General features: G+C 38.1%; 1 protein-coding gene and 1 long non-coding RNA gene across 7 annotated transcripts; one reads left to right on the forward strand and one right to left on the reverse strand.

Annotated features, from left to right (window-relative positions):
• The first annotated feature begins 6,187 nt into the window (after positions 1-6,187).
• On the forward strand, positions 6,188-115,323 carry rasal2 (RAS protein activator like 2). 6 transcript variants are annotated; one of them, XM_055014491.1, is made up of 19 exons: positions 6,188-6,762; positions 52,919-53,046; positions 56,460-56,583; positions 78,857-78,963; positions 84,961-85,073; positions 97,092-97,245; positions 99,232-99,330; positions 99,413-99,967; positions 100,389-100,533; positions 103,237-103,381; positions 106,189-106,428; positions 107,204-107,405; positions 108,938-109,137; positions 109,930-110,872; positions 110,952-111,089; positions 111,268-111,470; positions 111,555-111,642; positions 112,177-112,207; positions 114,638-115,323. In XM_055014491.1, the coding sequence occupies exons 1-19, from the start codon at positions 6,636-6,638 to the stop codon at positions 114,772-114,774; spliced, it is 3,879 nt and encodes a 1,292-aa protein (XP_054870466.1). In that variant the 5' UTR covers positions 6,188-6,635; the 3' UTR covers positions 114,775-115,323. The 6 variants fall into 6 exon arrangements, with proteins under 6 accessions (XP_054870466.1, XP_054870465.1, XP_054870467.1 ...); XM_055014490.1 differs by lacking the exon at positions 112,177-112,207 and having other exon boundaries at positions 6,189-6,762; XM_055014492.1 differs by lacking the exon at positions 112,177-112,207 and having other exon boundaries at positions 6,189-6,762; positions 108,959-109,137.
• Positions 66,567-70,219, reverse strand: LOC129349854 (uncharacterized). Its single transcript, XR_008603012.1, has 2 exons — positions 69,976-70,219; positions 66,567-68,784 (listed from the first exon to the last, which is right to left on the reverse strand). It is a non-coding gene; the product is annotated as an uncharacterized LOC129349854 (long non-coding RNA).
• Positions 115,324-123,748: the final 8,425 nt, after the last annotated feature.

Consider the following 123,748-nt stretch of genomic DNA (forward strand, 5'->3'; position numbering starts at 1 on the left):
GTCCAGAACGAGAGGGCTCCTCCTACCATGATGACGGGGAGAGCTGTCAAAAGATTCAGTCCCGCAGTATGTCGGTGGCAGCTCGTAGGTGAAGCTGAGCTGCCCGGTGTTGTGTTGTGTTGCGAAATTCTGGTGAACCTAGTGTCCGTGGGGGGAGATAAACGCTAGCAATTAGCTGGTTCAGTCACATGCTCCTTGTTAGTTTAGGTAGGGGTGCTGCAGCCTTTGTATGTTTGAGTTACGTGAGTTGTGTACATTAGTTCCCCGTTATACGTTTTCCTTTTATTTGGTTCAACAACTGTCAGGACAGTTCGCTTTTGGTTATGTTTGGTTCTTTTAGTTCTGTAGCACCCGCTTTTTTTTCTCTTTTGCATTTAACTCCCCCATCGTTTGTTACCTTCATGTACACCTTTTGCTTTTCAAAATAAATCACAGCCCGTCACCCTATAATTCGGTTCCTGTTGGTTCTTTCCTTTTTTTTCTCTCTCTCTCTTTTGTTTACCACCAGACTACCCTAGACAGTCGGGTTGTAACAATAAAGTAATTATAGGGACATTTTTTATTTACTCTTATAAAATAAGTGCATTTTGAAATGAAAATTATGTTAATTATAAAACAAGATTTTCAATTAATAAACCAGTGATTATTTCATTGAATTAATTGTTCATCTTCCATAATCAAATCTGGAATCTTGTAACAGATTTTATTTAAACAATCATGTAAACTTGCAAAGGAAAATGTAATTCTGTAATAAACAGTGAGTTTCCATGTGTTTGTGTTATTTTCATTTTCAGATATTTCACCACAAACAAGTCCAAATTACATTTTAAACAACAGATGTTGAACCAAAGGGCTTTCTAACAGAAAAACAAAAAGTTAACAAGTTAAAAAATAAGATTAAGAACCTACAACATTATCTATTATTCAAATGTACCCGATTAATGGAAATACTACAGTTAAACTCCACAGTATCATGTATTATATTGCATTTACACTGACACTGACAGCTCTAAGTATTAAATAAAAATAACTTATACAGTCAGCCAAAAGTAAAAAGTGGTTAGCAAAGAGTAATGGTTTAAAGTTAGCTAAAAGTATTAAACAACTAAAAGTAAGTTTAAATTGTTAGGTAAAGTAATAATTAGCTAAAAAAAAACATGATTTTCTGGATAAAATTGTGAAGTAATAAATGGTTAGCTAAAAATAATAGCTAATAATTTATGGACTGCCAAAATAAATAAATGGCTAATGGCTGCTGGCTGGTTAAGTTAGTAGTAGCTGTGGCTGTTAAATAAGCTAACAGTTTATGGCCTGCTAAATTAAATAGTTAGCTAGCTGGATAAGTTAGTGATAATTATTACTCATCGCTAACTAAAAAATTAGCAATGGTTTTAGTTAGCCAAAAATAGTAAATGGTTAGCTAAAAGTAATAGTTTAAAGTTAGCTAAACTTATTGAATAGCAAAAAGTAATGATTTAAACTATTAGGTAGAAGTAATACTTAGCTAAAAGTAATAGTTTACGATTAGCAATGATAATGATAGCGATTATAGGCTGCAAAAATAGATAATTAGTAAACTAGTGATAATTATCTTTTAACTAACTATAAACCTAACTAATGGTTTAGAGTTAGCCAAAAGTAACAAATTGTTAGCAAAAAGTAATGGTTAAAGTTAGCTAAAAGAATTTAATAGCTCTAAGTAAGAGTTTAAATTGTTGGGTAGAAGTAATAGTTAGCTAAAAGTAATACTATACAATTAGCAATGAGTAAAAATAGCGATCAGTTTATAGTCTGCAAAAGTAGATAGTAAACTAGTATAATTATCTTTTAACCTAACTATAAACTTAGCTCTTGGTTTAGACTTTGCCAAAAGTAATAAATGGTTAGCAATAAAAGTATTATAATAATAATATTATTATTATTAAAATAGCTCAAAATCAGAGTTTGAATTGTTTGGTAGAAATAATAAATGATGAGTTAAAGTAATTGTTCATAGTAATGAATAAACTAGTGGTTTATGGGCTGCTAAATTTAATAGTTAGCTAATAGTTGGCTAGCTGGTTAAGTAAGTAGTAATTATCATTCATAGCTAACTATAAATTTAGCTAATGGTTTTAGTTAGCCACAAGTAATAAATGGTTGGCAAAAAGCAATGGTTTAAAGTTAGCTAAAAGTGTTAAATAGCTAAAATTAAAAGTTTAAATTGTTCAGTAGAAGTAATAAATAGTTAGCTAAAAGTAATAGTTCATAGTTAGCTATGGCCAAGTACGTACACAACATAGAAGGAATTTGGTTTCAGCTGTTGGTGTCACCCTAGAAATAAGGAAAGAGAATAATAAAATAACTATAGAAAGAAGAAGAGAAAAAAATAAACAAAACCAAACAAAACAAACAAGCAAACAAACAAAAAAGGTAGCTAGATGGTTAAGTTAGTGGTAATTACGGCTTACAGCTAACTATAAATTTAGCTCATGGTTTTTAATTAGCCAAAAGTAATAAATGGTTTGCAAAGAGTAAAGTAAGTTAAAAGTATTAAACAGCTAAAAGTGAGAGTTTAATTGTCAATTAGAAGTAATAAAAAATTAGTTAAAAGTAATAATGGTTTATGGGCTGCCAAATTAAATAGTTGGCTAATAGCTGCTAGCTGGTTAAATTACTAGTAGCTATGGCTATATAATAAGTTAACGGTTTATGTCAAATTAAACAGTTAGCTTGCTGATTAAGTTATGCAAAAAATAAAGTTATGGTTTATCGTTTGATAAAAGTATTATGCTGCTGAAATATATAGAGAAAAGTGTTAGCCAAAATTAAAAGTAATAAATAGTCAAAAGTAGGAGTTTTTCGTTAGTTATGAGTAATTAATAAGCTAATGCCTTATGGGCTGCTAAATAGTTAGCTAATAGTTAGCTAGCTGGTTAGGAGTAATTATTTCTCATTGCTAGCTATGAACTAGCAAATGGTTTATGATCAGCCACAAACAATAAATGATTAGTAAAATGTAATGGTATATAGTTAGATAAATCACATCAAATCAAAGTTTTTATTGTCATTGTATGACAATGCATACAACACAATTAGGAATAAAAGTATTAAACAGCTAAAAGTAAGGGTTTAAATTGTTAGGTAGATGTGATAAATAGTTAGCTAAAAGTAAAAGTTCATAGTTAGCTATGAGTATTTAATAAGCTAATGATTCATGGTCTAAAATTAAATAGTTAGCTAGAAGCTGCGGTTTATGGTTCAATAAAAATATTAAGCTGCTAAAATGTACACATAAAATTGTTATCCAAAATTAAAAGTACTAAATGGTTTATGGTCTGTCAAATGAAATAGTTAGCTAAGACTAGTTTTGTACTTGTAGCCAACTATAAACTTAGCTAACTAAACTAGTAATAATTATTTTTACCTAATTATAAACAGTGTTGACGGTTTACAGTCAGACAAAATAATAAATGGTTTGCTAGAAGCAGTTTATAGTTAGCTAAATGTATTAAATTTCTAAAAGGAAGGGTTTAAAATCTTAAAAGTAAAACATGATAAAAAAAATACAGTTTCAAAGGTTAAACTGTAAGTAGATGATTAGCTAAAACTATTAGTTCATAGTTAGCTATGAGTAATAAATAGCTAATAGTTTATGACCAAATTAGCTTTAGTTTACAGTTGACTGAAATATTTAACAGCTAAAAGCTTTAATTTCACTTATTGTCCTTTAGATGTAGTAAAATAATGTCTTTCTTTAGCTTTTGACATTACAGACTATAGACTAAACGTGTCATATAAAGGTCTATATTTATATGAAACCTTTCTGTTTGACAGAACTGGTTTTATCACTCAGCTTATACAGATATAATTTATTTTTAAAGAACAAACCAATAAAAAGATCTTTATAAAATCATCTATGCATGCTGAAATTTAAATCTGTGATGCCGTGGTGAAATGTTTTCCTCTGATTTAGAGGTTTTTAGTGGATTTATTCTGTATTTGATGATAATATGTGAAGACAACCAGGAGGAGGCGTTAGAGTTGTGGTTTCCTGTCAGCAGGAAAGTAAAAGACAGAAGGACACAAAGATAAGACATTAGTCTGCTCAGATTATCACAAAATGACCACAAACAGACAGAAAATGATTTGAAAAGAGACTAAGATGACCACAAAGAGACTCAGAATGGTTAGTTGTGGTCTTGTAATCACTTTGTGTGGTTTGGAATCATTTCATGTGACCTTTTGTGGTCGTAGTGAGTATTTTTGGAGTTATTTTTGTTCACTTTCTCGCTGTTCTGAGTCTCTTGAGTGCTATTTTTCATCATGTTTAGTCATTTTGTGTCTCTTGTGGTCATAGTAAATGTTTTTGTCTTTATTTTGTCTCTAAAAAAGGCTGTATGTTGTCATATTAAATGTTTTAATCAGTCTGTACACCTTTTTATAGTACTGTTCTCACTTTGTATGTTTTTTAATTCAGTTTATGCAACTTTTTCTGGTCATAGTGAGTGTTTTTGTAGTTATTTTGTTCCACATTGTAGTCAGATCAAGTGTTTTTCTGGTAATTTTGGTCATTCTTACAGTTTTTGGTGTTATTTATTAACTAGAATAAAATCTGTATGCAGTTATGTGGAATGTTTTTAATCATTATGTGCACCTTTTTGTGGTTTTGTATTTATTTTGTGTGTGTGTTTAAATCATTATGTGCACCTTGTTGTTGTAGTCTTGTAGTGTTGTTAGTGATTAGTTACGCCTTTTTGTGATTTGTGGTCGGTTTGTATTTAATGTTTTTTTTAACCTCTATTTGTCTCAGTCTTATTGTGACTTTGTGTATTTTTATTCCTTACATGCACCTTTTAGTCACTTTATACATTGTTAATCCTTATATACAGCTTTTTGTTGTAGTCTTGTTGTCACTTTGTGTGTTTTTTATTATTAAATGCATCTTTTTGTGGTCATCTTGTGTGTTTTTATTATTTTATTTACATATTTTGTTCTAGTTTTTGTTTTTATTAACATTATTGTTATAATTATTATTGTTTATTTTTTTACACATTTTATTTCTAGTCTTGTTATTATTTTATTTACATATTTTATTTCTATTGTTTGTGTATTTTTGTTATTTTATTTACATATTTTATTTCTAGTCTTGTTTTTATTATTATTTTATTTACATTTTTTAGTTCTATTGTTGTTATTATTTTATTTACACATTTTATTTCCAGTCTTGTTTTTATTATTTTATCTATTTATTTTATTTCTAGCCTTGTTTGTATTATTATTATTTCTATTATTATTATTATTATTATTATTATTATTATTATTATTATTATTATTGTTGTTGTTGTTGTTGTTGTTGTTTTTGTTTTTTTACATTTATGAGTTCTAGTCTTTTTATTATTATTATTATTATTATTATTATTATTATTATTATTATTATTATTTTAGGGCTGCACAGTGGCGTAGTGGTTAGCACTTTCGCCTTGCAGCTAGAAGATCCCTGGTTCGCGTCCCAGGATCTTTCTGCATGGAGTTTGCATGTTCTCCCTGTGCATGCGTGGGTTTTCTCCGGGTACTCCGGCTTCCTCCCACAGTCCAAAAATATGCTGAGGTTAATTGATCATTCTAAATTGCCCGTAGGTGTGAATGTGAGAGTGCTTGTTTGTCTTTGTATGTAGCCCTGTGACAGACTGGTGACCTGTCTAGGGTGTCCCCTGCCTTCACCTGAGTCAGCTGGGATAGACTCCAGCCCCCCCCATGACCCTAGTGAGGATTAAGCGGTGTATAGATAATAGATGGATGGATTATTATTTTATTTATATTGTTGTTATTACTTTATTTACATATTTATATTTTATTTCTTGTCTTGTTTTTATTATTATTATTATTATTATTATTATTATTATTATTATTATTATTATTATTATTATTATTATTATTACATATTTAATTTCCAGTCTTGATATTATTATTGTTATTTTATTTAAATATTTTATTTCTAGTCTTGTTTTTATTGTTTTATTTTCCTATTTTCCTATTTTCTTCATTTCCAGTCTCGTTATTATTATTATTGTTGTTGTTGTCGTTGTTTTATTTACATATTTTATTTTGTCACCTCGTGTTTTTCCTGCCTCGCCTGCGCGCTCCCGCCCTCCTGTCACGCCGGCCGGAGCGCGCCCGGTCATGCTCGTGCCCGGCTCGGCGGACTGGACTGGAGCAGCGGCGGCAGCAGAGAGGAGGGCAGCCCGCCGGAGACACACCGAGCACCGCGGGACTCCGCTCACTTCCAGCGGTTCACACGGGATTTAACAGCGGCTTCCGGGCGGATATTTCGCTGCCGGGAGGTCAAGGAGGCTCCCCGCTCCTCCCGGACGCCGGTTGGGTGGAAGTTTAAACGGCTTTAGCTAACCTGGGAGAGCGGAACAATGAGGCAGAGCCAGCCGGGCTGCCGGACCGCCGCCGGCTGCTGCCGCCGCAGCTAACGGCTAGCTAGGAGCCACCGGGTGGTCACAGCCTCCAAACTCTCCCATGACCGACATTACAGCGACTTTTACCGGCTTCCCTCATCGTGTGGACGCGTAAAGTCTCGGTTCCCGGCTGAACAGACACTTCTGGAGGGTTTCTTTTACGGAGAACAAGTTTTTTTCCTTTCGGATATGGAGACGGACTCGTTGGCAGGCGACGTGGAGTCTCTGCACGTTGGACTGAGCCTCCTGGATCCGCTGGTGGACCGGATCCTGGTGGACACGGTGTCCCAGCAGCAGGGCTGGCTCCGGGTTTACGGTAAGAACAGCACACACAAAGGGCGACAAGGGGGCAGGTCGGAGCCCGCAGCCCCTCCAGGGTTTCACCGCGGGTGTCGGCAGGTAGCGTGGGGAGCCGTTGCCGTCCGGAGAGCCCGGTACCAGGCCGGGGTCATGGCGGCCACCGGGGACGGGAGCTGGGTGGGGAGGTGGTCCGCTGTCAGGCTGCTGTTTACGGATTCCTTCAGTGTCCAGCCCGGTTCCCCTCCGCGGGGGTCAGAGGTCAGCCACCGAGCTCCGGCGCCCCCTCCAGCCGGGTCAGGGGGCTCCTCCCCGGCCACGTTTCTGGGCGTTTGACCCTGAAAGTTCTCCGGTCCTGGTGTCCGGACAAATACTTCCAGAAAATTTCCTGATCATTCATCCACACAACCAAGAGTTTTAGTTTGTTTAAACAACTCACCAAGAAACAACAATCCTTTAAATTATCCTTAATTTACCTCAAATTACACAAGACAAACTAACTTACCACAAAGACTTGCAAAAATTCCTCAAAGTAACACAAAATTATGACCACAAAGAGTCACACAGTTATCTGAAAGGGACACAAGATGATCACAGAGTCACAAAATTAATTCATAAAGACATAAAATGACGATAAATAGGCACAGAATCACCCAAGAAAGTTTCAAAATAACCCGAAAGAGTCTCAAAATTACCACAAAGAGTCGGAAAAATGATTCTAAGTAACACAAATTATAACATAAAGACATAACATTTCATCAAACAGGTAAAGAATGACCCAAACAGTCACCATGAAACAACAACCATTTAAATTATCCTTAATTTACCTCAAAATACACCAGACAAACAGTGGTCTAAATAAGTTAATTTGACCTTAGCTTAAAACCAAATCCCGCAAAACAAACAAATATGGATCAATTATAATAAAAATCAAGATCAAATTACTTTTTTTTGTCTGTGGTAAAAATTCAGGGAAAGTTGCCAAACTGTTTGCAAAATAAATCTTTTAATTCAGTGAAGCACAAAATGACCACAGAGATCAAAAATGATGACAAAGAGACAGAATATGACCATAAAGGGACACAAAATTACCACAGAATCACAAAATGACCTCAAAAATACAGAAAATGACCCAAAAGAGTGACCACAGAGAGTCACAAAATTACCTGAAAGCGACACAAAATCATGACATAAAGACGCTTATCGACCAGAGAGACACAAAATTATCAGAAAGAGTAAAAAAAATCCTCAAAGTGGCATTAAATGACCACAGAATCACAAAATCTCCTCAAAATACATAAAATGACCCAAAATTATGCCATATAGACACAAAATAACCATTAAGAGTCACAAAATTACTTAAAAGTGGCACAAAATTACCACAAACAGGCAAATAATGACCCAAAGAAGTCACAAAATTACCTAAAATGTTCTCAGAATGGTCACAAAATGACTGAAAATGACCACAAAAAGGCAAAAAAATGCCAAAAACTGACAGAAAATGGCCACTGAATCACAAAATGACCTCGAAAGGACAAAATGAGTACAAATAGACAAAGAATGACCCAAAAAAGTCACAAAATGACCTCAAAAACTCACAAAAGGACCCAAAAGATTCTCAAAATGGCCACAAAAGTACCTGAAAGTGCCATAAAATGACCATAGAATCACAAAATGACCTCAAGAAGAAATAAAATGACCTGAAAGAGTCTCAAAAACCCCCCAGTGACAAAAAAAATTACCTGAAAATGGCACAAGTTGACCACAGAATCACAGAATTGCTCAAAAAGACATAAAATGATGATAAATCAGCAAAGAATGACCCAAAAAGTCTTTAAATGACACAAAAGATTCTCAAAATGGCCAGAGAAGTTTATAAAAAATACTCAAAAGTGGCACAAAATGACCTCTGAATCACAAAATGGCCTCAAAAAAAATCACAATATAACCCAAAAGATTCACAAAATAGCTACAAAGAGACTGAAAATGACCAAAAAGAGTCACAAAATGACCTCAAAAATACATACAGTGATGATAAATAGGCAAAGAAGGACCCAAAAAAGTCTCAAAATGACCACAAAGGTTTACAGAAATACCTGAAAGTGACACAAATGACCTGAAAAAGTCCCTAAAATACCTGAAAGTGACACAGATTGAGCACAGAGACGATGCTCTTGGTTACTTTCCACCTCTGAATTAAAGGATTGTTGAGTGTTTTGTTTTGTCTCAGTCTCTGATAATGAAGTTATAAAGGCTCTGAAGTCAGCTCAGTATTTATTTTCCTCATCTGTATTACGCTGTATTCACCAAATCTGGAGGAATTTTCTTAATTTTTCATCAAAGTTACGATCACAGACAGATTTCACGTCCGTTTGCTGTAGACGTTTAATGAGAACCAGTGGAGGTCACTGAAGGTACAAATATCCAGAATAAAGTCTCATAAATGCTGTGAATATTCCCGTCCTGTGGGGAAGTCGTTCTCTGAGTGACGTAGAAGTCAGAAACTGGCTGACATGACTCAGTGTTTCTTCCACGTTGGAGTTCAGCTGTTGTTCCGCTGCTTGCTGCTGTCAGACGGCTGCGATGTGTCGGCTGAGCTGCTGCCGAGGCTGTTTTCCAGGACAGAAAGTCACGCTGTGGTGACGAGCCGGTGTTTCCTCGCCGTCCGCTGGCCGCCGGTCGGCCGGTCGTGTTACTCACAGTCTGAGTTCGCTGTGAGTCACCGCTGGTGGCTGCACTGGTATGTAAAGATGACCAGAAACAGACAAAAAATGACCAGAAATGGGAAAAGATGACCAGAAACGAGCATAAAATGACCAGAAACAGAAGTGAAATGTACAGAAACAGGCAAAAAAATCAACAGAAATAGACAATAACTGAGGGGAAACAGAAAAGAAATGACCAGAAATGTAAAAAAAAAAAATGACCACAAACAGACAAAAAATGACCAGAAACAGAAAAAAATGACTACGAAGGAACCCAAAATGACCAGAAATAGACAAAAAATGACAATGAATTGACAAAAAATGACCACAAGTTGACTTTAAATGACCACAAAGTGACATGGAATGATGAGGAACAGACAAAAGATGACCAGAAACAGAAAAGAAATGACCAGAAATAGATAAAAAATGAGTTGAAACGTAATAAAAAATGACAACAGTCACAAAGTAGCCAGAAAGAGACACTAAATAACTCGAAAGTGACACAAAATGGTCAGAAACAGACAAAAATTGAGCAAAAACAGACAAAAAATGAGCCGAATCGGAAAAAAATGACCAGAAAGAGACACAAAATGATCGTCGGACTTGATAGAACTTGATTTTATTTGTGGAGTAGAGACCTCAGGTGTGTTGATATCCTGAACTTGATTCAGGTCTTAATTTAAAATTCATCCGACGTGCTCAGAAGGAGCCCAGACTAACCACAGACGGACACGAAATGAATGAAAAGTGACACAGAATGACCAAAACAGAGACTAAATGTCCTTAAACAGGCTCAAAATGACCACAAAGTAACACAAAATGACCAGAAATAGACAAAAAAAATGACCAGAAACAGACGAAAAAAGACCTGAAATGGAAAAAAATGACCACAAGTTGACTTTAAATGACCACAAAAGGACACAAAATGACCAGAAACAGAAAAGAAATGACCACAAATGGGAAAAAAATGATCAGAAGCAGACAATAAATGACTAAAAACAGACAGAAAATGACCATAAAGTGACCCATGAGTGACTTGGATCCAAACCTTCGTTCTGTAGACTGAGCTGCAGCTGACTGTTCTTACATCCAGAATATTTATTTTATCAGTAAACTCTCAGAGAATCGTGTCCTCACATGTTGTTTTGTCACACAAACGATCTAAAACACTAAAATATTCCGTGTTTTTCTGGACATGGATGATGCATGTTATCCTGTGGAGAGAAAACGTGTTGGAGCTGCAGCGGCGGTTGTTCCCACGTGTCCTGAATGCAGCGCTGGTATCTGTGGAAGCAGGACGGTGTCAGGATGTTTCCTCCCCTCCTCCCCCCTCCTCCCCTGCAGGGTTGGCAGAGCGTGATGTCAGCAGCCGGTTTGTGCCGGTGATCTCACCCAGCTGGACTCCGGCTCTGGCATCACGTCCTCGCTGCTCAAATACCTCAAACACATCCAACAATGGCTGCTGCCGACGCCTGTTTGGGTGTCCTGAGCTCGACACAGGTCTCAGTTCAACAAAAGGGGCAACAAAGAGACACAAAACGGGCACAAATAGACACAAAATGATCACAAGGAGACTCAAAATGATCACAAAGAGAGATAAAATGGGCATAAATAGACACAAAATGACTAGAAAGAGACACAAAATGATCAGAAAGAGACAAAAAATGATCACAAAGAGACTCAAAATGATCACAAAGAGAGACAAAACGGGCACAAATAGACACAAAATGATCACAAGGAGACTCAAAATGATCACAAAGAGAGATAAAATGGGCATAAATAGACACAAAATGACTAGAAAGAGACACAAAATGATCAGAAAGAGACAAAAAATGATCACAAAGAGACTCAAAATGATCACAAAGAGAGACAAAACGGGCACAAATAGACACAAAATGATCACAAGGAGACTCAAAATGATCACAAAGAGAGACAAAACGGGAATAAATAGACACAAAATGACTAGAAAGAGACACAAAATGATCAGAAAGAGACAAAAAATGATCACAAAGAGACTCAAAATGATCACAAAGAGAGACAAAACGGGCACAAATAGACACAAAATGATCACAAGGAGACTCAAAATGATCACAAAGAGAGATAAAATGGGCATAAATAGACACAAAATGACTAGAAAGAGACACAAAATGATCAGAAAGAGACAAAAAATGATCACAAAGAGACTCAAAATGATCACAAAGAGAGACAAAACGGGCACAAATAGACACAAAATGATCACAAGGAGACTCAAAATGATCACAAAGAGAGACAAAACGGGAATAAATAGACACAAAATGACTACAAAGAGACACAAAATGATCAGAAACAGACACAAAATGACAATCAAGAGGTGCAGTGATCATAAAAAGATATGAAATGACCAGAAAGTGACACAAAATGACCATAAATCAACATGAAAAAAACAAAATGTGACACCAAATGTCCATAATGAGACACAAAATGACCATAAAGACACAAAAGTACCAGAAAGAGACACAAAATGACTTGGAACAGACAGAAAATGACTATAAATCGACATAAAATGACTAGAAAGACACACAAATGACCATGAAAAGACATAGAATGACTAGAAAACACACAAAGTGACTAGAAAGAGGAAGAACAGGGCTAGATATATAAAAAAAATGACTGCAAACAGATACAAAATTACCACAAATAGGCAGAGTGACCCAAAAAAGTCTCAAAATGTCCCTAAAAGTCACAAAATAACCCGAAATGACTAGAAAAAGACGCAAAATGACCATAAATAGACATAAAATAACCACAAAGAGACACAAAATGACTAGAAAGTGACATAAAATGGCCGCCATGCTGCCTTCAGGTCTTCTAAGGAAACCAGTCAGGCGAGGCGTTTGCAGGTCATTTGGTTAGTTTCAGTCTGAGAGGACGAAGTCGGCCAGTGATGATGCTGCGTTTCCCGTTAGGATGAGCTCATCATCTCCACTTCATCATTTATCAGGAACCAGATGGTTAAAAACCCAGTGGGCTCGACCACCAGTGACGGGATGTGGGTCAGTGAGGAGAATGAAAATGCCACCTGATGTTTCTGGAGTTAAAAGCTGCACATTCACAGACCAGATTTAAAACACAGGTTCACCAGCAGAAAGACTGAATCAGCGCTGAGTGAACTCGTTTGGCTTTAATGTAACATTCATTTATAATTAAACTGAATCCAAAAAGCTTCCAGCGGGGTTTAGAAGGTGTGTTGTATTTTTAAAAAGCTAAAATGACAACATTTATTAGCTGGAGACTGTACAGATGTTGAACTTTAAGAAGAAAATAAGTGATGTGGAGTTGAGTTTATGAAATGAACCAGCTTTTTAGGAAATACATTCTTTTATTCAAGGAGACACAAGTTAACCACAAACAGAAAAGAAGTGATGGCGGTGACCTAAAATGACCAGAAAGTGGCTCAAAGCGACCAGAAATAGATATAAAACGACCAGAAAGAGACATAAAACAACCAGAATGAGACACAAAACAACCAGAAATAGACATAAACAACCAGAAACAGACACAAAACAACCACAAAAAGATCCAAAACAACCACAAAAGGACAGAAAACAACCACAAGACAGAAAACAGCCACAAAAAGAAAACAACCATGTGACATAACAAACCCTAGTTTCCATTAGGTGATAGTTGTTAAAACTGTGGTTCTGAGTTTGTAGAGAAAAGGTGGAAGTTAGAAGTGGTGTTTTTGTAGGTTTGTGTCTTCAGCCTAGCTTAGCACAAACACTGCAAACGAAGGGAAACTGTTAGCATAGCTTAGCACAAACACTGTAAACGGACAGAAACTGCTAACCTAGCTTAGCACAAACACTGCAAACGAAGGGAAACTGCTAGCCTAGCTTAGCACGAACACTGTTAACGGAGGGAAACTGCTAGCCTAGCATAGCACAAACATTGTAAATGGAGGGAAACTGCTAGCCTAGCTTAGCACAAACACTGTAAACGGAGGGAAACTGCAAGCCTAGCTTAGCACGAACACTGTTAACGGAGGGAAACTGCTAGCCTAGCATAGCACAAACATTGTAAATGGAGGGAAACTGCTAGCCTAGCTTAGCACAAACACTGTAAACGGAGGGAAACTGCAAGCCTAGCTTAGCACAGACACTGTAAACGGAGGGAAACTGCAAGCCTAGCTTAGCACAGACACTGTAAACGGAGGGAAACTGCTAGCCTAGCTTAGCACTAACACTGTAAATGGAGGGAAACTGCTAGCCTAGCTTAGCACTAACACTGTAAACGGAGGGAAACTGCTAGCCTAGCTTAGCACAAGTACTGTAAACGAAGGGAAACTGTAAGCCTACCTTAGCACTAACACTGTAAACGGAGGGAAACTGCAAGCCTAGCTTAGCACTAACACTGTAAACGGAGGGAAACTGCAAGCCTAGCTTAGCACTAACACTGTAAACGGAGGGAAACTGCAAGCCTAGCTTAGCACTAACACTGTAAACGGAGGGAAACTGCAAGCCTAGCTTAGCACTAACACTGTAAACGGAGGGAAACTGCAAGCCTACCTTAGCACTAACACTGTAAACGGAGGGAAACTGCAAGCCTAGCTTAGCACTAACACTGTAAACGGAGGGAAACTGCAAGCCTAGCTTAGCACTAACACTGTAAACGGAGGGAAACTGCTAGCCTAGCTTAGCAGAAATACTGTAAAAGAAGGGAAACTGCAAGCCTAGCTTAGCACAGACACTGTAAATGGAGGGAAACTGCAAGCCTAGCTTAGCACAGACACTGTAAACGGAGGGAAACTGCAAGCCTAGCTTAGCACAGACACTGTAAACGGAGGGAAACTGCAAGCCTAGCTTAGCACTAACACTGTAAACGGTGGGAAACTGCTAGCCTAGCTTAGCACTAACACTGTAAACGGAGGGAAACTGCTAGCCTAGCTTAGCACTAACACTGTTAACGGAGGGAAACTGCTAGCCTAGCTGTGTGTATTTGTGACCTCTGTGGTTTTAATCCTCTGCTGCTCACTGAAAGCATCCACAGAGAATTATCTAGAGAAAGGCTGCTGCTATAAGCCTATTAAAGCTGGCCGACGCTTTGACGCAGGCTTTATCCGTTTTTCTCCTCGACCCCCCGGCCAGAGGCTCAGAGAATATGAAAGATGAGAACATGAGAACATTTGCTGCGTGGTGTCATCACTGACGGTTTAATCCTCAGAGGGTCAGTGTGATAAATAAATATGACAGTCAGGTTTTCAGTGTGAATAAATTCATTTTCACTTATTTCTGCCAACAAGAAAACATTATTTAACAGTAGAGCTGCATCAGTTAATCAACTCATCTATCGTTTGTCAAATATTAAATTGATCGTCAACTATTTAAACAATGAGTCATTTGTTCAATAGAATTTAGTCTAAATTCTTTAATTGCAGCTTCTTAAATGTAAATATTTTCATTTTATTTCCTCTGTGATGATTGTGGAAGAAACAAGTCATCGTCTGAGGAACATTTTTCGCCATTTTTTGACATTTTTCACCATTTTCTGACATTTTTCACCGTTTTCTGATAATTTTTTAAAACATTTTCTGACGTTTTTTAACCATTTTCTGAATTTTTTTTTACCATTTTCTATTAAATTTTTTTTTTTTTTTTTACATTTTCTGACTTTTTTTTCTCCACCATTTTCTGACATTTTAGACTCCACATATCTTACAGATTAATCCTGACAATAACATTTAGTTCATAGTGTCCCCATCAGGATTTTATGGGTCATTTATTGATTGCAGGTTCTGTATTTATTATGAAGCATTATCTATTTATTTATTTTTTAAACCGCTCTGAACAGCCTCATATATTAAATAAAAAAATAAAGAGATGCGTCGGTGTCAGTGAAATGTGCGTGACACGACTCCACTCCAATCTGGACGTTTTTATTTACTTGTGACGTGTTTTTCATCACTGTAATGTAAAATCTTGCAGCTCCATGGAAACAGAACAACTATAAATAGGAGAAACAACTCTTTATATGCAGGATTAAACAGTTATAATGACGTAAATGTTTAACGTAAATCCGAGACGACTGCTTTCACTTTGCTTTACTGAAGTAACTTTTTAATAGCAGAACTCGACCTGGAGACAGTTTTTAAATCGTTTCTTCCTCTTCTCTGAAAGCTCTGATTGTTTCCTGCTCTCATTATGAGAATGTTTTCTGCAGAAATCTGTCAGAAAATGCCGAAGAATCTCCTTCAATCGATCAAATGTGTCTGTGTTTGTTTTTTAACCTCAAAGATTCTCAGTTTGCTGACAGAAAACAGAAAACTTGAGCCAGAAACTGAACGTATTGTGTAAAATATGAACTATCACACGTTAGTTTGGAGCTTATTTGCTTCTTTTTCTGGTCTTTTTGGGGAATTTTGTGGCTCTTGGTGTTTGTTTTGAGTAATTTTGTGAGTTTTTGTTGCTGTGTTTTAGTCAGTTGAAATCTAGTCCTTTAGTTTGGAGCTGACCGGTTCTGTCGTTCATTAATTTGCTAACACTAACCCTTTGACAAATTTTTTAGTCTTTTGCAGTTTTTGGTCTCTTAGTCCTAGTTTGGAACTGACTGCTTGTCTTTCTTTAATTTGCTTCTGTTTCTGGTCTTTTTGTTTATTTTTGTAGCCGTTTGCGTGTTTTTGTTGCCATCTTGTTGCTCTTTTGAGTAACTTGTGGCTTTTTTTTTCTGTTTTTTTGTTCTTAGTTTGGAGCTGATTGATTCTCTGGTTAATTTTGCTTCTGTTTCTGCTCTTTTTGTGTATTTTTGTAGTTTTTTTTGTCTGGTGTCACTTCGTTTGGAGATGGTTGGTTTTTTCTCTGGCTGAATTTCTTTCCGATTCTGGTCTTTTTGTGTCTTTTTGTAGTTGTTTGCGTGTCTTTGTTGACGTTTTGTGGCTCTTGATAGTTGTTTTGACTAATTTTTTGTGTCTTTTGTAGTTTTTTGGTCTCTTAGTCCTAGCTTGGAACCGATTTCTTCTGTCTTTCTTTAATTTGCTTCTATTTCTGGTCTTTTTGTGTGTTTTCATTGGTTTTTTTTGCATTTTTTGTTGATGTTTTGTAGCTTTTAGTATTCTGTTTTGTAGTATTCTGCTCTTTTTGTGTGTTTTTGTCGTCTGTTGCTGTTGATCCAATCATGAAACCTCAAACGTTTGTTTTGCACCTTTATATCCGTTCTTCAGTCCTTTCCTGCTGCTTTACTGAGTCCGACCATCAAGGCTGTGGAGGGTCGGTGGTTCGGGGCAGGAAGTCTCCCTCCACGTGTTCGAGGCGACGGCAGCGCCCGCTGAGCGCCCCGGCGGCCATATTGGTTGGGGACGGTGGGAGTTGGTTGTCAGTGGTCCAATTCACACCTCAGCTTCCTGCTGGAGGTTTGAGTCGCCACGTTTCCTCCGAGGCCGGCGGCGACAAACAAGCTGATTTTCACTCCGAGGCTTTTTGCAAATGTTGAGCCTTTAAAAGTAATTATTGGTGAAGAAAAGGCAGATTTAAAAAAAGTGCAAATGATCACCTGGTCTCAAAGCGATAAAGACGGCAGAGATTCAACATCCGTCACGTATAAATAAACATTCTCAGTAGTAGAGCCAATATTTAGCAGGTTTGTCTGGATGTTTCGACCAATTATTAGTAATAAAGAAAGACCGGTGACTAAATAAATGGAGTGTTTTATCAGCATGTAATAACAGAGAACCAGTCAGTCATAACTAGGTTTCTAAATTAATAAGGTGACTAGAACTGAAGATGTAAAATAGAAACATTAAATTACCTCCTGCTTATGTGACTGAGATCGATCCGCCAGTTCAGTTTTATATTATAGTGATGAGTCCAACTGATGTCCACATTTAGTCTTTTAAGGGATTTGTGCAAAAAATTCTGTCCTACAATTCCATTTATTCACATTTAATTTGTAAATAACTGTGAATAAATGGAATTGCAGGAGAGACAGTTGTGTTTTTATGCTGTCGACACCTCTGGTTCAGTTTAATTTTATAGATTTTATCCAGGGTACTGTAGGGTGTTGACTGTAATATTCAAACTTGTTGCATAACAGTCTTTTTCTCCATTTGGCTCAATGTCCGTCGGTTTCAGTTGCGTTGATTGTGTGAAGAGCTTCAGGTCAGAGGCTGATGGGAGCAGGAAATGGAAAGTTCCTCATGTTGTGTTCAGGACGGAGGGCGTCCAGGCAGGATTTCCCCTCTGAAGCAAAACAAGAACTCTGTGGACCAAAATAAGACGCCGTCTATTTCAGGACGGAGTGGAAAAACACCGGATTTACAGAAACCAAACAGATTTTACAGAGAATCAACCACAGAACATCTACAGCTATCTATCTATAGTCTATCTATCTATCTATCTATCTATCTATCTATCTATCTATCTATCTATCTATCTATCTATCTATCTATCTATCTATCTATCTATCTATCTATCTATCTATCTATCTATCTATCTATCTATCTATCTATCTATCATCCATCCATCCATCCATCTATCTATCTATCCATAAATCAATCCATCCATCCATCCATCCATCCATCCATCTATAGTCTATCTATGACTTCTTTGACTTGTTTTCAGTTAGTTTGGACCCTTCTGTTTCTGGTCTTTTTGTGTATTTTTGTTGTCGTTTTGTGGCTCTTTTTAGTAATTTGGTGTTTTTCTTGCAGTTTTTTTGCTTCTGTTTGTAGTCTTTTTGTAGTTTTTCTAATGTCTTTGCTCACATTTTGTGTCTCTTGGTGTTCAATTGGTTCTATCTCTGGTTGATTTGCTTCTCATTTCAGTCCATTTGTGTGTTTTTGTTGCTGTTCTATGTCTCTTGGTGTTTGTTGTGAGTAGTTTTGTGAGTTTTCTTTTAGTGTGTTTGACATGCTAGTTAGTTTGGAGCCATTTCATTCTGTCTCTGGTTAGTTTGCTTCTGTTTCTGGTCCTTTTGTGTGTTTTAATAGTTGTTTGTCTTTGTTTCCATTTTGTCGCTCTTGGTATTTGTTTTGAGTCATTTTTGTGAGTATTTTTGCCTTTTTTTGTCTGTCCAGGTGTCCATTAGACTGCTTCAGTTTCTAGTCAATTTTGCTTCTGTTCCTGGTCTTTTTGTGTGTTTTTATAGTTGTTTGCGTGTCTTTGTTGCCATTTTGTGGTGTTTAGTCTTTATTTTAAGTCATTTTTGTGGGTTTCTTTGCTGTTTGTTGCCTGTTTTTCCTGGTGTCAGTTAATTTGGTGCTGATTGGTTCTCTGTCTGGTTACTTTTGCTTCTGTTTCTGGTCTTTTTGTGTGTTTTGTGGATTTTTTTCATGTCTTTGTTGATGTTTTGACGCATTTTGACTTGTCAGTAAATTTGCAGCCAGTTGGTTGATTTGCTTCTATTTCTGCTGTTTTTGTGGCTCTTTTGGAATTAGTTTTGAGTCATTTCGTGGTGTTTTTTTGCTGTTTTTTTGTCCTGCTGTGGGTCAGTTTGGACCTAAACGTTTAATTAAACGTGTCAGACTGAGCCTCCGTTAGGTTGGACCAGTTCAAAGTGGTGAAACCGTGGGGGTGTTCTCAGGTAGTTTGTTCCCCCTGCAGCCAGTAATAATGGATTAATCCTGGACGACACCTGAGACTGAATCAGTAGTAAAACGCTCCAACCTTTACGTTCTTCTCGTGTCCAAATCCTTCAGCTCCTCCTGCAGACATCCAGCTAATTGAGGGAAACTTGTCCCGTTGTTTCCGTGTCAGATAAGGAGGAAGTAATCGGATTACTCCAGAGGGTGTAAACACAGCGAGCGTTGCTGTAACTACAGAGCAGGAGAGGATCAGTGTCAGATTAAAGTCCGAGTTGTAAACGTAAATTAGATTAGACGCTCGTCTGCTGAAGCTCTGCCGCCGTCTGTCTCTGAGGAACAAAATGAACGAGTTTAGTTTTATTTTCTGCAGGAATTTAAACGGTTTCTCCTCGAACAGTTTAAATTCCTGCAGAAGGAACTGAAGCCAGATGGTTCCTTTTTAAACTTCTACATTAACTCAGTTATATGACGGGAAATGCTTAAATATTCATCTTTATCAGCCCTTTATCTCCTCCTTCTTGTTTGTTGTTTGTAAGCTCATAAAAGTGTGTCTGGGTCAGTTTAGCAGCTCTGGAGCTTTTCATCATTCCACATGATCTTCATCAGCAGATGCCCATATTTCAAGTTTTCTTTTTCAGCCACTTTTCAAGCTTTAAAAAATGAGTTTAAAAGTAAAAATTCCTTCACAAAACTCCTAATTTCAAGTAATTTTTTTTCAATTTGACTTATTTTGTAAATTTAGATTTTAAATATGTATTTAAATTTAAAAAAAAAATATTTTTAACATTTTTAATTTTTTAAAAAAATTTCTTTCAATTAAAATTATTCAATATTTTTTCTGTTAATTGGTTTAATGTGTCTGAATAAACTCCAGGATCTGCTAACGTGCAACACACGAAAGAAATTTTTAAATAGAATGATTTTTCACATTTATTTTCATGTTTTAAAAAGTTTTTTAACGTTCCATGATTTTTACATTTTTTTTTCAAATTGACTTATTTTCTAAATTTAGAATTTAAATATTTATTTAAAATTTGCCTTGTTTTTTGCCCCCCAAAAAAATTCTAAAATATTTTAAACTTTAAAAAAAAAGTTTTTTCTTTTTTAAAATTTGTTTTAAAAAAAAAAAAACAAAAGATTTTTTTCTGTTAATCTGACGTCAGTCTAATGTGTCTAAATAACCTCCAGATCTACTGACTTGCAACACAAGAAGGGTATTTTTAAATAGAATGATTTTTTACATTTATTTTGTTTATTTTTTCTTTATTTTTGGATAATTAAACAAACCCCAGGTCAAATGCTGTTCCTGATCTGGTGATGAAGACTCTGCAGAGCGACTAAAAGCTCCAGCAGCTGCTAAACGTCCTTCTGATGAGGTTTTAAACTTTTCTAAAAGTCGTTTTAATCCGTCGTCTTGCAGCTTGGTGACGTTTTTCCTGCTCAGATCTTGAACTTGACGTCCAGATTCCTGACCCTCCCTCCGCTGGTATCCAGCAGCTGATCTACTGACGCTCTTTACAGCCGCCGGTTATTTTTAGGCTGCTGACGGCAGCAGGAAAAGTGGACAAAGTGAAGGGAATTTAGTTTGGAGTTTGGCTTGTGCAGACACAGACTTTAACCTGTGATCGGATCTAGTTTGTTTAATAGAAATCTGCCTTTTTTTTTAGCATCTGAGAAACAAAAATGTCTTTTTTTTTGTTTGAGCTCTGAAATTCTAATAAACCACACTGATTAAATCTGATTTGTTCCAAATATTTTTTAGCAGAAATGGCTGAAAAACTGGTTTTATGGTGAGTTAGCTGGAACAATAATGATTTAAAAATTAAATAAAACTTTATTAATCCAGATGTTGGTCAGAAAAACAAGCTGACCGAATTAATGCAGCAACTAAACAGTAGAAAAACAATAAGAAAGGAGTAAAAACAGAGAATAAGGCTGAAATAGACTAGAAAAGATTAACACCCACGGTTTCAACTCATTGTTTTTCCTTTCACTGTTTTATAACTCGCCATTTTTAACTCACTGTTTTTCACTTGCTGCTTTTTCGCTCACTGTTGCTTTGTTTTTAATTTGCTGATTTGTTTCCTACTGTTTCTTAACTCTGTTTTTCACCAGCCTTTTTTCATTGACTTTTTTTAACTCCTTGTTTTTCATTTATCATATTTCACAGTTTTTTAAACTCATTTTGTTCCTCCCTATTTTTAACTTGCAGTTATTTCTCTGTTTTTCACTCATCTTTTTTTAGTTGCTTTAAGTCTTTAAATTGCTGGGGCTTTTTTACTTTATTTTTTTAAATGCTTACTTGCGTTTTCGGTCATTGTGTGTGTTTTTTTTAAGCTGTTAGGCCTATCCATAAGAATCTGAATTTTACTTTTTTTTTAACGGATTTTCTACATTTCCAGGAAGACTTTTCACTCGCTGTTTACTTGTGTTTTCTGTCACTGTTTGGTTCAGTAGGTTTAGAAAAAGATCCTGAAGAAACATCTGGAATATTTTCCTTTAATCCGTTTAATTTCTGTCATGTCAAACATTCCCACGTTAATCTTTAGTTGTGTGAGTTTTCATTTAACTGTTCTTCTCCTTTAATCTTCCTCTGAAGTGTCTCTTTCTTGTTTTCTGATGTTTTATTGATCAACAGGAGAGAATGATTACTGATTACCAGGTGATAAATGGTTCTTTATGTTAGCTTTGAGGCTGTAGTTTCTCCGTCCCCGTTGAGGACTTGGCTCGGTCCAGGACTCCTGGGCTTATCTTCACCGGGTTTAACTCTGACCTACATGCAGCGTCGTCCCGACACCAACGCCTCGTTATCCACCAAACTCTGGGATGTGGGTCACAGCCTTTTAAAGCCAGGAAGAGGAAGGTTTACCAGGAGATCTGGACGGTTCTTCAGAAGTTTATCGTGGTTTTTTTAGAAATTCAAACACATTCTTTGGGTTTTAATCCTCCCTGAGCCTTGATGTCACATGTTTTAACTGCTATCTGCTGACTGAGAATCAAACTCTTTAAAAACAACTCTTAAAACTTCATAAAAACATCTTATTTAGCCTCATATTTAGAGGCAGGTCGAGCAGAAAACTCAAACAAAACTAACGAACAGATCATTAGAATCACTTCCAGATAGAAAACAGCTGATTTATCTGATAATGTTGGACAAAAGTCTCTGTATTATTTTACTTTATCCCACGTCTTCATCAGATTTAATTGCATTTTAAGAAGAAGATCATTTCGACTGTTTAAAAACTAGAAGCTCTGCAGTTTCCCAGCTTTGGGAAAGGATTCAGACTCGCTGAGCAAACAGAATCAGATCTTTATCAACTCATAGTTTCCTGCTTTGGAGAGAAAAACTCAGTGATAAATGTCAAATTAGACAAACAAGCCGAGGAACGTTTTTCTCAGAGCACTGGAGCTGATAAACAGTTTTGGTTGTTTATTTTGGAGTAAAGCACGAAATGATTTACTTTAAATTGGTCACTACTGATACTAGAACTGATCCTTTTTAATCCCTCCCCACTAATCCGGTCTAAAGCAGAGTTTGTAGAAAACCGCTAAAGAGGAAGAAGAACCCAGAAGATGAGATTTACTTAAATGGACAGCAGCTGCTGGCAGAAACAACGAGGTCAGAAACGCCTGGGATTCATTAAAAATGTTGAGTTAAAAAGAAAAATTATTTCAACATGAAGGCGACATGGAAGCAGCCTGTAAGTTTGGACATATAAGACCAAGATCTAGACCTCCATGAACACCAAAAAATTTAACCTTTTTTGCAACATAACAAATTCTACTGAAGTTAGAGCCTCAAAAATTGGTGAAATGTCGACCAAAACCTGTATGTTTAGTAGGAAACATGGATCCATCCATTTATATACACTTAGATGGACTTTCTGATTCCAGTAGCACTATTGTTTTGAATAATCTGGACTTTATTCCATTTTTAATGGGCAAAAACTGTTTGTTGTTGTTGTTTTGGACACAGTTTAAATCAAAATAGCAAAACAAATTTAACTTTGTCTTGCCAAACTCAGCACACATTAGATTCTACTGATGTTAGAGCCTTTAAAGTTGGTTAAATGTCCAAAGACTGTATTTTTAGTAGAACTATGGATCCATCCACTTATAGACACAAGAACATTTCGGGGCCACTCTTGTTAAAAGATTTTGCTCCTTTTCCCATTTTTAAGGTTCATTTTGGACAAATTTCATGTCAAAATATCTAAAAACTGGAACCTTGTCTTGCCAAACTTGGCACACATCAAATTCTTCTGATGTTTGAGGCCCAAAAGTCTTTACTTTTAGTAGGAAATATGCATCCATCTATATATATAAATACACTTACAGGAACCTTCACGGGCCACAATGCTTCCTTTATTTGAAAAGTTTGCTTTTTTTTTTTTTTCATTTTTTAGAGCCCATAAAGTATTTATTACTGTCAGTTTGGACAATTTTCAAATAATTTTGGACACATTTCAAGTCAAAATAGCAAAAAACTGTATCCTTATCGTGACATTCTTGTTAGAAGACTTAAAAGTTGATGAAATGTCGACCAAAGACTGTATTTTTAGTAGGAAACATGGATCCATCCATTTATAGACACTTAGAGGAACTTCTTAGACCGTAATATACCACTGTAGTTTGATGATTTTTCCAATTTTTAAGGGGCAAAGATGATTTGTTTTTATCATTTTGGACAAATTTCAAATCAAAATATCCCATAACTGGAACCTGGTCTTGCCAGACTTTCCACACATCAGATTCTACTGATGTTACAGCCTCAAAACTTGGTGAAATGTCGACTAAAATCTGTATATTTAGTAGAAGTATGGATCCATTTATGTACACTTTTTCTGGGCCACAATACCACCTTTGAAGATTTTGCACCTTTTTTTGAAAACAAACTTATTCTTTGAGACATTTCGTCATTAAAACCTGCTGGAATCTCTTCTGACTGTGTTTTTAAAGCTGTAGATTTTATATTTCTGGAAGTATTGAATGATTAAAATGTGTGAAACCTCAAAATTCAGCAACAACATTGTGCAGAAGTAACGAGACGGTGGAGCAGCACTGCTTAGTGAAATGACACAAACTGACCCAGTGTGGAGAAAGGACTTGTACATCTAAAAATATCCGTGTTCTTGTGTATTCCACACCTGTAGTTGTTATTCCCGCTCATTAAACACCTCAGTGACTGAATCATGTGGTGCTGGATGTCCTTCAGGGCGTGTCGTGGTGATTTCTCAGGAATGATAACAAACATCAGCGGCTGTTTTTGAACACATCACATCTTCTTTCTTTCCCCTCAGACCAGAGCTGCAGGTAGAAACTCAGCGTCACGTGAGAACAGAAACCTCCTTGTTTCCATATGAATCAACACACAGGGACGTTTGCATCTTTCTGCTGCCGCCGTGCAGCTTTTCCTCCGGTTAGTTCGTCCTCTGCAGGTCTCTGAGGTTTTAACTGGAGCTCGGCATTGTGGGAAGCTGCTCCCGTTTCCTGTTTAAACAGGAGGACGGGCGTTCTTCAGCTGATGAATATTTATCAGCTTCCAACTCAAAAGGCCACAGAGATTTAACCTCTGATCCACCAGCAGTCCAACAAAAACCGGCCGAGCCTTGTAAAGCACAAACTTTAGATTTATTTACAGCAAATTTATTGATTATGGCAAACTTTAAGGTTGAAATCTGAGAGAATGTGACCAAAGTGATGCGTGAAAGTCAGAGAATATTTCAGTTTGGTTAACCAGTTACTGTGTTTAAATAATTCTTTCAAGAAAAAAGTCTAAATTCTGACATTGTTGATTCTTAAATGGGAATATTTTCTGGTTTATTTCATTTTTTTATGACTATAAAATTAATATTTTTGGACAAAACAAGACATTACAGTAACCTTGATGGACATTTTTCACCATTTTCTGTGATTTATAAACCAAAAAACAATCATCAATTAATCTAGACAGTAATCAACAGTAAATATGATCATTATTCACAGCCCTAATTGCAAGTGAAACATATGAAACATGTTTTAATCACTCAAAGCAACCATACAAGGTTTGTTCTAAGTTTACTATCAGTACTTTTGTCTTCGTTTTAACAGCTTTTTTATTATGAATCTAAAATTCTTTATCGATAAATCGATTGACTGCGCTGCCCAAGAAGTGAAGAATAAATTCAGATATCTTGTTTGGTTCGACCAGCAGCTAAAAAATTAAAGATATTTTAGAAATATAAAAGAAAAAAAGCAGCCAGAAAATAATGATCTGGTCTGCAGAGGTCTCCAGTGTGTCGTTTAATATTTCAGAGGAAAAATCTGATCTGGTTTGAGGATCTGAGGCGAGTTTTTAGGATGAAATATTAATTTATTTATGAAAATTTGTGCAAAACTGATCCATTACAGAAATTCTATCATGAGAAAAGCTCCTTGAACGACATTTATGTTCTCTGTGAAACTAAAATTCTCCATCTAAACCCTGATAGTGAATCTTGTCCATCGTGTTTCTGTAGTTTCAGTTCATTTTCTCTTCAGTACAAATTAAAGACGAACCGTTTTCACTGTTTAAAAACAAACTGATGAGGAGGAACCTGAACACACTGAACTGAGTGCAGTTTCAGTTTCCATCATTGGTAGGGGAAACCACAGCCTGCTGGTTTGCAGTTTAGTGGAACCTGATTGGTCTTCGTCTGACGCTCGACTTCCTCCCAGGAAGACGGTCACCAGCCTGTTGAGAAACATCGAGGCAGCAGCTCGACCCGCCGTCGCCATGAGGACCGACTCCGTCCGACTCTGATCTGAACCTGCCGTCGGATTGGTATGTTGGAGTTGGAGCACAGCTGTCGGCAATCCAGCTGTGGAGGCTCCATCTGCTCGCTGCCTGGAGGAAGCCTGTGTGAGCTGGACCATGAGTGGAGGTGGAGCCTCCCCTGAGGGCCTCCAGGGTCCGGTCCAGGGTCCCCGTCGGGCCTGGCACCAGTACAGGAAGCTCTGGAGGAGATCCGACCCCCAACTGGCTCCTGGAGCATCCACTGGACCGATACAAGTGGAGAACATCTGGCCGGTGGGCGCCGAACAACGAGCAAATCACAGAGCTGCCTCACCTGAGGCTGCTCAGCTTACCGAGGTTCAACGCCCCCCCAAACCCCAGTGGAGATCAGTCCAGCGAAGACTCGGCCAGAACCGGTTCTCTGCGAAGGATCATCCCCTTCCTCCGGTCCCTGTCCGAACCCGGAGCCGCCGGCAGCCCCGAGAGGACGACGCTCAGGAAGGCCAGATCGGAACGTCGAACACCGGCCGTCAGCAGCTTCATCAGTTCGCTGCATCGGAGGATCAGCAGAGTCCTGGAAGGAGACGCAGAAACCGACGGAGGAGAGTCTGGTAGGAGATGATAAATAGTGGAGAAAGAGGGTAGAGAGTCGTTTAGTAGTTAGATAAAAACTATCAAAAACTAGTCAGAAAACATTCTAGATTTAATAACAGTCTAACGATCGTACACCACGTCCAATAACCAGTCCAAACTCTGGGCTATAACCAGTCTAAATTAAGTTATAAACTAGTCCTAATCCAGGTCCGAAATCTTGTCAGAAATGAAGTCTGAAACCAGTATTAAACCAGTATGGCAACAGTCATTAACCAAGTCCACAACCAGCCCAAACTCAGGTAATAAACCAGTTTAAAAACCATCTGAAAACAGCCGCAAGCCAGTTGTAAACCAAGCTTAAACCCGCCTCAGATAAGTCCCCAAGCCAGGCCCAAATCAAGTCTGAAAATAGTTGAGAAACAGCTGTAAAGCCAACCTTATCCAGTTTAAAACGAGTCCAAAAATCAAGTCAGTAATTACGTCTTAAAACGGTCTTAAAACAGTCTAGAAACTGTGGTTATTTAAATCCAAAACAAATTCAACCTCAGCTCTGAAAGCAGTTGAAAACAGTTGTAATCCATGTTTAAAACAGCCTGAATTTAGTCTAAAACCAGGTCCAAAACCAAGTCAAAAATCAAATCTGAAACCAGTTTAAAAACCATCATAGACCAAGTCTAAAACTGGTCCAAAATCAAGTCTGAAACCAGTTTAAAAACAATCTAAACACGTTTGTAAACTTGGCTGAAATCAGCCAAAAATAAGTCTAAAGTCAAGTCTGAAACCAATTTAAAAACGGTCCTGAACCAGTTTTTCAGACAGATTAAAGGGTCACCTAACTCAGTTTTCCTGCTTCATGTCGGCTTCATTTCATTTATTATATCAATAATTTACACAACAGTTGAATCGGCTTCGGTTTGAGCAGGAGCTTCTCTGCACCAGATGTGACAGTTTCTGTCAACATCTATCCTCCTGGTTCAGGTTTGAGGAATCAGTCGTGTTCTGTGGTTAAACATTATTTCCTGAGGAAAACCTCGACTGTCCTTGACTGCTCTTCCTCCTTCTCTTCCTCCTCTTCTTCTTCTTCCTGCTGATTGAAAGCTGGAAATCTGCCTGCAGCTGCTTCACTAAACATTTACATTCACGCAGGCCGGCTTGAAGGTTAAGTTATGCTAATTGCATTTTCCACTCCAGCATCACATGATCTGCAGACGAAATATTTGGAGTGAGGAGATAATAGATGTGGGTTTCCAAGTAGAACTCACTGCTGTCATTAGTTACATAAAGACGCTCCTCGGACTTTCAGATTTGTCTCATTTAATTCTACTTATGTGACCATTTATTGCCTGTTTTCCAACATTAATGTTTCGTCCTGCGAGACAACAGGAAGCTGTGAGATTTTTAGTAATGATACTGCAAACTGTAGAGAAAAACAGAAAACGTCACAACAAAATTCATTCATCAACAACTGCATGTTTCTGTTTATAAATAATGCAGAGGAAAAGGGAGTGATTGCAATATTTAGTTTTTACCTCATCTTAGAACATTCGTAGACTGGGCCTTTACCAGTTAAAAATTGGTCCAAATTTAAGGCCAAAATCAAATCTGAACCCAGTTTAGCATCGAAAAACAGCTGCAAACGAGTCATAAATAAAGACAGACACAAATCTGAAACCAGGTCCCAAACCAGTCAAATTCAAGTCTGAAACCAGTTTAATAATGTGTGTAAACCAAGTCTGAAACTACTCCAAAGTCAAGTTTGACATGTTTTTGCCAGAAAACCAGTTTCAAATGGTTTGATTAAAAGCCATACGTGTCTTAGGCATAAACTAGCATGAAATAAGTCCAGAACAGGTCCAAAAGCAAGTGTGACATCAAGTCTGAAACTGATTTAATATCTCAAAAAAGTCATAAACTAGTTGTACACCTATGAAGACACAGGCCACACACCAAATCTAAAGCCACTTTGAAACCAGTTTAATGTCGAAAAACAGCCGCAAACCAGTTGTAAAGTCAAACGCAAATCTGAAACCAGTCCAAACTCAAGTCTGAGACTTTTTTTTTTTTTTTAAATTCTCTTTATTGAGGTTCATATTACTGTGCAGGACCGAAAACATACAAAATAGAACCTTATTTCCCACGTTTTTTAAACAACTGAACAAATATGAACATACAGCAGGTATAAGAAGAAAATAAATAAATGTTAAAAATGTTAATAAATGAATTAAAAAGTAATAATAATAATAATAATAATAATAATAATAATAATGAAATAAATAAAAACATGAACAGAAACACCAGAAGTTCACCCCTCTACACCACCAGAGTGTCAATGTTTCTTAAATTGACCAGAGTACTATTGACTTATTAGAACAAGGTCAAGACTAAAACGTGTCCATAATAGCCACATTGTCCAGAATGGGTTGCCATATCTTAATACATCCTTCAGTATTGTCATGAAGGGTGTAGGTCAGCTTTTCCAGAGGGAGTATTCTCAGGACCTCCTTATACCAATCCTCCACTGTAGGGCTGTCCTTTGATATCCAGAGTTTGAGGATTGTCTTTCTTGCTATATATAAGAGAATTTCAGTTAGTTTAGCATTATGTTTGTCCCTAGCATTGTCCACTTTCGCTGCCAAGATACACTGAAATGGGGTGAGCTCCAAATCATATCCCATCAAAGTAGTAACTTCTTCCTTCACTTCAGACCAGAAATTTTGTATTTTACAACATTTCCAAACCATGTGTGTGTGTATGTACCAATTTCTGAATTACATTTAATACAGTGAGGAGAGCCCAGGCCCAGTCTGCTCCTCAGCAGTGGTGTACAATGGATTCCGTGTAATATTTTGAATCGTGTCTCTTTGTCTATATTACAGCTCAGGTCTGAGACTAGTTTAATAACAACATTTGTAAACCAAGTCTGAAACTAACCCAAAGTGAAGTTTGAAACATTTTTAAAAATTGTCAGAAACTGATTTGAAACCATTTTGAAATGGTCTAAAAACAGTCATAGACCAGGGCTAAACCAGCATGAAATAAGGTCCAATATCAAGTCTGAAACTGATTTAAAAATGGGCCAAAACCAAATTCTGAATCAAGTTTGAAACTATTTTTCAAACTATCTGAAAACAGTCAGAAACCAGTTTAAGAAATAGAAAAAAAAAATAGTATAAACCAGTTGTTGTCCACGTCTGACGCAGGATGGAAACCAGGTTAAAACCAGTTAGACAGTCATTGTGAAAGTAGACTGAAACCAGTCCAACATGAAGACTGAAACCAGTTTGAAAATGGTTCTAAACCAAGTCAGAAACCTGACCAGAGCCACTTAGAAACCAAGTGTGAAACCAGTTTTAAAACGGTCATAAACTGGCTCCAAACTAAGTCAGAAATGAGACCAGAAGTGCTTGGAAACCAGATCTAAAACCAGTTTTTAATCCGTGTGAACCCAAGTTTAAAATCAAGCTCAAAGTCAAGTCAGAAACTGGTTTAAAACATATCTGTTGCCTTGTTTTCCAGTTTGTCTTCAAGAAGAAAGACGCTTCTACCATTAGATATACCACTTAAAGCAACAAAGAAATGACTGATCAGACCATTAATATGTATTTTATTAGAAGAGTGCATCAGTTCCTTCCATATATTTGTGTTTTGATGTTTTTGCAGTTTTTGTTTAATTGCAAGAGAGGAACAAAAAGCCAACTATGATTGTAATGATGACAAAAATAAGGAAAATATACATTTAAAAAAATACACTCACAAAATACACGTATAGACCAAACATTTGAAATAATAATAATAATAATATTCCACCTCTAGTCGTTGACCTCTGACTCTCAGCCTCTTTCTAAATGTTTCTATTGATCGGTGATTGAAGGAATAAGCTGCCTGACGGTATCGGTTAAATATCATATTAAATGTGCGGCTGCCTCCTCCGTCGGTGTCGTGGATATTAATGTTCCTGACGATGATTCATGTTATCTGTCGCCTCCCAGCAGCCGCGGTCACCAGAGCGTTCAGCCTCGCCATAAAATTTAAAAGCAGCGACGGTGATCAAGGATGTAGAAACAGATTTAATTTAATCTCTCTGGACCAGTGGTTTATGGGAAATGTGGTCCTGTGAGAGCCGGGACATCGGAGTTATCACATGATGCAGCTGCAGGTTCCTGGTTTCAAGAGAAAGCCTGATTTAGCTCCATATGAAACATTTCTACACCAACAAAAACCACTGCAGCTTGGAATTAATTGAAGTTTGGGTCAGTTTGTCTTTGGGTTTACGTGTAAATACACAGAAACATGAATGAAAAACAAGAAAAAAGCAGAAATAAAGAAGATTCACGAATCAAATTCAGCAACAGCAGCTTTTTTTGTAAACAATAATTAACATATTTTAAGTCTAACTCATCCAAAATCAAGTCTGAAACTAGTTTACGAACTGTGGAAAAGACAGATGTAAACTAGACCTAATCTAGTTAACAAAGACTCCAAAACCAGACCAGAGTTGCATTAAAAACCAAGTCTGAAACCAGTTTAAATAAACAATTATACCAGTCGTAAACCCATTTGGACACCAGTTCAAAGTCAAATTTTAGACAAGTTTAAAAATGGTCTTAAAAGTGTTAAACCAGTCTGAAGCCATTCTGAATCCAAGACCTAGCCCAAGTTTAAAATCAAGTCTGAAACCAGTTTTAAAAATAGTCTAAGATCAGTCGTAAACCAAGTTTGGCAGCAATAGAGAATAAAGTCTAAAGCCAGTCTAAAACCACTCTGAAACCATTCTGTATCCATGTCTGAGAACAGTCATAGACCAAGTTTGACACCAGTTTAAAACAAGATCCAAAACCAGTCTGAGACCTGTTTTAAAACAGTCGTAAACTGAGTGAGCCTAAACCAGTTCAGAATGAGTCCAGAACCCGGTCCAAAATCAAAAATCAAGTCCGAAACCAGTTTTATAAAAGTTGCAAACAAAGTCTAAGACTAAGTTGATTAAGAGTTTAAGACTAAGGTCCAAAATCGTTCAGTTTTTAAAAAGTTGCAAACCAGTTTGAAACCAGTCCTAAATCAAGCCTGAGGACGGTTGTTAACTGGGTCTAAAACCAGCCTAAAATAAGTTTAAAATACAATCTGTAATCAGTTTAAGCGTCTAAAAAACAGCTTTAAACCAGTCGTAAACAAAGTGCGACACCAGTTTTAAACCAGACCTGAAACCAGTCTGACACCTGTTTGAAAACAATCTACAACAGTTGTAATGCTGTACTATCTTTCAGGAGAATTGAGGTACTGTTGAGAAGCTGTTTGAGAAAGCTCAGAATTCCTCCTCGGCGTTCCGACTCCTGGAGGTCTTGAGCTGTTTGAGACGCTCGATGCACTCCTCCACACTGCGCTCACCGTGGACTTTGTTGTCCGGGGGGAACATTCACAGTGTTGCTCGTCTTCTCCTCCTCCTTCCTAAGTGAAGTTCAAAACCAGCATCAAGAACTCCAACATGGGATTCAAATCATGTCAAATATCATCTGAAACTAGTTTATCTAGTCTATAAACTGAGTCTAATCTAGTCTCACCATAATGAGTCCAAAATCATGTCAGAAATCAAGTTCAACATCAGTTTAAAACAAGACTGAAACCGGTCTGATGCCTGTTTTAAGACAGTCACAAATGACGTCCAAAACCAGCGGAAAAATAACTCCAAGACCATGTTAGAAATCAAGTCTGAAACTAGTTTAAAAACAGTCTAAACACAGTTATAAACCAGGCCTAAACCAGCCTAAAATGAGTTCAAAACCAAATCAAAAATAAAATCTAAAGCCAGTGCTAAAACTGTCCTGAACCAAGTCTGGAATCGAGTCTAAAAAATCCGTAAACAGCTGCAGGAAGCAGGTTTCATCATTGAATCTGAAGATTATCCACAGACAAAACATCATCTGGAGCTTCAAATGAAATTTAATGGAGTTTTTATCAGTTTGTCTGCAGGTTTTCAAACATTTACATGTATGTTAATGAACAACAAGGATGTTACGACTCATTATTTACCTTTGTTTACCTGCTGATCTTGCTCTGAGTTTAGAACTATAGTTCCCATGATGCTTTGGGAGGATAGCGATCAACAGTTCCTGTTTGTGGTTCACCCGCAGACGTACAGAAAGTTCTCAGACAGCTTCAGCTTTTATCAGATTTCTAAGCAACTTTCTGATTGTTTTTAGCATAAAATGTAGAATAAATTAAGATTTTCTGGTTCCAGCTTCTTCCAGGTGATGATTTCTGAACACAAATGGACATAAAATAAGTTTAAAAGCGTCGTTACTGTTTTAGTTCTGCAGTGACTCAGCAGCAAAGCGACACTTCAGTTCTCAAACACAGTAAAAGTGTGTGAACAGAGCGGCAGTATGAAAGTTTCCAGCCGGCCCAGAGCATGCTGGGTAATAAAAAACCACAGAGCTCCCACTTCTCTACACACACACACACATATATATAAACACACACACACTTGAACACACACCCTCCTCCTGTCACACTCTGAGTTTCCATGTGAAAATGAGCAGTTAGCGCTAAGTGGAGGCTAATTAACCCGACTGTGTGCTGCTGGCCGATACACAACGTGTGTGTTGTTGTTCTGACTGAAGGCGTCCGTGTTAATCAGAGGTGTGTGAGTTTTTGTGTGTTTTGTGTGTTTGACCCAGAGGCCATGACGGTTCCCGCATACCGAATGAGTTGCGTGAGTTTGTTCTTTGTGTCTTTGTGAGGACATTATTAGAAGGATGCTGTGGTTCGTCTTTTTTTTTTTTTGCACTTTTAAAATCGCCGTTCTAAGGCTCAGACCCGGTTTGTTTTTCTCTTTTTGTGTTTTTGATGCAGTTTCATGTGAGAAAGTGAAGCTCAGCTGGACAGTTGGAGGGTGAGTGTTGGACTGTTGGTTTAAGAAAGTCAGTGTCCGACTCAGGAAAGCTGACGTTATCCGACTGTCTGTCATCAGTTTGTACAGAGAACATCCTGTCAAATGCCGGTGGAGGTTTGGGAGTCAAACCAGTTTAAAAACAGCCGTAAACCAAGTCCTAAACCAGTCCAAATCAGATCTGCAACCAGTTTAAAAACCAAGTCCTAAACCAGTCCAAATCATGTCCCCAACCAGTTAAAAACAGTTCTAAAACTGTTTTACAAAAGGTGTAAACCAGATGAAAAAAATGTCCAAAATGTCTTGATTATGGACCAAAAAAGGTCCATAATCAAGTCATGAACAATCAATCCACAACTGTAGACAATGTCCAAAACCAATCTAATGTCAAATCTGAAGCCAGTTCAAAAACAGGCTAAAACAGCTGTATACTGGACCTTAATCAACCTTATTATTCAAAAAATCCAGCTCCAAAATCAAGTCTGAAACTAATATAAAAAAAAACAGCCTTAAATCAGCTGTAAAGCTGGTCCAAATGAACTCAGAAATCAAGTTTGAAGTCAGTTTAAAAACAGTCTGAAAACAGTCCTAAATAGGACCTAAGCCAACCAAAACCAGAAACAAGCCTGAAACTGCTTCAAAATATTTTAATTATTGTCACAAACTGGGCCTAAACTAACCCTTGAACTGAATCCAATCCCGAGTCCAAAATAGAGTCAAAGACTACGTCTGAAACTAGTATAAAAGCGGTCTAAAAACAGACGTGTCCAAAATCAACTCACAAATCAGGTCTGAAGATCCTTACAAAAAAAAGTTAATGACAGTCGCAAGCAAAATCTAAAACCAGTTTAAAAACAATCTATAAACGATCATGCACCTGGTCGAAACCAGCCTGAAATAAGTCCAAAACCAAGTCAGAAGTCAAGTCTGAAGTAATTTTTAAAACTTACTTAAACTGTCTTTAATCAGTCTTAAATCAGTTGTAAACTGATGCTAAGCTAGTCTGAAATAAGCTCAAAACCACGTCTATAATAAGTCTCAAGTCAGTTAGTCATTAATTAGGCCTAAGAAGACCTAAAATATATCCAAAACCAGGGCTAAAAATCAGGTCCTAAACTGTCTAAAAACTGCTGTAAACCAGCCTAAAGTCAGTCCATAACCAGGTCCAGAATCAAGACGGCAATCAAATCTAAAACATTTTAGAAATATTCTGAGAACGGTCATAAACCAGCCTGAAATTAGTCCAAAATCAAGTCTTAAGTCCAGTTACAAATGGTCATAAACTAGCCTTAAACTAGCCTAAAATCAATCCAAAACCAGGTCCAAAATCAAGTCTTAAATTAGGTTACAAACGGTCATATACTAGCCTAAAGTCAGTCCAAAACGACATCCAAAAATCGAGTAATAAACCAAGTCTGGAACCATTTAAAAACTGACCGGCCCAAAACCAGTCAGTTTAAAAAGATCTATAAGCAGACATCAGCCAGTTTAAATGAGTGTGAAACCAGTTAATAATCTGGTCTGAAACTGGTTTAAGAACTGGATCTACACTGTCAGAAACCAGACCAAAAGGAGTCCTGTAAACCAAGTCTGAAACCAGTTTAATATTGAGTCTAGTTTAAAATATCTAAAAAATGTAAATGAGTCGGACACCAGACCAGAAGCAGCTGAATGTCCGACATTGTTTCAGAAAATATCCGGAAACCTGAAACCGTTCGACACACGGCTCTACTTCCTGTTATTGGTCTAAAGGTCTGGAGAAGGATTCACATGAACGAGGTTCTCACAAACATAGAAGACAGACAGAGCGTGTGTCTTCTCTTTTGTATGCAAATCACCCCTCCACAATAAAAGCCCCCCCAGTGACAAAAGGGACTCATTAACCTTTCAGTGCTCTGGTGGGAAAGTTCAGGCCCTGAACACTTTTTTTTATCGTCCAACCAAAACAGGTCACCAGAATAATGGAATATTAATCATGATTTTAACTTCAATAATTAAATTAACACAATGGACTGTGTTTAAGATGCCAATAGTAATCAACAGATATTATCTATAATTTAACAAAAATAAGTAAAATCTCTAACAGTTCAAAAATGCGTTAATCCTTAATGTGCTGTTTTTTCTTTCAAATAATGGCAAATATCCACAAAATAATGATATTTTAGTTGATTTAAATACAAGAAAACAGTGTAATTTTACAGTCATACATTGTAAAAGAATAAATGACAATTTATAAAAATATTGATTTTTAATATGGACATTATGTACAGTTTTGTCTTTTTTTTTACAGTCAACATTTAAAATAAATTTTTTTTACTAGATTTTATCGGTAGTTCAACAAAACAGGTGTATTTGTAAAATAACAGGTTTAAATCTGTATTTACCATTTTTCAATCCTTTGTAGATATATTTTGATTTGAAATAACGGCAAATATCTGTGAAGTAATGACATTTTATGCTGGTTTTAATGCAGTAAAAATTATGTAAATTTACGGTCAAGTATCATTTGTAAAAATACAGACTTGTTTAGAGATTTGTCTGTTTTATTACAGTTAACATGTTCATTAATACTTTTTTGTGAATTTAAAACACATAGAATCTGTAAATTAAAAATTTTCAGTCCATAATATACATAATTTATATTGATAATTATTATTAATAATTAACCAAACAGGGAATATCTATAAAATATTAGTAAATGATTCAAAATATACAGTTGAAATGGTTAAAAATGTAAATTTTTTACTAGATATTATCTGTAATTTAACCAAAATAGGGAAAATAACAGTAAATTGATCAAAAAATACAGTTAAAATGCTTCCAAAACGTTCAATTTTTACTGGATATTATTTGTAATTTAACAAAAAAAAGGGAAAATAATCGTACATTGTTCAAAAAAAATACAGTTAGAATGGTTAACAATGTTCATTTTTTACTAGGTATTATCTGTAATTTTTACAACAAAAAAGAAAAATCTGTAAAGTAGCAGTAAATTGTCCAAAAATACATTTAAAATGATTAAAAAACTTTCATTTTTTACTAGATATTATTTGTAATTTAATAAAAAAAGGAAAATAACACTAAATTGTTAAAAAATACAATTAAAGGTGTTGAAAATCGTCTTTCCAGTGCAGACTATCGGACAGAAAGAACTCTTTGTGGTGAATCACAGGTTTCTGTTTGTCGCTAAATGAGTTTTCGGACGTTTTTATCTCCTCGTGTTCTTCTTCGGGCCGTCAGCAGGACATTCTGCTGCTGGAGGTTTTTTTTTTGCTTTCTTTGCTGCTCCATCAGGCTGATGGGAGGCGACGCTGGCGTTCACCTCTGACCCCTGAGACCGCCGCCCTCCTCGCCGCCCGCCGCCGTGATTGACAGTTGACTGATAGAATCTGCTTTGTAGATGCAAATGGAGGAGAGTCCTGCTGAAGTGTTTAAATATTAAACCGGGTCGCTTTGGGCTGAGCAACAAAGAGGCTCCACGCTGGAAGTCAGAGAATAAATCACAAAAAAATACTCTGATTAATGATTAATTACAGCCTGTCTTTATCTAACAGATAGAAGCATCAACTTTATTGTCCCTCGGTTTGTATTTTGATCAGAGTTTCCAGCAGAAACAGCACAGAATTTAGTTTAACTGATTAAATTTTGCATAAATAAAACCTTAAAGGTCAGTTTGTCTTCAGGTTTTCAGCATATTTCCATGAATGCAGAATCAGAAGGATAAACAGTCTGAAAACAGTTTTAAACTAAGTCAAAACTGGTCCAAAATACGAACTGAAACCAGTTTAATAACAGTCGTTAACCGAACCTAAGCCAGTTAAAAATGAGTCCAAAACCACGTCTGAAACCAGTTTAGAAAATGTCTAAAAATAGTCATAGACCAAGTCCGAAACTAAACCAAGGTCAACTCCAAAGCCAGTTTAAAACCAGTCTAAAAATAATCGGAAACCAAATCTGAAATTGAACAAAAGTCAAATCTAAAACCATTTTAACACTCTTCATAATAAAGTCATATACCAGGTCCAAAAGAAGGCCAAAGTCAAATCTAAAACCAGTCTAAAACCAGTCCAAACATAATTTACAATTTCTGTTAGCAGATGCTTTTATCCAAAGAGACATACATCTGAGAGTAGATACAAGATAGGTAGGCGGAACAGCACTGAGGACTCTGTCCTTGTCTAAAACCAGTTTAAAAGCAGTCTGAACTAAATCGTAAGCCAAATCTAAAACCTGTCTTAAAAACAGCCATTAACCAAACATTGAACTCAAAATAATAATACGATGAAAAACCAACAAATTCAAGGCTTTCCTGGATGTTTTAATTTTGTTTTTTTGACTCATTGATTAGAAATAAGCGTCTGTTTGCCTAAAAGTTGCCCATAAAGAGGAAATATTGACTGGTTTATTGTTCAGGACTGGTTTCTCACAGCAGCTGTGGATTTCAACTCTGCAGCAGATTTTAGTTTCATGGTGAAGCTCTCTCCTTTGGTCCTCAGAGGTGAAACGTCACAACAATGACCTCCGGAGTCGAGAACGTCGGTCTTCAGAGTCTTGGAAGAGGCTTGGACCAGAATAGTGCTGAATCTTTCTGTGTGGCTGAGCTGAGTGCTGCTAGATGTCTCCAGAGACGAGCTGCACGACTGCTGCTGTTACTGCTGCTGGATCTGCTGCACGTCTGCTGCTGTTACTCCTGCTGTTGCTGCTGCACGTCTGCTGCTGTTACTGCTGCACGTCTGCTGCTGTTAATGCTGCTGGATCTGCTGCAGGTCTGCTGCTGTTACTGCTGCTGGATCTGCTGCACGTCTGCTGCTGTTACACCTGCTGTTACTGCTGCACGTCTGCTGCTGTTACTGCTGCTGTTACTGCTGCACGTCTGCTGCTCTTACTGCTGCTGGATCTGCTGCACGTCTGCTGCTGTTACTGCTGCATGTCTGCTGCTGTTACTGCTGCTGGATCTGCTGCACGTCTGCTGCTGTTAATGCTGCTGGATCTGCTGCACGTCTGCTGCTGTTACTGCTGCTGGATCTGCTGCACGTCTGCTGCTGTTACTGCTGCTGGATCTGCTGCACATCTGCTGCTGTTACTGCTGCTTTTGCACGTTCTGTAGAAAATTACCCAGAAAATTGCTGTAAATTTAACCAAAATTTCCAAAATAGTCCTGCACACATTGGCAGGAATTAAAAGTTGAATAGAAAGGGTGCAAATCACAGTTTAGAGCTCCAGCTTCACTCTTCCTGCTCACTTTATTAGTCTGAATTCTAAATCAACATATGAAGTTAGCATTTGCAGCATATTTATTCTGTTCCTTATTATTTTGCCTTTAAAGTGTCAGAAAATAATTCTTTCTCATGTAGTTTTGTCCAAACATCTTCAGTTTACCGTGATTTAAGACAAAGAAAAGCAGCAAAGATAAACGTGACGGTTAATCAGCAGCTACTAGTTCAGTTTTTTACTGACCTGAGAAGCTCAAGCCGCTAAATGTTTGATATTTTTGTCTTAAAAGGTGAAATAATTAACGTTCTCTTGACTCTCATCTAAAAAGTCTCCACAAATGTTTCTCTGAAGTTGTACCAACGGGGTCTTTTTGCCGCTGGTGTTAGAACAAGTCATAAAGTCAGTTTGTCAGTTTTCTGCTGTCGTCTTGTTAGAGATGAAATCTACATTTTGACACGTTTCTGGACAAACTCGACAAACTCATAGATGGTTTCTCAGCAGAGATCCTAACAGAGGAATCTTTTCCCGTCAGGTTTTTTTGCAGTGTTTCTCTGTGGGGGTTCAATCTGTTAATTGCTGTAATTTCCTCCGTCAGACAAAAGCGTCTCTTCAGTCTGTTTCACACATCAGTCCGAGCCGACGATCGCTTCTCTGGGTTTAAACCCTCAGCAGCTGTCAGCAGAGAAAACAAAACAACAATTTACCGAGTCTTTGTTACAATTCCTTAAAGAACTTAACGATCTTTACCAGAACTGTTGGCGGAGCTACATTAGTCATTAAAATAAAAGATTACTGGCTGATATATTGTGATATTTTTGGAATCTCGAACATAGATGTCAGTTTTAAACTTTTAAGTTTTAGTCGGCCTGTGTGAGTTCTTTTATTCACTTTTCAGTTCCAGTTATTAGCAGTTAGCTTTGCAATTTTTTCTTAAACAGATCTTCAAGAACACGAATCAAACCAAATGTTCAGATATTTACTGGTGAAAAATACGGATAAGATAGTCTGACGCAAGAAAAACGTTCTCTGTGAGTTTTACGCTCAAGATAACAGTAGCTGCTATATTAGCATGATATAGATAGCATTAGCTGCTGGATTAGCCTAAACAGGTAACATTAATTGCTACGTTTACTTCAACAAAATAACATTAGCCACTTTATTAGCATAAAAACGATAACATTAGCCTTAATGTTAGCCTGAACAAGATAACATTATCCACTGCATTAGCCGGAAAATCAATTAGCTTGAATAAGACAATTTTAGGCACTTTATTAAGCAAATCAAATAATGCAGACTGCTACATTAGCCTGAAAAAAAAAATTGGCTTTTGAATAGCCTAAGCAAATACCATTGACCACTGCATTAGCCTGAGCCAGATAATATTAGTCACTACGTTAGCCTAAATAAAGTAACGTTAGCCAATACATTAGCCTAAACAAGTAGGGTTTACTGCTTTGTTAGCCAATAAACATAAATCGCTGTGATAGTCAGAACTAGATTATATGAGCTGCTACATTATCCCATACAAGATAACATTAGCTTGACCATTATCGTAATAAAGATTGCATTAGGTGCTACACTGGACAAAACAAATAACAGTAGCTGCCATGTTAGCTTGAACAAGCCAACATTAGCCGTATAGCCATAATAAAGTCATTGTATTGTATTGTATTGTACTTAGCCTGATCAACATAGCATTAGTGTGAACTAAAAAAGTTAGCCTAAACCAGCTAAGTTAGCCTTTGTGTGGGTGGAGCATCACTGCCACAAACAGCAGCCAACAGTAGCAGGAAAACTTGAGGATGTGATGCGATGTTTACATAAAATATCAACTGGAACTCTCCCCGCTTGAATTCTGTGTTCAGATGTGAAAGAAGTGAGAATGTGTTGCTCTATAAATAAAGTTTATGATGTTGACACAACTAACAGGATGAGGAATAAAACAGACTTCAACCAGGAAGCAGCAGAGAGCAGAACTTTATGACACCGAAGTTCATTTATTTAGTTTAAAATCACAAATTAGTCCAAACTTTGTGTTTTAAAGCTAAAAACTGTAATGAGATCAGCTGAGAGGATTTGTTCTTCGGGTGTTAGATGTGGTTTTAGTGACACTTTGTGTGTTTGTTGTCGTGTTTTAGTGGAAATAGCGATTTATTTTAATCTTTTTCCTGGGAATCAGGTCGGAGCTTCACTCTGCTGCCGTTGAACTCAATCCAGGAGCATTTATTCACATGTTAACATGTAGCGTGTTAGTGTGTACGTATGTGTTAGTGTCTGTGTTATCTGCAGACAGAGACACACCCCTCTGTGTTCTGGCTGTGGTTTCACCCAGCTCCCCCCTCCTTCCTGTTGAATGGTCCCATCTTGATAAAGCGGTGATGTGATGTCGCCGTGCTGCGATTGGTCGGTTGGCTGCTGTGTTTACCGGTCGCCATGACGACCGGACCTGCCCGTCTCAAAGGGGCGGACAGACAAAGCGTCTTCTGTTTGTGTTCTTTGTCCTGGTGAGAACCGGTGAGCTGCTCTGTGTCCCGGCAGGTGGAAGAACGTCATGTGAAGCTGATGTGATTAATTAGAGCTGCTTCCTGTTTTTTATCCACTCAATAAGAGTTTACATCTGAAGACTGATAAAATTCGATGTGTCCTTTGAACTCCAAGCAGTTTCTGGATGGTTTTTTTTTTTCGATCCCGTCACATTTTTCTTCATTTTTTGCTGCAGTATAAAGTCCTGCAGCTCAGTGGAAACAGAACAACCAGTTATATCATCATAAATCAATAAAAAAAAGTTGAATTTAACAGATTGTTGAAAATTTTCTGGCAAATTTTTAAATAGAACGTGGAATAAAGTGATTATTTTTTTTTTTACATTTTACCATTTTAAGCTTGGATATGGTGAGGTTACCTTGATAAATAGCATGTCAAGTCAAATTTCTTTATTTATTTTTACAACAAGTTAAATAATTTCACATCAGTCTGTACAACATTGGTACAACCAACAATGAAATAAAATGGGGGTTCTTCATACTATAGCTGTCTAATTATTTACATTTTAACAACCTCTATGAAGTTTTAGACACTACTTAGCACATCATCTGTAGATGTTTCTCCATGCTGAATGTATCTCCAACAACCTTCTCCTCTGTTCACTGTTTCTGAGCCATGCTGCATTTATTTCATTAATCCAGTTGCTTTGATTTTCCTCTCTGCTCTGTAGAAACACTGCCTGCAGTTCAACCAAAATATCTTTGAATTTATTATTTTAAGCTTAGCACACAGATGAGTAGTTTAAAGAGTGTCAGAAAGTTGTAAATCTGGTGTTTCTGTGTGTTTTCACGGTTTCTGGCTGATAAATGGTGTCATTCTGGTCGATCTTTTCTTAAAGATAACATTCCCTTATAAACCCACAGCAGTAAAACGCTGCCTCCACATGAATCCGTTGGCGGTAATAACTCAGTAAAATAGTCCAGCTCTCACAGGGGACGTGTTGCTAATTAACCTTTCCTTATAGGGCTGTAGTATTAATACATCACAGTGTGGAGATTCATCAGGTGGTGCCTTCTCTTTCTGGGCTGCGATGCTGCCAGGTTTGTCCTTAAATCAGCAACTTTAACCTGACAGGATGCAGTTTTACTGATTGACACAATCAGTGATGTTGATGCTGGAAATGTGGTAAAAGAAGTTAAATATCTTTGAATATTTGTATTACAGAAAATGAGACAACCTGAAATCCAGATGTACGACTTTTTTCTTAGTGTCCACAGGTGTTCGGAATACTGCAAATAAATGGGAGCACTAAATGCTACAGATAATTAACTATTTACATGTTTACAACCTCCATAAAGTCTGTGCTTATTCCACTGCTCTGCACAGCAGCTGTGGAAAGATGTTTCACCATGCTGAATGTATCTTCCACGTCACCATTTTTGGTTCAAAACTAAAAAATAAGGTCCACATACTAAAGATAATTAAATATTTACGTTTTTAATTAGCGTCCACACTGATACACTGCCTGCAGTTCACCAGAAAACTCTTTGAATTTTTGTGACATCACTGTTGGTCACAGCTGAGTCACTAATGTTTTCTCAGTTTTGAAAAATATGTCAGAAATTTTATTTATTTTTTTTACACAATTTGGTTCCTGAAAACAGTTTATTTTTGGCCATTTTAATAATTATTTTAAAAAAAGAGAGACATAGAAATAAAAACCTGGATATTAATGCTCCAAATGTTAAAAAATATAAAAAATAAAAATGAAGGCACTAAAATATTCAGTCAAAAATCTGAATATTTCCGCATTAAAACATTTTTTATAATCTGGTTCCTGTTCGTAGTTTATTTTTGACAATTTAAAAAAGACAAGATGTGGATATATCCTGATTTTAAGTGAGGTTTGGTTATTTTTCCCGACAAAACTTAAAGTCACACATGATTAGTTCAAGGACAGAAAGTTGAAAATCTCTGTATTTTTTTCTGTTTTCGCAGTTTCTTGCTTCAACAAACGGTGTAATTTTGACATTTTTTAAAGAATAGCATGTTGCTGGGTTTAACAGGGATTTGAGGGCAGATATTAGTTAAATTGACAAAATGATCGTAATTGTTACAGAATTCAGGTGATTTTTAACGCTCTTCATGGCACCGATTCACATTTATTAGTCGCTTACATTTACAAAGAAAACAAAAACAACTCATATCTGACCACAGAAAACCAAACGGCTGTCCAATGAGCAAACATCTAAACTGTCGATTATTCAGGTCAGCTATTTTGAGCCCTTTAAATTCCCACATAAGTCTGTAAAAACACCGCCGTTCCTCTTAATCCTTAATGTGGAGCTTCTGCTGCCTCGGAGGCTGAATTCAGGAACCAGAAGTTGGTTTCGTAAGATAAACTGAGAGCAGCCTGATGTAGGTCAGCGTACAGTAAATCCTTCAGCTCACAGGGGGAAGACATTCACACCTCCGAGTCGAGTTGTTTTTCAGCTTCCAGCTCTCATTCACAATTTTACACTCCGACATGATGACTTATTTCATGTTTTCACTCAGTTTAAAGCAGGTGATGATGAGTCTGAGCTCAGAAAACCTTCAAAAACCTGCATGTTAACACATAAAAAGGGCCAAAAACATGGACATTAATGCATAAATGTGTCAATAACCTGGATGTTATCATACCAAAGCAACAAAACCTGAATGGTAACACACCAAAATGTCAAAAATCTGAATATTTAGGCACCAAAATATCAAAAAATCTGCATGTTAACTCACCCAAGTGCATAAAGCTTGGATATTATCACACAGAAGTGTCAAAAAACTGGACAGAAACCTACAATAGGGCCAAAAACATGGATATTATTGCACAAAAACAACAAAAACCGGGATGTTAACATACCCAAGTATCAAAAACCTGCAATGTATCCAACAAAATATGGATATAAAGCACCACAACTTCAGTTTTTATGCAGCAAAGTGTTGGAAGTCTCAATAATAATGAGTCAAAGTATAAAAAAAGTGACCATTAACGCATCCAAGAGCAAAAGGCTAAATATTAGCCCACAGTAGTGCAAAACAATAGATATTAACGCAGAAAACTATTGAAAACTTTGACGTTTATCCACAGAAGAGCAAAACACATGAACATTGTTTCACAAAATCAACAATAACTGGGATGTTAATGCACCAAAATGTCAAAAACCTGAAAGTTATTGCACTAAAATGTATGAAATATGAGCGTCTGTAAATCCACAGCTGGCCCTGCGTTGGTGAGTCAAACCAAAATAAACGAGAGTCACGGAAAACGATTAAAGCCAGTCCTGATATAGCTCATGTAAACACAAACACTGGTGGCCTCCGGAGCACGACAAACTCGTAGCCGACTCACTGAGAGTGTCACGGTGTGTGTGTGTGTGTGTGTGTGTGTGTGCGTGCGAGATCTTGTGCGGCTGGACAGGTGCTGGACTCTCGGCTCTCAGACATTCCCGGCGGAGCTTCGGTCGGAGTCAAGTTTCTCATGCAGCCCCCACAACACCTGAGATTTAACGTGAAGATAATTTAAAAAAAAAAAAAAAAAAAAAAAAAGCTCCTGTTGTGACCCCTGCAGGTTCAGCGCTTTGCTCGTGGGCACCTCGGCAGTGTGGATGCTTTCAATTTCACACGAAAATGAGTAAACATGAAGTTAATCGAGTTAAAATCACTGCAAAGTTGATCTTTTTCACATATCTGACTTCGATGTCGGATAGAGCTTCACTATTATATAAAAAACAGTCATTTTATTATTATGAAAACAGTCATTTTAATCAGTTTTAACACTGTAAATAATCATTAGTTTGAGGGATTAAATATTTTCATTGTGCTTTCACATCCCCTCTGTATGTGGGTCAACTAAAACTCCATTCATTTCTATGGAAACCTGAGTAAAACTCCAAAACCATGGACATTGATGCATAAATGTGTCAATAACCTGGATGTTAACGTACCGAAGCAACAAAATCTTGATGGTAATGCATCAGAATGTCAAAAACCTGAATATTTATGCACCAACGTATCAAACAATCTGGATATTAACACACCCAAGTGCAGAAAGCTTGGATATTATCACACAAAAGTGTCAAAAACTTGGACAAAAACCCACAAATGTGCAAAAAACATGTATATTATTGCACAAAAGTAACAGAACTCTGGATATTAATGCACCAAAGTATTAAAAAATATGACTCAGTCTAAATATTATCCTACAACAGGGCAAAACAATGGATATTAACACAGAAAACCATTAATTTTTTATTTATTTTTTTTACCCACAGAAGAGCTAAAAATGTGGACATTAACCTGGATGTTACCATACCAAAGCAACAAAATCAGGATGGTAGCACACCAAAATGTCAAAAACCTGAATATTAATGCACCAAAGTATCAAACAATCTGGATGTTAACACACCCAAGTGCATAAAGCTCGGATATTATCACACCGAAGTGTCAAAAACCCACAAATGTGCAAAAAAACATGGATATTGTTGCACAAAAACAACAAAAACCTGGAATGTATCCAACAAAACTTGGATGTTAATGCACAAAGGTAACAAAAATTTAAAAAAGAAATTTAAAATATAAATATTAACCTGCAACAGTGCAAAACGATGGATAATTTCGCAGAAAACCATTAAAAAACTAGATTTTTGCTCACAGAAGAGCTAAAAAAAATGGACACCCATGCATAAATGTGTCAATAACCTGGATGTTAACGTACCAAAACAACAAAACCTAGATGTTCACACACCAAAATGTCAAAAACCTGAATATTTATGCACCAAAGTATCAAAAATCTGGATATTAACACATCTAAGTGCATGAAGCTGGGATATTATCACACAAAAGTGTCAAAAACTTGGACATAAACTCCATTCTTTTCTATAGGAACCTCCATTAACTCTAATTTGCTTCCCAGTCTGCTCATTCTGTTTGTTCCAGTCTGGGCTTTGCCTGGAGTATGTTGAAAAATTGATTTTATTTTTTGCTTTTTAAGTAAACATGTACAAAAGTTTTTGCAAGATCAACTGCAGTATCATCAGCATACGTGGAAATTAGGGTAATTTTTGGTTTTCATGTTTTATTCTAGCAGTTCTAGTGATGAAACATTTAGCTGAGATAGAATAATAACAGCACCAACAACAAACTAAAGCACAAAGAAACGAGTAAAATCATTTAAAGAACATGCTACAGATTGTAAAAATAGAGACTTAAAAGCTTGATGACACATTAGGAGGCGTCCCAGCAGCACTGATGGAGGTGAAGTCAGACTTAAACGGCTTCCAGGCAGAAATTTATCTTGTTTTCCATCTCAGATTCCTTATCTGTTCAAGGTGAATGATCCGAGTCATTCTGAGTAGGTGGAAGGTGAGGTTTCCAATTTAAAAGCAGAAAGCGTTGCTGTTAGAGTAGGGAAAGTGACGGCACCCTGATGAAGACTGCAGTGTTTTTTGGGTAAATGCCAAAAAGTGAAATTGTGTCAGTAACACCTGGTGGAAAATGTTGAACAAGTTGATTCAACTTTCCTCGTTGAGGTTCATCGTTTTTATGGTAGCAGGAGTTTATCGGACCATCACACTCTGTCGTAACAAAACATGAAGCTGCAGGTCGGAGATGCTTCAAAATCTGTGGAGTTTCTCTGGCTGTAGGTCGTCTCTGAGGAAACACCGCCTGCAGTTCAACCTAAAGAATCTCTGGATTTTAGTCACATGGCTGTTACTCGAACTGAGTCAGTAATGGTGTTACAGTTGCATGAGGGAATGCAGAATTTTTATTTTTTTGCAGAATTCAGTTAAAAGAAAACGGTACTTTTGGTAATTTTTTTTGAAGTAGACATGTTCTACATATTGTTTTTGGTTAAAAATCACAAGTTTAAGCTCAGATTTGGTTGTGTGATTGATTCAGGGTCAATCAGAAAGTTGAAAATCTGACTATTCTTTCTATTTTTACAGCTTCTGACTGATAAATGGTGTCATTTTGAAGATTTTTTTTTTAAGAGATAAAGTAACTTTCAAACCCGTCGTTGGTTTTTGAGGCTCCGATTGTTAAAATAGATGAGTTCTGGATAATTCTGGCTGGTTTTCTTGTCTGGATGAATATTAATGCATAAAAATGTCAAAAACTTGAATATTAAGACACCAAAACATTGAAAACCTGCATTTCAACCAACTAAAATGTCAAAAACCTAGTGAATATTGCACTCAAATGTCCAAAACTTTGAGATGTGTAGGAAAAAAGCTGTTAAAGGTTAGATTTGGTTGTTTGATTCATTCAAGGTCAATCAGAAAGCTGATAATCTGACTATTCTGTCTGTTTTTACAGCTTCTGAATGTTGCCATTTTGAAGATTTTTTTTTAAAAGATAACACGTCTTTCGAACCCACTGTTATGTCTCGAGGCTCCACTTGTTAAAATAGATGAATTCTACATGAATTCTGGCTGGTTTTCTTGTCTTCAGATGAATATTAACACGGAAAAATGTCAAAAAACTGAATATTAAGGCATCAATACATCGAAAACCTGGATATCAACCAATTAAAATGTTAAAAACCTAAATACTATGGCCCTCAAATGTCCAAAAAAGCGAATTAAGCTCAGATTTGGTTGTTTGATTCATTTAGGGTCAATCAGAAGTTGATAATCCGACTGTTCTGTCTGTTTTTCAGCTTCTGACTGATAAATGGTGTCATTTTGGAAATTTTTTAAAAGATAATACGTCTTTCAAACCCATGGTTGGGTTGTGAGGCTCTAAATCTTAAAGTAGACGAGTTCTGGATGGTTTCAGGCTCATTTTCTTGACTTCAGAAGAATATTAACGCAGAAAAATGTCAAAAAAATGAATATTCAAGCACCAAACCATCGAAAACCTGGATATCAACCAACTAAAATGTCAAAGTCCTTGATAATATTGCACTCAAATGTCCAAAACTTTGAGACGTGTACGAAAAAAAAGCTGTTTAAGCTCAGATTTGGTTGTTTGATTCATTCAGGGTCAATCAAAAAGTTGATAATCAGAGTCTTCTGACTTATAAATGGCGTCACTTTGGAGATTTTTTTAGAGATAAAGTAATGGCCGTTGGGTTGTGAGGCTCTGATTGTTAAAGTGTTGGAGTTCTGGCTGGTTTTCTTGTCTTCAGACGGATGTTTGTCGCTTCCTTCAGTCTCCAGCATGGTGTATTTTCAGCTCCGTCCTGAGCTCTGAGGAGGTTTGCGTGATGCTGAAGCAGGACGGCGGTTCAGGCAGGTACGAGTCGTTACGTAAGACGAGTGGCCGGCGGCGAAGCTCTCAGACCTGAGATCTGCTCGTTAGTGGCTCGCTAGCAGCGACCCCGGCCAATTAGACTTCCCTTCCTCCTGTCCACTCAGCGGCTCTGAACGGTAGCAGGTGTGAGTCCCGTCGAGTCTCTCGGGGCGCTCTGGGCTCAGGCTCTGACGTGGATGATTTAGTATGCAGCCAGAAATAGGCTGCTGGAAATGTAGATCCTCAGCTGCTTTCTGCTCAAACTCGGTGTCCTCCTGCAGCCTCGCCGGGATCCCATTCATCAACGACCTGCACATTCCTCCCCAGCTGAAAGAAGCCGCTGTTACCCAACCAGACTCCAGTGTTTGCACAGTCGAGGCCCAAATTATTCACAGCCCTGTCACATTCTGATTTAAAGTGGATTTTTATTGGACCAGGAGGTTTCTCCTGGCTGGAAATCACACAAACAAGCAACAAAAGATGGTAAGACATCGTGTTGGAGGTGATTTTTAGGTGTTTTTATTGATACTTTTACCAAAAATATAATGTCCAAGATCATCCATGCCCTGTGAGATTGTAGTAAATGTTGAGAAAAAGCAGCCCAGCATGTTTCAGAGCCGAATAATACAATATACTATGAGAACATTCAATGCATGAATGTCATATCCAGCCAGAAGAAATATATCGTTTGAATAATTCATATGTTTAGGTACCAAAGTGTCAGAAACCTGAATAGTAACGCACCAAACTATGAAAAACTTGGCTATTTCCACACAAAAATGTAAAAAAAAAAACCTTAATATGAATACGCAAAAGCATCAAAAACTTAATATTAACACACAGAAGCATCAAAAACATGGATGTTATTGTAATGTTAATCATAGAAAAGTAACAAAAACCGATATTCATACACAAAAAGGCCAAATGCATGAATATTAATGCGGCAAACTGGCAAAATCTTGGATATTCCCACACAAAAATGTAAAAAACCTCAATATGAATGTACAAAAGCATTAAAAACTTAATATTAACACACAAAAGCATCAAAAGCATGCATGTTAATGTACCAAACTACCAAAAGCTTGGATATTATCAGAGAAAAGTAACAAAAACCGGTAGAATAATGAACCAAACTACCTAAAACTTTGATATTATCATAGAAAAGTAACAAAAACCAATAGAATAATGTAGCAAACTGCCGAAAACTTGGATATAAACACACAAAAGTAAAGAATAAACCTGGATATTAATGCACCAAAGTGTGAAATCATGAAGCTAAATACACGGAAATGATAATTAAAGACAGAAAAAGTAAACCGATGAAGCTTACCTCTACTGATTGGGGAAAGTAGTTGATTAACTGTTGGTCAGAATACAACAATAAATGCAGTTAGAAGTCTTCAAGTGTCCAGTTTTCTAACATCACATATAAATAATAGCATCTAGCAGCATCTGACGCTGCTAGATGCTATTATTTATATGTGATGTTAGAAAACAGCAGAATTTACGCTGCAATCAAGAGTCCATCATAATCAATTAGCCTCATTGTGTAAGTGTGTGTGTGTGTGTGTGTGTGTTTGAGTGTGTGTGAGTGTGTTTAAGTGTTTACCCAGCAGAGCGGCGCTGAAACATCCCAGCACAATCAGGGCCAGTGAAAGCACCGTCTGTTTACCCGACGAGACGCCGACACACACACACAGCTTTTGTTCAGCACTTAACACTGATGTACTGTCTGACACACACACACACACACACACACACACACACACACACACACACACACACACACACACACACACACACACACACACACATAGATCCAGGCTGTTTAAAGCCTGCAGTGTTTCTGTGCTGAGAAACATTAAAGCTGCTGGTGAGACGCGACAAAAACCTGAATATCAGCAGAGTAACAAAACCTGGTTATTTAGGCTTTCAAGTGTAAAGAATCTGGATATAAATGTACTAAAGCGGCAAAATCTGTGAATTAACGCAACATACTAGGAAAAAATGTGGCTATTAACACAGCAAAATGTCCAAACCCTGGATATTAAGATATTGAAATGTCTAAACCCTGGATATTCATGCGCCAGAATGTCCAAAACCTGGATATTAACACACCCACGTGCAATAAAAACAGGTTATTATCACACAAAGTGTCAAAATCCTGGATATTATCACACAAAAGTGAAAAAACATAGATATTATTGAACAAAGGCAACAAAAACCTGAATATTAATGCACCAAAGTGTCAAACACCAGGATATTAACATACCCAAGTGCAAAAAAATGGATATTATCACACAAAAGTCTCAAAAACTTCCATAAATACCTACAACAGTACAAAAAAGCTGGATTTTATTTAACAAAAGCACCAAAAACCTGGACATTAATGAACCAAAGTGTCAAAAACCTGAATATTAACACACTCAAATGCAAAAAACCTGACTGTTATCACAAAAAAGTGTCAAAAACCTAGATATTAATGCAGAAAAGGGCAAAAGCACAGATAATAATGTACAAAAGTGTCAATAACCTGGATGTTAACAAGCCAAAGCCACAAAACCTGGATGGTGATGCACTAAAATGTCAAAAACCTGAATATTAATGCACCAAAGTATCAAAAAATCTAAATGTTATTGCACCCAAGTGCACAAAGCTTGGATATTATCTCACAATAATGCCAAAAACTGGGTATTATGACATAAAAGCAACAAAAACCTGAATATTAATGCACCAAAGTATCAAAAAAAACATGGATATTAAGATATAAAAGTATCAAAAATCAGTATATTAATGCACCAAAGCAACAATACCTTCATGTTAGTACACTAAACCATCAAAAAATGTAGATAAAAACCTATGATAGTTAAAAAAAAGTGAACATTATTACACAAAAGCAACAAAAACCTGAATATTAATTCACCAAAGTATCAAAAATTCTTGACAGTAACACATCCCAAGTACAAAAAGTCTAAATATTAGTCCACAAAATTGCACAAAAATAAATATCAGTACACAACTGTTTTGTTTTATTTTATTGTAATTTATATACAGCGTCTTTGAGTTACTTGTAAAGCGCTTTATAAATAAAATTTATTATTATTATTATTATTATTATTATTATTATTATTATTATTATTATTATTATTATTATTATTATTATTATTAAAAGCATAAAAATTGGATAATAACTTTAAATGTAAAAAAAAAAGAACCTAAATATTAATGTATCAGACCATCAAAACCCTGCATGTTAATATAAGAAAATGTCAAAAATCTGCATTTTAACACACAAAAGTGCACAAAACCTGGATATTATCACTCTATAGCACAAAAAAATGTGTATATTAATAAACCAAAGTTTAAAAGTCTTGACATTAATGTACCAAACTGTCAGTAACCTGAATATTTAGACCAATAAATTTCAAAAACATGGAAATTAATGGACCAAACTATCAAAAGTCTGGATGTTGATGCAGGAAAGTGAAGCCCTGTGACTAGATTTGGGTTTATTTTACTAATTTCATATCCAGACGTTAATCTCCTCCTCAGACTCGTCGTCGTCGTGTTTCGTAACCGGACTTCTCTCCTCCTCAGACTGAATGTGAAAAATAAAAGCAGAAGTGATGAACTGTGTTTTTATTCTAACCGGTGGTGGCGTGACCTCTGACCTCTGCTGACTCTGCTCCTCTGTCGCTCACATCGTCACTTTCATTTTTAATCAGAGCTGTGGTGAAGCTTGGAGCCACGGCGCCCTCTGCAGGAGCAGATGGAGCTGTGCACAACGTATTACAGATGGAGTTCAGACACTAAAGAACTAGAATGAAGTGTTTCTGTTGCTCCCGAAACGTTTTTATTCTCCACAAACTGAAGTCCTGAACCTCCATGGAAACACAACAACCATGAATAGGAGCAGAATTACACAGATATGACGTTATAAATCAAGAAAAGAAGGGAAAAATGTAGTTTCTTCTATTTCTGTTTCAAATACTGGAAATAAAACTACAGATATTCAACTATCTCCATGTTTCCTCTCTACTCTGCTCATCATCTGTAGAAGATGTTTCACCATGCTGAATGTATCTCCAACAACCCGCTGCTCTGTTCACTGTTTCTGAGCTGAGCTGCATTTATTTTATTCATCTAGTTTGTAGGTTTTGTGTCTCACATATCTTGTTTCTATCCTTTTGTATCTTATTTTTGTTGGTTTCTGGGCCGTTTTTATTGTTTTTGTGTCTCATTTCTGTCATTTTTTTGTTGTTTTTTGTCATTTTGTACCTTATTTTTGTTGCTTTGTGTCTGTTTCTGGTGTTTTTTTCTCCACATACTTTAGATATTGAACTATTTCCATGTTTCCAGCCTCTTAATGCTTCAGGGATTAATTCCCTTTAATATTTATGGAGATGAAAGTAGCAAGAAGCTACAGACGGTGGTGTTTTCTCTTTTTTTGACACCAGATCTCTTTATAGCAGCCAAAATATGAAAGTTGAGCTCAAACCACCAGTGAAAATATGGTAGAATTACATGTTCTCTTATATCTAGACTTGTGCTGGTTTTCCTTTCTATAAATGAAGACGTTTCCTCCATAAACTGGTGAATGAAACCTTCAGTCATCACGTCTGGCTTGTATCTTTAGACTTCCTTATTATGTGAAACCTGTCGGTTGATTATCAGATGTTTGCTGTTGAGTAAAACCCTTCATCTTGTTTCTGTTGTCAGATGTCAAAGGTCCTCCGGCTCACCGGTTCTCCTGCGGTCAGAGTCCGTACACCGACAGCAGCGCCTGGGAGAGGAAGTTCTGCATCCTGACCGACAGCCAGCTGATCCTCCTGAACAAAGACGACGAGGTGAGGAACCACAAGATGATGACACTTAAATAAAAAATGATCTCGGACTGCATCAACTCTCAATGTCTGCGTTAATATCCAGATTTTTGTTGTTTTAGCATTTTCGTATCCAGGTTTTTGGTGTTTTTTTTGCTTTAATATCCAAACTTTTGACATTTTGGTTCAATAGCATTCAAGTTTTTGACATTTTTGTGTGATAATATTCAGGTTTTTGACATTTTAGTGGTTTAATATTCATGTTTGTAATGGTTGCTACCTTAATATCTTGGTTTTTTAGTGTTTTAATGTTTGAATGTCCAAGTTTCTGACATTTTACCACCATAATATTCAGGATTTTTACACTTTGGTGTGATAATATTTAAGTCTTTGGCATCCTAGTGCGTTAATATTCAAGTTTGTAATGTTTGCTAGCTTAATAACTACCTCAGTATTTGATTGAACAGTAGAGTATCTCCTTTCATGAAAAATTAGAAACAAAGACTATTTTAAAAATACAGGCCCTGGAAGTGAAAACTCAATGAATAAAAGAAGTGAATACACCTTCATGCCTGCATCATGGCTTCATGTGGAAAAGAATTAACAGAGGAGCAGAAAAATCTGTACGACTTCACAAAGATGGAAAGGGATCCAGGAAGATCCACTAAAACTCTGAAATGCAGTAATCAGGCGGTATAGAAGGAGCCGTTGTACCACTAATCATGGAGAACATTGTTTGGTCAGATGAAGATGAATTAGTTGAGCTCAGATGGAGTCCATCACGTTTGAACCTGACCAGGACCACCACAGTGGATGTATGGTCCTGATAGTGAAGCACGGAGGTGGCGGTGTGATGATTTGAGGTTAAATTGGTGTAGAAGATGATATTTACAGATGAACGTCTGAGGATAAACCCACGATAGATTCTGTCATCACAAGTAAAAGTGGACAAATGAAGCATTGAATCAATAAGATTAGAATCTGAGTTTGTGAAAAATGTTCGGACTTTAGTCGCATTGACTTCCTGATGTTGGGCCTAAATTTTTAATATAATAAACCTGAACTGTTAGTTTTTAATTTGACATCTGAGCAAATACTCTACTGTTCAATTCAGAAGTAATCTGATTACTGTGAGGTGATGATATTGAGGTCCTTGACATTTTGATGCATTAATATCAGGTTTTATGTTCCCTTAATATCTACATTTTTTTTGTGCCTTACATTTTTTACATTTTGGTGCATTAATATTCTGGTTTTTCTTTTTGCAATCTTAGTATTAAGGTTTTTGACTTTTTAATGCTTTATTGTTCAGTTTTTTGACATTTCAGTACCTAATTATTCAGGGTTTTTCATATGATATTATGTTTTTTGACATTATGGCGCTGAAAGTATTTAGATTTTCTACATTTTGCTGTGTTATTATCCAAGTTTTTTTAAGTTTTGGTGCATTAATATTCAAATTATTTTTTTTTTTACATTTTAGTGAGTTAACATCAATAATTTTAACCTTTGGTGTGTTAATATGAAGCTTTTAACATTTCAGTGCATTAATATCCAAACTTTTGATGTTATTGTGCGTTAATATTTAGATTTTTTGACATTAGGCTCCTTTAATATTCAGATTTTTGATGTGTTAGTGCATTAATATCCAGGTTTTTGACATTTTGGTGCTTAAATATTAAAATTTTTGACATTATGGTTCATTAATATGAAGATTTTTGATATTTTGGTACATCAATATCTGAGCTTTTGAAGTTTTAGTGCATTAATATTCAGGTTTTTGAAATTTCAGTGCATTAGTGTCCAGTTTTAGGACAGTTTGTTGACTTAATATCCATAATTTTAACCTTTGGTGCATTAATGTTCAGGTTTTTGACATTTTGGTGCGTTACTATTCAGTGTTTGGACATTTTGATGTATTTATATCTGAGTTTTTGATGTTTTGATATGTTAATGATAAGGTTTTTTGACCCTATGTTGCTTTAATATTCAGGTTTTTGATGTTTTAGTGCTTTAATAATTAGGGTTTTAACATTAGGTTGCTTTAATATCCAGGTTTTTTCTGCTGTTGTTTACTGTAAGTCATGTGACTGTCCAGCAGAGACCAGGGACCTCCCATTAACCTCCCCTGTCCTCCCTCTCCTCCCCCGTCCTCCCTCTCCTCCCCTGTCCTCCCTCTCCTCCCCCGTCCTCCCTCTCCTCCCCCGTCCTCCCCCGTCCTCCCCCGTCCTCCCCTGTCCTCCCTCTCCTCCCCCGTCCTCCCCTGTCCTCCCCCTCCCCCCCGTCCTCCCCCGTCCTCCCCTGTCCTCCCGTTCTCCCCCGTCCTCCCCCGTCCTCCCCTGTCCTCCGCTGTCCTCCCCCGTCCTCCCCTGTCCTCCCCCGTCCTCCCCCGTCCTCCCCCGTCCTCCCCCGTCCTCCCCGCCTCCCCCGTCCTCCCCCCGTCCTCCCCCGTCCTCCCCCGTCCTCCCTCTCCTCCCCTGTCCTCCCTCTCCTCCCCTGTCCTCCCTCTCCTCCCCTGTCCTCCCTCTCCTCCCCTGTCCTCCCTCTCCTCCCCCGTCCTCCCCCGTCCTCCCCTGTCCTCCCTCTCCTCCCCCGTCCTCCCCTGTCCTCCCCCCTCCCCCCCGTCCTCCCCCGTCCTCCCCCGTCCTCCCCTGTCCTCCCTCTCCTCCCCCGTCCTCCCCGTCCTCCCCCGTCCTCCCCTGTCCTCCCTCTCCTCCCCCGTCCTCCCCTGTCCTCCCCCTCCCCCCCGTCCTCCCCCGTCCTCCCCTGTCCTCCCGTTCTCCCCCGTCCTCCCCCGTCCTCCCCTGTCCTCCGCTGTCCTCCCCCGTCCTCCCCTGTCCTCCCCCGTCCTCCCCCGTCCTCCCCCGTCCTCCCCCGTCCTCCCCGCCTCCCCCGTCCTCCCCCGTCCTCCCCCGTCCTCCCCCGTCCTCCCTCTCCTCCCCTGTCCTCCCTCTCCTCCCCTGTCCTCCCTCTCCTCCCCTGTCCTCCCTCTCCTCCCCTGTCCTCCCTCTCCTCCCCCGTCCTCCCCCGTCCTCCCCTGTCCTCCCTCTCCTCCCCCGTCCTCCCCTGTCCTCCCCCTCCCCCCCGTCCTCCCCCGTCCTCCCCCGTCCTCCCCTGTCCTCCCGTTCTCCCCCGTCCTCCCCCGTCCTCCCCCGTCCTCCCCTGTCCTCCGCTGTCCTCCCCCGTCCTCCCCTGTCCTCCCCCGTCCTCACCTGTCCTCCCCCCGTCCTCCCCCGTCCTCCCCCGTCCTCCCCTGTCCTCCCCCGCCTCCCCCGTCCTCCCCCGTCCTCCCCCGTCCTCCCCCGTCCTCCCCCGTCCTCCCCCCGTCCTCCCCCGCCTCCCCCGTCCTCCCCCGTCCTCCCCCGTCCTCCCCCGTCCTCCCCCGTCCTCCCCCGTCCTCCCCTGTCCTCCCCCGTCCTCCCCCTCCTCCCCCTCAGGCTGCAGGTGAGGTCCAGGAGAGCCCCACTAACTCCCAGAAAGGCCGGAGCCTCCGTCGGACCGTCAGCGTCCCGTCAGAGGGTCAGTTCCCAGAGTTCCAGGCAGAGGGCGCCGCCGTGCTGGGTAAGGGGCCGCTGTGGTTACCACGGCGACACACAGTTGCTGTTGTTGTTGTTTCACTGTTGGGAGCCGAGATTAGAGCTCAGCAATGTCTGGTTACGTAACAGAGAGACGTGGATTACCTGAGAGTGTGTTAGCGTGTGTTATTGTGTATTAGAGTGTGTTAGAGTGTATTAATGTGTGTTAGTATGTGTATTAGAGTGTGTTAGTGTGTGTTAGAGTGTATTAGTGTGTTAGTGTGTGTTAGAGTGTGTTATTGTGCATTAGAGTGTATTAGTGTGTGTCATTGTGTGTATTACTGTGTGTGCTATTGTGTGTATGTGTGTGTATGTGTGTGTGTGTGTGTGTGTGTGTGTGTGTGTGTGAGTGAGTGAGTGAGTGTGAGGATTTCAGGGACATCAGAACGATGTGACGACATTCAGACCTGGAGGAGTGTTTCAGGGCCTGTATGCAGCTGTGATTTTCTATCTCTGTGAGGACCGATCGGGTCATTAATGTGGGAAGTTCAGATTAAAGTGAAATTCCTGGAAAATCCTGGAAAATTGTGGAGTTTCAGGAAGCTGGATTCAGCTCCTCTGTCCCTGCAGGAGCTGCTTCCAGCCGGTTTCTGGACTCCAAACAGTTTCTGGGCGTCTGTTTGTTTGCTTATGGCACATTTTTCCTCACAGTGAACTCAGTTATGACTGAAGCTCAGAAATGTGTTCAGTTAGAACGAGATGAATAAGAAAAACGATCTGAGTGTTTAAAAATGTAATGTTTAGTGAAAAGGACCAGAACCATGTTTTATAATGCTTTAATATCCAGAATTTATAATTTTTTTCCATTAATATGCAAGTTTTTGGTGTGTTTTTTTCTTTAATATTCAAACTTTTGACATTTTTGTTCATTAATATTTTGCTTTTTGACATTTTGTTGCATTAATGTTCAGGTTTTTGACATTTTGTTGCATTAATGTTCAGGTTTTTGACATTTTGTTGCATTAATGTTCAGGTTTTTGACATTTTGTTGCATTAATATTCAAGTTTTTGACATTTTGTCGCACTAATATTCAGGTTTTTGATGTTTTAATACTTTATTATCCAAATTTTTGACATTTTGACAAAATTATATCCGGGTTTTTGACATTTTGTGTGATAATATTCAGATTTTTGACAACTTGAGGCTTTAATATTCAAGTTTAAAGATTTTGGTGCTTTGCTATCTAGGTTTTTGGTGCTTCTGTACTTTAATATCCAAGATTTTTATATTTTGGCATGAGAATATTCAGGTTTTTGATGTTTTGGTGCCTTACTAATCAGGTTTTTGATGTTTGAGTACTTCATTATTTCTGACATTTTGCTGGATTAATATCCAGGTTTTTGACGTTTCAGTGCTTTAATATCCAGGTTTTTGACGTTTCAGTGTTTTAATATCCAGGTTTTTGACGTTTCAGTGCTTTAATATCCAGATTTTTGACGTTTCAGTGTTTTAATATCCAGGTTTTTGACGTTTCAGTGTTTTAATATCCAGGTTTTTGACGTTTCAGTGTTTTAATATCCAGGTTTTTGACGTTTCAGTGCTTTAATATCCAGGTTTTTGACGTTTCAGTGTTTTAATATCCAGGTTTTTGACGTTTCAGTGCTTTAATATCCAGGTTTTTGACGTTTCAGTGGTGTACACATACAGATCTTTGGCTCGGTGTTTTCTTGGCAGGTCTGGATGTTTGCTCTCTAAGCTGTAATTTAAGTTCTGCTGGAGGATCTAAACTCTCCAGACTCCTGGCAGGTGGATGTTTGTCTCTGCTGCTGTAATGAGGCGTTCGGGTGCAGCCTGTAATTTTGCAGCTCTGTGTGGGAACGTCTGCTCTGCTGGGGAATGTGAGAGGACAAAGCGTCCAGTGTCCGACCCTCCGTCCTTCTGACCCCGATGCCCCCCATGGGACGCCGAGGGGCTTCCTGCCCAGAGCTGCAGGGGTCCACAAACCGGGTCGAGTCTGTGGGGAAGAAAGTTCTGAAGGCTTTAGACGCGTTTATTGATCAGTCAGAGGAGCGATTGGAAAGTCCTGCTCAGCCAACCAGAGAGACTCATTCATTCATTCATTCATTCTCTGACCCCTTAATCCCCCTCACCCCGCCTCACCCCGCCTCACCCAGCGGCCGAGGGGAGGAGGTTATTTATATGTTAATCTGCCCAGTCCGCCCACACAAACAGGCCTCCAACAACCAGTTTAAACTGGGATTAAATCAACTGTGTCAGCATGTTTCTGTACTGGTTTAATACTGGATTTATACTGGGTTTAAACCACTTTAACACTGTGGAGTAATGGTTTCATCTCAGCGGCAATACTAGGCTCATACTGTTTTTTAAACTGGAACTTTACTGTGTTTGATGGATTTATACTGGTTTTAATGTCAATTTATCATTGTTTTACTGTTAGATTTATACTGGGTTTGATACTGGTTTCTAATTTTGGATTTGTACTGGTTTTCTTAGTGGAATTTGCAGCAGTTTCTTTTTGTAGATTTATCACTGATTGGCTTTCATATTCAGATTTTTTGACATTTTAATGCATTAATGTCAACATTTTAAAAATTTTTGTGTGATAGTATTCAGATTTTTAATATTTCGCACTTTAATATACAGTCATTTGATGTCTTAATACTTTCATATCAAGTTTTTGACAATTTGAGAGAATAATATCTGTTTTTGATATTTTAATACATTGATATCCACATTTCTGACATTTTTGCACAGTAAAATCCAGGTTTTTGATGTATTTGTGTGAAAATATTTAGATTTTTAGTATTTTAGTGCTTTAATATCCACATTTTTGACAACTTCAGGCTTTAATGTCCAGTTTTTTTATGTTTTAGTACTTTATTATCCATATTTTTGACAATTAAGCAGAATAATATCCAGGTTTTTGACATTTTTTTGCAAAAAGATTTGTTTTGACATTAGAATGCATTAATATCCACATTTCTGACATTTTTGCACAGTAAAATCCACGTTCTTGACATTTTTGTGTGATAATATTCAGATTTTTGACAACTTCAGGCTTTAATATCCAAGTTTTTTTTTTAACTGGTTTTTAAACTGGGCTTTTACTGTGTTTGATGGATTTATGCAGTTTTTATTGTCAATTTATCATTGGTTTACTATTAGATTTATTCTGGGTTTGATACTGGTTTCTAATTTGTTGCTCATACTGGTTTTCTTAGTGGAATTTTACCGTGTTTAGTGTTGGATCTGTAGAGGTTTTAATGCTGGATGATTTATTATTGGTTTAATTCTAGATTTACAGTGGGTTTAAGGCTAAATATTTACTTGATTTGATGTTAAATTTGTGTAGATTTTATTCTGGGTTGATTCTGAATTTATTCTGAGTTTGCAGCTGTTTTTTGTAGGTTTTTCACTGGTGTAATATTAGATTTTTGCTGGGTTTGATGCTGGATTATGGATTTTTACTGGTGTTTGATGCTGGATTTCTGGTGGATTTCTAAAGGTTTTTATGTTACATTTACCATAGGTTTATTTTACACTTATACTGGGTTTTACCTTGGATTTTTCTGTTTTGATGCTTTGGTTAATACTGGACTTATACTTAGTTTAACTCTAGTTTCATACAGGTTTAAATACCAGATTTATAACAGGTTTACACTTGTTTCTAATTTAGGATTCACACTGGTTTAATGTTGGATTTCTAGAGGTTTTAAAGCTGATTTTAAGTCTAATTTTCATGGTTTAAGGCTGGATTTCTACTTGGTTTGATGCTGGATTTATGCTGGTTTTTAAAGAATTATTTGTTCTTGTTTTTACTGGTTTAGATTTTGAATTTAACTGGATTTCACTCTGAGGTTGAGAAATGTGTGATGAAGCTGACGAAACTTTTCAACACTAAACTGATGACGTAGAACTAGACAGAGAAGTAAAATAACGCAACAGGAAACTAGACACTCATTTATTACCCACTTCTTCTTCTTCTGCTTCTTGTTCTGCTTCCTCTGGCATTTTGTTTGCACTCAGTGACAGTTTCTGGATAATTTCAGTCCCGTGTTGTCGGTCTAATTACAGTCCTGGCTGACTGCTGGTTAACCGTCTGAACTCCACGTCTCCACGGCGGCCGTTTCCAGGTCGGGATGTCGGCCGACGAGGTCGCTGAAAGTGATCCTCGTGTGAAAGCGGCCGGTCGTCACGCCTTCAGATTCTTACCTGCCGAGCCCAGGTGACTCCCGGTCAGGCTGCTGGTCACGACATCTAGAAATCAACCAGTCGCGCCAAAGAGACTCTTTCTTTATAATCAGAATCAGAAAGCCTTTATTACAAAGTGAGTACACACAAGGAATTTGACTTGGTGCATAGAGAGCAGTGCCTAGCAACAACAACAGACAGTAAAAGAATAAAGAAACAAATCAAAATCTGAGAATTCTAAATAAGAAATGCTACACGTATAAGTATACGAAGTACTGTGTAGAAGTAAGTGTAAAACCATGGTAGTAAAGTAGAATATTATTTAAATTAGGATACAGACTGAGTTATTTAAGTCCACTGCTGAAGATTCCTGGATTTGGAAGAGACTAATCCATTATTCTTCAACTACTGAATGAATCTTCAAGTGTTTTCATGGTCAGTTAGTTGGTTTGGATCACTTGATTACAGTGATTGCAGCTATCTTTAGTTATCTGTGAAAGTAAGGGGTTAAAAATGACTTTACTTGCATTGGAGCTGCTGCAACTTATCTGTTAGTTGTCAACTATTGAATGAATCTTCAACTGTTTTGATAAGATTGGGTCATTTGATTGCAGCGATTGCAGCTATCTTTAGTTATCTGTGAAGGTAAAGGGTTAGAAAGTGACTTTGGAGCTGCTGCGACGAATCCATTAGTTGTCAGCTGTTAAACTGATCTTGAACTACAGGGGGTTCTTGACTTACGTCTGAATTCTGTTCCTATGGTGCATCGTAAAGCGAGTTTCGCCATAAGTCGGAACTCATATACGTATATCAGTACCTATGTCACTCAGCTACACTAACACGGTGGTAAAATCATGATCTAGGACATAAAAACTCTGTACAGTAAAAATCAGAGGAGTCTGACTTATGCTTGGGAGCCATAATGAAGGGCAAAAAGTTAGTGAATGTAGCACAATCCAAGGTGGCGTACAACCAGAGTGGAAACAAAATCGTCTTATATCACCGTGTGACGACGTATTCATCTGCTCCGTTCACCAACTAGTTCCCACGCGAAATTTCTTTAAACATTGTAAATGTCGGAATGATGGAACAAGACTTTCTGAATAACTTTATGGGCGGCGTAACCATGAAACATCGTAGGTCCAGGACATTGTAAGCCGAGGACCTGCTGTATTTTTATAATCCATTCATCGCTTTGGGTCACTTGATTGCAGATATTTTCTGGATTCTTCCCTTATTTTTGACATTTTATCTAATATCTTTGGGTTGTGGACAAGACATTGGTCACCTTTTCTACCATTTTGTGACTGTTTAGAGACCAAACAACTAGATAATTCAACGGGAAGGTGACTTTACTTTGCTTCAGAGCTGCAACGAGTCCATTAGTTGTCAACTGTTAAATTCATCACCAGCTGTTCTGATAATTGATTTATTGCATTGGGTCTTTTTGATTACAGCGTCTTAAATGACTATTTTCTGGTTTCTTTCCTTCTGTATGACAGTTAACCTAATATCTTTGGGTTATGGACAAGACATTTGTCATCTTTTCAACCATTTTCTGACATTTTAGACACCAAACGACTAGTCGATTTAACGAGAAATAACCAACAATGAAAATCGGCTTGCGTTTCTAATTTTATCCTTAGTTGTCTTCAATGAAAAAGGTTAAAAAGTGACTTTACTTTGCTTCAGAGCTGCAACGACTAATCCAATAGTTGTCACCTATTAAACTAATCTCCAAGTATTCTGGTTAATGATTAATCACTTAATTCAGGTGATTTAATTGCAGTGATTACAGCTTGTTAGATGTGATTGCAGCTTCTAAAAAAAGTATTTTCTAGTTTCTTTTCTCCTAAGGTGAATAATTTTGGGCTATTGACAAAACAAGACAATCGTCATCTTTTCTACCATTTTCTGACATTTTAGCGACCAGACAACTGAATGATTCATCAATAAAATAATCAGCAATGAAAGGAAACTTAAGTTCCAGCCGTAATGTGTTAATAGGTAGTTGTCCTCAGTGAAATAAGAAGTGGTTTAATTTGCATTGAAGCTGCAACGATTATTAAATATTAAATTAATCTACAGCTATTTTTAGAGTTGATTAATCAATCTGGGTAATTTGATTACAGTGATTACAGCTTATTAAACTTGATTTTCTGGTTTCTTTCCTCCTCTGTGGCAGTAAACTGAATATCTTCATGTTGTGGACAAAACAAAACTTTTCAGAAACACTGATTTATGTTTTTCACAGTTTTCTGACATTTTAGAGACCAAACAACTGATCGATTAACAGCTTCTAACACAGAAATATCACATCTTCCAATTTAAACTGCATTTAAAGTCTGTGCTGCCCCAAGGAGCCTGAAACTGTTTGGATAAATAAGCTGTAAAACTTTAATTTGATGACTTTACAGGGTGTAAAAGATAATTATTCAAACATCAAAGCTGGTCTGGTTCACTTCTTGTGTTATTTGTCTCCATTTTCTTGTATTTATGAGTTAAAACTGGTTTTATTTGTGAGATTTTAGCGTTAAAATGATCCCTGAGAGCTTCATTAGTATGTTTGGAATCACTGCAGATGTAACTGAAAACTTTTGTTTATAAAAACTTTGTGTTTGTTCTCACAGATTGTGTTTGACTGTTTTTGTCGGTCAGATTAGGACGTTTTTTCTCCGAACACTTTCCTTTAGTTTCCGTTAAATCTCCTCCTTCAGCGGTGAAAGCTGCTGTTTGTTTTTGTCTGACTTCATCTGTGGATCTGCTGCATTCCTGTCTGCTCCACCTGTCAGCCCCGCCACTATAAAACCACGCAGCAGCGTCGCCTTCAGAGTAAAAGCCCCTCGACGACCTGGATCCAGTCCATAAATTCCACAATAAAACACCGCTGACCTCGTAAAAGTGTCGCCCGAGGCAACGTCTCTGTCTGTTTCAACTTCATGCAGGAAGAAATCACATCAGCAGCAGTCATCAGAGCTTCATTTTTAATTAATCGATCAGATTTTATTCACGGAGCAGCTTTTATACAGATTAGTGAAGTTTAAAGTGATTTAAGAAGACAAGTTTAGATCCTAATGGAGGAAAGTAAAACTAAAATACTGAATTAAAAAGACAAAAAACATGATGATAAAGCTGCTTTTAAAAAAGATCACATTGATTTAAAAACTGCAAATAAAATTATTAGAAATTAGATTAAATTAATGTCAAAACTACATTTTAAAATAGATAAAATGCAATAAGTAAGACGAATAAAATACTCAAAACTAAAAACTAAATCTAGTGAAATAAAAAAAAGAAATAAAAAGAATAAAAAGACAAAAATATGATGACAAAGCTGCCTGTAACAAAATATATCAAACTGATTTGAAAACTAAAATAAAATAACGAAAATGAGAAGAAAATCGTCAAAGCTACATTTTAAAATAGATAAAATACAATAAAAAGACCAATAAATTAATCCAAACTAAAGACTAAAACTAGTAAATTAAAACTTTAAAAAAAGACTAAATTTAAAAAATGAATAGAAAGACAAAAAATCACAATGACAAAGCTGCTTTAAAAAAAATCTAATTGATTAAAAAAAATGATATTGTCAAAAATACATTTTAAAATAGATAAAATGCAATTAAAAAGACAAACAAAAAATAATCCAAACTAAAGACTAAATCCAGTGAAGTAAAACGTAATAAAAAGAATAAAAAGACAAAAAAAAACATGATGACAAAGCTGTTGAAAATAGATCAAATGCAACTCTAAAAGTATTCCCAGTAGGAAGGTAAAACTTTGCATTGCTTCTTTAAATATTGTAACGTTATTAAAGATCCAACAGGAAGTCACACTTTTTGCTTCTCTTCACCTCAGACAGTTTAGAAATCTTTCCTCTGAGTTTATTAAATATCTGCAGTCAGACATTAACTCACAGACTTCATTAATAATTTATAATAACTGCTGTTATATTTGACTTTTAGTTTATTGCATTATTTTTTACTTTACATCGCTCTTTGTTTTGTCATTTTAACAGATTTATCTGCCAGCCGATGTTTTTACTGTGAAATGTGTAAAAAAAACAAAAAAACAAAAAAAAAACAAAAACGGTATAACTACATGAACACTTTAAATACACAAATTAAAAGATAATCCAGAACGCGGTGTCTCATTTGCAACTCAAAGCCACAAAGTATTAAACGTATTTTTCAAAATAAAGCCTAAAAATATCACCTGAAGCTGATTTCTGCTCCATGCTCGCTCGGAGCTTTATTGTGAAGGTCCGGGCGGAAGTGTGTGTTGCTGCTGTTGTGTGTTGGTGTGTGTGATCGGGCTGAATGAGTTGGACTCGGCTGAAGACATGACGGAGAGTCTCCTCATGGACTTTCTGGGTGAGTCTCTGTTTCTAAACTCCGACCCGACCTCCGGAGCTCGGACCCCGGCAGCAGGTCGATCCTCTGCCCGCCTCTCCGCTCACCTCCTCCGGCTTCACTCGGTCGCGAAATCCGCGTGAAGCGCTGCAGAACGTCGCTGCAGCTCCGGCCGCAGCGGGGATGAGAAACTCCGGCTAAAGTTGGTTCCTGTGTCCGCTGCACAGAGAGGTTTGAGGAAAACGATCAGTAATCGATCAGTCAGTCCATCGATCCGGATCAGGAGAGTTTATCTGTTGGATTAAACGAATCAGAGCCTCATAACAACTGATTTACTTCACTCAAACTGTTATTTTATTTATTTAGGTGTCTCTATTTAATATAAAACTTAGAATAAAACACAAAAAGTAGCTTTAGATGAACCAGCAGGTCAATAATAATCTAATAATTTGTTAGATTTAGGTGAAAACAGTCATTTGTTGATCAGAAATCAGGATCTAAGTGCTGTTTTGGTTTAATTTTGGTGGAATATTACATTTAAACTGCTTTTATGTCTGAATTTTAGCAGGTTTAATGGTGGATTTTAATGTAGATTTGTCTATTACTGGATTTCTACTGGTTTTACACCGTTTTCTAATTTATAATTTATTACATTGTTGGGTCTTTACTCGGTTTTATTCTGTATTTATACTTGGAATGACGCTGGTTGTGTCACTAGATTTATACTGTTGGGTTCATACATGTTTTTTATGCTTTTTTGGGGTTTAACGTTGGATTCATGCAGATTTTTATCATATTAACTAAGTTTAATCCTGGATTGTGCAATTCTGCATTCGTTCTCCAGTTAATAGTTTAAAACTGGTTTAAATACTGGATTCATGCTGGGTTTTACTCTACATTTTTACTGGGTTTGTTGTTGGATTCATTCAGATTTTACAGTAGGTTTGTCATAGAAACTGGTTTTAACTGTGGATTAATCCTGGATTTATCCTGGATTTACATGTTGAGCAATTTCTGTGTTCATGCTGCAGTTAATACAGGATTTGTCAACAGTTTAATTACTGGATTCATGATGAGTTCAAACTGGTTTCTTCTAGTTTTTATACAAGAGTTTTACTACTTTTGATGTTGACTTTTTACTGTTTTATTGGTTGAATTCAAGATTTATAGAAGGTTTGTTGCTCGGTTAATGATGGCTTTACCTTATCTTGTGTTAGCTTTTACACAACATTTATGCTGGTTTCAATCGTGAATTTATCCATTGTTGTATTTGGTTTAAATGCTGTGGTTCATACTGGATCTGTCCTCAGTTTATTACTGGTTTTATACTCAGGTTACTTTGAAGTAGGCAATGATTATTGTTTGCTGCTGGTTTAAATTTGAATTTATTCAAACTTCAAGTTTTACTCGATGTGTTACTGGTTCAAAATGGGATTTAATACTGGAATTATACTGGGTTTGTTTTTTTTTTTTTTAATAGATTTTTATTGTTTGAATTTGAGATCAAAGCATAAACTGTTTGTTTATTTTAGCTCAAAAAACATCGTCGTACAGAGTTTCCTAGTTACACCGGTCCTTCTCATTACGAAGGTTTTTGAACCCAAATTAGAGATAAAAACTTTAAACAATTAACCAATAATCTGCAGTTTTATCGACCAATAATTTATTATTTAATAACACGGTAGACTAAAGCTCCTCCCATAATGTTTAAGCTTGTTGGCATCCATTAACCATCACAATAGTTTCTGTCTTGGTGGCCCTTTACTACCTGAACTCCCACAATGCTCTCTGCTTGCCAGCATGAACTACCTGTAGTCTTAATGAGCCTCCTCTGGTCGCTACAGTAGTAAACAGTCAGGGGTGCCACCTGGTGGATCAAACAGATACTACAACTGATCTACAACACATTTTCTGACTGTCTTCTGCATTATAGATGAATAAAAACGCTGCCATACCAGAAATTTGCACCATTCAGGGATAAACCAACATGTTCTTTCAGAGAACAGAAATGTCTTTATTTATGTTTTATAGGTTAAGTTAGAAGAGAACCTTTTCAACATTTATCTCTGGTGTTTTTCGCTGCTATTCGTGACATTTATCCGACCAACTCGAGATCCCAGCTTTTGATGAACGAAGACGTCCGTTATGTTTAAGTAAAGAAAAGCGTCGATTAACAAAACTGGTGAAAAACTTAATTTTTCAAGAAATTCTCAATTATAGAGCTGCCTGAAACCAATCAGCAGGGCGCTGAAAATTCAAATTTGGCGGAAAAACCCTGAACGTTTATCAATCATCTAAAATATTTTCAAAAATCTGTGGCTCTTTCAGGCCCACCTCATCTTTTATCTGAGCTCAGGGAGGATTTTTACTGATTCCAGCTGATTCTTTGTGAGTTTATGATTAAACTTTATCCCGACCTACTGGGTGTTTGCGTCAGACTCAAGTCTTCTGGTCTTCTGGTCTTTAGGTTTTCTGGTTTACAGGGTCTTCTGGTGTTTAGGTCTTCAGGTTGTCAGGGCCTTCAGGTCTTCAGGTCTTCAAGTCTTCTGGTCTTCAGGTCTTCTTGTTTACAAGTTCTTCAGGTCTCCTGGTCTTAAGGTCTTCAGGTCTCCTGGTCTTAAAGTCTTCAGGTCTCTAGATTTTCTGGTTTACAGGGTCTTCTGGTGTTTAGGTCTTCAGGTTTTCTCGTCTTTAGGTTTTCTGGCTTACAGGGTCTTCTGGTCTTTAGGTCTTCAGTTCTTCATGTCTTCAGGTCTTCAGTTCTTTAGGTCTTCAGGTCTTCTTGTTTACAAGTTCTTCAGGTCTCCTGGTCTTTAGGTTTTCTGGTTTACAGGGTCTTCAGGTCTTTAGTTCTTCAGGTCTTCTGGCCTCCAGGTCTCCTGGGCTTAAGGCCTTCAGGTCTTCAGGTCTTTAGATCTTCAGGTTTTCTGGTTTACAGGGTCTTCAGGTCTTCAAGTCTTTAGGTTTTCTGGGTCTTCAGGTCTTAAGGTCTTCTGGTCTTTAGGTTTTCTGGTTTACAGTGTCTTCTGGTGTTTAGGTTTTCAGGTCTTCAGGTCTCGTGGTATCCTGGTCTTTAGGTCGTCAGGTCTCCTGGTCTTCAGGTCTCCTGGTCTCATGGTGACCTGGTGTCCTGGTCCTGTGAACCCGTTCCTTCCAGCTCCGTGCACTCGGCTGCCCTCCATTATTAACGGCTGTGGTGACAGTTAGCCTACATCCAGCTGTCCTGGTCCAGATATAATTAGATCATTGTGTCCCAAATTTGCCTAATATCACTCTTTTGTGTGTCGATGAACACATTGTGACGTGGACTCGTCTCTTCAGGACTCCGGTTCCTGCTGGACTTGTCTATTCAGGACTCTGGTTCATGATGGACTCAGGTCAGTCTGGATTCTGCTGAGGTTTGACCTTCGAGTCGAGGCCTTGCTGCAGAGGTCTCTGGTCTCCTCAGGCCTCCAGCGTCTAATGGAGGCCGTGGACGTGATTCGTCTCTGCAGCTAAACGAGGACGCCGTCCTTGTCGTGATTGTTTCTGCAGCTGGATGAGAGACTGACCCAGGATCAGATCCATCAGGGTCTAACCCCTTTCTGCCGTCGCTGCTCTGGGCCTGTTTCCACCTCGTTTCTCTATTTAAAGCCTTCCAGCTTCCAAACGTCGCAGGAACACAGTTAATGACTTCAGACTGTTAAATATAGAAACAGAAATTACTGCATTTATTCTTCCTACAGCTCATTTAAAAAAAATCTACAAAATGACCCCATTTATCTGTAAAAAAATTAATTTTTAAAACAGTTTTTAACTATTTATTTACTGTTTTGTCACAGATTTACATTAAAAAATATGAATAATTACCTGTCAACAAAAAAACCCCAAACAGAACAGGCCAAAATGTTTATTTATTACAATTACTAATAAAATCATAGAAAAAAGTATTAATACACGTTAAACAATATTCTTTTACATTGTGACTAAAAAAACAACAGTTTTACTGAATTTAAATCAACTAAAATGTCATAATTTTACAGATATATGCCATTATTATTATTATTTTTACATTTTTATTATTATTAATAACAGTTATTATGCTAATATAAGTTACTATTATTATTCCTTTTTTACTTTACAATTTTTTACATGTTCCTATCTTCTACCTTTTTTTCTACAATATCACCAAGTTTGAGGTTGATATTTTAATGTGAAGCTCTCTGCTGGAAGAAAAATGGAAGATTAACATTATTTAGTTTAGTAAAACGTAATGAAATTAGAAATAATATTCTTTACTACTGAAATTTGACTGTATTTTAGTAGGAAACGGGATAAATCCAAATATATACACTTACAGGAACTTTCTGGAGTCCCAGTACCAGCCTTGGTTGTAAAATTTGCATTTTTTCTGATTTAAAGATGCAAAAATGATTCGTTATTGTTATTTTTGGACAATTGTGAGTCATTTTGGACAAGTTTCAAGTCAAAGTAGCAAAAAAATGGAACTTTGTACAGCTATAATTGTCACACATCAGATTCTAGTGATGTTAGAGTTCTTTAAAGCTTGATAAAATGTCGTACAAAGTCTGTATTTTAGTAGAAATATGGATCTATCCATTTATAGACACTTACAGGAACTTTCTTAGGCCACATTAACACCCTTGTTGGAAGATTTTGCACTTTCCCCCCCATTTTTAAAGGACAAAAATGATTATTGTCATTTTGGACAAGTTTTAAGTTAAAATAGCAAAAAAGTGGAACCTTATCCGGTCATACTTTCAATACATCAGATTCTATATGTTAGAGGCCTTTAAAATTGGTGAAATGTTGACCAAAGACTGTATTTTAGTAGAAATATGGATCCATCTATATATTTATAGACACTTACCGCCTTAACGTTCACCTGAAGCTGTAATCTGGAGTAAAAGTAAATAAAGATGCTTTAATTCTACTCCTGTAAGCGTCTAATTTCACGTATTTGTAGCTTATAAATCACTGCATTCGTCTGATAATTTGTCCACACATCAGGAAGAGAAGCAGTAAATCAGATTATTGTGAGAAACGTCTTCATTTAGTTTCCTTTTAGAGACTGGAGTTGTTCAGATTCTTGGTGAGCCGATGATCCCAGTCGGCTAAACTGGAGCGTCTGTCTGTCGTACTGGTAATGAATTCAGAGGAATGTGGAGTGAAGTGAGAGGAGGCGGCTACAAACAGAACTGGTTTCATTCTGTCAAAAGGAATTCTTTGGATATTTGCTGCGTGACAACAACAGGACGTTTTGTTTTCTTTAGTTTTTTTTAATGCAGCCACTTTAAAGTAGATGTTTAGATGTTCGACTCACGTTTTCCTGCCAGAAGATTCAGGTTCAGGAATGTAAAAGATCATTTCTAGACGTTTTCTGGTTACATAAAATTGGTTTGATCCTTTGGATTGATGTGAAACTTTTAAAGATGATTAAATCTGGATTTTTTCTGCTCTAAATGGACCCAAAGATCACAAGTACACCATAAAGAACAGGCAGTATGAGCTCCATCTGACTGTTTTTATTCACTGTAACACATTTTCCTGTAAAAATACACTAAAACAGGTGCAATTTTACTATTAATACTGCAATAAATCACAAGATATTGATACTGAAAGTTGGTTATAGAAAAAAAAAAGACGCTGAACAAAGAACAGATTCAGTCTTTAGGTTGTAAAATATATTTGGTTGCAGTTTTTACCAGAGCTCAAATGTGTTTTTCAGCTCTGAAACAGTTGATTTTACAGTGTTATTATTGTAAATTGGTCATTTCTGTATCATTTATATATATTAAAGACATGAACATATATGAAACACCTAAAACAACAAAAGAATAAGTTGTTACGTTTTCATGACAAATTATCCCACCCTTGTTGAACAATTTTGCACTTTTCCATTTTTAAAGGAAAAAATGATTAATTATTGTCATTTTGGACAAGTTTTAGGTCAAAATAGCAAAAAATGGAACTTTGTCTTGTCAAATTTGTCACATCAAATTCTACTGATCTTAGAGGACTTTAAAGTTGGTAAAATGTCGACCAAAGTCTGTATTTTTAGTAGAAATATGGATCCATCCATTTATAGACACTTACAGGAACTTTCTTAGGCCACATTACCACCCTTTTTGGAAGATTTTACAATTTTTTCCATTTTTGATGGACGAAAATGATTCACGATTGTCATTTTGGACAAGTTTTAGGTCAAAATAGCAAAAAAAAAACAAAAAAAAAAGGAACTTTGTCTTGCCAAACTTTCCACACATCAAATTCTGTTTATGCTGCAGGCTCAAAAGTTGATGAAATGTCGATCAAAATCTGTATTTTTAGTAGAAATATGGATCCATCCATTTATAGACACTTAAAGGAACTTTCTGGGGCCAAATTAACACCCTTGTTGGAAGATTTTGCACTTTTTTTCCATTTTTAAAGGACAAAAACGATTCATTCTTGTTATTTTAGACAAGTTTTAGGTCAAAATAGCAAAAAATGGAACTTTGTCTTGTCAAACTTGTCACATATCAAATTCTTCTGATGTTAGAGGACTTTATAGTTGGTTAAATGTCGACTAAAGACTGTATTTTTATTAGGAAATATGGATCCATCCATTTACATACACTAGCAGCAACTGTTTGGAGTCTCAGTATAACCTTTGATTGAAGATTATGCGCTTTCTTCCATTTTTAAAAGAATAGAAATGATTAATTATTGTCATTTTGGACAAAATTTAGGTCAAAATAGCAAAAAAATAACTTTGTCTGGCCAGACTTGTTACACATCAGATTCTACTGATGTTAGAGCCTCAAAAGTTGGTGAAATTTTCAACGAGGACTGTATTTTTTGTAGAAATATGGATCCATCCATATATATATAGAATTACAGGAACCTTATGGAGCCACATTAACACCCTTGTTGGAAGATTTGGCACTTTTCTCCCATTTTTAGGGGTAATTCTGGACACATTTTTATGTCAAAATATGTAAAAACTGGAACCTTGTCTGGTCAAACTTTCCACACATCAGATTCTACTGATGTTAGAGGACTAAAAAGTTGGTGAAATGTCGACCAAAGTCCGTAGAAAATATGGATGCATCCTCAGTCCCACCTTTGATTAAAGATTTTGAACTATTTTTTTTCCATTTTCAAGGCTTAGTAATTGAAGCCTTAGCCTCTGTTGGATCCATGTAATCATTTAGGTCTGCTGGAAACTCTTCTGTCTGTGTTCTCACCCAACTTCATGGCTGCAGGACTTTTATTTCTGGAGATGTTGGACTTTTAAAATGTCTTCAAGGTCAGATTTGGTTCAGAGTGAAAATACAAGGAGTGAAAACATAATAAATTCTCAGTTTTGAGTCCAAAATGATAAATAATGAGTAAATTCTGAGATGGTGGAGCCATATTTCTCTGTAGTGACTCAGTTTGACCCTGAATTATTGGTAAAAGTCGTTTTTCCGTCCGTTGAGGCTTCAGGCCGTCACAGCAGACGTCCGACACAAAGACTCTTTGTTACCTGAACGTCAGGTGTGTCGGCTCCTGAATGAACCCAAGTTCAACCGGCCTCCCACATTCCCAACATTCCCTCCGCTGACATCACGCCTCCCATTCATGGTCTGCTTGGAGCTCCGCCCACATTTAAGGTGGAAATACCTGCAGAAACGCTGTAGGACCAGCAGCCACGTTTTCCTTTGACCTCATTCTCATTAGCACCTTTTAAACCCTAAACAATCACTTCTACGTCTTTTTACTGACCATTTTTTTTAACTTTCACACATTTTCATTTGGGAGTTTTTCATAGTTTTACCTTTGTTAACATATTTGACATAAATTTGGTGTTTCTAATATGAGTCTGGTAATCCAAAAATAATAAAAACTTTAGTCTTAAAATATGGAAAATATCAGATTTTTTGTATGTTTTAATTTTAAAAAAGAAGCAATTTAATTTGTAATTTGTCTCTGAGTTTATAAAAAATCATGTAAACAAACTGGCATTTAAAGGTTTGAAATCCTCAAAATGAATAAATATTATTAGTTTTACTAGGACTGATGTTGATTAGAAACTCTAACGCAGTGAAAGTGGAAAATAGTATTCATATATACTGTTGTTTTTGCTCTTTTTATTTTGTTGTTGACATTTTTGTCCTTAAGGCTCTTTTGGTAGCTTTGTTTCAAAAAAAGTTTTTAAAGCAAAAAGTCAACGTTCATATGTGTGATTTTTTTTTATTTACTGCTCCAACACTGAAGATCAGGTTGAAGGATTTGGAGGAAAATATCTACTTGTGATTTGATTTGATTTAGAGTAATATTTTTAAAGTCAAGATTGAGTTCAACATTTAGTTTAACACATTAAAAACACAAGAAGGTTCCAAATTTTTTTCGTTCCTGTCGCATTTTAACTCATTGGTGGATCATTTATGCAAGCATCCAAGTGAAAAAAATGAGGCGCCTCATACTGTAGTTATTTATCTCCATGTTTCCTCTCCAGACTTTTCCTCTCTACTCTGCTCATCATCTGTAGAAAGATGTTTCTCCATGCTGAATGTATCTCCACCAACCTGCTCCTCTGTTCACTGTTTCTGAACCATGCTGACTGTATTTTATTCATCCAGTAGCTTTGATTTTCCTCTGTCTCTTTTGTCGTGTTTGTCATTTTGCATCTCGTTTTTGTCATTTTGTGTCTTGCTTTTGTTGTTTTTTGTCTCATTTGTGTCTTTTTGTTTCTTGTTTTGTTGCTTTCTGTGATGTTTTTATCATTTAGTGTCTCTTTGTGGTCATTTTGTCTCCTCATGCTATAGATATTTAACTATTTTCATGTTTCCAGCCTCTACGAACTTTTTCTCGACTGGAAAGATGTTTCTCCATGCTAAATGTATCTCCAACAGCTTCCTCCTCTGTTCACTGTTTCTGAGCCATGCTGCGTTTATTTCATTCATCTAGTTAGTTTGATTTTCCTCTCTGCTCTGTGGAATCACAGCATGCAGTTCAGTCCTGAAATATTCAGAATTTGTTGTGATTGTTGACTCAGTTGTCTCAGTTGCTGTAATGAACTTCAATTAATTAGATTTTTTAACAAAATCTGGTGCAAACTTTTATTAATTTTTTGGTGAATTTTCAATCGAGACATGTAGATTTTTACGATTTTAGACTCAAATTTAGTTAATTTTGCTGTTGGTGCGTTCAAGGACCATCGGAAAATCGAATATTCAACTATATATTTAGGTTTTTACATTTTCTGGCTGATAAATGGAGTCATTCTGATGAATTTTTTTTTAAGAATAACGTTCTTTTAAACCCACCAGTGGGGTTTTGGTTCCAGTTGGTTAAACTTCAGGTCAAATGCTGCTTCTTGTCTTAAATTACTGCCGTTGGGATTTCAACTCCGTTCCTACATGTTGATGTCGATGAACTTTGTAGCTGTTTGGTTTCCTCACCTGAACACGAAGCAGCTTGTCTTGTTTTAACTCTCTGCTGTTCTCTGCCTCGATGCTACTTCACAGTTTTCACCGTTTTGACAGAATTCCAGCTGCTGAGAGTTAAACGCCTCTCACTTCTCAGATTTAAACCAATCAGCCAGCTGTGAGCAGACAGATGTTCGGCTGGAGCTCGGGGAGTCCGCTGTGGTTTTTTAAAATCATCCCCAGCAGCAGAACAGAGAGAGCCATTTGTTTTGGTCAGCATTTATCCTCTGAAGATGCTGGGAGTGTTTTAAACCCGTCCAGCAGCTGATGGATGAGTTTCTGATGACATCCTCTCGGCTCGTCGACCCGTTTCTGCTCTCTGACGGATTTTTAGCAGCATTTTCCCCACGAGTGTTTCCGGGAAACTTGACAACGACAAACCGACACACGAGTTGTTTTCACCCAAACCGGGGGTGGTTGTCGACCTCCAGCTTTCAGAGAGGACCAGGAATTAGTCTTAGCCGCTCAGTTTGACTCACCTCAACCCAACTGAGCAGAATCTCGTTACCAATCAGAGGAAGCTGATGGTCTGAAACCCATCTCAGACCGACGGCGTCCAGACTGAAGCCTCGCTGGTCCTCAGTCGGACTCTGAAGGTCAAACTGTCTCTGATGGATCCACCGAGACGAGCGATTGTTCCAGAGCCTCGTCTGATCGATACCTCGTTAGAAGCAGAACCTGAGCAGACTGGAGATTACAGAGAGACGGGTGTTGGTTTGATTCCCTCTGGAAGCCGTTATCGTCGTATTTATTGAATTTGTGTCTTTTTTAGTTGTTTTGCTTGTTTTTTGTAATTTTGTGTCTTGTTTTTGTAATTTCATGTCTTTTTTAGTTGTTTTGCTTATGGTTTCGGTTTATTGAACAGACACTAACTTATGGGTGTTTTATTTCTTTAGGGAAACGCTGACGCCATTTATTGGTAATTAAGAACGGCTTGTAGCTGATATTAGGACCCAACAATAAACATTAAATGTAATGTTTTAAGAGCATGTTCATTAATAACTAGAGTTCTTCACTAATAAGCTCTAATGTAACTGAAGATGTAAAATGGAAATATTCCTGGTTAAATTATCTCCTCTATTTTCTTAATATTTCACTGTTCTGTCACTTCAATTACCCACTAAGGTCCAGATTTTAAAGCTTTATTAGTTATTGTTTTCCAGCCTCCTGACTTAGCCGCTAGCCATTAGCATAGCATTAGCAGCTATGAGAGAAGCTAACTTCCTGGTTGTGTTTCTTGTTCAGTTTTTGAGACATTTGCGAGACCGTAGAGTGAAACAGACAGAGGAGACTGCATCAGACTTGAAGTATATAATTTATCAATAATCGTTCAATAAAAAAATACAGATACCGATAGTTAAAAAAGACAACAAAATACTGAAAAAATACAATGAATCATCAGGAAAGACAAACAAAACATTAAAATGACAATAAAATGTTGAGAATAAGACATAAAACATTTAAATATACAGTAAAACACCAGAAAAAGCAACAACAAAAGAATAATACAAAAGACAGTTAAAGATTAAAAATACATTTAAACATTTTTTAAGAATAATAAAGCATTAGAAAAGAGAAAACATTTGAATAGGCAGAACAAGAATGAAATACAATAATAAAACAGACAATTAAACATTTTTAAAAAATAAAAAAATGTAAAAAGACAATAAAATGTTAAAAAAGATAAAAGGTAACAAAATACAAAAAATCTTCAGAAAAGACAATTAAATATAAAAGGATAAAACTTCAGAAAACAGAAAATATTTAAAAAGTCAGAAGTCGTAAACTAAGAAAACAGACTTTTTTAAAAGAAAAAAAATGTTAAAAGAATAAAATGTAAAAAAAAAAAAAAAAAGACAAAGCATAACAAAACGCAATAAATCATCAGAAACGACGATGAACCATTAAAAAGGACGAGAAAGCATCAGAAAAGAGAAAATATTTACAAAGTCTAAACACAAAAAATCGAATAATAAATAAAGACAATAAAACATGTTAATTAAACAGTGTACTGAGGAGGATGTGAGGGTTTTATTTAGTTCATTTACATCCTGATAAACTGAAATCTGAAGAGTTTTCCTCCTCGGCTCTGATTCGCTGCTCGTCTGACGCCGTTAACCGGCGCTGCTTCGTCCCAAATCCAACTTATTTATCCTGCGAGCGCCGAGATGGATGCAGCTCCAGGAAGAAGAGAAGAAGAAGAAGAGGAGGAAGAGGGAGGCTTTAACTGAGCTGCTGCAGAGAGAGAGGAGATAGAGGGGGAGACAGAGGAGGGAGACAGAGGAGAGCGTCTGCAGAGGAAAGAGCAGCAGAGGAGGCGAGCTGCAGTCGGAGGGATTGATTGAATAAATGCGGTAAAACCTCGGAGGGTAGAATTACTGCTGAGGGGGGAGACGAGGGAGGATGCAGCTTCATAACCTCATTGGCTGACAGGTGGCGGCTGCCCCGGCCAATCCGGTCTGACGGTGTGTGTGTCCTCTCCTCAGATGATGGGGAACAGCTGCGACCGAGGTACCGTCTCCGCATGTTTCTGTCATGCGACTGTCCGCCGCATGCTGCCGCAACTTACAGGGAAAACAGCAGCAGCAGCGACAGCCGGCCAGCTGCTGCTCTTTTCCCGGAGGGGGGGGGGGGGGGGGGGGGGGGGGGGGGTGCATGAAAGTTTGTCGGCGGGTCCCTCGCAGCGCTGCATCCTCCTGCATCCTCCTGCAGCTGGAACCCGATCCGCTCTGTGTGGATGAATGCTGAATCCTGCTGCATGCTGCGTTCACTGTCCGCTGCCAGAGTCGGACTTCCCTGTTGCATGTTGGACGCCGCTCTGCTGCTGCTGCTGATAATGCGACGCCTCGTCCATCCCCAGCCGTGCATCGGGTGATAAAACCGGTGACATTTAGCGTCCAAATAATTGATCCAAATTAATCTTTGATTTAGCCGCTGATAAAGTTCAACTCCAGACAGAAAAGTTTTATGTCTGGTTTTTGTCATTTTGTGTCTTTTTTAGTTATTTTGCATCAGGTTTTTGTCATTTTGTGTTTTGTTTTTGTGATTTCATGTCTTGTTTTTGTTCTTTTGCATCTGGTTTTTGTCATTTTGTGTCTTTTTTTGTCATTTTGTGTATTTTTTAGTTGTTTCCTGTCTTTTTAAAATTGTTTTGCATTTGGTTTTTGTCATTTTAAGTCTTGTGTTTGTCATTTTCCAACCTCGCTTTTGTCATTTTGTGTTTTGTTTTTGTGATTTTGTGTCATTTGGAATTGTTTTGCATCTTATTTTTGTCATTTTGTGTCTTGTTTTTGTTGCTTTCTGTCTCTCTGCGGTCGTTTTGTTTCCACATACTACAGATATTTAACTGTTTCCATCTTTCCAGACTTTTCCTCTCTACTCTGCTCATCATCAGTAGAAAGATGTTTCTCCATGCTGAATGTATCTCCAACAACCTGCTCCTCTGTTCGCTGTTTCTGAGCCATGCTGCATTTATTTTATTCATCCAGTTTAAACACTGCCTGCAGTTCAACTGAAAACTCAATTTTTTTTTTCATAGTTGGTTACATAAACTTTATTTTTGGAAAATTTAAAAATGTGACGTGTAGAATTAAGTGATTTTGATTAAATATCACAATTTTCAACGTAGATTTGTTTAATTATTCCAGACAGGACATGACATCACACATGATACAGTCAAGGACCATTGGAAAGTTAAGAGTCTGATTATATTTTTTAGTGTTTATGCAGTTTTTGGTTGATAAATGGTCTCATTTGGTCATTTTTAGACCTGCTGATGGGTTTTGAGGGTTGACAAATCTGGAATTTTATTAAATAAAGACAGTTTTATGGGTTAGAACTGCTTCGTGTGAAGATGTCTGGAGAGTTTACTGGACTTATTAGTGATGCGAGATGTTTTCTGTTGGATCCACTGATCAGACAAACTGCATTGAAATGATAAAGCGACCGGACGTTTGATCGTTTAAATGAAACGTTTGCAGTCAAAGGTGATCTTCTAGATGAGTTACTGAAGTGAAACCTCAGAACGAAGCTGACAGATGTTGGAAAAATAAACTCTGTGGATGTTGGAGGTTAAATAGATTAAAGCTTCCTGTTCTGACAGTGAGTTAAAATGAAATCAGGTGCTTTTAGGTGGGAACCAGCTGCCATTTACCTCCACCATGTCTGAATGTCATCACCGTCCTCCATCATCCAGTCCAGGCTGAAGGCTGCTGCTGATGATGATGAAGATGGTGGTGATGATGAGGAGTTAAAGGCAGCTTTGCTTCAACTAACTCCCTCTCTTTGTCTCTACAGAAGTGTCTTCGGAGCGATCTCCGAGGAGGAGGAGTATTTCTGGTTTGGGGAGTTCAGAGAAAAGCATCGCAGTCGACAATCCGAACTCGTCTCCTTTCAAAGTGCCGGTGAGTCTCTGAAATGTTGTTTTTTTTTTAAAAAATTCTTTTGTCTTTTTACGTTTCTAATATTTAAACCAGGGATACAGTCGGTGGTCTGGATGAAGATTTTGAACGATTTTCTCGAGCAATATTTGTGTTAATAGTCAATGAATTGATAACAGGAAGTGATTACTGTCTACACTGGTCTATATGGTGATGTCGAGCCACGTGAGCAGAGCTGAGCGCGAACAAAAGATTTTGATTGGACTTAAAAGTATATTTTTTAAAACCCAAAGCATCACCTTACCTGCCACTCCTGTACCGCTCTCATCCTTAAAGCATTATCTGGAAGGAATTGGGTGAATATGCCAAGCTGTTGTTGTATTTGTGTTGGTTAAAGTCTGAGTGATTTGTGTGAAGCAGAGTAAAATGAGCTGCAGCTCCATGGAAACAGCAAAACTATGGCTAGAAGTAGAAAGACCCGAGAAAGACTCAGGTGTTAACAACACTGGATAGAAATAGAAACTGTAGATACTACAGATATTTAACTATTTACATTTTTACAAATTCTACAGCCTTGCCGTTGTTCTCTCGACTGCTTATCTTCTGTAGAAAGATGTTTCACCATGCTGAATGTATCTTCAACAACTTGCTCCTACTTGCTTGTACATAAAATTTTTTTCCAACAGAGGCGATTTTTGCGGTCTTCATTGCATGCAGTAGGAGTACTGTACAGCAGGTCCTTGGTTTACGATGTCGTCAACCTACGGCGTTTCGTGGTTATGTCGGCGTCGCCCGTCAGTTTATTAAGAAAGTTTTGTTCCATCATTCTGACGTACGCCGTTTGCGGCACAAATTTTGGCCTACGGGATCTCACAGATTTGGGTGGATGGTGGAATTTATGTCATATGTACCTTTGTGGAAGCCAAAAGCATGGATTAGCTATAAGTTGTTGGAAGATACAGTCGGCATGGTAAAATATCTCAGGTGTGAAAAGGTTTGTAGAGCTTGTTAAAATGTACACTACCATTCAAAAGTTTGGGGTCACCCAGGCAATTTCATGTTTTCCATGAAAACTCACACTTTTATCCATGTGCTAACATAACTGCACAAGGGTTTTCTAATCATCAATTAGCCTTTCAACACCATTAGCTAACACAATGTAGCATTAGAACACAGGAGTGATGGTTGCTGGAAATGTTCCTCTGTACCCCTATGGAGATATTCCATTAAAAATCAGCCGTTTCCAGCTAGAATAGTCATTTGCCACATTAACAATGTCTAGACTGGATTTATGATTCATTTAATGTTATCTTCATTGAAAAAAAAATGCTTTTCTTTCAAAAATAAGAACATTTCTAAGCGACCCCAAACTGAACGGTAGTGTGCTTTTATGGATGCTGAAAGCATGAATTAACCAGAAGTTGTTGGAAGATACATTCGGCATGGTGAAATATCTCAGGTGTTTAAAGGTTTGTGGAGTTTGTTAAAGTGTAAATAGTTAAATACCTGCAGTATGTGGTGCCACATCTTTGTCTTAGTGTTGGTAACACCTGAAAAAACATTGGATATGCTGATTGCAGGTTTTTTTTCAACTTTCACATTTGTCCTTTTTATGATTTTTAACAGCGTCCTACAGCACAGAAGACATTTCTGAGTTCTCTGTACTTCTAGTCATGGTTGTGCTGTTTCCATAGAGGTGCAGGACTTCATATTGCAGTAAAAATGAGCAAAAATACATCCAGAAGCTGCTCAGAGTTCAGGGGGTTCATGACTAATAGACTAAAATCCAGTTGGAGCAGTTTGTGTAGCAGATAAATGACGATTATCAGACAGTAGATGTCTGTTATTCTTGGACGAGGGTTTGCAAATCCATCACCGAGACGATCCTTTTGTACAATCAGCAGGTAGGAATGCACGGTGTTGTGTTTGGCTACCTGGACCAGTTTCATCCACTACGTCCTCCTAATAAAGGACGATTCCGTATATTTCATGGCCGAGACGCTGTCTGTAGATTTACCCTGAATTAGATTCTAACCCAATTGAAGCGACGCTCCATCTGTATAAGTTGTCATGCAAACGTCTTAATCCGATTATTGGAGTAAAAACACGAGACTGGTAATGTATGTAATGTGATTAACACATGATTGGATCATCAGCTGTGTAACTGTACCTGATTACTGCAGGTAATCAGAGTACTTCTGCTCCTGCTGCGCCTCATTACTTCTGCCGAGGAGTCTGGGATGAGCTATATTTAGCTGACAGACAGATGAAACTCGCCTTGTTTCTAAAGCATTTCGGCTGTCAGGAGTCCCGACATGACTGTTCTGATGGATATTTAACAGCGTTCAGAGGCCCGACATCTGACAACAGCCGAGTTACTGACCTGGTAGAGACGTCGAGTTAAAGACCTGAAAAAACAGGAGAAATTAGTCTGTTTTTATTTAGATTTACTTTGAATCATCTGAGTTCTCTATGGAGGGGATCAGCTGAACACATCTCTAGTCTTAGACGATGAGTCCAAGTCTGGTTTCAAGCCTTTACAAGGCTGTTTCATGTCAAGTCTTTAGAAGATTAGTCCAACTCAGGTGTCAAGTCTTAGAGATCTAGTCCAAGTCAAGTCTTTAGAGGACTGGACCAGCTAAAGTTTTTACAGGGTTAGTTAAAGTGGAGTGTCAAGTCTTTTATGACTAGTCCAAGTCAGGTATAAATGAATACTCAAAGTCAAGTCTTTGGAGGACTAGTTAGTTATTTAAATGACTAGTTGAAGTTAGGTATCAAGTCTTACAGATCTAGTCCAAGCCAAGGCTTTAGCGGACTAGTCCCACTGGAATATTTACAGGATTAGTTCAAGTTAAGTGTCAAGTCTTATAGGACCAGTCCTAGTCATCTGTTAAGTCTTTAGAAGGCTATTTCATGTCAAGTCTGTAGACTAATCTCAGAAAAAACTTGTGAGAACTAGTCCAAATGGAGTCTTAAGGAACTAGTTCAATTCAAATCTTCTGTATTTAGAAGACTAGTCCAAGTCAAGTCTTTAGAGGACTAATCTGAGTCAGTTTTTTTGTTTTAGAATTAGTCCATGTCGAGTCTCACTGCCTCAAGGACTAGTTCAAGTCAATTGTCAATTTTTAGAGAACTAGTGTAAATAAACAATTAAGATGACTAGTCCAACTCAAGTCTCAAGTCTTAAAGAGCCAACTGAAGTAAGTCTCAAGTTTCAGAAGACTAGACCAACCCAAGTTTTTAGAGAAGTAGTTCGAGTCAAGTTTTAAGGGACTAGTCCAAGTCAAATTTTTTTCAAGGACTAGTCCAAGCCGAGGCGTTAATGGACTAATCTGAGTCGGATTTTTTTAAGGACTAGTCCAAGGATTAGTTGTTTCAAGGACTAATCAAGGAAGTATCAAGTATCAATTTTTTGAGGATTCGTCCAGGTCAAGTCTCACATCTTTAGGGACTACTCCAAGTGAAGTGTTAAGTTTTAGAAAACTAATCCAAGTCAAGTCTCAGGTCATCAGAGGACTAGTTAAAATCTAATGTCTCAAGTTTTTCAGTTTAAATCTAAAATTATAAGTCCATTGACAGAAAAATCATCCGCAACAATTCAAAAATAGCGTAAATCATCTTCAATATTCTGATGTATCAGATTCTAAATAAAGAGGGTTTGGTGCTTTTCTTTAATAAACATCATTATAAACTAAATATTTTGGGTTTCATGTTTGTCAGTTGGACTAAACAAGACCTTTAGGGATGTCTGCTTCAACTCTGCAGAGTGTTGACAGTTTGCTGACGGATTAATCACATAAATAATAATGACAATGAAAAAAACATAGAGGAGCTAAAACAAACTTCTGTGATGCTGTGAGACTTTGATTAGTTGATTTAAACAACTTTGGATGAAACTAAAGAGGTGTTGATGAGTTCTTGCTCATATTTTACAGATTAGGCTGTAGAACCTGTGGTCTGTGGCACCTGTTCCTGTTAAAACACTCCTTTAATAGTGCTTTTGTTTTGACAGGTTACTTTAGTTTTGATCTATTTCTGTTGGAGGTCAGCAGTCAGTATTCTTCTCAAGAACTCTCATCAATGATGTTAAATTGCCGCTGTCATTAGTGGTGCGAAGCAGAACTGAAACTTCGGTGTTGACGCCTCACAGACAGATCTCAGGTCGAGTATTTTTAGTTTCCTCACAGCGATTCTTGTCACAGTCAACACAAGCAGAGAGCATGCTGGGAGTTCACGTCGCCTAGAAGTCGGTGTTAAAGCAGTGACAAGTAGGAACATAAAAAAAACATCCAGCAGTCAGCTCCAAACTCTAACTGCTCACTAATCCACGGAGACCAATATTCACGATCAATAGCTGCGATCAGCTTGTTGGTCAAAGTGCTGGAGACGCTGCAGAGACGTTTGAAGTGTTCCTGCCTCTGCAGACTCTCTGGCAGGACGGATCTTTATTCTGATGCATTAATGGGAGCCAATGAGCCTGAAGGGAGTTTGTGGGGGAGGACGGGGGGCGAGGAGGGAGACGGAGATGTGTTTGAGGATATTAATATCTCAGGAAACGAGGCCGCTCTCCTCGGCGGCTCTGCGAGAGGCTTTTGTTGTGACAGCGGGTCTGATAACTGAAGGGTCTGATCAGATCGATATCGGCGAAGTCATGTGGCCCGACCGACTCCCTGCTGCTGCTTCATCGTTGCCTCAGACTGTTTATTCATCTATCAGATGAAAGCATCAGCTGATGTTGGACTCGTGACTCATCGAGTCTTCGGTAGGAAATGAAGGAGGCGCTAGCATCGACACCAACGGAGCAGATTATTCTGTTAATCTGAAGTTCATTCAACACAAATTTGTTAAACTAAAGCATAAAATCAACCATAAATCTTCCGTTTCTAGTGTTGAAACCGACTCTGTACCGGAACAACTTCTTGAATTAATTTTCGAGCTTCTTGACTCGCAGGTTTGAGCCTGGTTGAGCAGGTTTTGCTTTCAAACCCTTCAAATCGTAGAAAAACAACTAACTATTCAGCTTAAGTCATTAAAGAAGCTAACAATATGGCTAACTCATAGAAAGTAGCTAACTACACAGCTAAAGTTAGAGAAAACCGCTATCTGCATAGCTAAAATCATCGAAAGAAGCTAACTACACAGCTAACGTTATAGGAAGACACTAACTACATAACCAAAAACAGACAGAAGCTACCAATGCAACTAAAGTCATAAACAGAAGCTAAGTACATTGCTAAAAGAACTGAGAAACAGGTAATTACACAACTAAAGTTATAGAAAGAAGCTACCAACATAGCCAAGGCCATAGAAAGAAGCTAAAAACATAGCCAAGGCAATAGACAGAAGCTAACAACACAGCTCAAGTAACTGAAAAACAGGTAATTACACAGCTGAAGTTATAGAAAGTAGCTAACAATGTGGCTATAGTAATAGAAAATGGCTAACTACACAGCTAAAATAGTACAAAAACAGCTAAATACACAACTATGGCCTTACAAAGACGCTAACTACATCGTTGAAATTATAGAAACAGCTAACTGAACCCATTTTTCTCAAAGACTACAGAAGGTGGGTCAGACCATTCTGCTTCCAAACCCTTCATTTATTCTCACTCAAAGCAAAATAATAAGACATTTTTAGTGCTAGTCTGAGGTGAAAAACTTTACATTCCACTCTTCTTCATGTTTGGCTTTGTGTCTGATTGATTACAATAAATATAAAAATAATGACTCCAAATATTCATGAACTCAGAGGAAAAGATTTACCTCACGTCAATAAATTAGCAAACTGTGAAATAATATAATTAACAGTCAACACAAAAAGCGTCTCTATCAGTGTCTGCCAAGCAGAGCTAAACGGATAATCTGTCAACCAATAAATGAATAACCATCTTCTCTGGTTTGAGTATTTCTTATAGAGAGGAACTCTAAATTGTCTGATTCCAGCTTTCTGAATTTTATATTTTCTTCACCTGAAAAACTCCTCTGTTCTTAACATTCTGCTTGTGTTTTTATCTTTCAGGGGTTCTTCAGTAAACGTCTCAAAGGCTCCATCAAGAGGACAAAGAGTCAGACCAAACTGGACAGAAACACCAGCTTCAGACTGCCGTCGCTCCGACCTGCTGACGCCGACAGGTAAATCCTCATATTTAAATTCTTCAGACACTCTGCCGATGAAACCACAACTAAAGTTTGGTTGTTCTGTCATCATATTTATGTCTTTTTTTATGGCCCAAGTTGGGGTTTATTAACTACTTCAAAAGGAGCAGCAACACATTGTAAAGTCCACACTACTTACATTTGTTGGAAGATGTAAGTAGTTTAGCCATGTTCCCTAAACACATCACAACCATCATCATCGGTAGGCGCTACAGTTTGCTGAGATTCCCCTGAATGTCTCATATCCATCAGTAGATGCTTTAAGTTACTGATGTTCCACAAACGCCTAATGTACATTAGAAGAGGCTACTGTTCACTCTGGTTCCTTAAATGCCTCACACCTGTTGGTCTCCTGAAAACCTGACTACTGCGAGCCATCTATGGACTTGATTTGGACTGTTCCTCTAAAGATGAGAGACTTGTTATGAACTAGACATCTGAAGATTTGATGTCTGTTTAGGACTAGTCCTGTAAGACTTGACATGGACTAATCCTGTGAAAATTACAGTTGCACTAGTCCTCTAAACCCTTGACTTGAACTAGATCTCTAAGACTTGACACCTAGCTTCAACTAATCCTCCAGATAATTGACTAGTACTCTAAAGACTTGACTTAGAGTATGCCTTGAAGACATGACATCTGACTTTGACTTGTTCTATTAGACTTGAGACTTGACTTGGACTAAACCTATAGTTGGCCTCATCCTCTTATGACTCGACTTGGACTATCCCTTGGTTTAGTCCTTGGTCTAGTCCTTTAAATACTTGACTAGACCTTTAACAACTTGACATGGAATAGCCTTTTAAAGACTTGAAACCTTACTTCAACTTGTCTTCTAAGACTTAAGACTTGACTTGGACAAATCCTTTAAAAACTACAGTGGGACTAGTCCTCTAAAGCCTTCACGTGGACTGTCCCTCTAAGACTTGACGCCTGATTTGGACTGGTCCTCTAAATAATTGACTGGTCCTCTTTAGACTTGACATAAAATAGCCTTTTAAAGACTTGAAACCTGACTTGAACACATTCTCTAAGACTAGAGATGTGAGCCCTGTGTATTGGAGCTCCATCCAGCTGATCCCGTTCATACTGAACTAATACTCTAAAGACTTAACTTAGACTATCCCTTTAAGATGTGACACTTGACAAGGACTAGTCCTCTAAGACTCGAGACTTGACTTAGACTAATCCTGTGAAAATTACAGTTGGACTAGTACTCTAAACCCTTGACTTGGACTCGAGCTGTAAGACTTGACACCTAAATTCAACTAGTCCTCTAATAGGGGCTTTCGACCAGGGTGGAGCCCGTTCGGAGTCGGAGCCAGTGCCCGACTTGGCGCCGGTTTTTTGTCTTTCCACCACCGGAGCTGCGGCTCCGGGCTCCAAAAACTGGGGCTTTTTCGGGCACCAACTCGTTGCTGGGCCAGACTTGGCCAGAGTTGAGAGCCGAGCATGTCACAGGCAGTGGGCGGGGTGACATCTAAAAACATCTAAAAAGATAAACATAGATATGATCATCAACTTATTGCGCGTGTTTAACTGCTAAGTAATCAATGCAAGCGCAGTCGAAGCTAAGTAGCTAAGCTAATGCTAGCACGTTTACTGTTAAGTATCCAAACGTCTTTGATAATTACCTTTCTTCTCAAACGTTATCGCCGGGCATTGGAACGGCGACGCCGATGGGTAACCCCTAACAGAAGGTTTTGCTGTTCAGCGATGGCGAGACACACTAGCAAAGCCATGAACACCACTCCAATGAAGTCCTCCATTGTTGTTGTGTGGGTTTCCGTACGGCGCGAACGCTGTTGAACGGCTACGTACGCAGTGACGTACACACGTTTTGTGGTGGCGCAATGACGCAGCTCCAACTTTGCTCCTTCCGAATGGAAACACAAACCCGTTCTGGGGCGGCACGAGATTTGAACCAAAAAAGCACTGGCTCTCAACTTTGAACCAACCTAGCACCTGATGCTCTTTGGTCGAAAGCCCCTATAAATAATTGACTTGGACTATCCTTATTAAAACTTCAGCTGGACCCGTCCTCTTATGACTCGACTTATACTGTCCTTTGAAGACTTGACACCTGACATGGACTAGACCTCTAAATAATTGACTAGTGCTCTAAAGACTTGAGAAATATTTTGTCTTAAAACGGATGAGTTCAATAAATGCTATAATTTACCGATGCTCCCTGAACGCCTCACATCCATTGGTAGATTCTGAAATTTACAAATGTTCCCCAAAACAGTTCACATCCATTAGTAGGTGTTACAATTTACAGATGTTCCTCAGATGTCTAATATTCATCGGTAGATGTTACAGTTCACTGATGCTCCCTAAACACCTCACATCCATTGGTAGACTCTAAAATTTACAGATTAAAGAGCTGCTACAAGTTAGACATTGTGCACAGAGAAGATTCTAGTCTCCATTCAGTTACTGCAGGTGTGGGAACAAAAACAAGTTTTAAAAGATTGAAGTACGGCGTCTAATGTCAGATTTACCTGAAACCAGGTGTTTTTATTTACCTGTTGGCCTGCTCAGAGACACACAGATGAACCTGCTAAACATCTAGATATTAACAGCGTACCTGTAGAGCGTTGAATTCATCAGTAATTACACAGTGTTCACATCTCAAGTCTTAGAGAATGTGTCCATGTCAGGTTGCAAATCTTTAAAAGGCTTTTCCATGTCAGATCTTTAGAGGACTAGTCAGTTATTTAGAGGACTAGTCCAAGTCAGGCGTCAAGTCTTAGAGGGACGGTCCAAATCTAATTATAATAGGACAAGGCCAACTGAAGTTTTTATAGGGTTAGTCCAAGTCAAGTGTGGAGATGGATGGAAGCTGTAACCATAATCAAATCCGATTTAAATTCAATGCTGTTTTTTTTCTCACCAACACTTTGGCATGCAAGCTGCTAGAATTGATTGAAAGGTCAAGTCCTGAGGTCTTAATTTGATGTGTGCTGTACCTCGTTGGCAAAAAGAAACTCAGCTGAGAATAAAAGATCTTGTTTTTGATGTAAAATGTGTCTGTCGGACTGTAGAGTTTAAATGAAACGGCCTCCAGTGAGTGTTTGAACTGTGACTGATGGAGGCAGCAATGGAGGCAGCACAGTTTTGCGACGGTCCTCTAATTTAGGTTCATTTCCCGTTCTGGTTCTGCTTCCTTCAGTTTCTGTCGCTGCGTTTCCTCCAGTAATGAATCTCAGTGTCCGCCCGTCTGTCAGATATCAGTGAAGATGTTAAACATCAGCAGAAAGACAGACAGACGGATGGAGAAGATGAGGTTTGGGGGGTTTTGTCTTTTTGTTTCCAGGAGGTTGTGGGTTTCTCCTCTTCTTCCTCCTCCTTCCATTAACCCGCCCAGCCTTCCCAGCACCGACTGGAGGTGGTTTTACTGGAAGTCTGCTCTCTTCAGCTTCACTCAGTTTTCACTCTGCTGAGGTTTTGTGTGTTTTGTGGGTCTGATAAGACAAAGTGGGTGGCGTTTACACACAACCTTTCTTATCTGAAATCTGAAACAAGACGACAGATCGGGCGGAAAAAAACAAACAGCGGAACTGTCATTTTCATATTCATTAGCTGGAATATTTCTGCTGGTAGATTTGGTTTGACCTTATCTAAAATCCTAAAAAAAAATAATGAAAGTCACTTGATTGTTTTGTTTTCATGTCATGTTTTTGTTGGTTTTGTTCCGGTGTCTTTGCTAGTTTTTACAGGGAATCAACATCTGCTGGTTGTGAACACAAATGAGTTTTTAAAGATTGAAGTAGGGCGTCTAATGTCAGATTTATCTGAAACCAGGTGGTTTTATTTACCTGTTGGGCCGCTCAGAGACACACAGATGAACCTGCTAAATACCTGGAATATTAACCTAACTTTAGAGTGTTATATTCCTCGGTAGCTCTTGTGTTGGATCACCAGTTGATATATTTCTGTTTTCAAAAGTCGTATGAATATGTTCAGCCTGTCTGTTAGAATTTCAGTATAAAATGTCCCAATGAAATGATTCAATAAGCTCCAAATACAAGCCAATTGTGTTGATATAGAATTATTTTAGAGATGACATGGATATTTTTAGTTAAACAGAAGCTAAGGTTCCAGTCCGGCAAGCCTTTCTTTGATTAAATACAGGATCAGCTGTTATTGGGCTTCATGTGACTAAACGTCCAGAGTTGCTTGGTTTGCTGACTTCTGCACAGCATCTGTCGCTGCCCGTGTGTGTGTGTTTGAGGATATGGATGCAGAGTGAGTGTGTTCGGCTTTACAGTCGACAGAATGTCAGCCAGCTGGACACCAGGATAATGCTTTCCACACACATGCACTGAGTCTCTCAGTCGACTCTGAGCTCTGCCTCCTGATGGACGGTTCGTCGTCTCTCCTCCGCAGAGCTCGGAAAGCTCAACTCTCCACCACTCTGAGGTTCAGGTAGGGCTGTATCTGTGGGTAGAACCAGTTTATCTGATGTTAACCTCGGTCTGATGGGTCAGATTGACCCCTGTTGTTTTTGGGACGAGAGTTTCTGACTCCATCTGATGTCGGTTGTGGAATAACATGATCTCTGCTACGTTCATGGATTCGGTCAGCAGAGCATCGCTGAGCTCCAGATGTTCCCTGATCACTGTTGAACTGTTAGTCAGGTTCTTGTACAACTTACTGAGAAAGTACTTCTGTTAGCTGTCATGTTGGAATCAGAACATTAGTGACGAGGCATGTCCTGATGTTTGTTTGTTTGACATTTTTGCTTCATTATAATTTAGCCTGCCAATACCATTTTCATAGTTAAAGCCTACCTCAAGTATTGTAGATTAGCTGGAGTGCCTGGTTGTGCCACCATTAAATGTTTAATACTGTAGCGACTAGAAAACGTGAGCCAGTTCCGTGTTGACAGAGAGCATCATAGATTTTTAACGAGTTAAAGAGCGCCATGACGAAAACTTGTTTGCATGAAGGATACTGAATTTCTGCAGACATGTTTTGTTATTGTTCAGACTATTATTTCAGCTTTGGAAGGGGTTGTGTTGCTTTATCTTTCACTTTAAAATACTCGAGGTTGCAGTTTTCACTTTGTTCTTCTGTAGAAACTCTTGTGTGATTTTGTTCTTTGGACGGTTCTCATTCTGGAATATTCCTCTTCTTCAGTCTTCTTCAGACTGGGACTCATCTAGTCAGACAGTAGTTTGGTTTATCCACATACATTCATAGTGCAGCCACGGATATCATCTCTCCAACACCTTTTGCAGTCAAATGATCACGCTCCCTCCTCCTTGTTTCACTGTCTGGACTATGCATTCACTACTTTGGTCTTATCTGACTACAGAATGTTCTCCCAGCATTCATCAGACTTCTTTTAGTGTTCTTTAATCTTACATTTTTGAGTCAACAAGCAGCGTTTTTTTTTTTTGTTTGCCTACATACATAGAGGTTGATGTCTGAGCTTCACAGAAACTCTGATTTCCATTAATAAACCCTGTACCAAGTCTGAAGCAGCTGTTGTCTGTTAAATTGTGGAAATAGTTCACTGCCTGGGGAGTCATTTTAGAAGGACTTCAGCCATGATTAGTGGTACTATGGCTCCTTCCATACCTCCTGATTACTGCTACAACTGTGTTTCACTGATTTTTAGTTCATCTTCGTGGATCCTTTTCCATCTTTGTGAAGTCTCACTGTCAGATTTTTCAATTCATCTGGCAGTTCTGTTCCATGTTGAGCCATGATACAGACACAGATCCAAAATTCATTTTAGAACCACATTACAAAGCAATTAGACTGATCGGAAATTACAGGTGGACTCGGTTTATCTCAGTGATCACAGGTTAGTTTTGTTGCATCGATTTCTACTCTGTTGCTTCTATTCAATATAGTCCATCTACTATTTTTGTTTTCGATTGTTCATGCGAGGAAATACTTTGCTGTTCACCTAACAATTAATGCAGTTATTGAATTATGTGACACTGAAGTGATATTACCCACAGGTGTCTTTACTTCTGTACTATACTGTATATAGGTGTGATAAATGACCCAGGCACTGAGGGGTAAATAATCAGTCCCTGACCTTTTGTTGTGGCATCACAGAATTGTGACAAGTGAAGGAACAGTAAGCAAAAAGACGTCTTTGACAGGAGCCTAAATAAATCAGAAGCCCAACCGCACAGGAAAAGATAAAATCGATGCTGAGCTCACAAAGTTGGACGAGCGCTACTGTCTAAAACATCATTGTGTGCTGGAGCATGAAGGAGCCGAGACACAAACCAGAAACACTGCAGGATCTGTCCACATACTTCTGGCCATAGATTGTATGATAAAAGGAGGAGCATTTATGAAGACTTTTCTTCAGATTCTAGGTTTGTTGGTTTGCTTATAGTTTATTCCACTCTCATTTTCTTTCTTTATTGCACCATTCCTAAAGTTCACTTAAAATTCACTGGGCAGTTTTATGTTGTGAAATAAAATGCATCAAATTTATCTTGTTTTAATAAAAGCTGGAAGCAAAGACTGGAATTCAGAAGACTTTAGACTAAACATTTGATCATTTGAACATCTTGCTGCATTACACAACTTATATTAAACTAAAAATAGTCCTTACAACTTCTCAGTTTGTAACAGATGAAGTGTGTTTGTGTTGTCAGAGCTCAGGACTGTAAGTGCTTCCTCCTCTTCCTCATCTTCCTCTTACAGCACAGTGGATCAGGTTTCTGTCCTAATGCAGGAGACCAGCCCTTCCTCCAGCTCAGTCTGCCTGGGTTTGCATTTGAAGAAACTTTCCTTTAACGCTCAGGTTTTGTACTTTCATTCATCCTTTCTGACAGCTACAAGAACATTTTGTTGCTCTTTTGTGACTGTGTGAAGGACCCTCCATGGACTAAACATTAACGACAGAAAGAATGAAAACCACTGGCACATTTTTTTTAACGATAGAAGTGTACGAAGACAAGATTTTTATTAAAATTACAATACCATGACTGACCCCTACAGTAAAACTAGCAGAAAGACTGAGCAAGCACCACTTGTTTCATGCTAGTGTTGGAACAACTAGTGAAAATCATTTGTTGACTAGTTGGGTATTATTAGACTACCTTTAACGTTCAGTTTAAATGTTGGCAAAGATCTTTAAATTGACTTTATTTAAGAAACAAAACTACAGAACTAAAAGTAGGGAATATTGGGTTGATATCTACCTTTGTGAGCTTCTAGATAGATGCTCCACTACCTCCAACCAAAGCACTCCTGGCACCCTATCAAGACTCTTGGGTACTCGTGGATGTGGAAGTATTCAACTAGCTAAATGGCTTTCTTTTCAATTATACGTTTGCACACTTTGACTGGCAACACAGTCAAGCAGCTACATTTCCAGCAAACAATGGGATGTTTTGGTGGTGTTCAATGAGGGTCCGTTGCACCTCCTTGAGCATTCTCCAAACATATACTCTCAGGGTTCCGGTACCCTCGTCCTGCCACTATCCTTGGCAGTGGCCTCTTCACACTGCTCCAAGATGTGTTGTTCTGATTTATTTTTCATGTACCCAGAACTGCCAGTCTTAGTGTTCAGGGAATGTTCTGGGAAGTCTCCAGAACTGCCAACTTTAATGTTAAGAGAAAGTTCCACAAATGTCCCCAGAATCAGTAGCATCGTGCAGTTGCTGTTACTGAGGATGTTGGCGGACGTCCCAAGATTCATCTATCTTCCACAAATGTTCCCAAAAACCACCCAATCCTATCGCTCTGGAAACATTCTGTGGAGGTCACTCCAATTGTCTGTCTTATTTTTTGGGGATATTATTAAGCAAATATTTCCAGAGCCACCTATCTTAATGTTCAAGAAATATTCTGTAAATGTCCCCAGAGCCAGTAGAAGTATGTAGTTGCTGTTACTGAGGATGCTGGTGGACATCCCGAGAAACATCTATCCTAACTTTCTTGGGAAAGTTCCACAAATGTTCCCATAACTGGCAATCTTAACGCTCTGGAAACATTCTGTGGAGGTCACCCCAACTGCCCGTCTTAATATTTGGGGAAATATTGAGCAAATATCTCCAGAACTTCCAATCTTAATGTTCAAAAAACATTCTGTAAATGTTCCAAGAACTGCCCATCCTAATGTTAGAGGAATGTTTCACTAGAACCTCCATTCTTGACTTTCAGGGAACGTCCCATGAATGTCCCCAGAACCAAGAACAGCGTGTGATTGGCGCTACCAAGGACAGTGGTGGATGTTCCCAGAACCTCTGAACTTTATATCCAGGGAAACTTCCAAAAATGTTCCCAGAACCAGTAGCATCATGCGTTTACTGTTGGTGAAGACGTTGGCGGACGTCCCGAGAACCGTCTCCCTTCTGCAAATGTTCCCAAAAACCACCCAATCTTAACCTTCTGGAAACATTCTGTGGAGGTCACCCCAACTGCCCGTCTTAATATTTGGGGAAATATTAAGTATTTCCAGAACCACCAATCTTATTGTTCAAGAAACATTATGTAAATGTCCTCAGAACTGCCCATCGTAATGTTAGAGGAATGTTCCAAAAGAACCTCCATTATTAACTTTCAACAAATGTCCCCAGAACCTTCAGTGTTAATTTTCGATGAACGCTCTGCTAATGTCCCCAAAACCAAGAACAGAGTGCGACTGACGCTACCAAGGACAGTGGTGGATGTTCCCAGAACTACCACTTTAAGTCTTAAAAAACTTTCCCAAATTACGATCAGGAAATGCTTTGCTATCCTTTAGCAACGGTTCACATAACCTTCTGTTGTTTGCTGGGTAGCCTGTTAGCTAATTCACTATTCCAGTTTCTTGGGCAACAGAGCGGTCTTTCCAAAATCCATGGCGAAGTCTTTCAATGACAAATTCCAGACTACAAAAGAAGAGAAGGAGGAGTTTCACAATCACATCTGAGATCACGAAGGTTCCCGTCGTAATGATAGACTCCCTTTTAATAAGTCATAACACTGGCCTTAGTGAAACTCCTGAACCACGAACACAGCAGTGAAAACCAGTTTATTATTTAAACAGAAACTGTAACAGTCACAGCATGCTGTAAACCTTCAGATCTTGGCGATAATTCCCAAAATGACCTCCAGATTCCTGATTAGAAGTCTGAACTTAGTGATTGGGACCGTAAGGAGTCATTGAACAACCTCTTTATGGAGAGAAGTTGGAGCTCTTTTGAGTTTTTTAAACTCATACTTCGCTTTGCTTTCCTGGGTTTGCTCTTAAAGTTGCTGCATCACTGTGGACATACTTTGACCCCACTAACCTCAGGAGGGTTTCTGAACAGGACAGGAAGTTGCATCGCTGCATGTCTCAGATTAGTTATTGTTGTTGTTGTTCACAGCATTGTTTTCAGTTCAGCCTTGTTTTTCTTGTTGTTTGTGGGCGTCAGTAATGAGGACGGAGCAGCCTGAGAGATTGTAGCTCTGATGGCAATGTTCAGAGAGAATCTGACATGTAAGAGGGTTTATTTCGACACAAGTCCTGGTTGGTTGGTGTGTTTACAGTCAGTGAAACCAGCCGGATGTCGCAGCATCAGTGCAGCTCTCAACCCACTAATCTCGGTTTACATAACTCATCCTGACACAGCAGCAGGATTAAACACAGACGCACTCATGTTTCACTTCGGACGACATTACACCGGATTTCTAGGAGAGTTTCACAAACCGTAACGTCACCATATTTACACCAAGCTTCCACGCTAAAACATTACAGAAACTGTGACATTCACTTTTTGAAGAGCGATCACTGAAGACGAAGTTTAAAATGATCTTCAGTGATGTCGCTCACATCATCGTCACAGAGCAAAGACTTCTTCCTGCAGAAAACTTGCTAAAGAACCTCCAGTAGAACATAAAGAACGTAGAAGTGCACCCTGCAGCTGTTTACATTCATCACACAGGATTAAATAATCTGCTCTCAGGGGGAAAATAGATATTTGAGGAGATTTTCAGTGTTTAGTTGAAGCTACGTCTACTGAAGACTTGTCTGCATTATTACCGTTTGAGTGTTTTAATGTTTTCATTTTTCACTGCGATATAAAGTTCTGCAGATCAGTGGAAACAGCAGAAAGTCAGAAATGTGTTTTGTGCAGTATGACACAGGTAAAATGCCATATTTTTACTGCCTCAACAGTTTTCCCACCACTCTGCTCTTCATCTGTAGAAAGATGTTTCACCATGCTGAATGTATCTCCAACAACCTGCTCCTCTGTTCACTGTTTCTGAGCCATACTGCATTTGTTTTAGTGATCTGGTAGCTTTGGTTTTCTTCTCAGTCTGTCTTGTCGTCTCTTCTTGTGATTTTGTGTCACGTGTGTCGTTTTGTCATGTTTTATAGTATTTTGTGCCAGTTTTTTTGTCATTTTCTGTCACATTTCTGTCAGTTTGTCTAGTTCTTGCCATTTTGTGTCACTTTTTTTGTCTAATTTTTGTCATTTTCTGTCTCAATTTGTGTCTCGTTTGTCAATATTGCCATTTTGCGTCTGGTTTAATGTTCTTTTGTGTCCCATTTTTGTCATTCTTTGAGTCTTTGGGACAGTCTTGTCTCTTTGTGTTCACTTTGTTTCTCCTTTTGTCTTGTTTGTGCTGTTTTGTGTCATTTTTTGTGTAATTTTTTTCAATTTTTGTCTCTGTGGTGGTTTTGTTCCCACATACTATAGATATTTTCCTATTTCCATGTTTACAGCCTCTCCAGACTTTTCCTGTCTACTCTGCTCATCATCAGTAGAAAGATGTTTCTCCATGCTGAATGTATCTCCAACAACCTGCTCCTCTGTTCACTGTTTCTGAGCCATGCTGCATTTATTTTATTGATCCAGTAGCTTTGATTTTCCTCTCAGTCTAAGTAAAGTAACACAAAATTGCCCAAAACAACTCAGAACTTCTTCAAAAGCTTTAGCTGTAAATGTAGTTAGAAAATAGACTGTCTGCATGACCCTTAAAATGAGAGTTCCTCCTAATAATCCTGCTGCTTTTTGTTCTTAATCTGCAGATTATTTACTTGATTCATTGGTGAATTTTTTTGGTCTGTATGATGCCATTTTTTAAAAAGCTTGTTTTGTCCTTTAGACAGTAGGAAACCAGAGGGAATCTTTTCTTCGTTAGATCTGACTAAAAAAAGCAGCAAATTATTTGATGGAAAGTTTCTTCTTCCAAAGTTACACATTTAGAAGTTTTTTACATGAAAATAATCCCTTTCTGCCTTAAAATGATAATTTTGACCAAACACTGCTAAACTGCTTTACGCTACACAATGTTACGTTGTAATATCAAAGTAATTCAGCCATACACGTTCAAACCAGGAAAGAAGTGAAAAGAAAGTGCCACTAGGCTCATTGCCACCATTGGTTTCTTGGGTTTGGTTTTATGGATCTATTGAAGTCTGTCATCGGTGCACTGCTGGTCCAAGGAAGAAATGCTCAGTCACATTGTTTACTGCTTGTTTGACTTGTGACATGTCTTCTAGCATATAAAAACGCACCAAATGGACACGTTAACAAGGGAAAAACTTGATTTTCACCTACAGGGGGTCTTAAATGGGCAACATTCGAGGATTGCTTCAACAAGGAGAGATAATTTGGATGTTCAATAATAATATGAACCCCTTAATCATGGTGTTTTAGCAGTTCCACTCTTGTGAGAAGTGACATCATAGACCTCCGTCCTCCTGAGACGGTCGCTAGTTGAACACCTGCCCGGCTTCTTGCTGCGTCATGCTCCGCTGCCTGGCGCCTGCCGTCCCGGCAGAGGTTGTTACCGCGGAAGCGCTCCCCGGGGCCAAAATGATTGGCCATCCCAGGACTTTGTTTACGGCGCTGTGGGGAAGCCTCGGCGGCGACGCTGCTGCTCAGCTCATCCTCGGTGGGCGGAGGGCGGAGGGTGGAGGACGATGCTCCGGGGATCCAGCCTCTCCTGGCTCTGGGGTTGCTTTTTGTAGGTGCTACTGCTCTGCCGCTTCACCATCAACGCCATCACATTTTAATTTCCCCTCCTGTCTTCCAGATCTCGAGGGCTTCCCAAGCTGAAGGAGTCGAGCTCCCATGAGTCTTTGCTGAGTCCGGGCAGCGCGGTGGAGGCTCTGGACCTGAGCATGGAGGAGGACGTCTTCGTCAAACCTCTGCACAGCAGCATCCTGGGGCAGGAGTTCTGCTTCGAGGTGACGAACACCAACTCAAACACACTTTAGTCCATTCTGAAAAAACACAGGAACCTCCATCAGACACCTTCAGAGTAAAAGCTCACATTTACTTAGAATGATTCCAAACATTTACTCCATAGCAAGTTAAAGTCTTATATTAAAACCTGCTTAAGTAAAAGGAAAAAAAAATATCACTGAAAAATGTTATTAGACCTCTGATTTGTCACATTTTACTCACTGTGGGTTCATTTTTCACTCCAACATGAAATCTTGCACCTCGACGGAAACAAATCAACCATGAAGAAGCAGAGAAATCACTTTATTTTTAATTATATAACTATAAATCAGACAAAAAAGAAAAAAGTACAGTTTCTTTAATTATTTATTTTACAGAAATGGTTTAAAATTTGGAATCAACATGTACAACAGGTGTTACCAACACTGGAGATAAATGTGACAACCAGCTGCAGAAAAATGTTTCACCATGTTGAATGTATCTCCAACAACTCGCTCCTCTGTTCACTGTTTCTAAGCCATGCTGGATTCATTTTAGTGATGTTTTAGTTTCCTCTGTGCTCCATGGAAACACTGTCTGCAGTTCAGTCTAAAAATTATTTTTTATTATGTGATTGTTCTTTCGTTAAGTCAGTCTCAGTTTCTCAGTTGTGTCGAGGAGCTCAGAATTTTGCGTTTTCTGCACGATCTGGTCCAGATGATTTAGTTTTGGAAAAAAAATTCAATGTGGCACATGGGACAAAATGATTTTGTTAGTTTTGATTATTTTTTCTAAACGGAACAGCGCATCAAAGATATGCAGTTAAAGGACTGTTGAAAAGTTTCAAATCTGACAATTCTTTAGTTTTTACAGTCAGTAAATAATGTTGGCATCGTGTTTTTTCAAGATAATATCCATCTCAAACTTAAATAGCAAAAAGCAAAATTCCTCCTTTGACTGAGATTTTACTGAATATGATGTAAACTAGTTTAGTGCAGGGGTCCCCAACCTAGGGTTCGGGTCCCTCCAAAGTGACACTAGATGATAAATGCAAGACCTATTGTTGTCATATTTAACTTATTTTGTATAATCAGGTCGCTTTTTACTAGAACTGATGTTGCTTTTTGTCAGCATCTGTCAGACAAAAACACCAGTGGAATATAAACTACAACTTTGCTCCTGTTGCAGTTTTTAACGCCCAAGGAGCAATTTGTTGTGTTTTAAGGGAATATAAAAAAAATCTATGTACTACAACAACAATGAATCCACACAAAATGACATGACTGTTTGGTTTAGAGGAGGTCCTCGACTTCAGAGTTCCAGCGAAAATATAAACAAAGCCATTTTGTGCATCACGATATCGATTAGTTCTTCGGAAAAGTCATAAATACAAACAACTTTCATGCATGTATGAATCATTTTACTAGAAGATAACTGAATATGTTGCACTGTTTTTACAACTTGACTGATGTTCATCTGTGTTTCTCCTTGTTCTGAGCATTTTATTAAATCTAATTTCACTTCCATGGAGACAGCTTTCCTTTTCTTTGAAGCATCAGAAGAGTCTGACTTACTTCTGGGAGCCATAATGAAGGACAAAAAATTTGTGAATGTAGCACAATCCAAGGTGACGTACAACCAGAGAATGTAAACAAAGCCGTCTTATAGCGCCGCGTGACGACGTATTCTTCCGCTCGCCAATTAGTTCCATGTAACCAGTTCTGACGTAACGACGAAACACCGCATGTCGTAAACTGAGGCCCTCCTGTAGTTGGATAAAAACTGCTAATAAAAAAACAATAAAACTCTCTTTTTAAAGCAATCTGCATCATTAAAAAGGTCCAGAATCTGAACTTTACCTACTTTTAGTTGTCAGATAGAAAAGTCAGAATTTTTGCCTGTGAAATGTAGAACAGTTGAAGTACTCCTGGTTATTCGAGCATAGCTGTAGGACAGGTGTCAGATTTCATGGCGTCCTCATCCTCCTCACCTTTCCTCCCACCTGTCAGGTGACGTATTCGGGCGGCAGCAAGTGTTTCAGCTGCACTTCGGCCTCAGAAAGAGACAAATGGATGGAAAACCTGAGGAGGACGATTCAGCCCAACAAGGTAAACAAGTGGAACAAACTTCATCTGATCCTGAGCCTTGTCGTGTCCTGGTTCTAGACTAAACACTCGTTTGTGTTTTCAGGATAACTGTCGGCGGGCCGAGAACCTGCTGCGACTGTGGATCATCGAAGCCAAAGACCTGCCGCCCAAGAAGAAGTACTTCTGCGAGCTGTGTCTGGACGACATCCTGTACGCCCGAACCACCAGCAAGACCCGCCACGACAGCCTGTTCTGGGGCGAGTACTTCGACTTCTCCAGCCTGCCCGCCGTGCACAGCATCACCGTGCACATCTACCGCGACGTGGACAAGAAGAAGAAGAAGGACAAGAACAACTACGTGGGCCTGGTCAACATCCCGGTGTCGGGCGTGACGGGCCGGCAGTTTGTGGAGAAGTGGTACCCGGTCAGCACGCCCACCACCAGCAAGGCCAAGGGGGGCGGACCGTCGATCCGGATCAAGTCGCGCTTCCAGACCATCGCCATCCTGCCCATGGAGCAGTACAAGGAGTTCGCCGAGTTCGTCACCAACAACTACACCATGCTGTGCTCGGTGCTGGAGCCCGTCATCAGCGTCAAGAACAAGGAGGAGATGGCCTGTGCCCTGGTCCACATCCTGCAGAGCACCGGCAGGGCCAAGGTCAGCACCGGGCGGTTAGCTTACCATTAGCTTAGCATTAGCCGTCTGACAAATCTGTCAATAGTTTACAGTTTTTGGTTGGTAAATGGAGTCATTTTGATGATTTTAATGTGTCTTTCAAATCCACTGGCCAGTTTTGATTGATCACTCATGGCCTCTTCTTCTTCTTCTTTTGCTTCTTCTCCTCCTTCTTCTTCTCCTTCTTCTTCTTCCCCTTCTTCTGCTTCTTCTTCTCATCCTCATTCTTCTCCTCCTTATTCTTCTTTGTCTTCCTCTTTTCCTGCTTCTCCTCCTTCTCCTTGTCTTTATTTTCCTTCTTCTCCTTCTTCTGCTTCTTCTTCTGCTGCTTCTACTCCTTCTTCTCTTTCCTTTCCGCCTTCTTCTCCTTCTTCTTCTTCTCCTCCTTCTTCTTCTTCTTCAGGACTTCCTGACAGACCTGGTGATGTCGGAGGTGGATCGATGTGCCGACCACGACGTCCTGATCTTCAGGGAGAACACGTTGGCCACCAAAGCTATCGAGGAATATCTGAAGCTGGTGGGACAGAAATACCTGCATGACGCACTCGGTGAGCCTCATACACACCTGTTCACACCTGTACCACTGTCTGTGTCCAACCTATTAGCTAAAGTAATCATTAGCTGTAATTAACATAGAAGCCACAACATGTAATTTTTAATGTTATTATTATGAGACCTGAAATATGAATTTATGAAATCATACTTTAAACATAAATACTTTTTTGTACTTATATATCAGGACAGATCAGTTTTAGAGCAGTAATTAGAGTAGAAGGAGGTGTTTGTGTCATGGATGTAGTATTTACGGAGCTGAATGTTTATTTAAAACAAGTTATTTCAGTTATTAATCAAATAAAACGGTCGTCTCAGCTGCTGGAGGAAATATGCTGCCTCCGTTAAGTTTGTCAGCAGCTTTGCGTTGATCCTGAATTAGATTAGAGGTTTTAGTGTTTGTAAGCGTTATTTCCATGAAATGCTGACTGGGATGCACAGAGAGTCTGCTGCATCACGTTCATCATCATCGGAGGGATTCAGGAAAGAGAAGAAGAATGTGGAAACGGTGACAGAAGGAGGCTGAGTCCTGCTGAGACCTGCTGTCGTTACGAACTCATCAACATCAGCCTTTCATCGCTGCTCTGCTATTATTATCAACACACAGACACTCATATTTTCACCTCATTAATGTATTTATAGTTTCAGATCCGGAAATAGATAAGTCAGGTAACACGAGTTCTCCTCGGTTTAGGTTTTTTTTATTCACCGCTGGCAGTGATTCATGTCGTTTCGCTTGCGTCAACCATTAAACCGTCGTGTTTAGAGGCTCGTTAAAGTTTAACGAATCAGTAAAAACCCAGTTTCTCCGCTAACAGTTGAGTCTCGGCAGGAAAACGACAAACATTTATCGATTCTGATGGATTTAATCAATTGAAGGTTTGTTAGCGATCCAACGGTTTCACCTTCGCAGAGTGGTCTGACCCACTTTCTGTAGTTTTTGAGAAAAATGGGTTAAAAGTTTTGTGTTTTTCAGAATGCTCTAACATACACTGTAAAGCCATATTTAGGTTGTGGGTTCGACCACTGACACCAAAATCTAGACCATGAAATATGACAGAAATTATATAAAAGTCAGTTTGGATGTTTTGTGGGTTAGACCACTCTGCTTCTAACCTGCTCACTTTAGCTGCATTGTTAGCTTCTTTCTATGATTTTAGCTGTACTTAGCTTTTGCCTATGCCTGTAAGTGTGTAGTTAGCTGTTTCTATGACTTTAGCTATGTAGTTAGCGTCTTTGTAAGGCAATAGCTGTTTCTGTTACTTTAGCTGTGTAGTTAGCTTGTGTCTGTGACTTTAGCTACATTGTTAGCTTCTTTCTATGATTTTAGCTATGTAGTTAGTTTCTATTTATAACTTTAGCTATGTAGTTAGTGTCTTTTTAAGGCCATAGCTGTGTATTTAGTTGTTTTTGTATTAATTTAGCTATGTAGTTAGCTGTTTTCTATGACTACCTGCGCTGTTAGCATCTTTCTATGTCTTTCGCGACGTAATTAGCTTCTTTCTATAACTTCAGCTGTGTAATTACCTGTTTTTCAGTTGCTTTAACTGTGTTGTTAGCTTCTGTCTATGACTTTAGTTGCATTGTTAACTTCTTTCTATAACGTTAGCTGTGTAGTTAGCTTCTTTCTATGACTTAGCCACATTGTTAGCTTCTTTCTATGACTTAGCCATATTGTTAGCTTCTTTAATGACTTAAGCTGTGTAGTTAGTTGTTTTTCTATGACTTGAAGGGTTTGGAAGCAGAGTGGTCTGACCCACTTTCTGTAGTTTTTGAGATAAACGAGCTCAAAAATTTTGCGTTTTCTGGAATGGTCTGACATTGGAAGCTCCACTGTAATGCTATATTTGGGTTGTGGGTTAGACCACTCTGCTTCTTATTGGGCATGCTCGTGGTGAAGAATGGTCACAGATTTTTTAGTTTGGTTTGTTTTATTCTGGTTTTGATGAAAATGTGCAATTTTAGATTTGACAAAAAATTACACCGCGATACTTTCAAGGACTTTCAGAAAATTTAAAACCTGATGATTCTTTCTGGTTTGACAGTTTCTGGCTGATAAATGCAGTTAGTTTTGTTTTTGTTTAGCCTTTCAACACCCACTGGCAGGTTTTTAGGGTTCAGACTGTTAAAACGACATCAAAACCCTTTTGTAATCTGACCTGGAGTGACTTTACGTGGTGTGATCTAAAGATTCAGAGCCTTATAAACATCCAAAACTACACTGGACTTAATTGTAATTAATGTTTTTGCACGGTGATACTCTTCTCCCAGTGCTCCTGCAACGCTCCCTCGAAGTCTTATTACGTAAACATGTCAAACACCATCTCCTAAACTGTCAACTTAGATGTTGAGTTTGGGGAAAAGAGATGGTACAAGCAGGAAAATGTGGTGAGAAGGTTTGTTTGGGAACCACGATTGAGTTGTTGTGGCCAAAAAAATCTTGTGTAATCAAACACGTTTGCCTCAGACCGTTACAATCGAATATTTCTTCTCTAGTCTTGGAAACTGTGGTTTTTCTGCTGTTAAATTGTTTCTTCTCCTGATGGTAGCCGCAGACCCTCCTCTGGTCACCATGACAATCCTTCACATGAAGGCTGAATCTGGAACCCACACATTGAACACAAACAGTCTCCGAACTTTTCGATCGTATCCATCGAAAGCCTCTCGGTGTTTCGGTCTAACTTCCTGTTTTTCCTCAGGCGAGTTCATCAAAGCTCTGTACGAGTCGGATGAGAACTGCGAGGTCGATCCGAGTCGATGCTCCAGCAGCGATCTGGCCGAACACCAGAGTAACCTGAAGATGTGCTGCGAGCTGGCATTCTGCAAGATCATCAACTCCTACTGGTACGAATTCACCCCCAAACAGACGCCATATTACAGCGGCTTTACAGTCCCTTCAACTTCATCCAAACGTAGAAACAACAGGATTAAACATTTTAGTGTAAAAAATCCACCGCAATGTTCCCAGTTGCTTCGTCTTCATCGGTTTGACGTCTTTCCACATCATTAATTTATCATTAAAGCAACAAATCATCACAAACTTGTTACAAAACTTCACAGTTCTTGTTAAAATCATCAGAGTTAAGACTTTAATTGACAGTCGCACAATAATTTAGTGATTTTCGCCCAATTTATCATTGATTTAAGCAAAACTTTTCCAAAAACTGTAAGAATTCATCCAGTTTGTCTCTTGATGTTTAAAAATGGCTCAATTGTTGTTTATGTGATAATTTCTAAGAAGTGATTGATTGTTATGTTTTTTTTTATCTGATATTTTTGATGATTTGTTGGAATAAATAATAAATACTTGCGTGTAAAAGGAACAGAAATGGATTCGGATGTCTCGCTAAGATGGAAATTTTATTTTGACGACGATCAAGTGAAAAATTTAATTGACATAAATGATCATTAACAGAAACTTTAAAAACATAAATTGACTCCAAAACTCAATAAAACTCTAAAATAGATTCAAATAAATGACATATATACAAAAAATTATGAAAATTATTCTACATTTCTAAAGGTGTTAGTATTACTGAGTTAACCATAATAACAACATGTAATGCAGGTTAATAATAAGGCTTGCACACATCATATAGGTAATTTAATGCTCTTGTAAAACATTATTCCTAAAGACAGAAGCATCTTCCACAGGTGAAACGTTGCTGTTGAAGCTTTGAAAGAGAATTAAATCATTTCTCAGGAGCCTTAAAGTGTGCAGACTTTATTCTAATCTGCAGTTTATTTTGTTCTTATTTTGCATCTCAGTTGGATGTTTGCACATTTGATCCTCTGCTAAAACACGTGTAGCTTTTATGAGTGTAAAAGGAACAATCTGGTCAGTTCTATGGATGTAAACTGTGGAACGCTGCCACCTGCTGCCTGGAGGAGGAAACCACAGCTGACAGTCTTCTGGTTCATTTTTCACTAAAATCTAAAATCCTGAACATCTATAGAAACAGAACAACCATGAAGACAGAGAGAAAACTCAGAAATGTCTCCTGTACAGAATAAAGCAGTCAAAATTCTGTAAATTAATGACATTATTGATGAATTATTTTACAAAATCACCACCTCTAGAAACATGTTTCACCATGCTGAATGTATCTCCCACAACTTTCTGCCTCATTTTATTTTATGTCCTATTTGTGCCGTTTTGTGTCTCGTTTTTGACATTTTTTGTCGTATTTGGATCATTTTGTGTTTCTACGGGACAGTTTTGTCACGTATCAGTCATTTTGTGTCTCATTTTTGTCGTTTCATGTCTTATTTTGGTCGTTTTATGCGGCTTTTTGTGTCTCTGTTTTGCGTGTCATTTCTTGTCTTGTTTTTGTCCTTTTGTGTTTTCTATCTCACCTGTATTGTTTTGAGTCTTGTTTGTGCCTTATATTTGTTGCTTTGTGTGATGTTTTTGTTGTTTTGTGTCTCTCTATGGCAGCTTTTATCTCCTCATACTGTAGATATTTAACTATTTCCATGTTTCCTCTCTGTTCTGCTCATCCCCTCTAGAAAGGTGTTTCACCATGCTGAATGTATCTTCCAACAGCTTGCTCCTCTGTTTACTATTTTGGAGCCATTTATTTTGCATTATTGTGGTATTGTTGCATTTTTATTTAATTGTTTTGTCTTTATGTGGTCATTTTTAATCTCGATTTTGTCAATTTGTGTCGTCTTTTTGTTGTTTTCAGCCTCATTTGTGTCACATTTCTGTCGCTTCTGTCTTTCTTTTTACCATTTCATCTCTCTTTTTCGTCATTTTATCTCCTCAAAAGTCAACTAACTAAATTTATAAAAGCTTGGTCTAAATAAGTTTGGAAGTGACTAAAAAAAGTCACAAAATTATCCAAACTGAACCAAAAAGTTACCAAAATGCCTCCAAATTTTCCAAAATGTCTCCAAAATGACGTAAAATACAATAACAAAAATATTCAAAATAATGACTTAAAAAATATCGAATCTATTTATATTGACCATTAATATTATGGGATGTATCATAGTTTGAACAGTTTAATGTCATAGAAACAATCATTGATATCCTGGTTGGGTTCCTGTTTCTGTTTCAGCTTCTCCAAAATCACTCAAACTGTCCAAAGTGTCTTAAACCTGCTAAAATGTCTCACAGTTTGTCCACAGTAGGGCTGCCACAAACGACGCGTCGACGAATCGCCTGAGCACGATACGTCATCAAAAGCGGAAGTGAGCGCGCAATGCAACAGAAATCACCGTCCGAGTGGAGCGCAGAACACGCATGGACATCCGCGCTGTATCGTGCATATATAGTATATGCACGATGCGGCGCGGATGTCCGCGCTGTATCGTAAACGCGGATGTCCACGCTGTATTGTGCGTATATAATATATGCATATACTATCGTGCTCAGGCGATTCGTCGACGCGTCGTTTGTGGCAGTCCTAGTCCACAGCGACTGAATAATCGTCCAATATGAGCCAAAGATTCTAAAATACTTCAAACTCATGCAAAGTGCCTCAAAATGTTCTTCAAAACTTGACTTCATTGCATAAACAGGAGGAAACATGTTGTGTTTTCACCCTCTACGATGTTTAAATGTTGTTATTCTGGACTCTGAGACGTTTTAAAAGGCTTTAGGTTAACGTGTCGTCTCTCCTCGGTGACTCTTCTTGTCTCCACAGCGTGTTTCCTCGTGAGCTGAAGGAGGTTTTCGCGTCGTGGAAGCAGCAGTGCGTCGCTCGCGGCCACCAGCAGGACATCAGCAAACGTCTGATCAGCGCCTCCCTGTTCCTGCGCTTCCTCTGCCCGGCCATCATGTCGCCGTCGCTCTTCTACCTGATGCAGGAATATCCGGACGACCGAACGTCTCGGACGCTGACGCTTATCGCCAAAGTCATCCAGAACCTCGCCAACTTCACCAAGTGAGTATCGGCGACTCTGAGGCGGTTTTAAGACTTTGTGTGTAAAACTAAACTAAAACTAAACATAAGAGATAAGAGAGGAAGCATCATGTGGCTCTTCTTCTACTTCAGTCAACAGTTTGTTTTAGTGGAAAACAGCAAAAAAATTAAAGTTTATGGCTGCTGCAAATGATGCGGTAAAAGTGACTGTATTTTAGTCCATTTTGGTCTGACTGTCCCATAATACAAGAAATCAGAAAATTTTAAATTAATGTCACTGATTTAAATTTCATTAACCTTTTTTAGTTGATTTGATAGATTTTATTTATTTCTCTTCTTAGAGTTAATTTTATTTATTTCTTTATTTAACTATTTACAGATTTCATTCTATTTAACATGCAGTTTACTTCATTTTCATCATTTCTTATTCTGGTTGTACATTTATTTATTAGCTATCTCTGTCTCTATTTTAATAATCAATATTTTATTTTAGTTATTTATCTATTTTAGGCTTATTTCATCTTATATTATTTCATTTTATTTCATCTGATGTTTCCACAGTCACCGTGTCATAGTTCCACAGCATCAGTTACCATGGAGATCTAGCTCCACAGCATTAGTTACCATGGAGATCTACCTACTGATGCTGCAGTTACCGTGGAAATCTACCTGTGTAGCATCAGTTACCATGGAGATCTAGCTGGTTAAAAGACCTCTGAGAACCTTAAAGTAACCTGACCCTCCAACACTCTGATCCGAGGGGAGTCTGGACCCTGAACGCCTCGTTTCTCCGCAGGTTTGGCAACAAGGAGGAGTATATGGCCTTCATGAACGACTTCCTGGAGCATGAGTGGGCGGGGATGATGCGTTTCCTGTCGGAGATCTCCAATGCGGAGACGCTGTCCAACACGCCGGGCTTCGAGGGCTACATCGACCTCGGCAGGGAGCTGTCGGTGCTCCACGCTCTGCTGTGGGAGGTCGTCTCCCAGCTGGACAAGGTAAAAAAACAACGATAATGAGTCACTGGGAGCAGATTTATGGTTCAGAAAAACAACCGAAGCTGAGAAACAATCCCTCCTGACCTCCTCAGAAACAGATTTAAAATTCTACACTAACTTTAATTTATTCATCCTGTGAATATTTTTACATTTTGGATGGCAAGTTTAGGAGAAAATAGTGCATTCTGGGTAAACTTTACAGCTCATATCAGCGTGTTGATAGGTGGTGGGTCAGAACGGTTATAGACGATGGAAGGATCATTTTATACATTTAACACCAGAAATCATCTAATAAACAGGATTCACTCTTAATGGAAATAAGGTTCTAATATAGTTGGATTTTAACTCTGTTTGCAGTGCAGTGAATTTTAATGAGTGTTTAACCCTCTGAAACCCATCAGTGAGTTTGAAAGGCATTGTTTTTTAGTTTTTTTTTCTTAAAAGTACTAAAGTGACGTTATTTATCAGAGAGAAACTGTAGAAACAGAACAAAATGTTGGACATTAATGAAGAATTTAAAAATGAGACGTTCAACAATGAAGAGATTTTGATGCAGTATCCAGATTTTAAGGTTAGATTTGGTTATTTTTCTTGACAGAGATCAACGTCATGCATGTTGTGTTCAAGGACTGTTGGAAAGTTGACAATTTGATGGTACTTTCAGTTTTTTACAGTTTCTGGCTGGTAAATAGTGAAAGTGCTTTGTCTTTAGGAGAATTTTTAAATGAGACGTGTAAGAATGAAGCGCTTTTGATGCAATATCCAGATTTTAAGGTTATTTTTCTCATTCAAGAAAAATCCGACGATGGTTCTGTTGTAAATAGAACGATGGACGGATTTTTAACTTTTCAACAGTTCTTTTGTGTCAAAGTGAAAACAAATTTTCAGTTTGACTGATAAATGGTATAAAAAAATACATTAATGTAGAATTTATAGATGAGACACGTAGAATGAAGAGATTTTGATGCAATATCCAGATTTTAAAGGTAATTTTCTCAATGGAACCATTTACCACATGATTAATTCAAATTGGAAAGTTGAAAATCTGGCGGTACTTTTAGTTTTTTACAGTTTCTGGCTGGTAAATTGGATCATTTTGGTGATTTTTATTTAAAGACAGGAGCCTTTCTAACTCTTCGACAGGTTTTGGTCCAGAGGTTGAGAGTAAATCTGAGTATTTGTCGATCAGAGATGGTTGTTGTGTGTGTGACATCAACACCTCCCTCCATTTAACCACATTAACGTGGCTGACCGCCCCAGCATGGCCTCACCTCCCCCTCCTCCCCCTGCCTGCCTCACCCGTCTCACCTGTCGGCCTCAGCATGTTCAGTAGCAGCATGTTGTTCTAGACGTTTCCATTATGTTTCCCTCATGTTTTTGTTTTTTTTCCTTCCTCTCCTCCCCGTTCCTCCTCTCTGTTCATTTCATCTCTGCTGCCACCATTTTTGGTTTCGCTTCTTCACCAAAAACCACCAAAACCACCACCGCATCCTGGTGCTTCCTTCAAAAAAACACACACACGACGACCACAGGGTGAAAATTCCTTCCTGCAGGCCACCGTAGCCAAGCTGGGCCCGCTGCCGAGGATCCTGGGAGATATTTCCCGCTGCCTGGCCGCTCCCACGCCGGTCCAGCAGCAGCTCCGCCGCTTCCAGGACCACAGCTCCGCCCACAACATCAGCGGCAGCCTGTCGTCAGGGTTACAGAGGATCTTCGAGGACCCCGCCGACAGGTAGCCAATGAGGTTCCACTGAAAAAAAAGAAAAACTACATCTGAAAACCGGACGAGATCAGTTTATTAACTAGACCAGAACTCCTTATTCCAGATGTGTCGGCTTCATGTCTGACAGATGTTAAGATGAGAATCCTCACATCCAGCTCTAAATAAGTCAGAGTTTATACTAAAAATAAATGTCTCAGTTCAGGATCTGACTGATAAACATGTAAAATAAAGCTTCAAAATCAAATAACAGTAAAATCCTTTTAATTCAACCAAAATAAATGTTTTATCAAACAGAGATCAGGTGAAAGTCAAACGTCAGAACAAGTCGGGATGAAGAAATCTGAGATAATACAGAACTTTATTAATCCTGAAGGAAATTCATGTTGCTCAGAAAAAAATGATGAGAATAAATGCAGTTTGCAAAAGAAAAATATAAGAGATGAATTCATCACATTAAAGGAAATAAGTGAGATAGAATAAGACTACAATAAAAACATGCGAAGTAATACTGGCAGAGATGCTGATTAAATAGATGAGTCAAACATTTAAACCTCATTCATCTCCATCCTCGGAATAGAAACTGTTTATTTTTCTGTTTACAGTAAATAGAGCAACTTTTTTTTTCTAGTATCGATATATGACTATTAATTAGATCATTATTTAGACTGTTAGTGTTGGTGTTCTGTCAGGTTGTGGGTCGTCTGTGTGTCAAATGCTGCTGTTCCAGTTAATTTCCTTAGTAAGGATCAATAAAGTAGCTATTCTATTCTATAAACGTCTCTATCTGTTTGGTTCCTCCAGCCGCTGTGAGGTTCGTAGTCTTCAGTCTCCAGTGGAGCTGATGGAGGGCTGCGTTCGAGGTCAGCGCCCCCTGCTGACCCAGCAGCTTCCCTCCACCAGGACCAGTTTCTCGGACCAGGAGGACCGAGACGTCCTGCTGCCCAACGGTCGCAGCATCTCCCTGGTCGACCTGCAGGACGCCCAGAACCTCCACGGACCCGTCAGGCCGCCACCGCACCACGAGGCTCCGCCCCGCCTCAGCAGGGTGGGTTCCCAGGCCTCCATCGGTCAGGCCCCGCCCCCCGCCGCCTACCCCCACTCCAACCCGCTGACCCCTCAGCCGGCGCCCCATCAGGCCAAAGCTCCGCCCAGAGACAGCCAGCCGCAGAGCGCCCCCCAGGTGAGGCGTCCGCTGCATCCCTCGGTCGGCCAGCAGCGCAGCCTGCAGCCACTGTCCTTCCAGAACCCCGTCTACCACCTCAGTAACCCCGCCCACAGCCTGTCCACCAGCTCCGCCCACTCGCTGCGGCAGGACTCCAGCTCAGAGAACCTCAGCACCGAGAGTTCGCACAATAGCCACAGCAACTCCGATGACTTCGGCAGCCAGGTGGGGGTAAAAGGTCGAGCGCCGTCCACCAGCAGCCTGGACGAGTCGGGCAGCCGGCGGAGCGAGGACTGTTCCACGCCGCGACGCCATGCGCTGCTGGAGCTGCCACCCGGCGCCGCCACGGCAGTCGCCATCCCCCGTCAGAGCACGACGGCGGGCACCGCCCACATAGTCAAGGTGGAGCAGCAGAGCCGAGGGGGCGGAGCCAGAACGCCCAGATCCCTCCCCCACAGCGCCTCGCTACGGAGCAGCAGCAGCGCCAACACCGAGCCGACGCCCACTGTCGCCCTCGGCAACCGGCAGCCGGAGAACGTGGCTCCACTCCCGAGGAGCGTCGCCAAGCAGCCGACGCCGCAGGTACTGCACAGTCTCCGCCCACTTTACCGTCTATACAGCTGATCCAGGTGTGTTTGATGATGTCACTGCTTGTCTCCAGGTGGCGTCTCCAGTAGAGGCGGTGGCGATGTCACCTGTGGAGAGAACGGCAGCCTGGGTCCTGAACAATGGCCAGTACGAGGAGAAGGAGGAGGAGGGAGGAGAGAGGAGCAGAGAGGAGGGCAGGAACACGGAGAAGGTAAGAACTCACCTGGACGACTCACCTGGACGACTCACCTGGACGACTCACCTGTTTAGATACAGCGGGGCAGATAACTCAGGAGACATTTTCCATTTAGTAGGTTTGAAGTATCTGTTTATTAACTCGTTAGAGGACGACCAACGACCCGTTGGTGTTGAAATGTTTCCTCTTCCAGTACGAGATGGAGATCTCTCGGCTGAAGGAACGTCTCCGGGTTTCCGGCCGGCGGCTGGAGGAATACGAACGGCGGCTGCTGGCTCAGGAGCAGCAGATGCAGAAGCTGCTGCTGGAGTACAAGAACCGACTGGAGGACAGCGAGGAGCGACTGAGGAGGCAGCAGGAGGAGAAGGACAACCAGATGAAGAGCATCATCTGCAGGTACGAACTCACCTGGAGGTCCAGAAACACCTGGAGAAAGAATCTAATGTAGAAGGTCGGAACTGATTGGTGGTTTGTCTGCAGGCTGATGGCCGTGGAGGAGGAGCTGAAGAGGGACCACGCCGAGATGCAGGCGGTGATCGAAGCCAAGCAGAAGATCATCGACGCTCAGGTACGACGACACACCTGGAACATCTGTAACACACCTACAACATCTATAACACACCTGCAACACCTGGAATACACCTGGAACACCTGGAACACATTTAAAACACCTGTAACACGCCTACAACATCTATAGCACACCTTTAACAGACCTGTGATACACCTGTAACACACCTATAACACCTTTAATACACCTGGAATACACCTGTAACACACCTGTAGCATACCTATAATACACCTCTAACACACCTATAACAGCTGGAACACCTATAACACACCTGGAACACATCTATAACACCTAGAACACACCTGGAACACACCTATAATACCTGGAACACACCTGGAACACACCTATAACATCTGGAACACACCTGTAACACCCATACCACACCTAGAACACATCTGTGACACCTGTAACACATCTGGAACACCTGTAACACACCTGTGACACACCTGTAGAAGGTTTGTAACTGAATGACGGTATGAGCAGATGTCTCTCAGTCAGCAGCTCTGCCTCTCATCGTCTCTTCACTGGTTTCAGGTCAGTAACGGATGTGAGATAAACCAATCAGGCAAGTAACTGTAGCCCCGCCCCCTTCCCCTCCACCAGCCACCATGCTGTTTTATTTATTTCTTGTTTTCTTATGGAAGGAAAAAAAAACGCCGGTGACAAGAAGCGCCAACACACCTCGCACCTGTTGGAGCAGCTCAGGAAAAGTTTTATTCAGTGAAGATTCAGGAAAAGAGTTTAGAGAGAAAACTGTAGAATCATAAAACATTTAACAGCAGAATTAAACTTCCTGTTTTATTACATCATTAAATTATGGTCAATTTAGTTTGATTTTTAAACAACAATTTACCAAAAAAAACATCATGATGCTGCCACCACCATGCTTCGTCATGATGCTGCCACCGCCATGCTTCACATTATGATGCTGCCACCACCGTGCTTCACATCATGATGCTGCCACCGCCGTGCTTCACATTATGATGCTGCCACCACCGTGCTTCACATCATGATGCTGCCACCACCATGCTTCACATCATGATGCTGCCACCACCATGCTTCACATCATGATGCTGCCACCTCCATGCTTCCATGATGCTGCCACCACCATGCTTCATGTCATGATGCTGCCACCACCATGCTTCATGTCATGATGCTGCCACCACCATGCTTCATGTCATGATGCTGCTACCACCATGCTTCACATCATGATGCTTCCATCATGATGCTGCCACCACCATGCTTCCATGATGCTGCCACCACCATGCTTCACATTATGATGCTGCCACCACCGTGCTTCACATCATGATGCTGCCACCGCCGTGCTTCACATTATGATGCTGCCACCACCATGCTTCACATCATGATGCTGCCACCACCATGCTTCACATCATGATGCTGCCACCACCATGCTTCACATCATGATGCTGCCACCACCATGCTTCACATCATGATGCTGCCACCGCCGTGCTTCACATCATGATGCTGCCACCACCATGCTTCATGTCATGATGCTGCCACCTCCATGCTTCCATCATGATGCTCCCACCTCCATGCTTCCATCATGATGCTGCCATCTGACTGACTCATTAACTGACCTCAGGTCATCTTTATTTCACTGATTGTGTGACTGTTGTGTTGAATTAGAGTCACTTTAAACGGGCTAAATATCTGTTTTATGTTATGTATTTTTGATTAACTGACATTATTTTTGTAGAAATCTGTTTTCTCTTAAATTCTTGTTTAAGAAATCCAAATTGAACTGACCATTAAATGTTGAAGAGCAATAAAAAGGAAACTTTCTCTAGACGCTGTAGCTCTGATGGATAAATGAAACGTCTCTCTCCTGTTGAACTTTAACTCCAGACCAGCAGCTTTCTACCTGTGGCTGCAGGTGTGTCGGCGTGTTGCGCTCTGGTTTTATTTCTGTTTGGCTGCAGACCTCCCACCTCCTCCTCACTCGCCTCCCCCAAAAACCACCAGAGCTTCCAGTTCACGCTCTTTAAACCCAGACCAGGTTAAAGGAGACGGTTCAGGTGTTTCCAGGTGAAACCCTGCAGCAGAGCTTCACCTTTTCCGTTCCTTTTTAGCTTCTTGGCTGTTGTTTATATTTTCGGCTGCAGCCCTCCAACTTCCTGTGGAGATTTTCTCACGCTTCACTCGATGTTGGGTCAAAACCACATCAAGAAGTCCTTAATGTCTCCAGAAAAACCCTTAAATCCATCATTAAATCCCTTAACTTTGACCCAATAAATTTAAAAAGCTCATAAATTAATACTCACAATATTTAGAATTAATTTATTACTTAAAAAGTGAACTCCTGCTCATTCCTCTTTTATTTTAACTGTAATAATGACATTCTTTTTCAGATCAGCTTTAAGGGGTTGTTTTTAAAAATAATTGAAAATATTAAATTTTTTCCCTTCAAATTTCATTATTTTACCAATTACATGAAGCAGTTTAATGTTTTTAAAAATGCATTTTAAAGGGATAAAATCTGTATTAAGGTTAAATTAAATTAAGATATTTTCTACTATACAACTTTTGAACAGATTAATTTTTAAAATGTTAAAAAAAACTCAATTACAGTTTATTAATTTATTTTTTTAGCCTTTGTTGATTTTTTCACAGAAAAACTGATTTAAACTCTCCTAAAATTGCTTTAATTGTAAATTAAAAAGGAAAATGATGTATTTTAAAAAATTTGATTGGTTCAGGATCAAAGTTTTGTTTCCTCAGACTTTCAAAATTAAGGCATTTTTTTTAAAAAAGCTGTGTAGTTTTCAAAATAAAAGGCTACAAACCCACTGATTTTGATAAATGCACAGTTTCTTATTTTTAGGTTTTGTACAAAATGTTCGGTATAAATAAAGTAAAATATTTAAGGGAGGATGTGGTTTTAACCCGATATTGTCACAAATGTTTTATTTATTTCACTTCCTACCTGTCAGTCTGACTTTATGCCCCGCCCCCTTCCTTGTCTCTGTCCAATCAGGAGAAGCGGATCGGCTCGCTGGACGCGGCGAACTCTCGGCTGATGGCGGCGCTGACGCAGGTGAAGGAGCGATACAACGCACCCAGCCTCCGCAACGGCCTGTCGCCAAGCAACCCCACCAAACTGTCCATCACTGAGAACGGAGAGTTCAAGAACAGCAGCTGCTGATTGGTCCGTGGGGCTGTGAGGGGGCGGGGCCTAAAGAATAAGACTCTGCCCCCCATGTGAGGACCAGTGGACGATAAAGTTTTAGAGAATCTATAAACGCGAGTGTAAATACTGAAGTTTGACCCGTTCAGTGTACAGAGAGAGAGAGTGTGTGTTAGCGTGTGTGTGTGTGTGTTAGCGTGTGTGTTAGCGTGTGCGCAGCGTCACAGAAGCACAGTGAGGAAGAAACAAACCAAAAACAGGAACTAAAAACATTTTCTAACCGACTTTTTTATTGATTTTAATTTGAAGCTTCTGGTTTCTGTTGTCGATTCCGAAGCTCTTTTTTTTCTTTGATTCTCTTGTTTCAGAGTGGATTCCTTTTTGTTTTTTATTACCTGACCAGTTGTTGTTTTGGGTTTTAATTTATTCCTCCTCGTCTCGTTGCTGATCTACTGAACAGACTCCTGGAGGATCGGGGTCGATGCTCACCTGTCTGCTGTCCCATGTTGAGAATAAAAAGCTGCCTGAAAGCCCCACTGTGGTTTGGGTTTCTGTCGTCTCCGTGGAAACGGATTCAGCATCCAGTCGGGTTGAGAAAATCACTGATTTAATTTAGCATTTCACAAATACCTTAATACTGACTAAATAAACCTTTCTGTCATTTATTAAGTTTGTCTTTGGTTTGATAGAAAAGCTCATTTCAGTTATTTGTCACGTTGCTTTAAAGTACAAAATACGACAAACTACAGTACGATGTTTTTAATGACATAAAATACAATGACGTTTTAGAACGTCATAGTATAGCCTCTGGTTTAAAAAAAATGTTCTGAACCAAAGACGATACCGTGAAATTTTAAACAACATACTGACAACAAATTATAGTGTGAAGTTTTTACAAAGACTCTATACTATGACGTTTTTAACAGCATAAAGTACTAGTACGTTAAAAAAGTCATGGTATAGTTTATTAAAAATCAGTACGATTTGTCGACATTTTATCATATTTTAATGACATACTATACTATGACGTTTATACTATGTTGTTCTATAGACTCGTCTGTTAAAAATGTCATAGTATAGTATGTTAATAAACGTCATAGTATAGTATGTCACTAATAAACGTCATAGTATATTATGTTACTAATAAACGTCATAATATAGTATGTCGATAAAGTATATTATGTTGCTTATAAACGTCAGAAAAAGATGATAATAAACGTCATAGTATAGTATGTCAGTAAAAAAACAGTATAGTATGTAGCAAATAAACGTCAGTATAGAATGTCAATATAAGCGTTAAAAATGTCATAGTATAGTATGTAGCTAATAAATGTCATACTATAGTATGTTGATAATAAACGTCATGGTATAGCATGTCACGAATAAATGTCATAGTATAGTATGTAGCTAATAAATGTCAGTACAGTATGTCACTAATAAACGTGATAGAATATTGTTACTAATAAACATCATAGTATAGTATGTCGATAATAAACGACATTGTATAGTATGTCGATAATAAATGTCATAGTATAGTCTGTCACTAATAAACATCATAGTAAACTATGTTGATAATAAACGTATGTAGCTAATAAATGTCATACTATAGTATGTCGATAATAAACATAGTATAGTATGTCACTAATAAATGTCATATTATGTTACTAATAAACATTGTATAGTGTGTCGATAATAAACGTCATAGTATAGTATGTCGATAATAAACGTCATAGTATAGTATGTCACTAATAAACGCCATAGTATAGTCTGTCACTAATAAACGTCATAGTATAGTGTCAGTAAAAAAAACGTCACGGTATAGTATGCCGATAATAAACGTCATAGTATCGTATGTCAATAATAAACGTCATAGTACAGTATGTAGGTAATAAATGTCATACTATAGTATGTCGATAATAAATGTCATACTATAGTATGTCGATAATAAACGTCATACTAGCGCATGTCACGAATAAATGTCATCGTATAGTATGTAGCTAATAAACGTCATAGTATAGTGTCAGTTAAAAAAAGCTGTAGTATAGTATGTCGATAATAAACGTCATAGTATAGTATGTCGATAATAAACGTCATAGTATAGTATGTCGATAATGAACGTCATAGTATAGTATGTCGATAATAAACGTCAGTATAGTATGTCACAAATGAACGTCATAGTATAGTCTGTCACAAATAAATGTCATAGTATAGTATGTCACTAATAAACGTCATAGTATAGTATGTCAATAATAAACGTCATAGTACGGTATGTAAGTAATAAATGCCTTACTATAGTATGTTGATAATAAATGTCATACTATAGTATGTCACGAATAAATGTAATTGCATAGTATGTAGCTAATAAACGTCGTAGTATAGTGTCAGTAAAAACGTATAGTATGTCGATAATAAACGTCATAGTATAGTATATCGATAAACGTCATAGTATAGTATGTCGATAATAAACGTCATAGTATAGTATGTCACTAATAAACGTCATACTATAGTATGTCGATAATAAACGTCATAGTATAGTGTGTCAATAATAAGCGTCATAGTATAGTCTTAGCTAATAAACCTCATAATATAGTGTTATTAATAAACGTCGTAGTATAGTATGTCGGAAAAAACCATCATAGTATAGTATGTAGCTAATAGATGTCATAGTATAGGATGTCGATAATAAACGTCAGTGTATAGTCTGTCGATCATAAACGTCATAGTATAGTATGTCACGGATGAATGTCATAGTATAGTTTGTTACTAAGAAACACCATGGTATAGTATGTGACTAATAAACGTAACAGTATAGTATGTTATTAATAAACGTCGTAGTATAGTATGTCGATAAACGTCATAGTATAGTATGTCATGAATAAATGTCATAGTATAGTATGTAGCTAATAAACGTCATTGTATAGTATGTCGATAATAAACGTCATAGTATTGTATGTAGCTAATAAATGTCATAGTATGTCACTAATAAACATCATAGTATAGTAAGTCACAAATAAACGTCATAGTATAGTATGTTACTAATAAACGTCATGGTATAGTATGTCATAAATAAACGTCATAGTATAGTATGTTACTAATAAACGTCATGGTATAGTATGTCATAAATAAACGTCAGTGTATAGTATGTCACAAATAAAAGTCATAGTATAGTATGTTACTAATAAACGTCATAGTATAGTATGTCACTAATAAATGTCATAGTATAGCATGTCACTAATAAATGTTATAGTATATTATGATACTAATGAATGTCATAGTGTAGTATGTAGCTACAAACGTTATAGTATAGTATGTCGATAAACATCATAGTATAGTATGTCGATAATAGACGTCATAGTATAGTATGTAGCTAATAAACGTCATAGTATAGTATGTCGATAATAAAGTCATAGTATAGTATGTCGATAATAAACGTTATGGTATGTAGCTAATACACGTCATATTATAGTATGTTGCTAATAAACCACATAGTATAGTATGTCACTAATAAACATCATAGTATAGCATGTCACTAATAAACATTATAGTATACTATATTACTAATGAACATCATAGTATAGTATGTAGCTAAAAACCTTCATAGTATAGTATGTCGATAATGAACATCATAGTATAGTATGTCGATAATAGATGTCATAGTATAGTATGTAGTTATTAAAAGTCATAGTATAGTATGTCGATAATAGGCGTCATAGTATAGTATGTAGCTATTAAAAGTCATAGTATAGTATGTCGACAATAAATGTCATACTATAGTATGTCGATAAACGTCATAGAATAGCATGTCACGAATAAATGTCATAGTATAGTATGTAGCTAATAAACGTCATTGTATACATTGTCAGTAAAAAACATGTCATAGAATACTATTGTAACCCATATGAAAACGCAGTGTTGGGTTTACTTAGCATATTTTAATTTTTAGTTTCAGTAACTTTAATTTAAATATTGGAATTCATTAAGATAGCTGTAATAGGATGATTGTAGTCACTTTAAGCAGCCGCTAGATGGCTCTGTGCGCTCAGTGTAGGGAATCTAGTAGACGTGCGCATTGCATGCTGGGATAGATACCCCAGCTAAGCCAGATTCTAAAGCTGCTACAGTACATTCATCACAGTTATTGATATTTTATTTAAGAAAAACTGCTTTAATTTTAAAGTTAAGAGTGTGTACATGTTTTGAGGTGTCCCGAAAGAGTCCCAGACGGCTGCGACGGGAGGATTTGTTTTCTTTTGTTTTTCTCCACCGAGGACTCCGGTGAGTGTATTAGCTTAGCATGCTACGTTGCTAACGGCCGTGTAATTCTCATTTCGGTTATAGATGAGCAATATTGAACCTTTCTTATAATTTAAAACCAATCGGAGTTAATTGTACATATTAAGAAGATGTTGTAATGAGTCAATATGCTGAGTTTGTGTTCCAGAAATGCCTTTGTTTTTACATGAGAACGGTAATTTTTTTGCTGCGTCATTCCTGGGCGCTACGTTCAATGTCGGGTTATAAAAGTGGTACACAGTGTGCTAAAGTTCATGATATGTACACATACGGGTTTTCCTTGGTTTTCATGGTATAAATAATGTTACAGTTCATTTTGAGTAGATTGAAAGTGCATAAATGTGAATGTGAATGAGAAAACATGATTGATTAGAGATAAAAAATAATTTGTGTAACATGATTGGTTAATACTGTAAAAAACCACATTAATGGTCACAAAGAGTTTAATGTCTCATGATATAGCTCATTATTCTTTTGTGGCCAGTATTATATGTTACATTTGAGGTAAAAAGAGAGAAATAGATATGATACTGTACAGTAGCTGATGATTGAAATTTAACTTCATTTCCTGCTATGGCAGATTGTTTTTTTTCCTGATGCTGGATCTACAGCATCCAGCATCTGTCAGTGGACAGCAGTGATTCCAACCAGGGTTAAAGAGAATCCAGAATTCTCCATCTTCATCATCTTCATGAAGATTCATGTTGGCAGATAAGATTTAAATGGCCCGCAGTAACCATACAAACACACACACACTACCCGGGTAGAACACAACACACACACACACACACACTGAATGAACTGGGACGGACATGGATTCAAACTGAACGCTTTGGACTGGACTTTGATAGACTTTGATATCAGACAGCATCAGGCTGTGAAAGGACACTTTATTTTGTTTTATTTCTTTTTATATTGGGATTTTAAAAGTGAATTTGTGCCACTTCATGTCAATTTTTGAAATAAATATGTTTTTGTTTACCTTTTTACATTAACCATCCCTTGCTCCCTTAGTCGAACCAGAGTACAGTAGTCGAGTAAAGGTTGTTCTTACTGGGTTACACTATGTCGATAATAAACGTCATAGTATACTATGTCAATAATAAACGTCATAGAATAGCATGTCACGAATAAATGTCATGGTATAGTATGTAGCTAATGAACGTCACTGTATAGTTTGTCAGTAAAAAACAAGTCATAGTACACTATGTCGATAATAAACGTCATAGAATAGCATGTCACGGATAAATGTCAGTATAGTTTGTTACTAAAACCGTCATAGTATAGCATGTTACTAATAAACGTAACAGTATAGTATGTTATTAATAAACGTCGTAGTATAGTGTGTCGATAATAAACGTCATAGTATAGTGTCAGTAAAAAAAAAGCCGTCGTATAGTATGTCGATAATGAACGTCATAGTATAGTAAGTCACTAATAAACGTCATAGTATAGCATGTCATTAATAAACATTATAGTACATTATGTTACTAATGAACGTCATAGTATAGCATGTAGCTAAAAAACCTCATAGTATAGTATGTCGATAATAGACATCATAGTATAGTATGTAGCTGTTAAGTCATAGTATAGTATGTCGATAATAAACATCAGTATAGTGTGTCGATAAACGTCATAGTATAGTATGTCGATAATTAACGTCATAGTATACTACGTCGATAATAAATGTCATAGGATAGCATGTCACGAATAAATGTCATAGTATAGTATGTAGCAAATGAACGTCATTGTATAGTTTGTCAGTAAAAAACATGTCATAGTATACTGTCGATAATAAACATCATAGTATACTGTCAATAATAAACATAGAATAGTGTGTCGATAATAAATGTCATAGTATACTATGTCGATAATAAACATCATAGTATACTGTCAATAATAAACATAGAATAGTGTGTCGATAATAAACGTCATAGTATACTACGTCGATAATAAATGTCATAGGATAGCATGTCACGAATAAATGTCATAGTATAGTATGTAGCAAATGAACGTCATTGTATAGTTTGTCAGTAAAAAACATGTCATAGTATACTATGTCGATAATAAACATAGTATACTGTCAATAATAAACATAGAATAGTGTGTCGATAATAAATGTCATAGTATACTATGTCGATAATAAACATCATAGAATAGCATGTCACGAATAAATGTCATTGTATAGTTTGTTACTAAAAACCATCATAGTATAGCATGTTACTAATAAACTTAACATGTTTGAAAATTTGCATTTTTTTTCGACATAGTATAGTAAGGCGTTTTTTTGCGCCAAAATTCATGATTTTTTTTTCAAAGAAAACCTTTCTGGAGTGTGTTTCATGGCCTCCTTTACATTATTTCATCATATGGCACATTTTTACGACGTGTGAAAAATCGCATTGTTTTTACGACATAGTATAGTAAGGCGTTTTTTTGCGCCAAAATTCATGATTTTTTTTTCAAAGAAAACCTTTCTGGAGTGTTTTTCACGGCCTCCTTTACACGATTTCATCATATGGCATGTTTTTGTGACATGTTTGAAAAATCGCCTTTTTTTTCGACATAGTATACTAAGGCGTTTTTTTTTTTGCTCCAAAATTCATGATGGTTTTTTTTTTTCAAAGAAAACCTTTCTGGAGTGTTTTTCACGCCCTCCTTTACATTATTTCATCATATGGCACGTTTTTACAACATGTTTGAAAAATGGCATTTTTTTTCGACATAGTATAGTAAGGCGTATTTTTGCGCCAAAATTCATGATGATTTTTTTTTCAAAGAAAACCTTTCTGGAGTGTTTTTCACAGCCTCCTTTACATGATTTCATCATATGGCACGTTTTTACAACATGTTTGAAAAATCGCATTTTTTTTCGACATAGTATACTAAGGCGTTTTTTTTTTTTGCTCCAAAATTCATGATGGTTTTTTTTTTTCAAAGAAAACCTTTCTGGAGTGTTTTTCACGGCCTCATTTACATGATTTCATCATATGGCAGGTTTTTACAACATGTTTGAAAAATCGCATTTATTTTACGACATAGTATAGTAAGGCGTTTTTTTGCGCCAAAATTCATGATGATTTTTTTTTCAAAGAAAACCTTTCTGGAGTGTTTTTCACGGCCTCCTTTACATGATTTCATCATATGGCATGTTTTTGTGACATGTTTGAAAAATCGTCTTTTTTTTCGACATAGTATAGTAAGGCGTTTTTTTGCACCAAAATTCATGATGATTTTTTTTTCAAAGAAAACCTTTCTGGAGTGTTTTTCACGGCCTCCTTTACATGATTTCATCATATGGCATGTTTTTGTGACATGTTTGAAAAATCGTCTTTTTTTTCGACATAGTATAGTAAGGCGTTTTTTTGCGCCAAAATTCATGATGATTTTTTTTTCAAAGAAAACCTTTCTGGAGTGTTTTTCACGGCCTCCTTTACATTATTTCATCATATGACACGTTTTTGCAACATGTTTGAAAAATCGTCTTTTTCTTCGACATAGTATAGTAAGGCGTTTTTTTGCGCCAAAATTCATGATGATTTTTCTTTCAAAGAAAACCTTTCTGGAGTGTTTTTCACGGAGTCCTTTACATGATATCATCATATGGCATGTTTTTACAACATGTTTGAAAAATCGTCTTTTTTTTCGACATAGTATAGTAAGGCATTTTTTTGCGCCAAAATTCATGATGATTTTTTTTTTCAAAGAAAACCTTTCTGGAGTGTTTTTCACGGCCTCCTTTACATCATTTCATCATATGGCATGTTTTTGTGACATGTTTGAAAAATCGTCTTTTTTTTCGACATAGTATAGTAAGGCGTTTTTTTGCGCCAAAATTCATGATGATTTTTTTTTTCAAAGAAAACCTTTCTGGAGTGTTTTTCACGGCCTCCTTTACATTATTTCATCATATGGCACGTTTTTACAACATGTTTGAAAAATTGCATTTTTTTTCGACATAGTATAGTAAGGCGTTTTTTTTGCGCCAAAATTCATGATGATTTTTTTTTCAAAGAAAACCTTTCTGGAGTGTTTTTCACGGCCTCCTTTACATGATTTCATCATATGGCACGTTTTTACAACATGTTTGAAAAATGGCATTTTTTTTCGACATAGTATAGTAAGGCGTTTTTTTTGCGCCAAAATTCATGATGATTTTTTTTTTCAAAGAAAACCTTTCTGGAGTGTTTTTCACGGCCTCCTTTACATTATTTCATCATATGGCATGTTTTTACAACATGTTTGAAAAATCGTCTTTTTTTTCGACATAGTATAGTAAGGCGTTTTTTTGCGCCAAAATTCATGATGATTTTTTTTTCAAAGAAAACCTTTCTGGAGTGTTTTTCACGGCCTCCTTTACATGATTTCATCATATGGCATGTTTTTGTGACATGTTTGAAAAATCGTCTTTTTTTTCGACATAGTATAGTAAGGCGTTTTTTTTGCGCCAAAATTCATGATGATTTTTTTTTCAAAGAAAACCTTTCTGGAGTGTTTTTCACGGCCTCCTTTACATTATTTCATCATATGGCACGTTTTTGCAACATGTTTGAAAAATCGTCTTTTTTTTCGACATAGTATAGTAAGGCGTTTTTTTTGCGCCAAAATTCATGATGATTTTTTTTTCAAAGAAAACCTTTCTGGAGTGTTTTTCACGGAATCCTTTAC

The sequence above is a fragment of the Amphiprion ocellaris genome, chromosome 10, assembly GCF_022539595.1.
Source record: "Amphiprion ocellaris isolate individual 3 ecotype Okinawa chromosome 10, ASM2253959v1, whole genome shotgun sequence".
Taxonomy (NCBI): domain Eukaryota; kingdom Metazoa; phylum Chordata; class Actinopteri; family Pomacentridae; genus Amphiprion; species Amphiprion ocellaris.

Bases quoted from the DNA above. Each gene is read 5' to 3' on its own strand.
- rasal2 (XM_055014491.1), top strand. From the start codon at position 6,636: ATGGAGACGGACTCGTTGGCAGGCGACGTGGAGTCTCTGCACGTTGGA. The intron at 103,382-106,188 runs GTACGAATTCAC...TTGTCTCCACAG, and splicing joins AAGATCATCAACTCCTACTG to CGTGTTTCCTCGTGAGCTGA. The intron at 109,138-109,929 runs GTAGCCAATGAG...TGGTTCCTCCAG, and splicing joins TTCGAGGACCCCGCCGACAG to CCGCTGTGAGGTTCGTAGTC.